Source organism: Perissodus microlepis, chromosome 12 (assembly GCF_051167445.1).
Source record: "Perissodus microlepis isolate ML-2025 ecotype Zambia chromosome 12, ASM5116744v1, whole genome shotgun sequence".
Taxonomy (NCBI): Eukaryota; Metazoa; Chordata; class Actinopteri; order Cichliformes; family Cichlidae; genus Perissodus; species Perissodus microlepis.
In genome coordinates, this window is record NC_140472.1 from 34,387,987 (window position 1) to 34,532,165 (window position 144,179).

The window sequence follows — 144,179 nt, forward strand, 5'->3', positions numbered from 1 at the left end:
TCGAGCTGGAAGGCCTAGAGATAAAAACAATGTGTCGGGTCACCGGGAGGTAGGGAAAAACGTTTAAAACGCTACAGTTTGATCTGATGCCGCAGGTCAGTGAGTCATCAAGTGTTTGTGCTCATCGGTTCGCCTGAACGTATGAAAGCAGAGCACACGAGGATAAAGGAGCAGCTGGAGAAAGAGTTTGCAGTTTAAAGAGTAAAGTGAGAGCAGCTTCTTAAAATGCTCTGCACCAGGGGAGCCACTAACAGACTACGTCAAAACGACGTGACAAAGCTCGAGTGATGAATCCAGTGAGGAGTGTTATCAGCTAAACCTGCAGCTCCTCCTGGCCTCACTGAGCTTTATCAGCGAGTCAGCTTTTTGTTTGGCTGCCTGGACCTAAACCTTTCCATTTTATTTCACACTCACTGCTCCCTGAGTCATTTTTGCCTGCAGAAACCAGCCTTTTAACAGAAAATGCTCAAAATGCTTCTGAATACCTTACATGCTCTGCACTAAATGGCAGACAGGGTTAGTTGAGTGTTTATCAGCCAAAAAGCCAGATTTTTCCAGCAGGAGTTGGAAGTGTCTAAAAGCAGAATTAATTGTAGTGAGTGCTGGGCTTCGATTCAGAGCCTGACTCCATAGAAACGCTGTTCTGTTTCTATAGATTTAAACTGAAAAAGCAGCTGTTTGCTGATGTTCACAGCTTGTTTAGCTGTCCCCATGTGCAGACGATGTTCATTCACTAAGGAGGTTATAAGCTGCGTGACACACTGGCATCATAATTCATGTTTACCTTTTTGTTTTTCATGATGAGTTCATGTATATATATATTTATTCTATATTTAATTAATGCTCGAATTGCTTTTCTGTGTCATCAGATATAGATTACCTGATGTAAACACGTGTTTTATATGTGCATCTTGTTGAAACCACCAAATCAAACCCAGCTGCAAACTAGTGTGTAATTTCCACATCTCCTACAGAACAGTATTCGTTAATATTTATATAGTTTTACTTACAAAGCTTAAAGTTTCAGAGCCCTAATGTAGAGGGATCATGTTACAAATAAACTGTAAAATTAGAATATATTAACTTGAATTAAAATATTAATTTTACCGCTCTGTGCACTAAATCCCAACAATTTAACAATTTTCTACAGCGTTAATCTCTTATTTACAATATTTTGACTATAATATTTTGTGATGTCTCTGAGGCAGCGCTCGTAAGGATTGATGTGTGAAACAAGCACAGGGCCTGAAGCAGAAAGCTGCCTCTAACCACCATCTGAAAGCTGCGGTTTTAGGTTTTGTTAAGCCAGCTAACACAAAATAGTCCTGCTGTGTTGAACTTCCTTTGTCGTATACCTCTCAGGGGCCTGAGAGTCTCCATAAGAGTCTACACCTAAACTCTGAGTCGATTAACTGTGACGATGGGAAACTGCAGAGTTTCCAGTTCCAGAAAGGCTCATCAGAGTTTCTAATAAGCTGAAATAAATTACAAAATTATAGAAATCCTGGTGTGAGGTTTGGCATCTGTAGCAGTCATACACCTTACAAATAAGATGATGATGCTGGCATTCATACAGCTGTGTTAGAAAACCACAATTAGTCACTCCAATGGTCAACAGGACGAGCAGGGGAGCAACTGAAGGCTGAATGCAAGCTAAAGAAAGAGTTTTACAAATCAAGTCAAGCTCGTCCTCCGTTACTGACTCTCGATGCCGATAGAAGAATCCCAGCTGATGGGGTTTCATGATGAAATAGGTTCCCAGCCTGAATATACATCATCATTGTGTAATTGCACTGTGCTCGTCCATAACACATGGATGTATGAAACATGTCGCCTGTTGGTTTGTGAAGACTCGTTTTGAAGTGTTCTGAAACTGGACGTGAGAGGCGTCAGTCCAGGAGTGACCACACGTCAGTCAGGACAGTGACTGGCCATTAAAAAAGGTGCAGGTTAAAGTCCTGGAATCTGTTGGTGTTTACAGGTGTGATATGAATCGACTCAGTACATTATCAGTCAGAAAGGAAGGTTAAAGTCAAACACCCTCCTGCAGTGGAAGGTGAGCGCAGGGCAATCACAGTTCAGCTCTCTTAATGTAGATGGATCAGCTCATGGCGATGTAAGCTTCATCATGCTCCTCTCTCTCATCACATCACTCTTAACATGGATGTGTCATTTTAAATGGTGAAACTGGGAATGAATTATTTAGCAGTCTGAGTCTCTCATGGCTACATTTTCATGATATGTTTTATGACGGATACGATCCTCTTCCTGGCAAAGGTCGGCATGATGGGACCTTTGTCAGGACTCGGCAGCGTATAAAATGAAGGACGTGTCGTGTTTTTTCTCTGTTGCAGGGTGGTCGGTGGATTTGAGACTCTCACAGCCATGGAGAACGTGGAGAGCGATCCCAAAACAGACAAACCAAAGGTATGAAGCAGTGAGGTATAAGGTTGGCTTTTGCTTGTAAATGTATGAAAAGACGTATCAGTCCACAGGTTTGTTGTATGTCAGATTTTTTACATTTTAAATGGTTGAGCTGTAGTTTTAAAATGAGTTAAAGTTTCTGGATCGGAAACATTAAAAGCAGCTGAGGAGAACAAGACGTCATGCCACGGATACACAGATCATCTGAAGGTCAGATACCAGGACTAGAAACGATGCAGGGAGCGTGAGAGTTCTGTTTAACAGCTGTACACAACAAAGAAATCCAGCAGCAGTTTTCCAAGTTTACCTTAAAGTTAAATCAATGAATAAAAATTGGACTAGTTTAGTTAGAATTTAGACTCTTTATTTTCAACCAGTATTTTTTTATTTTAACTTTGTAGAACATATTTTAACCTGGATTAAGAGTGTGTAACAGAACCTACATGCTTTATCATTTCCACATCATTTAATGCTTTAATGTTTGTTTGTTCCACAGTCGGAGATCAAGGTCATAAGCACGACAGTGTTCGTGGACCCGTATGAAGAAGCTGATGCACAGGTTTGAATTTTTCTCTATGACGTGACTGTCAAACCATAAATATCTTTATAGTAGAGGCGTTTCAGAGGGAAACAGCTTTGTGCTGTTTTCAAACTTAAGAATTTGTGTTTGTGTTTCTGAGAAGTCTAGAATTCCCTTATCGAGTTTTTAAATGAAAATGCCAACTGTGTAGATAAAGTAGTTCCTGTGGGAGGGGCTTAAGGTGTACAGGCGTGTACAGTGTGGCACTTGGGGGTTGATTTGCTTGTTGCCCAATAGTGATGGTGCTAACCTCTTGAAAAGTTTGTTCTTTTGAGCAGTTGTAAAAGTTTGTAGTTTTTATTCAGAACCATCGCGCTCTGCCTCGTTTGGCTGGTAAAGATAATTCCCACCTCTGCTCGTGCTCGAGGCCTCTTACACAGTCTGCGCCAGCACTGACCAGCGCCACAGATCACATTGGTTTCCTCTAACTTTCTCCTTCAGATGCCTCAGGATCGAGAAACTCTTGTGGTGCAGAGCTCAGTAAAAAATGATTTAAAAATGATGAGGAGCTTGCTCCTGTTCTCAACAGGCTACCTTCAAGCTTGAAAACTGTAGCCGCAGAGCCAGCTCTCATCGCCGGTGATGATCCTCGAAAGTCGAGTCAGTTTGAAAAAGAAGCGGGCTGTAAACTTCAGAATGTGCAGTGCAAGTAGTCAGCATGGGATTTCTAGTCAGCAGTCTAAAAATAGCAGCTGTTTGGACACGACTGAGATGTTGACCTTGAACAGGAGATCGGAGGAATGTAAAGCAGATAAGCTTTTTGATTTTTATAGGTCTGCTCACGGAGTGTCTGGTCACAGCTCTTATATTGACAAACCTGGCAGCCCTGTGTCAGAGTTATTATTCAAACCCATCTATCCTGTGAGTTTTGTGTGGATTTACATGATTTTTGCCTCTCAGATTGCCGCGGAGCGAGAAAAGGAGCTACAGAAGCAGGAGGAGGAGAAACAGCAGGCCAACATCGCCCTGAAGAAAGCCAAGGAGGAGCGGGCGCCAAAAACCTTCAAAGCAGGTGTTGGAAAATACATCAACCCTGCCACAATGTAAGGAACACACGTGAATACAGATTACTACAGTCTCCCCTGTGCTTTTAATGCAGAAATGACTCATTCATATGCACCAGCGAGACTATGAAAGCTGCAAGCGCACAAACACGAGTTAAAGAGTGTTTCTTTCCACTCCGTTGACAGAATTTACATTAAAAAGTTGCAGCGTTTTCTCACCATCTGATGTAAGAGACTAGAGAAAGTGGAAAGCAATGAATGGATGATAAAGTATGATTATATAGCAGCATAGCAAGAGAGAATGGGAATAGGCATATTGTATGAAATTGCCAGTTATAGAGAAGATTGCCAATTTTCCCCACAGGGATAATTCAGGGTTATTATCCATAACATATTTTTGATATTCCTTTTGTTTTCACATGTTTTGGCATAATATTTAGAATAACTTTAACTTTTTATTGCTCAGGTTTTCTGTTCAAATTGCTCAGTCGCTGGGTTATAAAACAGATGGATCCAAACAATAGAGTTTTGTCCTCTGGCTCTATTTTATTAGTCCATAAAGGGCCTCTTATGGTGTTTTATGGGATCATTCTTTTGGGGGGTTTTAATCTATCGTGTTAAGCTTTTAACTGTGTTAACATGTAATGCGGTTGGTTAAAATTTGAAGAAGCAGTCGTGAGTAGTCGTGCTGCAGCTGTGGTTTGATTTTTGATTTGGATCATAATGTGGCTGAATTTGTTTTTCTTTTTAACTTTGTTTCCACCAGCTGTTTTTGTTTGTTTGTTTGTTTGTTGTTTTTTTTGATAGCAAAACGCAGGAGGGACAGGTACAGGTCTAGATCATGACGTTTAGGTTATTATATCGCAGCCACAAGGTATCAGGATGCCGGTGGTCATCGGTGGTCCCACAGAAGCAGTGGGACGATCAGACTGCGGAGCAGATTCATGTCAGTGTGTGGGACTGTAGCCTGAGGTTTATAACATTAACTGTAATCGTGTCACAGTGGAAACATAATCAAATGAGTAGTTGAATGAATTTTTCTCTCCAATTTATTCATCAGAGTGTGAATGTTGGATAGGAAGCACTTGTAGAAAAACGTGCTGGTGTGAATAAGGCACGTATATAAGAACCAGTCCATTTACCAGACAAAACGGGACATTTCCTCAGTCTCTAAGGAACCGTTAGAAGCATTAAAACATTTTTAAATGTACTTTCACAATGTACAGACCAATCTGTCAATGAATCGATCAACAGAAAACTCAGCAGTGCTTTTAGGCCACAAAGACTGAAGGTACGCCCCACCGCCCCTTTTTTTGGGTTGACTTTTACTTTCACTAAGAAGAAATGCCTGAAAATATGAGCCCAGCATGCAGACAAGGACATGCACAACAGAATTTACAAAGAACAGAGTTATAAGAAAGATTAAAGAATTATCTGCAAGAAGCAATATGTAAATGGATCTTCGTGTGTTCATATTCTGCTTCTTTTCTCTCAGAAAACGTTCAGCTGCTGAAGATGAAAGCGGTCCGTCCACCAGCGGCACGGCAGCCAAGAAGTCCAAAGGCAAAACCAGCTTCGGAGACTTCAGCTCCTGGTAGCACTGACACATTCTCAATTTACCAGATTGTATCTTTACTGGTCAGAATGGCAACCAGCAGAATTACTTTTATTCTTTTTTTTGTGTAATGTTTTTCTTCTCTCAGTAGCATCGGCTTTTTGACAACTATCAATTAAAGCTTCTTTTTTCATAAAGACTGTTTTCTTCATTATTAAAGATAATCTTATCGGTATTTGGATTAAATATCTCACTGATGTTTCGTCCTGGATGGTTTAATAAGTGTTGCTATGCTACTACAGTTAGCTGCTTGCTAGCAACACTGGCATAATTAATTTACAGTGTCTATAGTAAACAAAAGCTATATGTTTATGGGTTCAGTGGCTAGTTTCACATCTTTATAGAACATGCAAGGTCTCTTAAACAGATCCACCTCTCGTTTGAGTAATGCCTCATTAAACAAGGAGGACTTTACGGCCGCTACATTCATCTTTTATGTACAGTCTATGCACACATCATGCAGCACTGGAGTTAAAGGCTGTTTGAATCAGATATAAAATTCAGATATAAAACCCAAAATCGGTGAGTCTGTGCAGACAGATCATCTCCGCTGAGGCTTCTGCATGGCACAGATGATAAAGTGTATTTAACACGTTTTCAAACCCGACAGTCAGATAGCCTCCTGTGAGCAGCACCCAGAGATAGTGGGGAGGAAGAAGTCACGTTTACCAGCCTACGAAATGTAACTAAAGCGTGGTTCAGCTCAGGACTGATAGTGGATATGCAGGTGGCTCATAGAGCAGTGATCGAGAAGCAGTGTGGAAAAGTCTTTGACCTAATCTTGCAGCATCTAGAGCAGGGGTGGGGAACTCCAGGCCTCAAGGGCCGAGCTCCTGCAGGTTTTAGATGTGTCCTTGATCCATCACAGCTGATTTAAATGGTTAAATTACCTCATCAACATGCCTTGAAGTTCTCCAGAGGCCTGGTAATGAACTCATCATTGGATTCAGGTGTGTTGACCCAGGGTGCGATCTAAAACCCGCAGGACACCGGCCCCTGGAGCCTGGAGTTCCCCACCCTGATCTCGAGCGATGAGCCTCAAAGCTCACTGTACTCGAAAGAAAAAAGCTCTTAAGTGGTTTTTTTTTTTTTTTTTTTTTACGTTTTCTGAATTTCATAGTTCATAAAGTTAATATTTTCTAGCAAGAAAAAAGGATGGTCCGGTGATTTTTGAGCACTGGGAAGTGCTTCTCTTCACCTAACAAACTCAATAGTTTGATATTTTGTCATTCTGGTTTAAATGACCTCAGAATAATTCTTTCAACAGAGCTTCAGGGTTTGAATCTTTTATTTTTTATTTTTCTTTGACAAAAACCTTATTATTTCACTGCTCTCATTCAACAGCACCAAGAAAATGTATGAAAAAAATATGTGAAAATACTTTCAGTTCTTGAGTTTTCATTGAACAACACTGAGGGAAATCAGACTGCGGTGACTGACGGGCAGTTACAGGTCTGATTATTGCCTCGTTTGTTCTCGTGTTTATAGTTTCGTCTGTATTGATTCATTTTTTTCATGCATTTTAAATAAATGTTCAGAGAGGGCTCCTGTCATCCCTTTTATGTGAGAGCATAATTTGAAAATTACATTTCATACATCCACTTCACAACGCTTCTATAGAAAACGATCAGACTAAACCAAAGAAAGATCTGAATTTACTGCCTACAAAGTGACGTTGGATGGATGCTTTCAACACATAACAAGACAACTTGTGACTCTATCATTTATTGTTTTGTTTTTTTAGGTCATTTTAAGTTTTTTGGACAAAGCCTGAAGAATTTATTTATTTATGTGTTTTTTTTCCTGCTCTCGTGTTTCCTGACAAATACAGATTCTGCGTTTTTCTTCCATAATGCACATTTATACAAACACGCACCTTTTTACTTGCAGTTCATTTTATTCTTCTTCTTGATGCTCAACAGTGACTCCCACACCTTATTGGACTAATCTTTGGTTGTTTGCAATCATTTAAGAAACCTTTATGGGGCTTTTGAGGATTTTCCACTTGGTGATTGTGACTGCAGTGAAAGGTTTATATGCAGGAAGCTGACGTTTTTGGCTGATCACTCCTCCAGTTGTGTAATTTCTCCAACCTCAAAACAATGTGAAATGAGCACCGTGGGCATTAAGTAATTTTTCCTATAACCCATTGGTCCTGGGAAACATCACTTCCTATACACTATAAATATTTCTCGGAATTACCAAAAGTATCAGGTGTTCTGGGCAGGAAGTGTGAAAGCTTTCATTGGATGAGTATTAAATCATTAGCTCTATATCTGAAGGCTGAAAAACAGGCGTGTAATTCCACGGAGCTGCGTGGGATCGGCCCTTTAAAGATCCTTGTTGTGCTGTTGCAGAAGACCTATTGGCAATGGCCCCCTTGTGTCACATAACACGTAATTTATTGGATGCTTGGTTATCGCCCTAATGCTGCTCCACTCAAGTCTCATCATTTAGCGTTGCTCTTGGCAGCAGTTGCTACGCTTTGGGCTTTTACCTGAATGAATACACCCTTGAGTGTCCTAAGTTTCTCCCTTGTCTGAGTGAGATTAAGCTTCGTAAACACGGGGAGGTGGAAAATGAAGCTGGTGCCATCCAAAACTTGAACTTCTTGACCTACACGATTGTCCTTTTCACACATGGAGCGCTAAAACGGCGCTGCAGCGTGACGGACACTCATTCGTTCTCACAACTGTCCCGTCAGCAGAGCAGCTGACATGAATTCCTGCAGGCTCTCAGATGCTGATGTCACTAACAGAATGAATAATTAAGGTCTGTGCTGCTTGAAAGCATTGGCTGGGCAATTTGAGACTGAGGAGTGACATGTAAACTGTGTGTTGTTTACATAATGAAGTCAAGTGGTAAAGCCAGGGGAAGGCTAAGCATGTACCGGGTTACAGTGTATATGAAACTTTTATACACAGTAGTTTTTCTTTATCCAAAAACATCTTTATAAAAGTTTAAAATAAACAAAATCTGATTTGAGTTTTAGAAAATAACAAATTATATTGGGAACATTTAGAAGATGTTTAATTAAAAAATGTTGCTTGTATTTTAATACCTGTTCTGAAGTCCAGGACAGTGCATGTTCATTTGTTAAAGCCACACAAGCAAATTGTAAAACTTTTTTATTCTTCTTAATTTTTGAGCCTTGAAATTACCGATTGAGACCATAAATTAATCGAGAGCGAGCTGAGTGCCACTTTCATGGACTTCTATACGGTTGTTTTAAGAAATCCGCAACTGCTTTACTTTTCAGACCCACAACTAACATCATTTATTACAGTTTGTAGTGTTTGATTTACACATAATAATTTTAATGCTTTTTATTAGTGCAGGTTTAATAACTGCTGTAAATCACTTCGGTTCTATTTTAGCACAAAAACGAGGCAAAACTTTGAAATGCCAAAGTTTCTTCACTGAATCGAACCATTAAAATATGTCCTTGAAATCACTCCCCTTTCAAACAGTTCCTCCTAACTTGTCACATACTGTCGATTGGTCACAATAATTAGCTTTGGTTATCCATATGTCAGGGTGAACGTTTGTTCAGTGGAGTTCAGTAGGACTCCTTCAGCATCTGAAATGAGACCATGGACATAACGTCTCTGGTGGTGTTGGTTTTTAACCACTGCGACCGAGAGACGCTCAGAAACTTTTGTTTGATGTGTTATACATCTTAAAAGGGTGTATTTTTGTCTCAAACCAAGGTTATACCCCCAAAACCGAACACCGAGGTCTCAGAAGAAGACCGCATAGGAGTAGAGGCAAGAATAAAAGCGAACACTTCTGACTGGTGCAGCTCGAACACTGACAAACCACCTGAAGGCTGCTTATAAGGCTGCTGTGGTACACCTGGTGGAATCGTGAGCTGGGCACGCTGTTTTCTTTTTCTCTCTGTTGGCACTTGAAAAAAGAGCCAGTATTCCTAATATGGTCATGGAAGCCCCACCCAACTTTTTGTTTGCGAGGGACAGCCAATCAGAAGAAGTTTAGCTTAAAGGAGAGCTAAATTAGCTTGTGTCACACAGAGGATGATTGAGGGGTTGCACCAAGGCCCAGTATACATTACTACAGCTGTGGACTGTAAATCATTGAAATTACGTTGATTTGAGGCTTTCAGATTTTGATACAGAAAAATTCCTGATTGAACTTTTCTCCAGTCAAAGTTGAAGTTTTGCTGTTTGACAAATCTGAGAAGCCAGACTTGCTCTTCCAGCTTTCAGGACGCAGGATTATTTTTATTTCTGTATTTCAGGCTACAAATATGTGATTGGGCGATGATGTGGAGAAAAGTTAAGACGTCAGAAAGTATTTGAATTTTTGTCAAATCTAATCTGGGCACCCAAATTCGTTCCGGTTTTATATTTTAAGAGTATTTTTTATTGAGCAAAACAGTTTCACAAAGTAATGACTAAAGTTGGCACTGGATGTCCTTTAAAACATTAACCACTGAAATATTCTTGGTAAATGCACAAAGAACGGGCTCCAACAGCATCTCATTTTCTGCATAATTAAACTGTCAGTTTTGTTCCCCCCTTTTGGAAAAACAAGCAAGAAAACTTTAAAGTTTAAAATGATTTAGATAAAAAGAACAAACCCAGTGAACATAACTGTACAAATCCCAAATAAAGAATTAAAGTGTATAGTAACGACATTTATATTTATAATAATAATAATGGATTGCATTTATATAGCGCTTTTCGGGGCCCTCAAAGCGCTTTACAATTCCACTATTCATTCACTCTCACATTCACACACTGGTGGAGGCAGCTACAGTTGTAGCCACAGCTGCTCTGGGGCAGACTGACAGAAGCGAGGCTGCCATATCGCACCATCGGCCCCTCTGGCCAACACCAGTAGGCGGCAGGTGAAGTGTCTTGCCCAAGGATGCACAAACAATAGAAATGTTCAGATTTTTATTTGAAGCTTCTATAGATAACAATAAAATAATAAATCAATAAATTATAAAGAATTGCAGCCATTAAACTCAGAAACAGGACAATTATAAGAAAAGTGTGCTTAAAGTACAAAAATCAGTATTTGTAAAGCTTTTTTTCTTGCAGGTTATTGCTTCAAAGATGCCTCACAATCCAATAAGTCAATAAAAAATTCAATTTCAAACTTCATGTAATGCACAAAACACCATTAAAATACAATAATCGAATTAAGACTAAAGAAAAATAATATCTGCAAAGTAAACTCAATCGAAAACCAAGCTGAGCAGGCGTGTGACATGAATAATGTTTAAGTCTGTTTCACTGTTTGATCCCAGGTAGCAAATGTCAGGTGTGTCCACAGGAACATTTCAGAGCCGGGGTTGGAAGGTGATTAATGTGAGAGGAAATTTAAAAAAGAAACAAACTTAAGATGCACAAATTTGTATTTATCGTTACTGTAACGTGTGTCGGTCCAAAGATAAATAGTTTGAGGTCAGAAACACGTCTGTTTCATATATGCTCTGTCACTGGTTAAACCTCCTGAAGACCCTGTCTCAGCACCCTGATTTCAAAGAGTAGAAATATTTTTAAATGTAGGTTTATATTGGTTTACTTAACTAAACGTAGGTGTGAACACATTTTTATGAATATGAATATAAAAATTCAAACAATATTGTGTAATTACAAAAAACCAAAAGCTGGATACTGTTGAGTCCAGCTCCTCCCGGGTTGAGTCTGACCTGCTGCTGACTGTGCAAACCAAGCTGTCACTACGATGGGTGATGAAGTATTTTGATGAAGACTCACTTCTCTGAATCCTTTGCTTTGAACATTCTGTTGTTCCTGATTGCAGTACCTGCTGGAACCACCCCCGAGTGTTTAACCTTTAGACCTCTGTTTTAGTTGTTTATGTCTTTTATGTCTTTGATCTTGTCACCACACTCTTGGCTTCAGACCTTTTGATGTCATTTTTTCTCTGTTTAGTACCCTCCTGTTAATCATTCCCATCCTTTTGTGTACCAGCATTAATGCCATGCCTTTTCAGTGGCTCGGGGTCGGCTTACCTTCCCAGATCCCCTCTCTGGGGTGGTAAAAGCCCAACTGGAATTCACAACAAACACACCACCACAGCAAACTCTGAGGAACAGGACTTGGAGACATTTCTTCACCAGTCTCTCCATACTCCCAAAGCACTGACCCCCTAAGATGCAGTCAAATGCCTTCTCTTATGCTTGATTTCGACTTGAATCTGCAATGAAAATCAAGCAAGTATGCAAAAGACATGTAGACTGGTGGGGCAAACCCCTCCACATCTTCGCGTGCCCTCAAGAGGATACAGAGCTGGTCCAGTGTGGCACGACCGTGGTGAAAACTGCATTGCTGCTCCTGGAAGTTTGACTAACAGACTCCACACTGCTCATTAGTTCAACCAGAATAGTTTGTCACTGTCAGCCAAGTTGTGTCTCAGAATCACGTCTCTCCTCTATGCAGATGATGTGGTTGTTTTAGCGTCACTAGGTAGTGACCTCCAGCACGCTCTAGGGTGGTTTGCAGCTGAGTGTGAAGTGGCTGGATAGGTAGCTTCACTCACATGCATAAGTTTGGTGGAGAAGTAAATCACCAAAGGTGGCTAGGATCCCACTAAGGTGGACCTCCACCTCACTTGAAAGGAAAACTCCTAGTTTTACACAACCTAATCAAAATTTAGAGGTTTAAAAATGGGATGCAGCGTTCTTAGAGGTAAACATTACCAGGGATTCAAGAAAAAAAAAAACTCCTTTTACTGCATTCCTGTGATGGCTACTGCCATCTGCAACCAGAGTAACAGGTGGCCGAGAGAGTGAACATGGAGCTTTGTATTCATGCTCTTCTGAGGAGTTTGAGGAGGAGTCAGAGGCCGTGTTCATCAGCACCACTCACCAATGGCCCATCAGTCAGTTATCTGGCATTTCCTTATCCAGCTTTAATACTAATATCAAATTAAATAGGCAGTAACAGCTGTGTCAGGCAATTGCAGTAACTGGATGTCTCACATGCTGTTGTTATAGAGATCCAGTTTCAGTGCCTTTAAAAGGCCAAGCAGAGGACATAGTCTTTATAAAGTCATCACCCTACCGCCTCAGTGCTATAATAAAAACTGACCAGAAATCTCTTAGGGTACGTGAATAAATTTCTAATGTGTGTCTGCGCACATCATCATCATCATCCCTCTCCCTTCTCAGTCTCACTTTTCATTCCCAGGCCTCCTTTTTGAAGTAGACCGTTGAGAGCAGACATCAGCAGAGATACTGCAGGGGGAGAAAGTGGGTGAATGCTGCGCACAGTTATGCAGCAGTCAGATTCTCGTCTTGGTTCAGCATCCCCTTTCAGATTTTTAGATTTTCTAGGAATATCACTTGCTTTTTTAAAATCTTAGTAATGGTTATGTCCTCATTCCCTGTCTATTTTTTCTTATGTAACACTGGCTCTGATGCACCAGTGCGTTTTAGGGCTGTAGCTGTTGGTTGGTCCAGACCACAGACTGCATGTAAAGAAGTGTCAACACTTCCTCTCACCTTACAAGGCTCAGGCCACAATAGTGAAAAAATGGGTGCTGTTATGTCATTTGCAGGACTTCACTGTGTCGACCAGGTCTGCACCTTTACCTCCTCCTGCTCAGTTATTATGTTGTCTCTCAGTGTAACTGACTAAATTCACTCTTTTGATGATTGTGGTTCTAATTTCATCATTAAGTGGATATTATAGCTCAAATATAGGTTTGTGTTTCCTGTTTCCGCTGTTTACTTCTGGCTCTGCAGAGGGATCGAGAAATTTAAGGCAAGTGTCAAAAGCTGCAGTTCCTCTGGAGGCCACATGAGGCTGACTTCAAAAGTAAGTGAGTCTTTAGACTCTCACATTGAAATTCCCAACTTAACAGTGTTAAAGCTTGTGTTTACACCCTGACAGTTTGGCCTCTATGAGTCGTTTTGACCTTCATCAAAAGTTTGAAGTGCTGGTAAGTTAGAGGTGGGTCCAGTTTGATTAACATCTGTGCTGACAAACCATCTAAGAAGTTTGTGCTTCAGTGTTGGTAATTGAAATTCTAGCATTTTATCAGATTGTTTCTTAGCACTAATTTACAAGCATGTGTATCTGTGTGGGCCACCCATACAGTTTTTGGTAACCAAGTTTTCTCCTCAGTGATGGTCATGGTAGTTTTAAACACTTGAGTTGAAGGCAACTGGATTTCGTTTTGGTTTCTTTCACCTCTTGCATGAAAATCTTCCTCTTCTGAGGGTTAAGGTTGTCACTTAATGACAGCTAACCCTGCAGAGGGTTTAGTTTCGATGTATTTTCTCTCGTGATCTCTCCGCTTTTCACATCTGAAGTTCAAGAGAAACCAAAGAAGGCTTTCAGATGAGAAGTGAAATGGCTTCAAGAGCCTAAAAAAGGGAAGTCCAGTTGCCTTCAGCCTTCAAGTGCTCAAGACAAAAAGGCAATGTTGGGTGCTTTAAAGTGGGATCGGGAAGGTGGTCAGTAAACGACTGATGACATCCCACTACGCTGGAATTTATACATACAGGTGTGATCGGAGGGTTACTTAATCTAGCCCAGAGATCGACGTTTCCATCAGTGACAACTTTAACCCCTGACCTCAGATATAACTCATCATAGGTGGCAACATTACCCACCACCCTAACTCTATATTTTAGAAAAAAGGAAATAATAGAAAAACATTTTGGGGGTAAACAAAAAATATCAAATAATATTTTTTTCAGATATGATGTTTTCTATTTAATTTATGGCTCTCTCTCTTGTTCTGTTAATTAATCCATCTAATTTTGATCAGTTTAGATGGATTAAGATGAAAAGTATTATTTAAGGTTGTTTTGCTCCCTGAGAAATGCTGTCATTGTTTGTTATGTTGTAATAAGTTAGCTTAATAAAAGAAAAGCCTAATGATCTAAAGAGTAATTCAGTGTTAACATTTATTATTTGGGTTATTCAGATGACAGTCCTCAACCATAGTTAAGGGCATTAAAACAGTGCATTGAATACAGCTCCAGACAGCCGTTGGATACACAGAGTGTAAATTGTTTGGCTTGTATTTCCAGCATTAAACAGTGGCTTTAACTGAAAATAGAATCATTTGTATCAGCTGTGTATTTGGATAAAAAGTCCTGGTTTGTGTAAAGATTCCAGAACCACAACAAACATCCAAACCTCAGCCTCTCCGACTCCCGAGGCTGTCAGCACCAAGTTTGGGTCTTTCTATATCTGCCTTTTTCTAAATTACAACCATCAGCTGTCTGTCTTTTTTCATTTCACAGGTCAGCCCTCCATTTTACATGCTGCATCCATTTCACTGAAACTGTGCCACAGATCACTTGTTACTTTATAAGACGGGGAAATGATTCACCCATCCTGGAGCAGGCAGGTGATCTGTGACTCCTTTCCTCCCTGCACCGCAGCGAGGGAACGGGTTTGTCAGAGCTACGTCTGAGCTGCAGCGTTTTATTCTGAAACATTTATGAGGTTACATAGTCCAGAGAGAGGAGGCACAAAAAACCCCACTATCAGGAAAGCTTCTGCATATACACTGCTTCATATGAGCTAAAACATCAGTGTATGTGACCCATTTATTAAAGGTTTATATACTGCTAAGTTAACCAGGTGAAGTTAAAAAGGAAGACTCTAGATGAGCTGGTGGGGGAGAGGGAGGTCGGGGCAAACCGATAAGTGATCGAGAAGTTGTCACTGCCTCGTCATAACAAGCTGTTGTTAACGTCTTAAAAAGTGCTCCTCATATCTGTCTCACTCCCAGGCAGCAGCTTTTCCATGATTTCTAAATGAGGTGAAAACAAAGAAATGATGGTGTTCAGTGCCCTAGACGTGGAACAGGACAAGAATTCATCCATCATTTTCAGATCAATACCTGCAAGGCAGGTTTAAAAAATCTCAACCCTAATTAAGAGACAAATAGTACAGAATCTAATTATAGTTATATTTAAACTACAAGTACGAGTTTAGTTACTTTTAATGTGAAAGCACAGCTGACATTTACCAGCCTGATTATTGGCTTGGTTCGATGTTTGGGTTACTTCATTATTTAACCTGACTGTGTGCTCATGGTAGCATGAGAAACAGTTCCTGGGAGGCATTAACAGATATCACAGATGGACGTGGACACCGTTAGGTTTAAATATAAGAGCTTTCTCTGTGTTTTTGGATGAAAACACCTTTTAAAGGTCCATTTTCTCTTCTTGTGAAGGTGCGCGCTTCTCCTGCAATAATCACGATCATTTCGTTTGATCTTATGTCTGATGTGTTGAGAGGTCTGTTCAATTATGTTAGAAGCTCTCAGAGGTAATTCTGATAATTCGCCCTTTGACAAAGAAAAGTAAAGTATAAAAAGTGTTGTGGAGACGCGGTGTTGTTTATTTCGAGTCCTTTCATGTTGTCCCTTGAAAGCTGTCAAATTTCCTGGATCGTTGTGTTCACACACTGAGCCGACAGCAGGCTTACAGCAAAACAGAAAGCGCCGAGCTTTTGTTCACCATTTTGTTTTTCTGGATTCCCTGAAACAAACGGCTCTACAGCTACAGAAAAACAACAAACAGAGCTTGTGTGTGAGCTTTTATTACAACCTGAAAGGTATAGAAGTGAAAAGTTATCCAGCCCCAGCTTACAGAATTAACACAAAGCTCTTCAGGCAACACAAAGTAAGGAACTTGGGAAGGTGAACAGACAACAGAGAAAAAGCAAAGCACAGGTGAAAACAATCAGGTGAATAAGTGCCTGTAAAATGTGAGCTGGTGTCATCGTTAGGTTGAACTACAGAATTTAATTTTTTAGCAGTGGAAAGAGGTGCAAGGTCCCCAAAACGATGAATTCTGCTGTTCTTTCAGATAATGCTGCGGATAATGGACACGACAAAGGGAGGTGACATGTTGTATTTATAAAGTACCAAATTTCAACAACAGCAGCCTCAAGGTGCTTTTATTGTAAGGTGAAGACTCTACAATAATACAGAGAAAACTCCAAAGAGCAAGCACTTGGTGACAGTGGGAAGGAAAAACTGCTTTCCAACAGGAAGAAACCTCAGACAGAACCAGGCTCAGGGAGGGGCGGGGCCATCTGCTGCGACTGGTTAGGTGGGGGTGAGGGGAGGAAGACAGGACCAATACATGCTGTGAAAGAGAGCCAGAGCTCTAGTGGCAGAGAGTCATGTTGGGTTGCAGCGCGTGAGCTGTGTGTGTTTGGTGATTGATTACTCCTGCTGTGTAGAGAGGAGTGTGTGTTTGGTGACTAATCCTTTTTTACATACTTTTCAGTTTACTGACCAACACCTGAGTTTTGTTGTTTTCTTTCTTTGAATGGTGATAGCAGCTCGTCCGTCTCTTTTAGTTTAGTTATCAGTAGAAACGTTAATAAAACCTGTTAATTTAACCAGTCTCCTTTTTTCAACCTGGACACTTTTTGTTACTTTCCCTCATCCCCTGGACCTTTTTAGGGGAATGTAACAGGTGTACAAACACATAGTGAGTGAAGCCTATTAAGCCTATTGCAGCATAACAAAGGGAGGATTCAAGGTCACCTGATCCAGCCCTAACTGTATGCTTTATCCGAAAGGAAAGTTTGAAGCCTAATCTTGAAAGTAGAGATAGTGTCTGTCTCCTGAATCCAAACTGGAAGCTGGTTCCACAGAAGAGGGGCCTGAAAACTGAAGGCTCTGCCTCCCATTCTACTTTTAAATACTCTAGGAACAACAAGTAGGCCTGCAGAGCGAGAGCGAAGTGCTCTAATAGGGTGATATGGTACTACAAGGTCATTAAGATAAGATGGGACCTGATTATTTAAGACCTCGTATGTGAGGAGTTTGAACTCAATTCTGGATTTAACAGGGAGACAATGAAGGGAAGCCAATATAAGAGAAATCTGCTCTCTTTCTAGTCTCCTTCAGGACTCCTGCTGCACCATTTTGGATCAACTGAAGGCTTTTCTCATCTCTGGTCATAAATTGGCGGCGTTTCTCAAGTCAGCTGCTGTGACTCATTTATGCATAGGTGTCTGGAGGAGCCTGTACCATGAAGCACTGGTTGATCTCATTAGTGTGATGGGTATGTCACTCTAAACTTCCTATTTGTCAGTGAATGGGTTATTGAGGTAAAGATTCCTGCTTTAAACCAGCTCATTAACTTTCCCCAAAGCTAGCCTTAGCCTAACCAATGAGAGAAAAGAAATAAAGTGCAAAGCAGAAAGCTTCCCACAGTGTCCTGGCAGGCAAACGTTCAACTTGTATATGTTTTTGGTTTAAAAAGTGGAACCATTATCTGTTAAAGGCCACGGCGTGAGGGAGGGGACATCAAAGGACACCTCAGTGTGATGGGGAGTCACAGAAGGAGACTGCAATCCCATATTATGCTTTGAAAGTTCACACTTCATGTCTGATTTGGGTTTTTTACACTTTATTTGGCTTTGTTTTCACTTGCTTTTCCTTTTTCTTCCTTAAAAACAACATTAAGTTTAAGAAAGGCTCCAGATTTAGGTTAAAAATTTACCTCCTCAGAAACAAGGACACAGGAAGATGCAGAGGTCAGAAAGATGATCTGTAATGGGATGAGTGGAAATAAGAAGAACACGTTCGTGCTGTTTATGTTTATGAGAAATGTTACCGATTACTCTGATGACACTAAACAGTCCATACACAGATTTATGCTTCACATCAAAGTGATTCTAAAATCAATTCAAAATACAGCTTATCGTGTAATTCGATATTGTTCTTTAGTTCCCACAATATTTCTTTAAAGTATTTCCCCCACTTGTGTTTATACTTCTGCCAGCATCTTTACTGTTACTCTTCAGGGTCCTCTGAGTGCTCTGTCTCCTGTTTATATCTCTCTGGTATAGTGTAGAGTTTGTTTCTGGGTGTAATAGATCTTTAGGTCCGTGGAAAAGCTTTGATATTTTGAACCACTTACCCGCAGTATGCCAAACCCCACCCAGAAATACCCGACATCGTGAACAGCGCAGGTTTAATTGGCTATATGAGTGCTAAAGAGCGGCTGGACTGAGCTGTAAATGATCTCAGACCCTGGCATCCACCCTCACCTGTTTCCTTCAAAGAGATAATGTGATGGCCTGTCGTGTTAAGTTGGTGCGTCAGCAGAAGATCTGACAATCTGTGTTTGGATAGGCATCTCTGCCTCAAATCCATCCTTTCAATGACATCACTCACCACCCCTCCCATTGGACAAAGTGACCGTCAGTCCGAGGCACTGACCAATGACTGCCCGGCGGTGCATCTGAGGGAGGTGTGGCAGGTGCAGTGCTGTAGCCATGGCGACAGTGGATGCTGAGCACTGCCACGACTTTGTGTAGGCAGAGTCTGAATGGGGATGACATCACTCAGGGAGACGGGAGAAAAACAACATCGCCTTCAGTTCCTGTGTCTGTTTTTCTGCCCGTGACGATAACACCAAATGTTATTTGGAGGAAGATGCAAAACTAAAGACGGTCGTTTTGTTAGAAATCAACTTTGAATCCCAAAGCAAAGCCAGAAACTGGCCTCTCTCTTTTGCTGTACGCAAAAAGATGACTGCAGAAGAAAACCAGTACTGATACAATCTTCTCCATTACAGCTCAAATGTTTTGGAAACTGTTTGAAAATGAGTTTTGGCTGAATTTTATATTTAGGAAACCTTTGTACATATGTGTGATTAAAGAAATATGACACTTTATTAAAAGCTGAGGGGAAAAAACAAAATAGAAATCATTAAAAGTTATAAAAATATAATATTTTTTTAACTACAAAAATAAAAGATCAAATTTATTAATGCTGATTAAATCACCATGAAGTACAGAATCTCTAGAAATAAAATTCAACAGAAAAATATTCTTAAAATACTTAAAATTCAAAAAATAGTTCATTTTAAAATACAACAGTAACAATAAACAAAAGAACGTGACAACGCTGCGTTTACTGACTGTTTTATTTAGCTGCATCAGCCCAGTTACACCAGTATGTGTGCGCTGGTTTTTCCACCAGGAAGGTTTTAATGTCTCATGTGACAAGATGGGAACAAACAGCATACCACTGATGTTTAGATGCTCCTCCTCACTGAATCTCTCTCTCTCTCTCTTTCTCCTTCTCTGGTTGTGACTCACGCTCTGGGCATGAGGGCCGGCCCCTCCTTCAGATGACATCAGAGGGCTTGAAATAGCTGCAGCAGCAGCAGCAGCAGCAGCATTAAAGCTTCCAGTCATGGGATCCTGCTGTGAGGCCTGCAACCCAGGCAGCTACTTCCAGCTGAGGAGGGGAGTGAGACTGGGAGGGGTGGGCCATAAAAACAAAGAGACGGAGGAGATAATGAAGTGACAGGAGCAACAAGTCAGAGGGGTGATCGGCTGAACATCCTTTCAGAGCTACTCTCACTCAGAAGGGGTCCAAAATATGAGAGCGGCAATTATGTTTGGTCAAACTGAACACGTGTACCTGGATATTTTTCATTTTCACTGGTTTAATCTGTCGTCTTTGTTTCTTACTTTGCAATAAAATAATAACATGAACTAACTCATGGTACATAATATAGCTGCAAATATATCAACCATATATGTGGTTATAACAGTAGATGCCCATAATAAACATGGCAAAGTTTCAAATAATGGATGCCAACGTATGTAGAAATAAGCTCACACAGACTGATCTCCACACTCAGAATCAGACCGTTTTTTCTAATCCTGGCTCTGTATGATGTCACTGAGAGCTAATGCCTCATAACAAAATATGAATAGCTCAAGTTTATGGACTCGAATTGTGACATTTGATCAGGACAGTAAAAATGTGTATGTAATGTATTTCTCTGCAACACCTACTTTTTACAGATAAAAACTGGGGATGTGTCACCGTGGCAACCAAGAAAACAGCTTTAAAGGAAGTGCCAACGATTGTGTCTTAACCCAGACTGTGTCCTGTTTCATTCCTAACTCTAACCAATAGTTTTTAATACTAAATTTAATCAAAGCACATATTTAAACGTTAAAAAAAATTAATAATACTTGTGAAGTGATTTACTCGAGCTCCACCATCAGCTCCTCCTGTGCCCGCAGCCTTCTCCAGCCTCCAACCATGAACTGTTTCACCGTTTGAAAGTGGAAAATCCTGATTTCATGAACATGGATTGTACATATGAGACCGAACGGATTTAAAGTCAGGGTCAGACTGTCTTTCCGTCTCAGGCACACAGCTCTGGTTGCGAGCAGTGGCATCCACCCACCTGCTGCTTGGGCCTCCTGTTTGAGAGGGTCGGCCAATCAGAAGAACGTTGGTTTAAACTGTGAGGACATAAACAGCTCACATGAGAAAGAAGATGAACTGAGATTCCACGTCAAGTATTTCTGTTTATGCATGAACGGCATGCATATTTGCATTAAATCCTCTAGCAGAAAGCAGAGAAATAGTATGGAAAGATTTCATTACCCTCATGTTCTCAGTTTACCTCTCACTCCTCATGCTTCCCTCACACCCAGACACTTCTCTTTATCCCTCCCTCCGCTCTCACATCACAACCTGTCTGTGGATGAAGTGACAGAGTGTGAACAAAAGAAAACAGCCTTCCACTGAGACCGAGAGAGAGACCCTCCTGTGCAAGAGAAGTAGGACAGGAAACGTGAGGACAGTGAACATGTGAGTAACACGCGCAGACATAAACAGTCAGGGTGTGCTGCTGTTAGCTATCTGCAGCCATCACAACACCAACAGCACACCCATCCATATTCCCCCTGCCTGCCGCTCTGTCTGCACACAGGAAATGGACCTTACAAAGTAAAGGTTAGATTCTCACTCTGGGCTGCCTGGTCTGTGTCTCATAACTGCACTCAGTCATCAGTAAACAAAAAGAATGATTTAAAAAACCCAAAACATCATTTTATCTCTAAAGTTCGTCTAAACATTTGAAAAAATTCATAAATTACAGTACAACCTCAATTACTAGTGAGATGCTGTGTAAAGTGTAAATGAAAACAGAATGCAATGATCCGGAAATCAAATAAAACCATATTTTATTTACCATAGAACAAAAAAAAGGCTCATTTGGAATTTTAAGGCAGCAACGCATCCTAAAAAAAAGTTGAGTGCTGTGTGGATCCCCTCTTCTTTGAACAGCAGTCTGTAAACATCTGGGTACTGAGGACACTCAGCTGGACTCTCAGGAGATGATAGATGATTCTAGCTGGTCTGCTTTCTTGCAACTGTATATATAACTTTGGATTATACAGATTATACAGTATGAGTATGTCAAAAATGTAGACTCTCAGGAAAAAGTAACATTTGTACACTTAACATCACATAATCTCTATTTATTACATGTGCAGTGAAATATTTCAAGCAGTTTTTATTTCGATCTGGATGGTTTTCATACAAATCTAGAATCCAGTGTCTTATTTGAATAGTTTATTTTGAGTTTTAGTATATTGTGTATCTCTTGGACTGTTTCAATAAACACCACCAGAGTAATGGGTTGCGGTTGATGATCATGAACTTTGTTTGTTATAGCTGCTTTCCACCCGATGGAAAAGGACCTCCCTCTTCCTTCTCCTTTCCCCTTATTACACATTATCAAACGAAAGATAAGAAACACCCAAAAATACAGGTGAGTTATCAAAGCAACCTGGGCTGTGAGTAACACCTCAGCAGCTACAAGCTGATCACCTCTGTGCCAAACCACACTGATGCAGTAATTCATGGTAAAGGAGCCACAAATAAGTATTGAGTGTGTAAATGAACATACTTTTTAGAAGTTATAGATATATTTATATCGAATAAAAACATGTCAAAAGTATGGCCCGGGGACAAAAGCGATCTGCCAAGAGTTCCACAACCCGACCTGCTGGTGGCTTTGCTAAAGGGCAGTAAATCAGCTTAGATGACATTTTAGTTTTCTGTGAATTATACAGGAAATCATGGAACAGACTGCCAGTACTTTTTCTATCATTTTACAGATCTGTTTTGTAGACTATAAACTCGTGGAGACATACTGATGTGTCTCTATTATGGTCGTTTGTCTATTGTCAAGCACTTATCTGCACAATCTCGTACACGCGCACACCTTCATACACCACGTTACTTTTTGCATAATGCTCAGTATTTTGCACATTTCTATTCTCGTGTCTGTGTCGTTCTGTTCTGTCTGCTGTTGCACAGTGTTTGTTTTGGGGGGTTTACAATTTTTGCACTTTATGTAGTCCTGTGTTGATTGTCTGTTATACAGGGAGTGCAGAATTATTAGGCAAGTTGTATTTTTGAGGAATAATTTTATTATTGAACAACAACCATGTTCTCAATGAACCCAAAAAACTCATTAATATCAAAGCTGAATGTTTTTGGAAGTAGTTTTTAGTTTGTTTTTAGTTTTAGCTATTTTAGGGGGATATCTGTGTGTGCAGGTGACTATTACTGTGAATAATTATTAGGCAACTTAACAAAAAACAAATATATACCCATTTCAATTATTTATTTTTACCAGTGAAACCAATATAACATCTCCACATTCACAAATATACATTTCTGACATTCAAAAACAAAACAAAAACAAATCAGCGACCAATATAGCCACCTTTCTTTGCAAGGACACTCAAAAGCCTGCCATCCATGGATTCTGTCAGTGTTTTGATCTGTTCACCATCAACATTGCGTGCAGCAGCAACCACAGCCTCCCAGACACTGTTCAGAGAGGTGTACTGTTTTCCCTCCTTGTAAATCTCACATTTGATGATGGACCACAGGTTCTCAATGGGGTTCAGATCAGGTGAACAAGGAGGCCATGTCATTAGTTTTTCTTCTTTTATACCCTTTCTTGCCAGCCACGCTGTGGAGTACTTGGACGCGTGTGATGGAGCATTGTCCTGCATGAAAATCATGTTTTTCTTGAAGGATGCAGACTTCTTCCTGTACCACTGCTTGAAGAAGGTGTCTTCCAGAAACTGGCAGTAGGACTGGGAGTTGAGCTTGACTCCATCCTCAACCCGAAAAGGCCCCACAAGCTCATCTTTGATGATACCAGCCCAAACCAGTACTCCACCTCCACCTTGCTGGCGTCTGAGTCGGACTGGAGCTCTCTGCCCTTTACCAATCCAGCCACGGGCCCATCCATCTGGCCCATCAAGACTCACTCTCATTTCATCAGTCCATAAAACCTTAGAAAAACCAGTCTTGAGATATTTCTTGGCCCAGTCTTGACGTTTCAGCTTGTGTGTCTTGTTCAGTGGTGGTCGTCTTTCAGCCTTTCTTACCTTGGCCATGTCTCTGAGTATTGCACACCTTGTGCTTTTGGGCACTCCAGTGATGTTGCAGCTCTGAAATATGGCCAAACTGGTGGCAAGTGGCATCTTGGCAGCTGCACGCTTGACTTTTCTCAGTTCATGGGCAGTTATTTTGCGCCTTGGTTTTTCCACACGCTTCTTGCGACCCTGTTGACTATTTTGAATGAAACGCTTGATTGTTCGATGATCACGCTTCAGAAGCTTTGCAATTTTGAGACTGCTGCATCCCTCTGCAAGATATCTCACTATTTTTGACTTTTCTGAGCCTGTCAAGTCCTTCTTTTGACCCATTTTGCCAAAGGAAAGGACGTTGCCTAATAATTATGCACACCTGATATAGGGTGTTGATGTCATTAGACCACACCCCTTCTCATTACAGAGATGCACATCACCTAATATGCTTAATTGGTAGTAGGCTTTCCAGCCTATACAACTTGGAGTAAGACAACATGCATGAAGAGGATGATGTGGACAAAATACTCATTTGCCTAATAATTCTGCACTCCCTGTATGTCATATGTAGCACCGCAGTCTTGGAGGAACGTTGTCTCGTTTCACTGTGTACTGCATTACTACACATGGTTAAAATGACAATAAAGCCACTTGACTTGAGTTATATTTATTATTAGGTGTTTCTCTGCTTGGTGTGGTCTTTGTCACGGTACTGGGTCTTGTCCAGCTGCCACAAGGCAAAACACAGGGTACACATGTTTAATTGATGTGAATGTTCTCAGAATGTATTTCTTTATACTAACAGAGGATTCATTCTGAGGTATTTGTTTTTACAGGTTATTGGTAATATTAGTTCTCTGGCCCCTCTAAATTGGGCTGTTTGCGCCCCACAAACTACAATAAGTTTACCACCCTCTGATATAAAAACTCTAAAACAGTTTCAAATCAATATTGAAAACTATAACTTGGAAATCTATATTAATATTATGCATTTATAGTCCTGCAGCTTAAGAGAAAAGCAGAATGTGGGATAAATTAGAGGCTGACAGGCTGCTTTGTGCTTGAAAACAAGCCAGCCACCTCAAGGACATGAAAATACGAGGCTGTGTGGGCATCAGCATCGCAAGCTAGACAGATAGAAAGAGAATATTTATCTAAGTATGTACTGTCACAGGAGCTCCCGTCATTACAACAAATGAACTGTCTGTACTTTACCAAATGATTCATGCTTAATAAGCTGTGCAGCTGCAGGTCAGATAATCTTTCTGCAAAATAAAAGCTCCAGAGCTCAGTGACACCTTTTAAATGGTCAGTACACTCAAATCAGCATAAATACACACGGTGTGACTCACCCATAGTGGGTTTGAAGCATCGCACAAAGTTCTCCCAGGTTTTGAGATATTTTCTGCCACAGCCTCATTTGTGCTGCTCACAGCAGAGCAGACTCAACACTTCACAGAGCCCGACAGACGCTTCTTCTGGACTGAAACGCACAGCTTTGTTAAATAAAGATTTGTTTGTTAAATAAGATTTTGTGGCATTATGCAGCACGCCGAAGTTTTATCTGGCTTCTGCTTTCAGTTTACTTTGATACACGATACACACTTGATAAAGTTTTCAGCCAGTAAACATTTGTGAGTGTTGAAAACAGCTGGGCAATTTACAGGATCTGATTAAACAATAAATAAATATATTAATAATGGATTGCATTTATATAGCGCTTTTTCGGGCCCTCAAAGCGCTTCACAATTCCACTATTCATTCACACACTGGTGGAGGCAGCTACAGTTGTAACCACAGCTGCCCTGGGGCAGACTGACAGAAGCGAGGCTGCCATATCATGCCATCGGCCCCTCTGGCCAACACCAGTAGGCGGCAGGTGAGGTGTCTTACCCGGGGATCGAACCGGCGACCTTCCGGTTACAGATGCGCTTCCCAACCCCCTGAGCCATGGTCACCCCATATTAGTTGATCAATGATTAAATTATATAAGGTGATTGTCTGATTGTTGGGATTTTCACTAATATTATGATGTCTGTAGTTTACAAGATAAAGTGCTTTGATGCAGCTACAGTTATAAATTGATTAAAACTAAGCTGAGTTAACCCTTTAAAACCTGAACCATGAAATAACTGCCAGAAATCTTTAATTTTTTGATAATGGAGTGTTTGTTGAACCTTTAGACAAACTATATAAAAATATATCAAATTTAAATCTGCATATATGAGTTTTAATTTGAATCACATTTGCTACATAAACAATATTTTTGCAATGTAGTTATTAAAAACGTGTCATGCAAATCATATCATTTTTGGGGGGTAAAAAAAGTCATGCTGATCATGTAGAAGTCTCAAAAACTCACAAAGCACATGTATCAAATATGATACACTTGGATTTGAAGGGTTAAACTGTTTACCAGTGAGTAGCACAGAGACCTCCAGCTAAACCAGGTTTGGGTGACCTGTACTGCAACTGGTTGAAGGCAAAGAGAAGAAAGAAAAGGACAAAACTTATTAGAGGAGAGAGAAGACATGGGATCCAACATTGTATTTAAGTTTAAGTAATGAAATATTATTGTCACATAATTGCTGCAATGTCTGTCTATGAAATTATCTTACTAAAATCCAGATTAAATTATTTTAGCTCCATTTTTGGTCTCCACCAGCTAAAAAAAAAACTATCAGGCTTCTCATTTATTACTTCTGCAGTTTCCTCTTTGCTGGTTGGTCTGTCTGCCACAGGCTAAAGTTCTTATTTATCTATTAATTAATGCTTCTAAAAACCATTATAAGAAAGTGTCTTTTGGTGGAAAAGACAGCTAGTCTTTCTCTTGTTTCACTGACATGCCAAAAACTGAAAAAAGTGTATTTTTTTAAAGAAATTACAGCTTCCTGAGATCAAAGCATTGATATTTCACTGTGTGGCAGCCTTTTTTGTGGAATAAATTTACATTTCTGTGTCTTCTGATGACTTTAGGCTGGAGTAGTGGGTGTAACTGTAAAGAAATAAAGAGACCAAGGGTGGAATAATACAGAAGCTTGGAGAAATGAAGGTAAACAAGAAGATTTTTGAACTCATCTGAAAACATAACAGAATGACTTTATGGTTAAATTTATGTCTTCTGTTTGGAAAGTTATGTGATGAATATGGGTTTAAACTGCAGAGTCTTAGCTTTAATTTGAAATTATGACATTTTCAAAGATGCACTGTTATTTTAAGCAGGTGGGCAGATGATTCTGTATGTGGCATTTTGTTTACTGTGAACCTACAACATGTGAGCTTACGATGCAAATTAAATTGTTAATCCTTACTGGGTCTGAGCAGAGACATGGCAATTAGAGACCAGAGAATCAGAGACATTTGGTGACTTGGAAACAAGAGCTGGTGATGTGAAGTGGGTGGGTGGGTTCATTTCAACAGCTATCACTTCAAGTCCTTGAATTTCATCAGCTTTCTGTGATCTGGTTGCCATGTCGCTGCTTGTTATTTACTGTGTGGAAGCCCCGAGACAAAATCAACAGTTTAGTATATTCTGGGAAAAAAAAGAAAGAACAACACACTTCTTATAATACTTTTCTTAAAATAAAAGGCCTGGATAATAGAAAACAACAGCGGTGGATGATCGCAGGAAAAGCAAATCTCACTAAAGACAGCTACAGGCCTGGGAAAGCATCTAAAAGAAGCAAACTGACTATTTTGCAGTGTTTCTTGTTTTTAGACGGCTGTCATTGTTTCTTTCATTGTTAAAAACATTTAACAGTATATTAAAATTATTGTACTTCCTTAACTGTTAATGCAATATCTTTATTTTTTGCACTTTAATATCAAATAACTGATATGTATATTATTATACGTAATATATTTTGATATTTAAAATATGACATTGACACAACATGTTTGTTATTTGTACTGCTGTTTCTGTTGAGTCATTCTGAGTCATTGTGTGTGCGTGATGCATGTAAACTCCTGAGGTTTATTCCACAGACCTTACATATATAATGTACAGTTGTTCTCATAATACAGAAATTCAAATTCAAATAACTCCTTTACTTTGAGCTATTGCAGGTTAAACAATGAGAACAGACTGAGAGGCTGCTGGGAGAGAGGTAGTGAGATTCATTCGTCACCTCGGGCCTTCACACTCATCAAATATGATTAAAAAAAAATATGAGGGAAATGTTCCAGTCTTCTTTTATCTGCATATAAAAATTTAAATATCAATCCCCCACTGCACTGTCTTTATCTTCATACCATTGCAGGCTATAGTCATTTTAAATAATCTGTTTAAAGTTGTTTGCAAGGAATTCACATTTTTTATACTTTAGCAGAATTCTTGCCTTTGTTGTTGAGATACCGTCACATGTATGACCATGATATGGATATGATGATACTAAAGGAAGTAAAGACGGCGTTAAGATCAGTTATAAAACAGCAACCTTTCTGTTTGAGGTACTCGCTGTGTGTCAGTCTAACTCACCCAAACAGAGAATGATTAACCTGTGAGATAAAAGCAAAACTGTTGTGAGAAGAACCAATATAAATTTCGACTGAAACTGAAACTCTTGGGAGTGCATTCAAAAGTGAACATTGTAAGTACATTCACTCAAGTAAACCAGAAAACAGGAGGAAAAAACTTAACAAAATATAGTAAAAGAAAATTTTGAGAAACTCTTGGACTGCTTTTGCATTTTGCTTTGGTTTATTTATCCATGTCCTCTCTGAAGCACGGTCCAATCGGTTTTGTCTGACTCTGAGCAGAGAGTACAGCCCTGTACACGTCACGATTCATCCTACGACTATCTGCAGTCACATTAATAAACACTAGTGAGCTGTTTCTACATGCATGCTCATGCATAACAATCCCCCACCATGTTTGCCAGATGATGTGGTGGTATGCTTTGATCTCTCTGTTAGGTTTCATTTGGTTTGAACTGTTGAAGTCCTCCTTCATTTCCATTATTGGACATCACGTTCTAACTTCCAGTGAACAGCTCCCAAAATCCAAGTTCAAGTCTTGGAATCTTTTCTCTGCTAAATGTTTCATGGAATAATGAGGGGAAAGGCCTCACTTGACCATGACACTGAGAACAGTTGAGTGTCATAGAAGTGAAGATAGTCACAGTGTAACTGCAAAACAAAACAAAACAGCCCTGAAGCTCAGAAAATATAGTCAAGAAATCTGTGCAGACTAAATTTATTCATCAATAAACTGTCAATTCCCAATCCCACAGTAGAGTCTTGTTTAATTTTTATAAAGCTTCCCCCCCCTAAAGAATTCACTGTTTGTCACTTGGAGACCTGCTAAAAATAATTAGAATTATTTATATATTTATGACCCTATGCCCTTTGGCACTGAGCCAACAGTCAAACCAGGTAAAAGGAAGTGCGACTGCAGTCGATGAAACACACAACTGCTGACGTCCGACTCTTCGGCTGCACAAACCGAAACCAAAAAGCACTGTCACCTGCAGTTCTTTGTGTTTTGAAGAAATGACCTGACAACCCTCCAACCCTCCACACTTGCACATCAGAAAGGAAACTCGTGAATTTCATGCCTCAGTAATTGTTTTACATTTAAAGGCCATATTTCCTGCAAGGCCTGTAATATTCAATGAAGAAGTTTCGCCTCTGTGGTAAACTGTCAAAGTTCATTTCATCACCTTTCACAGACATGACATCCACCACAGACCAGTTCCTTTTTCAGCTGCATCCCTGTTTTAAATGCTCCAGGCCAGTGCTCTGGTCTAATTTACATTATCACTTTCAGGGCTTTTTATGGTGCTCAAATAAGCACATAACCATTGTCTAATTTTTGCATTCTTGCTGTTTATCCATGCTCACAAAAAATGTATAAGGGAATAACCATTTAAACTAACTCACCTTAACAGTTTAGTGCACAAAGACAGAAAAAGTATATATATTACAGTCAACAGTTACAGACTTTGAATCCTACGTATCAGGACATGATAAGCAGTTGTCTGGTCCTTCGCAGGTTTTCAAATGAGGCAATCACAGCTTTAGAAGAACAACAACACACGACATATTACACTTTTTTTTTTTTTATGTGGTAAACTGTAAGCTGAATAGCAGAAGCAGTGTGTGAGAAATGAAGAACATCCTATGATTCGCTTTTAGAGCAGCAATCATTTTGTTGAGTGTCAGTGTAGCTCACTGGGCTGAGCAGGTGACCCATATGCTGCAAGGCTATTTGCAGAAAGCTGAGTTTGATGCTGTCCCAGGCAGATTTACTGTGTGTCCCCCCTTAAAGCATTTCTATCAGGTTGAGGTCTGGACTTTGATAGTGCCAACGCATCAGCTTGAGGTTTTTTCTTTTTCACTTATTCTGTTGCAGATTTGTTGCCGTGCTTGGCATCATTGTCCTGTTGCATGACTCAGATCAGCCAAACGTTAGCTGTCAGACAGATGAGCTCACATTGATTCTAGGATACGTTGGTACACAGAGGAGTTCATGGTCGACTGCGAAACAAGCCTAAATCATCACCCCTCCACCACCGTGCTGACAGTTTGTGAGGCGTTTGTCCTGATATGGTGATTTGGTTTTCTCCAAATGTGCTGCTGTGCCTTATGTTAACCTCCTAAGACCCGAACTCTTCCACGGCATGCATTTTTAATTTCTCTTTGATATTTGGGCATATTGGGGCCTAAGAACGTCAAAACAAAGAATTACCAGATTTTTTTTTTTACCTTATTTTTGCTTTTAAGAAAAATAAGTGCCACATATGAGGATATTCGTTTAAAATTTTGATAGAACAGTAGCAGCATAATGTCCTCGTAAGTGGATATCAGGCCCTTGCAGAGCAAAATTGAGTATTTTGGTCTAAATAACCCAAAATGTGATGTCCACATATGTGGATGCCAGGTCCTAGGAGGTTAAACATCACCACTTTGGACTCGTCTGTCCCAAAGGCCATTGTTCCAGAAGTCTTTCTTCAGAACTTTTCAAACCTAAGCTATGGTACTATGTCCTTTTTGGAGAAAAGAGGCCTTCTCCTGGCAAACCTTCCAAACAATCCATAAGTGTTCAGGCTTCTTCTAATTGTAATTTTCACGAGCTTTAACATTTAACAAGCTAACCAAGGCCTGCAGACTCTGAGAGGTGGATTTTTTTAAGTTTCTCTGAGCATTGTATGGTCTGACCTTGGGATGAATTTGTGGGAACATCAACTCCTGGGGAGATTTTTCTGAAAAACTGTAGAATGATGGACTTCAGTTCCTTGAAAGTGTCAACTGTTGCTTCTCTCGTGGCTGATGTCTTTGCTCTTTGACATTGTGATATAAAAAACAAAAACCCTCAGTTAGCGTTTATGGAGGTGGTCATTCTGATTAATGATTAATTAATCAAGTGATTTCATTAGTAGCACTTGGTTGCTTACATTTCAAAATATAAATAATAAAAGTTGCATAATCTTTAGATTGTATATGTTTAAAAAATTTAATATACAAAAAGCTGTCTTACTTGCACACATTCAGAAAAAGTTAATGTGCTACGGAAAATGGCATGAAATTTAAAATGTAAAAATAATGACACCTTCTGACAAACTGAGACTTAATGCCATTGAAAATTTTATTGTGATATCTGATAGTTTACATTAGAGTGAAAACAGACATGTGACATGGCTTTAATAAGACAGAATGCAAAGCAATGTAGTCAAATAAAAAGCAGAATATTTGCTTTTAAATTTAGGAAGAAAAAAAAACAAAAAACAGGCACGACATCATAAATACAACATGCTTTTAGACCTCAAACTGTAGTTTAACAGTCCTGAGAAAAGAACTTGTACAGTCTTTTCCCCCGTATACCCATCTAGCCTTTGATCAACATCCTGTTTAGACAGTAACAGAGCGCAAAAAGTAGGTAGCCAGTGCCACGATAACAACAGAACAACAATAAAAAGTAAACAGTTTTCAGCAGCAAATATCTACATTTTTCATCCAGGCTGCTTTGACGCTGTATTTCAGAGAATCAAAACATTCTACAGAAAGACAATGTCATAGGTGACAGGTTTTCTACTCTTTGATTTTGGTATCGCAGTCGAATCTCCAGGGGCCCATCGACCGTGGCCCCTGGCTTCGTTCCTGCCCGCTGACACATGACACTGATGCATTCGATAGAGCCTGGGTCTTTATTTGGTACGCACTGGCGGTGACACTGGCAGCTGTTTTTTGTTGGTTCAATTTTGACTGACTTATCGAAGGGAAGAGTATAGAGGCTCTGCAGTCGGGTCGCTCCCAGAAACTGCTGCTGCTGCCATGTGGAGGTCCTCAAGAGAAACTGGCTATGTGCATGTAGCAGAGGGAAATCGTACAACTGTGTGTGTGCATTCAGTAATGATTCAGGTAGACACAAACAGTCCTGTAAGGTAGATTTCTTTCCAAATTTTGCTACCGGTGCTGGTCTTGTGAGACTGAGTGTATGGAAAGTTCACAGAGGTAAACCAACCTAAAGGCAGGGGCTGTGGCATTGTTATGTTAATGCAATCAGACTTTGCTGTTTTAATACAAGCTCATCATAGTTCAGGAGCTGCAACCTTCGAGCATCTAACGATACATTCACGCATTCCTGTGAACATCTAATGTTTGTAGCTTTAAACTGACCAAATCTCACGACATGTGGAAGAAGACGTGGCTTTAATGCAATGACTGTTTTATCCAATGGCCTTCCAGTCTGTAGTTTTCCAGCTTGTTACCAGGAAATGGAAAGACAAGCTAGTTCTGGCTGAAGGACCTCAAATCTTTCACATCATATTTCAATACTTTAGAATTTGGACTCAAAAACAGGCCATTAAAAGTTTGATATGACATCTGCAAAGAAGTTTGTTGCACCTCTGAGCACATGCCCAAACGATGCTACGGGGTTAACTCTTGCAGCTGCGCTCAACACTCTATGCATTAAGTTGTTGGACAGACCTGCAAATTCTTGCCTGCGTTTGACAGGCCCTGCGTGTCCTGCAAAACATCGAAAGGATGCAGCACCAGAACTGAGATGTGACTAAAACAGGCTATTATCATCAAAACAAGCCATTCGATCAAATAGATAAGGGGAGTAACAGTTCACTTTTACACAAAAAAAGAAAAACAACACGAGAATGAATACGTTCAAAAAATACAATCAGATATTCACAGCCAGTGTTGCCGCAAACTAACGACCTCCGACATAGCTGCCACAGGGTGCATTTCTACACCTGAAAGCCCTCAGCACAGGAGACACTGACTGTGGTGGCCAAAGGGTCTTGGTAAAGGCTCTCCCTGCGACATGGTGGGAGATTCCAGCTCGCCCTCAACGTCTACATGGCTCAGCAGAGACCTAAACGCCGGCCCTCTAACGGGCTCTTACCACACAAGCTAAATAAACAAGCTAACAGAAAAAAAAGCAAACAAACCAAACGGGGGATAAATCACTTCCAAACAAACTAACCTGGCTGTCAACCTCGCAGATCAGCGGGAGAGACAGTGAAACCAAACAGCTGTGAAAGGGAAGAAAAAAAAAAAACACACCAGGAAAACTCAAAAAGGAAAGAGGGGAAAACTGAGGAAGAGAAGGTAAACATTCGCTTTGGTGTGCAGGCATGCATGTGGATTAACACACATGCATGTATGCGCACACGCCACACAGCCAGAGGTACGGTGAACAAAAGTGCTTCAAGTAGGGGAAGTAAAAGAACTAACCCAGTAGAAATACGTATAAAACCTTAAATATGTTACTTTATGTACAAAAACTGTAACACGGGCCAATATCTTAGCTGTTTATGTATTTATATTTCAAGTAGGTATCACTGCTAACTATCAAGGGTTTGCATTGTCATAGTTTTAGGTTAAAAGGTCGTGTGATCTGACTGACCTTGCCGGCAAAGTAATCAATCACTGCTGATTTTTTTTTTTTTTTTTTTTTTTTTTTTTTTAAATCTCTCCCATCGTATCCCACCCTGCCCACACCATCACCTGCCCACACCATCACCTGCTGCCATCTTTTTAATCCCTCCGATTAAAAAGTCCAACAAGTCCCGGGCAACCTCTTCCTCCTCTTTGCTTTACTCTGAGAAATAATATACTGAATATCCATCTGTTTTTGCACCTTTAAATCTTAACGTAGAAAATATATGTGTGTGTATATACCAAGTCTCTGTTATCCATAGAGCTCTGAGGATTTTGGTGGAAAATGTTATTTCGAGGGCTACTTCTTTGAACCAGGAAGGGGGCGAAGGGAAGGGGAAGACACATCGGTTCACATGAAAGTTTTCAGAGTTATGCACTGCACAACAGAAGGAAAAATAAAAGAAAACAAGTAGAGGGAGGCCGTTCGTGTTTTGAAGAGGCACAAGATTCATACGGCTTGGAGGCAAATCACAGATGCTGTCCACAAAGAGACGATTCATACGCTCCGAGAGAGAGAGAAGGACGTAAAGTGCAAAAGATCTAGAAGAACGGGGCAAAGCGGCGGGATTTCCAGGATAGCAGCAAAAAATTGGAAACTACTTTGTGGTGTGGAAGAAGTGAGAGGAAACCCGGAATTTAAACAAAATGAAACCAAATTTCCTCAAAGTATCTTACAGGCAGCTGCTAAGCATACCAGAGTCGACGAAGCCCTCCTGCTCCAGCTTCCTTTCCATCTCCAACAATCTGTCGTTCATCTGTGAGAAGGCCATTGGGAAACGAGAGCGAACAAACATTTTGCCTCCAAACCGCGATGGACCAAACGCCTCTGCAAAGTGCAAACGAAGTCGTTCAAGTATGCCACTGTATAATGCATGACCACACACACACAAAATGCATATATACACACAGTAATATGCATATATACATATGTGCATGACAGCAAATATATATATATAGAAACCATGTTCCAATATCGACGTACTATGAACATTTTCATAGTATTTATGGATATGTAATCATAGTATGTGTATTTATATTCATATGTAAGTGTGTCTCTTATCGTTTCATTACCAGACAATGGGATAATACACTCTGTCATCGTGTTTTATGATGTGTGGGCACTGATGGAAGGATCCCCAGTCTAATAACCATTTCTGCTCCTTTTTCGTCTTTCACTCGTGGTACTGCTGCAAACTGGGACCAGCCACAATCGCAATTAGCCAAACACTACAAATATGTATCTATAGATCTATGTATACGTATATATATACCCATTTATGTCAAATGAATACTAGGTGCTGCTTTCAATACTTTTGGGTGCTGAAAAGTACCAGAAAGAGGGAAAAAGAACGTCGAAAAAAAGGGTAAAAACAGAAAAATATCAGGTATAAAATTCCACATTACTGCAAACTCATTCTTTGCCTCTTTAAAAAAGAAAAAAAAAAAAAGAAAAGAAAGCAAGATGCTGCTACATATTTGCAACTACGATAAACTCCCTTTCCCCCTCTGCTCCTCACCCATCCCTGATTACTCATTTGGACATTAGCAAAGAAAAGCATGCTCAGCTAGAGGCAGAGATACACCAAGCCGACAAAATGAATAAAAACAGACTTGACAGGGAAATAAAATATAATGCTAACCAGTAACATCCATCGGCTGCCAAACCAAATCTTTACCAAACCCGACGTTAAAACGAAAGCAAATAACATTAAAATAACCAAAGTCATCCATCAAGAAAAGAAAGAAACGTCCTCTCGGTGAAGTCTCTCTCTTCGTTCGCATAGCGGTCGACACGTCACCACAATCACTTGTAAGCGTGTTTCGGTGGGGCGGCGGCGGGTTGAGAGTGGGCGGGGTCGATCCCAAAAGCTCTGGGGAAGTAACGGCGGGACTCACGTGACGCCATTTTTCAACGAGTCGCTCCACTCGTCGCTCGCCGTTTGTTCACTTTCACAATGAGCAGGTGGGTGCGTGTGCACGTGGAGAAGGCGGGAAGGTGGAGGTGTTTGATTTTTTTAACTGTTAGGAAAGTGTGGGGGCTGGTGGAGGGAGGTGGGGGGAGGGCCGGACGAGCGCCCTCCCCCTGTAGTTCGATAAAGAGCATTCCCAGGTCAGAAAAACAACAACAAAAACAAGAAAAACAAACGGAGAGGCGGAGCGTCACTCCCACCCGTTGTCCTTGATCATGTGAGCCAGCTCGATGATGAACTTTCCCTCTTTGTACTTTTGACTGCTTTCAAACGCGTGCTCCTGTTAAAAGAGGAAAAACATCAGAAAATCAGTCATGAAAAAGAAAAACACATTATCAAACAAAACGAGTGACAGTGGGAATAAAAGTGGAATAAGAGCAATAAACAGCTGCTCTTCATATCTCAGTGGCTCATCTGTGCTCACTTTACTTTTCTCCTATATCGGTGCATCTTTGTAACCATCACCGGTGCATCATATAGACTAACGTGCTCTGCAGGGACTGCTGATGTAAATTAGCAGCTTTGCTAAAATCTGGCACGCTTACATCTTCTGGGTTTTTTTTTTTTTTAAATAGTCATAAAAACGCACAAAAAGACAGAAAGACTGGCGATTTTGTCCCAGCCCTTTTTTATATGGAGAACATGGGAAGCGTAGAGACGGCAGCATTCAAGCGTCCAAGATGAACACATTGATGTAGCACTATCACCATCTATCACATCACCGTCAGAGAACAGCAGGGTTTTGAGAGGCGCAGAGAGAAATATGAGAACAGAAAACGTTTCCTCCGGTGTCCAAATCGCTTCGTTCAAAGGTCTAAACTTCCAGACCGGCAGTGCATCTCGTTAAGTGCTGTATGATTTCCGGCATATGTCCCGGCCCTGCTGAGCTCCGGGAGACTCGTGCGAGTCTGCTTCTGTGAATATTTGCTCAGCCTGGTTTGCCTTGTAAACCAGCCCTGCTCTGCTTTGCTTGCAGGGCTTTTCAGAGAATCTCTAATTGTTTTTGTCACTGAAGCAGCAGCTTTAAGTGAGTCCCTGTCTTTATACCGTGTTCAGTTATTTTACACCCTTCTATACTCTTTTCACACAATTACCAGGACAAGCCTCTTCAAAACGGCCTGACATTTAATCACTGTAGACTCTCAGAGGTACCAGCCTGGCTGTCTGCAGCCAACCTTTCGGCACTGTAATTATCTTGCACACTTGGATACCACAGAGTGTTCAATCTCTGAGCCCAAAGAAAAACCTGAGTATTTAAAAAAAGAAAAAAACTGTCACACTTTCTTTAATGAGCATTGCTTTAATGAGAGCAACCTCGTTCTTCTGACCTGTAACAGCATAATGTGTTCTCTCAGAAACTAGAAAAACCACATAGATGCAAAACAACAAAGCAGCAGCCTTAAGTGATCCATCAAGACAGACGGGGAAAGTTTAAATAGCAAATTACTTACATATTTCCAGCCAAGGGTGGTTTTACAGTTTTCACAGTAGATATCAGCCACAGCATGTAAACCTGTGAGGAGAACCCGCTCCTCTGCTGGCCCGCAGCCGACATTCACCCTGTAAGGAAGGCAGGGAGATCAGGAAAGGTCACAAGGGTCAAGGAAATTAAAGCAGAGCATAAATAGAGGCCCTGTGATTAAATATGGTAAATGGCCTGTATTTGTATAGCGCTTTACTCAGTCCCTAAGGACCCCAAAGCGCTTTACACTACATCCAGTCATCCACCCATTCACACACTGGTGATGGCAGCTACATCGTAGCCACAGCTGCCCTGGGGCGCCACCGGGCCCTCTGACCACCACCAGTAGGCAACAGGTGAAGTGTCTTGTCCAAGGACACAACGACCGAGACTGTCGGAGCCGGGGCTCGAACCGGCAACCTTCCGATTACAAGACGAACTCCCAACTCTTGAGCCACGATCGCCCCTAAATCGACCTAAACCATTTTATATAGACCGAATCTTATTTTCTTGCAGAAAGTTTCAGGAGTGAAAGCAAAGCAAAGATAAACGTGTTAAGAATGTCTCGACGCTGACACTTTGCTCTTAGTTTGCCCCCAAAATCTTTGTTGTGTTGTTAAATCCTCTGCTTTAAGTTTACCAGGTAGGGACACATCAGCTCTACAGACGTCAGCCTTTCCTTGAAAATACCACGAACCTTGGCGTCTTACTTAATTTGCTGACGAACTGGTATTGCCGTGCAGAGGTGCAGCAACCTGTGACGGTGTGAGAATATGTAAACATTCACGTCTACCTCGGCTGACCTGTACTGTCAGCGAGCTGCACGCTTGGATTTGTTGGCAGATGTAGACACAAGAAAGAAAATTCTGCACGAAAGCGCCTGATGCTCAGCCTCATGAGGAGAAAGGCAGACACGTCTGATAACTCACAGCAAAACAATCCAGGCAGACTGACTGGACTGCTTTTTGTGGTGAACTGGCCCTTTAAAAACGCTGTGCTGCAGAGAAGTTTGAGTGGCGTTTTAATTAAATGAACACGTCATGAGAAACAGACTCCTTTTCAAATTATTATATGTAACCAAGCAACCGGTAGATGTCTGCAAACCTTTAGTTTTTTCCCTCCACCACAAATGTTTCTGTTTTTTAGCCTAAATGTCTTTTTACCTGCAGCGCACCATAAGCTTTGTCTCAGGGGTTCGGTTGCTTTCACATTGTTCGGAATCATTTATTCAGACGCTCGCGCCCGTAGACTGCTTCTCTCATTTGATTCATTGTGACAGGTGAAACAATGTAATTCAGAGTCGGGTGGCACGGAGCTGTTGAAAAGCGACACTGTCTCAAAATGTCTCGGGGCTCTGGGGGGCGGAGAGGGGGGCGGCTTCTGCGCGGTTCATTAAGACTGAGAGCAGAGTCCCAAAAACCAACCAACCAAGAAATAGACCGGTAAAACTTGCTCTCAGGTTCAAAGAGATGAATGCTAACCAGCTTTTTCTGCAGCACGGACTGAAACTCTGAAAGAATGGAAGTCCGTCCTGTGTTTACCGGTAAGAAATGATTTGTTTGTTTCCAGGTCAAATGATGAATTAATGACTGGACTCATTAAAACCTGATTAGAAATAGTGCAAAAGCTGAACCGGTCGTGTGTGTGATCTAAACAACTGAAAACTACAATTATTTTGACATCGTTTGACCTGCAAAACACCAAATAAATCAGCGCTTGCTGGGCTTGGCTGCTGCAAACTGGAACCAGACTGTTTCTGAGTCACTGTGGTGCCAGAAATCTGCAGTTCCTTTGAGTGTTTGTAGTTAAAATTTCTGGCATGCAATATCATTTTATGAACCCACAGAGGCCACCTAAAGGAGGTGTTTGTAAGCCAACTGTGGTGCAGTCTGCATGCATGACAGAGAACGATCCGTGCTCCGAGAGCATGAAAATTTATTTGCATCTCATGCTAACAGCTCTGGCTGCAGCAGTGCACTGATAAGATGCAGGTGTACAAAGAAGCATCCCGGCACAACATTTCCTCCTATGAACCCTCGTCACTGGAATGTGTGCATCTATGAGGACATGGGGGTGGGAACTATTAATTAAAGGATGGGTTGCTTTAAGTATGCTTTTTCTGAACAGTGATTATGTGCGTGCATAAAGCATGTGCTGAGTAGAACTTATCAAAATAACTGTAAATGGCTACTCTGACAAATTCTGCAGAAGTGAACGGGGTTAGTGGAGGTGATCGTTCCTCTTTCACTTCTAAATTTTGTCCTGTGCAGTTAAGAAGAATGTGCTTTCAACATTTGCCACTTCCATCAGCTAACATGGTGTTTCAACTGATGAAAGTGGCAAATGTTGAAAGCAAAGTGGAGTGAAAGAAGAATTCAGATAACTGAACTGTGTTTTAAAGCCAAACTAAGCTACAGGTCAGACTGCTTATATGAGAAACAAGGAAGGTGAGCTGGAGGTGTGAGATTCATACTTACACTGAATTAAACAGATAGGCTCTTCCTTGACTGCCTTGAAATGACTGAAACCAGAGAGAGAGAGAAAAAGACATCATGTAAGTTGACATTAAAGAGCTGCGCCGCACCGCTGAGTTCAAGAATGTCAGCATCTGACGCCCCGGGGTGCTTCTCCCCCCTCGACTGCTGTGCATTCTTGTTCTTCCACCTTATCAACAGTCCTGCACAAGTTTGGCTGGAGGTAAGGAATAAAATGAGGCTCAAAAATGCAGAAGCCTGCGCAGATAAACAACACAGACAGGTCTATGAATAATGTGGACGTGAGAGCAATAAAAACATTAGACCACATAAACAATGACTCAGTATTCACAAACTTCAGTTTCTGCTAAATACTGCATGGACAGTCATGTAAGAAGAGGTCAATACTCTACTCAAAAGTAGAGTATTAAAGTACAAGTAGGGCTGTGAGGAAACAGATGAAAGTTTGTTTTGAATAAACGGATCATATAAAATCAAGGTAAAAATCTAATGAGTCACATTTTTACAGAGTGTTTCCATCTGCAATCTCAACATTTCAAGCTCCACTGTTGACATGCAGCTCCAGGTATTCAGTGCATCTGCTGAACAACAAAGCAGCTTTCGCAGCAGCTGATAGAAGACTGATGTCTGAGGAATGCTGCAGTTTAACAGGGATTCACACACGCACGCACGCACACGCACGCACACGCACGCACACGCAGCTAATAATAACTACTTTAATCATCATCATCACCCCCAAAATGAGCTGAAAACCCTGCATCAGTTTTATTAAACGCACCCCGTGGAGTTTTCTCATTAGACAGGAACTGTTATGTTTACATCCCTGAAAATAGTATAAGCAGGGATTCCTTGAGGCAAATCAAACACAGCCTTCCTTATGAGGCTGGAATTAAAAATGTCCCTGCAGAGAAGGATGATGTGGGTATCCAGGGGTCCTATGTGTTCATGGTAAATGGTAAATGGCCTGCATTTGTATAGCGCTTTACATGCTCCTGCAAACAAAAGAAACTTTGAGTCAAGTGCTCAAATAAAAATTTGGGGGTGTTTCAGTCTTCAGTTACAGAAATGATGAGAACAAACCAATGACAGCGGCAGGTTCTGTCTGAGAGTAGCACAGATGAGCCTGCTGAGCTGTTTACAGGGAGAACGTGAAGTAAACAAGAAAGTGCCTTAAACTTGCAGTCATTCAAATGTCCAGCAGGGGCGATTCCTATTGTTGCAAAGATGTCTGGTTGTATAGTAATCTATGGGAAAACGGGCCTGATTCTCACTTCCTCCATGAGCTCAGTAAATACTTTCCAGATTACCTTATAGGCTCAATCACTAGTTCCATGTTGCATTTAATATAACATCGTGTTCATTTAGTAAATCATGGTTCCCATTATTGTCGAGGCAGATAAAGCTTGCTATGCCTTACCTGCGGGATGTGGGAATATCACAGACAGAACTACCCAGGTTTAAATTATATCGGCATGACACATTTAGCCGCTAGCAGATGTGAGTCTGATAGCATCTGCCAAAAATAAACCAAAGAGACAATTAAAGAGAATTTTACATTGATAATTCAAAATTAATACTTCACAGTAGTATGCTACAGATTTAAAATAGAGACACAATCTTAAAAAGAATAAAAAGCAAATCCACAATGTTTAAAGATAACGCACATAGTGCACATGTTACTGCATTTCCACACAGAGCCACTAGAGGTCGCTTAAACTTAAAATCTGACTATAGGTCCTAAGAAGACGCTTGCACAAACAACTTATGGTAATGTCGCTCCAGCAGGTCACTGAGGGACAGCCGACGCCTGCTGCTGACCGGGAGGGAGTTCTTTCTCCCCACAGTCACCAAGTTTGTTTACAGGGGAGTGGCCAATTGTTGGGGCTGTTTCAGTAATACTGGAGGGTACACTCACTCACATATGTAGTCCTGATTGCTGTTGGAGGTAATAAAAAGAAAACTGGCCTTTTTTACTATCCTGCTATTTGCCTGCCATTAAACGTACACACGACTGTTCTGTAAAATGTAAACAGAGCGCAGTAAAGCCGTCACAGTGAGTGACAACAGAGCCTGCCAGGCTTCCATCCTCCGGTCCCGTCATCCCAGGCTGGGCGACAGGCCTCAATCGGCTTTTCTTTTTCCATTGCAAATGAGTGTGGCAGATACATTTGTTGTTGCGGTTGAGGGCGCTGAGCTAATACCGCCTAATAGGAGCACCAGCTGCCTCCTTCACTGACCACAGCCACAACCAGCACTGAGGCCCGGGGGACATCTTTAACTGCCCAGCATCTGTCCAAACCGGCGAAGTTTAATTTCAGACGTTAGCAGTTCGTCCCAAAACCGATTCCACAGCAACGAATTTGAGGTGCAAAAAAGGAAACCCTTCTCTCTGCAGAACTCTTACTGTCACATCCTTAACTTTGATGTTTGTGTTTAAAGGGAAATCTATGCACACATGCAGTCCAGCGCCACAAGACATGCGACCTTTCGCTGCGAGAGGGAACTGGGTCGGTCCCCGTGGAGTTAACAACAAGTCCTCGGCAGCGTTTAGGCCAGAGAGGGTGGCGGGTTACTCTGTGTGACGAGAGCTGGATGTCGTATCTGTGCTGCTCTGTGGCTCGCCATCAGCTGAACAACTGGCAAAAGGCTCCATCTCTTGCTGCCCTTATCTGTTTCCCACAGTCTATTTTTACTTTGCTTGTGTTTTTTTCCCGAGCTGCTGCAACATTCACTAAAACATTAGCAACAGAAAATCCTACAAGATTAAAAAGAAAAAAGAGAGAAAGAAATTCGGTTAGTAGCTTTGGGAGACATACGGCAACCCGAGCGTCCTCCAGCCTACCACCGGTCCAGCTAGACATCCCAGGGACTGCTCTGTTGACTGTTTAACCATGCAGCAAGAATCAGATACTAGCTGGAAATATTCACACAGCTTGTTTTTTTTGCTGCTTAATAAAACATGACAAAAACTGGAGTGTGGTTACCAAGCTCATTTCTTTAAGCTGCTGCAATTACACTTGTTTTAAAACGCTTGTTCCCAAGAAATAAATTCTACAAAGCAAATCTCAAAATCCCTGAATATCCTGTTGACCACATGGGACTAAAGGGAACAAGACCTCGCACACAGAAATCTTCTCCTTCAGCCAAACACACGATACACAAATCCACCGTGAGAGCAGTGAGTGTGCTGTGTCTCCGGCGTTTCTTCTTAAAATGACGCCATAAAAATGAAAGAGAAGCTGTGAAACAAACACTTGTGTTTAAAAAAAAGGAAAGAAAAGAGATTAACTCAGAGCTCTTATAACAAACACGCTGAGGTCAACTTTTACCATCTGTTTTAACAGATGTTGGCTGTTGCAGGTGAAGCTCAGCTCCAACTTAATCTCCTTAAATCTCAAGGCTCTGTATAAATTCAGTTAGAGGACAGCGTTTGTAAGGAAAGTAGATCTGGTGTTTGTAGATTTTGTGTTGCCTTCTGTTTTATTATGAGATTATTATGAGTCATGTAGCATTCACTCACAGATATGCTCCGACGGGACATATCAGAGCTTATGTGAAACTTCAACATGAACTAATGATACGCAGTTTGAACTTGATTATAGAAGAAATTGTCCTTTTCATGTCATCCCTCCAAACCTCAGTTTTCTTATTTGAAACTGCAGTTTTTGGTTTACGTGCTGCTTTGAGTCTCTGTGTTGTTGCATTACCCAAACCCGCCTGTAAAATTTGCTAAACTTTTGCATTCATTGGTTCAAAAGCAGCCCTGAACCACGATGATTCCTCCGCCGTGCTGCAAAGTCAGGACGAGGCTTTAACACCTTTATCTCATCTTTCCTGAAATGTTGTGGCTCATCCAAATATTTGAGACACACTCCAGTGTTCCCACTCAACCTTTTTCTGCGAGTGGACGCATTTAAAGTTTTAGTCCTTTTTCCGTGTTGCACTCTTGGCGTGATCATTACAGGATATCTGGTCATCTAAAGGTTTGTGATCCTCTTAGAGGCATCCAGTTTTGTTTGCCTCTTAATATGGCGTTCTTTCTTCCCACTGTCACCAAGTGTTTGCAGATATGGGATTGTTGAATCATTGGGCCCTTCTCTCTCTCCATGAGATCGTTTTTGTTGTGAAGTGATGCCATTAAAATAAAACTGAAATGGTCTGTAACCCACAGGTGCGATGGATGTACTGTAGGTGAGGACTTTTGTCTATAACTGAGACAATCACCGCAGGCACCGATTGTTGAACGTTTGCTCACCATCTCTGGCATCAAACCAAGTGATTACTGAAATGTTTCACCTTTGACGTACCAGGTAATGTGACCTTAAACATCACCGCTGATGTTGCTGCGAAAAGGTTCAACAAAACCTTCCTGGTCAAATGGAGTTTTTTTTAAAGAAGAGAGAAAGAAGAGCAATATTAAACTGACTTCTCTGTCACAGGCAAACTTCCAGTTAAAGATGGTTTAAAAAAGAAAGACGAAAAAAGGAGCTGCGTCTGTTAATGGTGAGAAATGAAAAGTGCGATCAATCCATTAGAGGGACTTCCATCAGCCCGATGGGTGGGACGAGGCCAAGGTGCTGAATGAGACACTCAGCCTCCTCGTCAGTATTCGGGCGGCATCCTCCCGCTCCAGGACCACGTTCACACTGCAGGCCTTCACGCTCTGCTCTTAACCGCTGCTCTGATTTCAGGATGCCGTATCGCTATCTGTAACCCGCATCTGATAAAAATATGAAGCGACAGCGATGCTGAAAAGAAGCTGCGTGCTCAGGATGACAACAACAACAACACGTGTCCGATCAGATTTTGTGCCTGCGCGTCTTGTGTTCAGCATGTTTGGGTTGAAGGTGTTGACTGAAATTAAACCATGTCATTGATTGTCTAGCTGCCCTTCATGTTAACAAATCAGTGACAAAAACAGACCATAGAATCAGAGCTTAGGAACTGTAACAAGTCAGGCCTGGATATCGGCACAGTTTTAGCCTCAACTCAATCAGAACAGTGAGAAATATATTTTAAAAAGTTGTCTGCTGTAATATAAATATAAAATAGATATATATCCAACAGCAACAATCTAGCATCATTTCCAAGCCCAAGGAACATGTTTGCTGGCAAACTTAAAATCCAGCTTAAATATGTTTATTTACTTTCCATGCTTTCCAGCAGCAGTTTGCAGGAATCAGCCCAGGAAACAAACAGACATAAAATATTATAAATAATAGAAATATTGCATTTGTTTGATTAATTCCTCTTTTAATTGATAAACAGCCGTACAAGTGATTTAAATGCATCATCAGTGTTCTATGAAACATACAATCTGCACATTAACTGATGCTGATGCACATCAATCCCAAGACTGCATAACCTTAAACATTTTCATCAGGTTTCCACCATGAAAAACATAAATCACCATCTCCACTCAGAGCTGGGGTAATAAACATATTTCGTTTAGTGGCTGAAGCGGGAGGGGGGAGGCCACTGTGCCTGCCATACTTCCTTCTGGTCCATGTGCTCAGGTTAATCCTCTCTTTCAGGCTGCTCCATCTGCATCTTCCCTCGCTGCCTGGCATGCCTCGAAGACTGTGCACAAGCTCAGTAACGAAACGTTTTTTCCCCCCACTCTTCTTTTTTATACCTGACTCAGGGGATTTCCAGCACTCAGGCTGCAGCGATGGAGAGAAATCTGTCAGAACCTGCAGAGCTCCTCCAACACTTCCCTTTGTGTTTTTGTTTTTAAACAGGGCTTAGGAACTACTTTCTCCTCTGCTTAGACCACGTACAATGAAAAAACCCACATAACGCACTACCGGTGCGAGATACTTTCACATGAGATGAAAATCAAACATGGGCAAGGCGAGCGGTCCTTGGCACCATGCAGTGGAAAACACCAGACTACGGTGTCATCTTCTCCTGAGTAACATAATCGGCTTAGAAGGCTTGATGCTGAGGTCCAGCGATGCCGCCTTGGACTCAACACACACATGGCAGCGAGGTGTGGCGCAGAATGAGGAGTTTATTAATAGATCAGTGTGAGGTACGGTGAACAATCAATATCAAGATATTAAGAACGATTTCCAGATGGATGTTTTCACGGTACGATGCATTTGTGTGAAATCAGACATTAAAATGCACGTTTGTGTTTTTTATCCATCAACAAAGAACACAACCGGGTCAAAGACTAAACCGTAAACAACGACGCTTCCACATAAAGCGGAGCGAGAAACACCAATCAGAGTGCTGCAGTGAGAACATTCAGAGTGGTCCTGATGTGATCTAACGACATTTGAAATGAAATTTTGGAAACATTAAACGGTCACATCCGTCAGCGCTCTGCTCCCTGACGTCACCGTCGTAACCTGGACCTGAGAACGGGAGGCCTGCGGGTCGAGTCATCCCAGGTTTCAAAGCTTTTTCATTATTTTGAATCACATGAGAATATTTAAAAAACTGCTGAATATAAACTTTCTTTAACTCAAAAGTCAAACAAGGGGTTCAGGTGATGTTGAGCATGGGCAGAACTTTTATTTTGTAACTACGATGGTTATTTTATTTTGAAATGATTGCTAGGAAATTTAAATCAGCACTCATGTTATTGATAATTATCCTCAAAATTAGCCGTTTCTCTCTACAGTTACATGGATTATACTTTAGGTCACATACTGGTGGTCAAAGAAATAATCGTATGTTGTTCTATTTTGAGAAACATCTCTACTTTAAAAATAAAATCATTCAATTGCAATTTCTCAAACAATAGAAAAAGACTGAAAATGCATTCCTGCACTTGTATGAAGGAGGCAAAGCTTCTGTTACTTTACTGTGGCTGTGAGTCCACGTGGCAGCATTATGCAACAAAATACATTTACTGCTGCGCTGCGTCGCAGGTTTTCCTGACATTTGCCGTTTTTCTGGCCGTGTTCTGATTGCTTTCTGTATTAATTATGCGGCGCTTGAACTGCAGGAGCTACGATTGTGAAATTATCTCCTGCGAGGCTGCAGGAGGAAGCACATGCACGGCGGCCTTGAGAAACCCTTTTGACACTTACCCCGATGAAAGCCTGCTAATTGAACTTCAGCTGAAATATCTGCATCCAAATGAAGTGCACGCAGCCTTTTGTAGCATCTGATCTCTCTGGACGCCTTTTACCTTTTTTAATTAAAACTAACAATGAAGTGAGCTGGGGGAAAAAATACAAATATTACGTGCACTTCAGGTCAGGATTTACAGAAAAAAAAACATGCTACATAGATATTAGTGTTATGAAGGCAGAATAGGAGCAAAGAGCCTCATTTTAAGCATTTGAAACCTGCTGGAGAAGAACAGACTGTCCGAGGAAGCGCTCTTAATGAAATCCAATTATTATAGACGTGGATCATTTGGCTTAAAGAGGTCGTCCGTCATCAGTCGCATTAGTCCAGTAAACACAGCAACACAACCCAGTGACTTCACTCTTTACTCCAGTGGTGTACTGGGAACTGTTTAGCACTGCCAACTAATCGCGTTCTTAAGAAATAGATGGAGAATAGAGATTTTTATGGCCGTATACAACTATTTAACATCATAAAACACCAACCAGCTCGATTATTGTTCGGGGAGTTTCGTGAATGTTGCCTTGGTGTTCTTGACCAGTTAAATAAATGTAATTATTCACCAGTTTGCTGGTCGGCTAATTGTTACTTGAATCGTTTGCACTTGTCACAACAGCGCGGGGCATTTTAAAGCAAGTTGGCGTTTCTGACTGCAGTCTGACGCAAACATTGCCTCTCAGCTTTAACCACAGCAACACCATCTCTGGTTATATGTTAGTAAACACAGCAGCAGGATGTCTGTGGTTCTGCTGGAGGTTTCTTCCTGTTAAAAGGGAGTTTTTCCTTCCCACTGTCGCCAAAGTGCTGCTCATAGGGGGTCATATGATTGTTGGGTTTTTCTCTGTATCTATGAAGCGCCTTGAGGCGACTTATGTTGTGATTTGGCGCTATATAAATAAAATTGAATTGAATTGAATTGAATTCCTCAATAATTCATGAGAAAACAAGACAGGTTTCATTTATTCCCATGGAAATAAAGCCCACAAACCAAACAAAGGCCGGCACGGACGTGGCTAATGTGAAGTCATAAATCAGCTCCCAGACAGAAGCGCTCTGGTGCTACTGGTTTTCCAGCATTCCTGCTCCAGTGTCATCTCTGAGGAACACTGAGAAACAATGTGGCGTGACTTTAATAAAGCCAGCAGACAGGCCCAACAACCTTCAACACCTTCAGCTCCTCCCGCTCTGACCTGCGGAGCGCCGACGCCGACGTCATTATTGTGTTGCTTCCATCTAATCGTTTGTCATACGGGAGGCAACATCAAGAAGAATGACTGCAGCACAGGAAACGTGGGTTTGATGCTCATAATAAAACATGACCGCGGTGAGACATTTGCCACACCAGGCATTTGAGCCGTGCAGTGCTGGTGTAACTCCAGATTAAATATTTCAAAAGGCAAACAGGCGGCTTCTTTTGGCTGACATTTCAATGCAAAATTACGCCTGATCAGATTCAGCAGCACCTTAACCACACAGGCCTGTACTCAGTAAAACACAGTATTGCATATTTTCCTTAAAAAGAGCTCTCTGGGAACTTTGCTCTGAAAAACAGCAGCTGACCTCTAGTTTTGGCACCGTTTGAATCGTAGACGGCCCATCGCAGCCAAGAGTGTGTAAAAGCATTTGTTCTGTTCCCTGCTACATGCTCGTCTTCTCTGTCCAAGCCACACAGAGAAAGTCAAACTGACCTCAAAGCATGCGGACCGGCCCTGACGGAGCTCTGGTCCCTGAAGGAAAAAAAAATCCAGTAAGTCACCGATCGGCCGTCATCAGCCGCTGACTCAACTGAGCGAGAGGTTATGGAGGAGATTACAACAAGCTGCTACTTGATGGTAAACAAGGAGCCGCTGATAAGACTGAGTAACAGGGCAGTTATTATTGTTTCAGCTTCACTTTCTTCCATCATAATGAAAACTAAACGTTTTTTTAAATCCAGCTTTGACCATTGAGGATGAGCCGTGTCATAAAAGTTAAGTTTAATAGCTTTTTCTTCCACGATCGACTTCCTATTTGCAAAAACGCGAAACAAATGTATTAATTACAAGAGCAAGCAATGGTGCCTCGATTTAAATAACATCCCATGAATGAATCATGTTTCCCTCTACATTTTTCTTCTGCTGATAAACTGAAGGTTATTTGCATGAGCCACATCGGCTAAACTTCTCTTCATTTATTGCTTCATCCCCCCCACCACCACCACCACCCACAGCCACCCGGTTTCAGTTCAACTTTGCTGGAGCAACAATTTAATTTCCCCGCGCAGGATCCAATAAACCTTCACTGCATAAAACCTCCTTTCTCCCCTGTCACAGTCTTTGCTGCGCGTGGCGATAAATCCACATATCTGACATGGTTCACGACAGGTTAAGTGAGGCGCAGATAAATGAGGAAACCCCCCCTCTCTCTCAGGCCAAAGGCACATCGCATTCATGATTTATGATACTCGTTAAAAATTTAACCCCAGTGAAATTGTCGTTGTGCAGACTTCGCAACTCCAAACTTACCACCTTGAGGCCTCCGAGCCTTCTGAGAGGCTGCTGGTAAAGCTTTTTACTGAGCGTGCTGTTGTGCTTGCACCAACAAACCGAGTTATCAGCATTTGCTTCAGGAGAGAATTAGCACATATATGTAGAATTTTTAAACACTGGATTTTTGGCATAGGGGCCAGTGGTAATGTTATAGCTGTTCCAGTAGTACCTACTCAACTGTACTTGGTTTCAGTTTTTTCCAAGTGAGTACCACATGACGTACGTGAGGTCATTACAGCAGCGCAGCCTCCACACAGTCGATCCAAGCTCAGATTGATCAACTTTTCCATTTAAATAATCAGCTTAGCGCTCGGTAAGGCCTTAACGCAGAGGAGCACGCCGTCGTAACACGTAAAGGTCACCACTTCTGCTCTGCTTCATCTCACAGTTCAATTCAATTCAATTCAATTTTATTTATATAGCGCCAAATCACAACAAAAGTCGCCTCAAGGCGCAGTTCAGTAACTTTCCCCTCCAGCTGCCGATTCACGACCGGCGTTAAAGCGACGCTTTCACACCTTTGCGCGTTTGTGCCCCCAAATGCCAGCGTGGACTTCGATACACAGAAATCGTGTAATAAACAGACTCGGAAACTTTAAGGGGCCACAGAGCTCTTTGTATTTGACTCAGGTTCACATTTGTCACTCTCTGTGGGCTGATGAATGACCAGCCCTGGCAGGACAATTTCATTTTGGGAAATTGGCTGAATCTTCAGCGTCCTGCTGTGCGCTCTGACTGTAAAATGAGGTTTTTTGTTTGTTTTCTCTGCTAGAATTGATCATTAGTGAAGACAGGATTTATGTGCAGGCAGCAACAAAACGATCAGCAGTCATTTATGATGGGAAGTTAATAATGAGGCTTTTTTCCACAGGACTACGCAGACATTTGACTCCACAGACACATCACAGACGAGGGGTCACGAGTTGATACCAGCGACCAGTTGAAAACCAGTCCCACCACCAGGTACTGTGAAAACTGAAATTAGTGGTCCTAATATTCGCGTTTTCAGAGATTTTCCCTGAGATTCCCGACTTTAAATCCAGACTGGCACCGTCGGACACTTTATGACGCTTATAATAATGTGTCGTCTAGATTCGCTTCAGGTCACAGACTCGCGGAGATGAATTTCTCTGACAATAGTCTGACGGGAACACTGGATTCAACGAGTGACACATCATTTCTACCAGCACCTTTACGCTGTTCGTACTCGACAGGAGTGGATGATGATGAAGGTAATTTACCTTAAAAAAAAAAGAAAAAGGGTAAGTCAGAATGAAAAGCACAGTCACAGGAATATTAGTCACACCAGCCCAGCAATGACAGGTAAGGTGAGTAGAAGAGCGGTGAGGTTTTCATGCTCATCAGCCTCAAACTTTCAGTCAATGAACGTCTGAGATTTAATGATTTTTGTGGCTTTCTAAAGTGTTGCCATCCATCCATCCATGCATTGACTTATTTAAAACTTTTGTTCATGGAGATTATGGAATCTGAAGACATTATCTCTGACATTTTGCAATATGCAGCTCTTTAAAGCCACACTCATCTACATCATGACAATATGCGATATGAGCCAACACAAACAAAAACACGTCCCCAGGCCAGCGGCGCAGATACGAAGCTCGACTGTCTTGAATTTTCCATCTCAGATTTTCAAAGCACGTATGAGGTTACCAAAGATGCTCAGCGAACCAAAGCGGCGCTTTCAGCTTTGACATTTTTAACTCAAAAACAGCCACAGAAGCAAAAATAGCCACAGCAGTAACACTTTAATAGAGCGACCAGCTCTTTCATGCTCGAGCAGCGTCATTGATAATAGCAGCCCCGCCCAGCATCCCAGCCTCGGAGAATTTATGGGCAGTAACAAGACGCAGACGCCCGAGCGGACAGGTACACGAGCTGTGGAGATGCAGCAAGTTGAGCATCACATAAAATTTCATCTGTATCATTTGCCAGAACTGATATCAGATATTGCTGAGTGGGATTTCACAGTTTAGACATATTTATTCACCACAAAATATAACGAGCATGCTGTCAAATATGACTGCCTGAGAAAGTCATCCCCATGGTTACTAAGGAAAACATGCCATTCATTTTGATCTGCAGATAAGTCTGCATAATTATCAGAGCTCGATTTTAACCGTGAGCTGCATAAATCAGCACCAAACACTTTCAGAGCTCTAACTTTACAAATTCACACGCGTGTTGCTTGTGCTTCTAATTCAGTTCCATCTAGTGAGGATCACATATTTGAAATCTCCACTGATTAGGGTTCAAGAGTCAGGGTTAGAAATGAAGTGTCAAAAACTCAAATGGACAGTTAAAGCGAGTCAATCCCAAAAAGACTGCCAGGATTAACAGCCTAAATGCACAGCATAGAGCCTGATATTAAACAAACACACAGCAGTTTCAGTTTCCCCTCAATGACACCGGTAAGGTTTTTATTTACACATGTCAGCTGTTTAAAAGTTATGCAATACTAGGAGGTGACCCACTTTGAGTAACAGGTGGATTGTGACACAGACAGGTAAAGCCACTCGCAGCCTGTGAGCCTTTAGGTAATCTGACTGAGTCACTGAACCTCCTCAGCATGTTTGTGCTGTTTGTGCCTTCAGAAGTATTTATAATGAAGTTATGTGACACATGTTATGGATAACCACGTTTTGGTTAAAGGTGGTTTCATCGCCAGCTCCAAAGAAGGAAAAATAAACATGGCGGCATCAACAATGCTAAGCTTGAGCCTTCACAGCAGGACTAACCAGCAGGTGACACCATTTTTGATATACAGTCTATAAAATACTGTACAGTGAATCTCTTATAGCACATTGTTAAGGCTTTAAAGCACACGATCCACCTTATTCCTAACACGAGGCAGCTGAGCTCTTATTTTGAAGGAACAATAGAAAAAAACAAAACAAAATTCATGTGAGCGCGCCTGCTCGCTGAGCTGGCTGAAAGTAAATATTTGGTTGTAAAACATACATTTAATACCACAACATTAGGTTATAACAGAGTGAACTGCACTAGTCACTATGCTAAAGAACGCTCAACCACAGACTGTATATTAAAGACGGACATAGCGATAGTGACATCACACATTTCGGCCATCGCCATGGTAGCTTTTTGAAACCAGATGCGATCAATTAAAGGACACCTCACACTCATACGGTAACGGTTTGTCAATAACAAGGTGGACTCACCCTGCAACTGAATGTCTCGCCCCCTGCTGGCCTTCATGAACACTGCAGGTTTATGCACTTCCACACCGGCTTCAGGCTATGAGCTCAGGAAGCGAGGCCAGTTTATGGGATTCGAGAGCCCCATTTATCGACAGACTCCCGTCTCGTAGCTCTTCCAAACTCACATTTTCGCTCAGGCGAGCACGGCAGATTACGAGAAGTTCCTGAGGCATGCTGGTCACCATAGTAGTCAAACAAACACGAGTGTGCGGAGCGGCCTGCTGGCGCTCGCACAGATTAATTCTCTGTTCTGCTCTCACGTCATGACGTGTCTTCAAACAGACAGTATGGCTAAAAACAGTTTACTGTGCCACAGTAACCTACATTTGCTTCTTCAACTACATCACGTTATCACACTTATTTATAGCTTACAGAATGGGCCGACACTCGCAGCTTTTATTTATAGCTCTAAGGAGAGGGCCAACACTCGCTGCTGATCAGGGTGTTTTAAGCACGCTACACTAATGTAATATTTCTCTCTAGTTGACCTTCGGGGTGGCACCAAGGCTAGCTGCTGTGAGATTTGTGAGACAAGTGCAAAACCCTGAAGCTTTCCTTCCCCCATAAATAAAACAGAGCAGCTGAAGTCATGTGAAGTGCTGCAGGGTGGCTTTATATGAAGGGCAGGGACGAGAGAGCTCGTGTGGAGCCGTCATACCTTTGAGATGAGCTCGTCGTGGTTGGCCAGATGTGCTCGGCAGTGGATGCAGCTGTAGGTGCGGTGGCAGGACGGCAGGTAAGCCTGGAAGGTCTTAGACTTGGTCATCTTCACCATGTCAGTGGGGCAGGGCTCCTCGCTGGTGTCAGGGCTGGCACTGGAAGAGTTGCAGCTCTGCTGGACTTGCTGACAGAAGAAACACTGGAAGATGCAAGCAAAAGCCGTCGTTGTTGTGGAGTGGGTGTGTGGCACGCTCCACACAGACACCACGGGAGAAAATCAAACCTGCGGATAAGTGGGAAAAGGAAAGAGATGATGTGGTGAGCGGCACGTTCCGCACTTCCTATTTATAGCGCTCGTGAGCTTAATTGCATTTCCAATATAAACAGCTCGTTCACTGGAGCAATCATTTGATTAGAAACATCTATTAAGTGATTACAGTCGCATGTTGTCCCCGACCAACACGGCTGCGTGGTGTAACTTAATATGACAACGAGTCAGAAGCCACATAACACGTTTCACCTGCTCTCAAACTATTTTCTTCTTCACAGCACATGATAGAAACCAGCCTGTCTTTATTTTGTCTCTTTAGACTGAAAGATGCGAGAAGAGATCAGCAGCTTGGAGATAAGTCAGAGGAATTTCTCAGGAGAAACAAAAATCCTTCAAAGGACAAAAATATACAGGATTTCGAATCTAAAACTCTGCACCAACTCTTGTGCCTGTAGAAACTTAAGGAAATGCTGCTCAGATGTCAATTTTTCAAGTAGCTCAATAAGTTTTCCTCTCATGTCATTAATTTACACGAACAAATGGCTCAAAATCATTTTTGTTGGTCACTTGACGTCAAAGTATGTTAATGCATGCTGAAGGATCCAGGCCGTGTTTTCAGTGGGAGAAGTGTTTCATCACTCAGCCGAGTGATTTCTTCAGTCTGGAATGAACTTGGCTGACTGATGAAACGTTTGTTTATATGAATCAACTTTCTGGGATTTTATGTCAAAGGATACCATTAGTCACATCTCTTGGCCTTATCTTGGAACGTGGCGTTTAACCCTCCTGCGTTCCTTTAAAGAAGAAAGAGGCACGACTGTCTGCAAAGGTTTCAGAGGTAAAAGTGAAAGCAGGCTAAAAACTGCACACCGGCACAGCTGCTGAGACAATGAAACAGAAGCCCAATAATAGGTGCGAGCTTTGAAAGGGGTTCACGAAAAACAGGTCTGCAGGTCTACACAGATGCTAAACATCCACCCACGTGGAGTCTTCCTTCTCCTCCTCCTACTGTGCAGCTGTTTGCAAGCATGCGACTCCCAGCTGACCAATAAGAGATTAATGCTCACTAGGGCTGCCACGATTAGTCGACTAGTCACGATTACGTCGACTATTAAAATCGTCGACGACTGATTTAATAGTCGACGCGTCGTTTGAAGCTTTGTAAGATCCCAAAAGACGCAGGAATAAGTAGCAGGATTTAAGAGTGTAATAACGTACTGAAACAGAAGATGGCAGCACTGCATGTACAAGGATGCCAGCTGCCGTTAAACCCCGAAGAAGAAGTAGCTGTGTCCCAGAATTCATAGCGCGGCCCTGCTCAGTTTCCAACAATGGCGGCAGCTAGTTAGTTTTAATATTACTCTTATTATTCTTTCTGGGTCACAAAATAAACGTTTAACATATTTTCAGGCGAGAATGTAGCTGTGTAAACCTCAAATATTTGCTCAGTTTATCAAGACACCACATATTTTCAAAAGCGCTCCGACGTTTTCGGAGACGTCTGTTACCCACTAGCTCGATAGCTAGCCGGGGGCAAGGCTCGCTAGAGCCGTGAGAACACCGGACTCCCGGCAAATCGTTTTCAAACCCACCGCTGTCTTTCGCTACTCAGGTTAAACATGATATATAAGTCACTTAGATAACTTAAATGTTATTGTTTTGTTTGTTTTTTTAGTATTTTATTTGTTCCTGAGTAAATCGGTTTGGCTGAGATTAAAGTTATAGTTTTTACACAGCTGAATAAACATCAAGCAGACAGCTGATTATCAGAAGTGTGAGATGCTGGAGAATTTACTCCGGTGTCCCGTTATATTTTAGATAGCAAGGAGTTTATTAAACTTCACCAAAACAATCTGCAAATTTCATTAAAAATTAATAAACTATCATCTTGTCTTTATTTTTAGTTAGCACCTTAAACACTTCAAGCTGTAAGCTAATGATAGTTATATAAGAGCAGATGCTGCTGGTGCAATAAGCTGTATGTTTTACGTCCAATGGATGATGATCTGATTAGTCGACTAATCGCAAAAATAATCGGTGACTAGTCGACTATCAAAATAATCGTTTGTGGCAGCCCTAATGCTCACATAAAAATGCATATGTGGAATTTTTTTAACCTCAAAAAGAAAAAAAAAAGAGAGCCTGGAGTGACAGACCTGCACAGATCTGCCACAACATTAAAACCACTTGCAGGTGAAGTGAGTGACATTGATGATCTCGTTAGGATGTAATGTCCTGCGGGGACTCGTCGGCTCCTGGAACTGCACTGGCATGCAGATGTTACTTTCACACTGCTACGGTTTCTCTGCTCTCCCTGTGGGACTGTGCAGGTAGGGGGAGTTGTTAGATTCATTTGGGCGCACCTGTGCAGGCTAGAAACCGAGCCTAAATAAGCTCAGTGTAATCGATCTCTCCCCCTCTGCCTCCTTTGATTTGGTTTGCTCCATCTTTTGCTTTCTGCTAACAGCACTACCACACATATCACTTCTCCATACACAATCAGAAGTCCATGTTGGCAGGGGTCTCCCACAGCAAACTGTGTCCCCAAATTTGTTAAAATGAATAAATATGATCACAAAAGTTTGCAAAGGTCTTTGCAAGAATGTTTTAAAAATGCATTTAATTATTAAACCAGATCCAAACAGCATGCAGACTTTTCCCCAGATTTCAAACTTCCACAGACATGCCTGAACAAGCCCGATCCCAGACACCAAGGCTGTGATCCTGGACTGAATCTAAATCAAGAAAAGACTAAAAGTAGGTGTTAAAAACATCCCACAAACAGACTTGGATAAAAGAATAAAATGAGAGGATATTTTGTGCTCGCCAAACTAAAAGCAAATAGAAAAACTGAGGAAGTGTTCTTAGTTTTAGTTTTTCCCCCAGTGTGGTCGGGTTTGTGACACAACCAGCCTCACGAGGCTTTGGAGTGTGTGATTACTGGGATGTCCACCGGACTGTGACTCAACTTCCTTCACAAACTGTTGCGTTTTGCTATTGTGAGCATCGTATCTTGGCCCTTAGTAAAACCCGCACTTTTATAAAATTCAGAAAATAAAACTAACCTGAAGCTAAACATTGCAAACTACACTGCAACGAGTAAACCCACGAAAAGCTAATGCAAAGCCCCACTCGGTGTCCTGACCTTTAAACTTCTCAGAATAATCATTATTAATCGTTAGGCTTGTGCAATGTAGCCAGGCCAGAAAACACATTTTTATTTACTGAGGCATTTCTCCACATTTACACAAAATAAATGAATCACTGCTGTAACTTTTAAAGGTGCAGTGGAACTCACGCAGAATTCGATTTGAACACATTCAGACCCACTCACTGTTCAGCTCTGCAGACAAACATTCACCGCTGTGCATGGTGCTAAAAATAGCATTGTATTCATTTTTTAAAAATCATATTTTGTGTCATTTTCTATTTTACTGCTTGCTGCATCTGAAGAGCACACGCTGATTGAAGGTGCTAAAGGTGACGGACTGATTGATTGGCTGATTGACCGATGAAGGTACATGTATTGATTTGCAGCAGTGTATCAGCAGCCAGGAGGCGCAGAGCACCTGAACAGTGGTGTCGAGTTTCTGGACACCTGTTGAATGCACGCCTGTTATTTGCTGTGCTTTTAGTGCTGATTACGTTTCCACTGACAGCTGAGAAAAGTCATCTTTGCCTGCTTGTGTTTAACTTTGTTACTGATTTACAAAGTGCATCTTTCCTCATATGGATTTTTTTAGCCTTTTTCTGCTGAACTACTGACTTTCAGGAAATGAGCAACACGCAGTAACTTTACCAGAGAGTCAAAGTCCTCAGCCTCTAAACATACAGGGCTAACGGAATGCTAATCGGGTTAACTAAGGTTACTGGGTTAAGGGAGATAAAATTAACTGTGGTAAACACACCCGGCTGGATCTTGATAAATCTTGAGGACTTTAGATTAGATTTCCCAAAACTACACAGCTTTAACGTCATCTGACTAAACTGTGAATGTCAGTTGGGTTGGCATGGTTACCATAATTGGATGGATAAACACAGTTAATGGCTACATAGATGTTACAAACGGTGCCTTTATAGACCCAGGACATGCATTCCCCTTCCTGTTTGCAATGTGATTGCAGTTCAGATTGGGGTGCAGTAGGGGGCGCATCGTGAGCTCATCCTCCATAAATCCGGTAAATTGTGCTAAATGACTGAGACAAATGCATATCAACAACACCTCCAATCGGATATGAAATGACATTCACACACTTCTGTTTTTCTTGCAGGGAAGCCAAAATTCTCCCAAATAAAAATGGCCGAGGATGTAAAGGGACCCATGGTGCTGTGAGGTTCCTGATACCCACAGAAATGTGTTTTCCCTCTCTCACCCTGGTCTATTAAAATCATGTTGAAAACTGGATGAAGAATATGAAATGTTTATATTTTCGGGCTCACCAGCGCCCCCTATGAAACCAGAGCGTGAGGATTCCTGAAGTTTGCAAATTCTCTGGCTCACATTTCCTATGTTGACTGAAATATACGGTGAATCCGACTCTGTGGATCATATTTCCCCATTCAAACACCAACCAGCACATTGTACACCCAAACTCTCAGACTTTCACTTTTATCTCTCAGTTGCAGAGTTGCAAAGTGAAGGAAAAATCCACCACACGCCTCTCGTAATATAATCTCTGCATAGCAAAGGTTGCCCCATTAGACAGAAATCCCCTCAAAACAATAACCCTGCGGCCCTGAGAGGGAAAACAATTAAAAAGGCTCGAGAAGTTTCCAATTGAGCTCAATGTGCCGCAACAGGAAGAGCAGCACCGAGACAGAAGCCAGCAGCCAGACAGAAAACAAAGGAACTTCCGCAACTCAACAGGAAGCAGCATGAAGCATGGCTGCTCTGCAAACACACGAATATATACGTATGCATACACAAAAACACACACACACACACACACACACACACAAACAATCAGCCAGGTAAAAACCTGACATGCAGACACACTCTGGCCCACAGAGGCCCCACGCAGAGAGCCACGTTTACATACATACAGCATAATCTGCACAGGTGCCGAGGCCTAATCCCTGCATGAAAAGGACAAAATCCCCTCTGAACTAGCTCAGTTTAACCCCAGTGGCACGTACACAATGAAGGTAAACACACACACACACACACACACTTTATAAGCCAAGTTGCTGACTTCAGGCCATTTAAACCACATGTTCTGTTTCTTTGATGAAACTTTAACATTTCTGGACTTTTGCAGATAAAAGTGCTGATAAAACACTTTAAACACGACGCTTTGAATCCTGCAACATTGTCTCCTCCTCCTATTGTGTCCATGCACTCCGTCGCCTGCCATCTCACCTTCTGCTTCTGTTTTTTTAATTAAACAAAAATATAATTGGCTTTTAAAAAATTAAAAGCAGAAAGATATTTTAAAAGGGTGGCAATGCGAGTGGAGAGGACAGGTAACAGCTGACATTCGCAATGAGCGAAGTGAAAACAAAGAGGCAGCACAGTGTGCGTCTCTGGTAACCACTAACAGGAAGAGTGTCCAGACAAAAGACTCGCTCCCTTCATCACCGAGTCTAACCAAAACAACCCGATAACATGCGTTTTCGCTGAAAGTCTTACGATCCAAAGCAGTTAATCTGGCCGTTAGACGCGTTTGCAGCCCTCCCAATTCCTCCTGCTCCTCTTCTAAATTTGTTTATGCCCAACAAAGAGCACGACGCCAGCTCAGGCGCAACAGTGTTGCTGTCTGCTTTCATTGTTTGTTTTTCTGAGCCTGGCGCTGTCTCTGAATCCAGCGCACACGGCTGCTGCTTCCTTTCAGTTTTTAGGCAAACGGCGCTTCAGCTGCTGCTGTACTCACCACCTGGATCAGATCTGAGCAGAGCGCAGCTCGGTGGAAAACTGCTTTCTGGAGGAAGAGACAGAGAGGTGTTGTTGTTGGGGGTTTTTTGCACTTCTTGTTGCTTTTTGGACTTAAAGAAATGATTGTCGGCGTCCCAGGCTCTGGTCCATGGGTGATGCTGCCAGATGGGAACTTATTGTTGCCTCCTTTGGGTGATGACGGTTCTCATTTTTCCCCACACGGGCTTTTGTTGTGCCTTTTGTGTGCGCAATGGACTGGCCTGGTTACTTTACGAGGACGTCACCACGTGGGAGGGAGAGTGAGCTTTGATTAACAGCCCAGCTGACCAATAGATGCCTGCGCTGCCTTCAGGCTCCCTTGGGAAAGATGGATTCCAGAATAAGAGCGCAATTCAAGGTAAAATGGTGTGTTTGTGCGATTTTAATGCCTGCCATTCTCTTTAAATCCACCCATTGAGAACTCTTATTTTATAAAAAGCACAACTCTGTTTTAAAGTTTATTTATAAACTTTAGTCTTGTAAATATTTGTCTTTGTTTACTGGTACATTTGTACTTCATTTACTTTAGATTACCAAAGTATTTTCGACTATTTTTTAAAATGTGATTTCCACTAATTAGTATTTATATCCATATTTACAAGATTTCTTTTGAAACTTTAAATGCTTTCGGATCCTTTTGGAAAGCCGTACTTGGAATTTTTAGTCAACGATCTATCCTTGCTTTATTCTTATCCTGCTTATCCACTTCAGAGTCATGTGGAAGGTGGAGCTTATCCTTGCCTTCAGACAGTTTACAACAAATTTCCAATCACCAATTAACCTAACATGCTTTTGGACCATGGGAGGAAGCCGAAATGCCTGGAGTGGACACGCAAACTCCACACCGAAAGGATCAGATTTGACTTTTGCTAGGACAGGGAAAGAATCACTTTCTTATTTTAGCTCAATACCAGCAGAAAGCCACCTGGCATATGGCTTCAGCTGGAATATGTGCCAAAGTGCAACAACATCTATGAGACATGACAGCTAGCAAGCTAAAGAAGCACAAACTTGGTCCCCTCCAAACATGCCAGAGGCAGTCAGAGTTTTTGCTGGACTGTGTGAGAGGTAAAGGAGGCAGGCTGCATGCTAGTGGAGATAACTGCAGAGCCATGAAAATTGGTGCTTCAATTTTTTTCTTGTTATTTAAGTTACATTGTTAAATCATTGTTTAAATTATTAGTAGAAATTGTTTTTGTGGATGGATTTATGCTGCTTAATTTGGTTTTATAAAACAAAATGTTCCCAGAGTCTTCCACCCACATGTTCAGCCACAGTTTTTCTCTTTGTGAGTTTTAAATTGGTCATAAATGGCATTATCACGGTTTCCTTGCATCACTCTTTAGATGTCTGTGTTTCTGCTGTGACAGACTGTCATCTACTTATTTCCCAGAAAAGACAATCGCATATTTCTGCTTGGAGACCACACAAAGGAGGGAGAAACCCCCCCCCCCTACATGTTATTGTTTTTACTGTCGAGATTATTTCCCATGCGGCTTGAATGCACCACAAAGGGGAGGTGGGAGCGCGCAGACACCCGGATGTGTAAATAAATACAAGATGAGAATATGAATCTGGATTCTGTCCTCTACTTCACACACAAAGCAAAATAAAAATCAGACACACTCATGTGTTTGCAGTTCGGTTCCCCACCTGCGGATCTTCGACTTAAATGAAGAAGATGGTGCGTTTGCGTTCCCTCCAATCACCCCGATGATTAATTATTTCAAGATCAATAATAATTTATCTGCGAGTTAACCAAATAGAACTAAGAAAATGATTGTTTTCATGTTCTTTATAACTAAACAGTCAGACTTACATCATCCGGAAACGTCATAACTGAGTAATAACGAAATAATTAACGGTCGTTTTTCTAAGAGGCAACAACAGCGATAAAAACAAAGCCTACCACTGTGACAAAGACCAGCAGGTTCCTTCAATGCTCTGTCACGTGATGAAGATGTTTTTATGGAATAAGAGGCACAAAAACAGCAGCCTTCCTCCTCACCCTCCTCCTCCTCCTGCAGCTGCTGCTGCGCTGTTTATATGTCAGCGCTGCATCATCCTGTCACTGGACATCACATCTGGAACAGGACGCCACGAATGATCACACCAAACATTAACAAAGGTCTCATATTAAATAGTACAGCTTGTCCTCTTCTTACCCTTCCGCTCCTGGCGTCGTGGGCGCGCCTACCCTAAACAATATTTCATGTTTCTCCTTTTGTTTATTTTTTAAAGTGTTTCATAACAATAATAATAATGAACTGTATCGTGAGGACTGTCGTGTTGTAACAAACCCTGAGGGGCGATATTGCTTCACCACGAGGGCGGCTGATGATGATGATGCATGTAAACACAATATTGCAGCTTCCTTCAAGAGGTGCAGGCAGAATGCGCGTGGATGTTATGAAATCCGTCCTTTCGCTGTGTTTTTGTCGCCTGTTCACGTGGCATTATAAGCCCTCCCCTCCTACCCACCCCTACACACACACACACACACACACACACACAAATCTGACCGAGATCTGCAGCCAAAAAAGCGCACCGATGATGATGGTGGTGGTGATGAAGGCAGCGCAGATAATCAGCTGAAAGCAACGGCAAACCGTGCTTTTTTCTGCTCTTGAACGCAACTTGGAGATCAAATTACAAAACGTGTCCCATTAAAGGAGAGGATGTTGTAACCTTATAATTAATGTAAGCAGATTGGTAAAGCCCCACGGTTACATAAATCCACCCGAGCTGCCATCCTGTAAGACCACGGACTTCCACAATGGGGACTAAATGATATCATCTCAGATTCTAGAGGGTGACACCTGATTTTTATTTCTTCCACGACGCGTCAGACAGTTTAAACCAGCCCCACAGACACGCAGAGCAGGCTTTAAATACGGAAAAACTCCTTTGGTGCAACAGGAAATAGAGTGTGACAAGATCTGCACACACTTCTAAAAGCACCACAGCACGGGTGTATCTGACCAGTACATGCGTGTCCTCCAGCAGGTCACTGCTTCTGCACTTACCCCAAAAACTCTTCACCTTCCTCCCCGTCAGAGAACCAAAACAACCCGGCCAAGAAATCGAAGCTTTTCCCTCTGAACCAGCAGTGTGGATATCAGTTTAGAAAACAAACAAAAGAAATAAATAAATAAAAATAAAATAAAATAAATGAGGATAGCTTCACCGTCCCATAAAGGCAGCAGCAGCCTCTTTAGGTCGAGCCCAGAGCCATTAAAGTCTCCAGAAACATCAGTGTCCTCGTTGGAGTTTCAATGCGTTCACAAAGCAAAAGCGTGAAGAGTGCAGCGTGGACGAAATCCCCAAATCCCATCCGCTTGTTTGGGATCAGAGCGAGTGCATGCTGGGGTGCACCTCTGTACCTTCAGCTCTCCGACATCAGCGGCAGGACAGGCCGAGCTGTCCCGACTGCGGCCTTTTTTATACTGAAATCCTAATTAGCTCTCTGATGCGCGCACAGCCGCGTTCACGGCCGCGGATCTGTCACTTCTAAGCGTCGCCTCAGTGTCTGCAGCTTCTCTTTAGCGTCAGCGCCGCACGCTTAGAAGGAAAACTTGAGCAAAAAAGTGCAGAAAAGGCGCAGTTTTATCTCCATCTATCGGTGATGCGTTTAAGTGTCGCAGGAAATGGAGGGTGTCAGACACAGCCCGTGAGAAAACCACGCGGAACCCAACTTCAGCACAAGAATGAGAAATAAAAGAAACAATTTACCCCCCCCCCCCCCCCCCCCACACACACACACAAATGCAAACTTCTAGAACTATCCAAGAAACAAACAGAAGCTTAAACAGTTTTCTGTCTTCCATTTATTTCACGTTATTTGTTTTCTGGTGTTTTCATTATTTTTTTCTTAGTTGTATAATTTGTGGCTTAAAAGTGAGCGAGTACAATCTACAATATGTATCCCCAATTCACTCCTGCATCTCTTTGCTGGCTAACCAATCGTCCCTCTCCTTTGATTTGTGTTATGACTCTTCATATGTTACATGTCATACAACCTTTACCGGGCCAGTCAAACAGCACTGTGACAAGGAACATTTCGCTGTTACTCTTCACACAAAGGCAAATAAAGACGTGTTTTTTGTGTTTTTTCGTCCTTAAAATTCGCTGTTTGGAGAGGTACGTGAAGGCAACAGCAGCCTAGCTACAAAGCCTGCTCTACAAATAGAGTCCAATCAGCGAGGAGAAAGATCTCCATGTACCCAATCAGCTGCGGCGGAGGGCGGGGAGAGGCGATGACAACCAATCAACTCGAAGGCAGGGAAGTGGCTGCGCGCCCGCGTGGCTGGTAGTTGTTTTTGGCTGCGCGCGCCACTGATACGCGTGCCGTAAGAACAATACTTTAGTGCGCATGCGTGGACACATTGCAAGCACGTGGTCGAAACAAAGCTGGTAAACAAAGCCGTCAGAAATGAATCCATCTGATCGCTGCTCAGTGACGTCTTCACTGCAGTTATTTTTGGTTTGAATAATTTTGAATATATTTTTGCTTTAATACAGCAAAATCTGCTTTTACCTTCGTAAATGTCATGGGTTAAATTTACATCTCCCTGCGATATTAATATATTAATATGTATGAACGAAGATGCTTTTTAAATTTACTACAAAATTAAAAGCAAAAGACTCGAACTTCTGACCTGCTTTGGTTTGTAGCTGAAAAAAAGTGAATGAGGTTTTGAATTTATGAATCAGTCACGGGACATGCCGCAGCACATCATATTAAACTGTACCGCAGCACCACCTACCGGACACACTGAGTACTACTAAAACATTCAGTACGACAAACGTGAATACTTCTGGTCCCCTTTGAAGTTGGTTTGGTCCCGCTTTAGCTGATAAATTCTCTATGGATGACTTTTTCCTAAAGACAGTATAAAACTGCTGAAGTTGTTGTTTCCTATAAAAAAAGATTATGCTACTAAAAATAAATAAATCAATAAATCCTCAAATGCCATTAGGTTTTGAATCTGAGAAACATGCTTAAATCTTTGTAAATACTTTTATGCTGATGTGACCCCTCCTACTCATTTAATGAGAAGATGACACATATTTTGAGTGTTTACAAAAAAAAGGAAAAGAAAAGTACCAGCTGAAGTCCAAAGAAAACACAGGTAACAGTTTGGGACAGAACACGATGAGTATACAATGATGATCATATAAGATCATGAAAATAAACAGAAGAAGCTGGGAAAATATATCTTCAAATAAAATATAGCATCTCTGTCCTTATGATCAGTCATTTTTATTTACTATTAATAGTATTTGCCATCAAGTCCACAAAGACTTTAGAGCAGTCACACTCACCTGGTGAGAGGTACATGGTCTCACAAAACGAGCATCTTATAGACCCCCTGCAATTTGCCCACCAACCCTGTAGGTAGGTGGAAGACTCAGGACCGACTCTGCTGCATGTACTACACACTTTGTGCACTATTAATCTGCTTTTAACAATATTTTAAAGAGTATTTTATGTATGCAGATAATACTGCTTTAATGCGTTCTTAAACATTGTGACAGGGCAAACCTCATCCTTGACACTGTAAAGACTTCAGGCGGAAATAATCATCCAGCCTACTTTCATTAAAGGGAGCCGATCCAGTCTGTGACTGGACAGAAGCACCTTGGGGCTGTGCTTGAAATGGGTTCCTGGCACAGCAAAAAATGTAGTTTCAAAGGAAACTTTAATCCCTCAATGTGGACTCCAACATGTTCCATATGCTCTGTGCTTTTATTGAACGGTTCTGCCTCTTTGTATCATTTGTTGGTTTAAAAAGCCCTCTGAAGCACCAAAACGTCCATTAGAAAGAGTAACAACAGCCTGTAAACTGTCAGGAAGGTCAATACTGAGTCTGGAATGCACTTACAGGCAGTGTGTTAGGAGCAAGGCAAACACTGCTGTGAGTGATGGGAGGTGTCAGTCACAGGTGTTATTTGGATTTGGGGGCTCTTGCTTATATTAAATCCAGTATTTAGTGATTGTGGATACGTGGGGGACCCCCCCCCCCCCCAAAAAAAAAAGAAGGCAGGCATCAGATAAACTTTAGAAATACTTTCATCTTCTGAGCTTTTAACTCTCAAGCAACTAAGGTAATTAATTTAAGTTTTCATTTTTATTCCATCAGAGTTTTACGCCACACTTGGCATTAAAATTGTAGAATTCACCACCAGAGATCAGGACCAGGGAGATGGTATTTGGGTAACTGGGATAGTATTTGTCAATCAGCCTGTAATCAATCATTTGTATTAAAAAATATTTAACTGAAATGAAAAAGCCCCCAAATTATACAAAAAAGTAATGTCTTTGTTTATACTAGAAATATATAAAGAATATTTCATTGTATAAGATGCATTAGAGCTTCATTTAAACACCACATTAAAAAAAAAAACAACTTTCAGGATTTTCTCCCTTTGGAAAGTTTTTCTGCCATGTGTGGTTTTTCTAAATAGCGCCCTCTATAGGCTGTACTCCGTATTTCAGGTGTTTATAGATTTCCAGCCTTTTCATTCGGACCGGTTGTGCGTTTTTCCAGACACCGAGGCATCGCTCCGTTTTGGGGCGCACTCAGCTTACAAAATAAACCTAAAGTATCCTTTTAGCTGAAGACGGCGCCCTCCAGTGGTTTTCTGTGGTTAAAGCAAAGTTTTTTTATCCAGTTGATCTTCCTCAAACATGTCTCCTCTTCAGCACAATGGAAATGTTGCTTTTAAATAAAAGTTGTAATGATTAAATCATTACTTGGAGTCAGTGTGCAGAGCTGTTTTTGTTTGTTTTTATCGGTTAATGATAAAGTGAAGAACGATGTTAAAAACAAACTGAAGCATAAAAGCAGATGAAATTAAATTAGTAATGCTGTCAAACATTTTGGCCATGAGTACTTTTTGGGTTTGGTTTGGTGCCGAGTAGAGTTGACTTGCAGCCGCATGCACCTCTGCTTGTCCAACCAATTAGAATCCAGGACTGATACATGCTGGCAGGAAACGCCTTAAACGCAGCACAAACTTTAATGAATGTCTATTTAATTGTCATGGCAGAGTTGCAAAGAAAAACATTAAAAAACAGATCTTTCAAAGTAGCAGTCAGTCTTTAATAATAGTGAACGCTTCGTTCAAGTCAAATCCTTCACACGATAGCAAAATAAAAGTGACCAATCAATTCAGAACAATTTCTATGGCAGGTTGAAGAGAAACCCTTAAAATACAACCAAGGATCTTATTTATTTATTTATTTATTTATTTATTTATTTTCCTTTCAGAAATGTTAACTACACAATTAAAGGTTTATACTGATCAAAACATACAGAGTGAAGTAGTTCCACTGGAGACAACTCAAACAAGATTAGTGTCTGATAGAAACATAACATTCATTTTACAATAAAAATATCTGCACAAAAACATCCCCCCCCCCCTGAAAAAAAGGCAAAAAAGTCTCAAAAAAGTGTTACGCAAAAAAAATAAAATAAAATGTTTGCTTTTCATCTTTTCAATACAGTCACAAATCACACAGCTGTGGCAACAAATCTCTTTAAAATTTACAGAAATGAAAGGTAAGGATAACCCCCGAACCCCTCCCACCCCCCCAGATTTGATTGTATTCATTTTTAAGCGCATATACTGCAATTACAACGGATTCCCGACTGAACGAAAGCTGCACATCAAATCTCAGATATCAAGACTATCAAAAAAGGCACAAACAGACAGGTTGCACAAAGAACTCAGCAGAAGCTTTTTTTGTTTTATACAACTAATCCCAGTAAGATTTCCAGTGCCCTTAATGTTCTCGCTAAACCCCCCGCCCCCCAAAAAAGGCTATCTACAGGCGAGTCAAGTCCCGGCAGGCACCTCGGATTACAAGTCCCATCCCAAGTACTGTAGAAGCAAGTGCATTTAATAATCGTGTGACAGACGGGTGTATGCAGCGAGCGTTGGAGCACTGGGACAGACGAATCTCAGCGTCTTTTAATTTGAGTGCAAAAACTGTCATTTCTGCATCAGAGTTTTGGTCATGAACTATATTTTTTTAGTTAAATCTCTGCAAACTGAACCAAAAATAGTATTTTTTCAGATGTTAGCAAAGAGGGAAATCTGATCCAAAAGATTAAAGTATATATCTACAAAGCAAACTTTATTTGTACAGGTCTGTGAGTTTACTGAAAGATCACGCAGTTTTACCCTGATCACTGGCAAAATGTGTTCAGCTGGACCTTTTTTTTTTCTTTTTTTAACTTTTGAAAGTCACAAAGTTTTAATCTCTTCTGTAAAGCAGTCAAGGTTTGAGGTGTCTCCTCTTTATGTGGATTTTTCTTTTTTTTCTCTGATGCTGATTTGTTTGATTTTGTTTTAAAAACTACAATAAAGTTTGTCTTGGTGGAAAAACGTGTTGAAAGGTACTTTTTGTCAGCAGAATGAAGAATCAGCTTCTTTGACTTCACGTTCAGAACACCTTCCTATTGTGTTTATGCAATATCAGCAGAAACTGAACTGGGGGCCGGCTGTACTGCCATCTGAGTTTATACCACAAGATGGCGCAATGAGTCAATGTAATGTTGATGAAACCAGGTGAGCTTAAAGGCCTCAGTCACACAGGCTTAGAGCATCCGCAGCTCATCAGGTTACGATTTTTGAGCGCTTGCTGTAAAGTCGACTGCTGAGTAATGCTGTGGTAGAACAATGGTTGGTGAGAGGCTGCAGGAAGCTGCGTGCTGTTATTAAGTGAAAGTAGTTTCAGTTCTGCACCAAAGACCTTGTGACAGGCAAGTCCCGTAGTTTGCAAGAAACATGCCGACTCGTCTGCAAACACCTGTGACAATGAGACCAAGTTACTAACTTACTCAGTGGCTGTTTTTTCCAAGTTTTTGCTGATTAGTCAGCATCTCCCTGACAAATTACAGGTGACTGCAGCGCCCTCTTTGCAGCTCTCAGCAACCCAGCCCGTAAAAACCGTGATCTAAACAGAGACTGACAGGAGGTCGCAAACCGGCCTCTAGGGAAAAGGGCAGGGCTAGAACTAAATTTACGAGGGGCACATATCTGAAACGATCTGAACACATCGATGGGTAACACTGCCCCTAGTGGTAAAAGTTCATTAAACTCTGCAGAGGGTCACTGCAGAAAGTACCTTTAAAACTGAATCACTTCATTTACTACCTGAAGCTTGTGTCCATTCATGGATTCTCATTTTTCTCAATTTGCCATCTTTGCTTCTCAATGAACTGTTCGCTCTAAAGACGACTCCAATTATCCGTCAGTTAGTGCAAAGTTACATGTTCTTTCCAAAAAACTCCGCAGACCCAGAAAACATTTGCTTTCGTCTTAAGTCAGCGCGTTAATCTCGAGTCTTAACGCTCGTTTTTGCCGACTTTCATTGGCGTAACATCACGTGGCTGCAGTGATGTTGACGTGTACTCGAGGGAGGTGTCAGTACGCCGTGACATCACAGTTGGGAGTGGTCAGAGGTGCAATGGGCTGGCTGGCTGACCGATTATGGCTTGAGTGCATCTCAGCAGAGCTCCGGCGTCCTGTCGTGGCTCCGCTCAGCTTCAGTCTAATGTCATTTAGGTCAGAACTAAAAAAGTAAAACTGAGGTTCTTTGGCTCTGATTTATTATCGACCAGAGCAGCTCCGCCCTCGGAGATCAACTTTAAAACGACTTAAACTTGGCTTGTCTCCTCAGAGAAACATAAAAGTCATGAGTTTACCTCTGCGACTGACCACATGCAGGGGGGAAAAAGGAAAAATCTTTTAATAAAAGATTTCAATTTTGTACTTTAAGTGCAGCAGAGTCAGATTCTTGAAGAATCCATTCAGGTAGATTTTAAATTTGATGTACTCTGAAACGTTTTAATATCGTAACTAACACGAGTCATGAACACCTTACCAAGAGGTTTCAATTTGAATATGCAGTTCTGCAACCCAACCTAAGGTCAGGTGTGCCATTAAAGCCGAATAGATTTAAACAAGCTGAAGCTTTGGGGATTTCATCCCGTTTTTGCTCCCCAAAAGTTTCCAAATCCACACACACACACACACACACACACACACACACACACACACACACACACACACACACACACACACACACACACACACACACACACACACACACACACACACACACACACACACACACACACACAGAGATATATGTGTAATTTTTAAGCTCCTCTCACTTGAAATAAAACCTTCAAATTCAACAGTCTTTAATCAGCAGTTACTGACAAAAAGTGGAATTATGGTCTTGACTTCTGCTGCATTTCTTTTTGTTTTTTTAGTTTTACTGCAGTCGGCTGCTGGCGCTGACGCTGCGAACGGCTATCAGCGTTAAAATGTGCAATTTAAAGCAAAAAAAACCAAAAACCCCAAAACAAAACAAAAACATGATCTGTTATATCTGAGTATAATTTCTAACTTTATAATGCCTGGATCCCATTTGTCAGGTTCAGGAAACGTACGTGTGTGTGTGTGTGTGTGTGTGTGTGTGTGTGTGTGTGTTTGGCATAAATACAGTTATATGGTTATTCTCCTATTTGCAACCACAACAAGATGTCTTACAGCATGCAGATGGAGTTTATCTAAGAAACAAAAAGCTGAAATCTGAAGAAATAAAGAAAAAACAAGACAGAAGAAAAATGGACAGAGAGGTTGTGAAAGCGACAGAAAGAAAGAGGACAAAAAGCACCGTGAGTGTGTAAAGTGTGATATACCACAAAAGATAGAACGGACAGAGCCTGGGCGCTCTCCCGGCAGATCCGCCCGGTTTGTGTGGCACTTAACATCGTCGTCTTTGTATACAGAGCTTTTAACAGTCATGCAAAGGGCACAGTTTTATTCTAACAAGGCGAGAGAGAGAGACAGAGAGAGATCAACAGAAACTCACAAAGAAGAAGAAAAGAAGACAAAGAAACGGGGAGGCACAACATTTCCTCCAGACAAAACGAGCGCTGAGCGGTAACTGAATTCTTGTCCTGATGCGGTAAAGCTCCCCCAACCCACCATGAAAAACACCACCCTGTACATACAGACGTGTGGGAAATTCCTCACAGCTAAGGTGGACACTTTCCTCCTCCAGCTGATGAGACAGGAAATCCTAATTCTCACCTTTAAAATATCTTAAGACTCTTTAGGCCATATATTTATATATGTCTTTATAGGTATACATTTGCATTCGGGCCTTGTGTGTGTTAATTAAAATACAGCGTTTGATAAAACATAGGTCCTCACTGACTGATGGCTTGTTGCCTGCAGACCCTCTGGCTGATTCAGTGATTTCATTGCATAAATCGGGTTGTTAAATTTGGATTTGTTTTCTAAATAGAAGAAAAAACGTAGACTGCATCCCCTGTAACACTGCGACGAGTATTAGAAAACTCCTCCGATCAATGATCCTTAGATGTAACCCTCTGTTGTTTGTGCAATGAAGGCAGAGAAAAGAGCAGCTAGTCTATGACCATCATTCAACTGGACATTAAAGGTCTTGAATAGTAATAGCCGGAGCCAACTCCCCCCAACCCCTGTTGTTTGAGACACACAGGTAGAAAAAAAAAATGCTTAACTTGGCTTAAAACACACAACCCCAACCACCCCTGTAAGCTGTGCTGTGACCCCGCCCTCCCCTCACCTGTCCTCACCTCCGAGAGAGAACGAGAGAAAAAGAAAGCAAAACAGAGGATGATTTGATTGATTGATTCCTGACGCCATTCCTGAGCAAAGTGGACTTGACGAGTGAGACCCAAGGAATCCAGGAGATGTGGACATCGGCAGAGGAGCATTCAAACAAAAACCAACCCAAACTAAAAAAAAAAATAAAATAAAAATGAATAATATAATATCACAGCAACAGTGTGGAGGCGGGGAGGAGCAGTGGCAACGCAGGAGCCAGTCCGCAGAATCATCTGGAAGGAGAAGAAAACAGAGACGCCGTGATGAGCCGCCATACTGAACCCAAGACTCGTAACACTGAGCATCCAGCAGAGCTCTGAAATACCGAGCAGGATACGGGGCTGAGGGAGGTGGAACAACATCACCCCCTTTATACAAACACACACACACACACACACACACACGAAGTAAACAGACACGACACTGACGGGTACAAAACCACATCTCTTTGGGCCAAGATGCAAACCCTGCACAAACCAGGTGACACTTTTTGATGTGTCAGAATGATTTTTTTGTCCCCAGATTGCCAAAACTTGCAAAGAACAAACAAATTAAAAACACAGAACTGTGCATGAAGACAGCCCGCTTTAGTTCTAAGACAACTGCATTTTATTTTGTATATAAACATTATGTAAGAGTAGATAATGGATAAATCTGATCTCATATAATATTACACTACAGTATATTTCTAACTAATATTCTCTTTGACAACACTTTCTTTAAAAGGTGTGAAACACTTTGGGGTCAACTTGAAAAAAAAAAAAAGGCAGATGTGAAATGAAAAAGTGAGGTCAGAGGTCAAATGTGACATGATATTTGTAAATATATTGTAATATTTAGAATCCCTGTAACCAGTATCATTTCCTAAATGTTGCCAATACAAATAAATGCAGTAAAATTTAAAAGAAAAGAGATTTTATTTGACCTCGAAGAAGAGTTTAGAGGTCACGTATCAGAAGTATCGTGATATTTCAAATCCTCATATATCATTCCCTGTATACCTGTATGTTGTCAATACAAACGATCACAGTAAGAAAGGGAGCCTATCCCAGCTGTCGCAGGGTGAGAGGCGGGGCACACCCTGGACAGGTCCCCAGTCTGTTGCAGGGCTAACACACGCAGATAACCATTCGCACTCACATTTACACCTGTGGGCAATTTAGAGTTTAACATGTGGGGACAGTAAGAAAGATGGTTTTAAAAAGCTCTCTGTAGCATTATTATCAAAAAATTAGTATATCACAGCTTCAGGGTCATCATTTATACTTCTGCCTTAAATCTCATCGTTACATCATAAATCAAACCCTATGCTGTGACCTGGCATGTATGCAACTCCCTAGAAATGTAGGTACAGGCGACGACTGATTGGCTTGTTCAGAGCCGCCATTTCCTCCTTCGCATGTGCAGCTATTTATTCTGACGCCATTTTTTTTAAACGAATGGAAGAGAACGGATCAACTCAAAGAGAGAAAATGAAGCATGCTCACCGTGTACGAGTGCAGCTGCCCACCATTATGTAGCAGAATATAGAGATTAAATGCAGAAGCATAGATTAAGTGCAAGACCTCAAAGGGTTGATGAATGAAGCAGCAGGTGTCTTAATAACAGAGCTGTGATACTGAGAAGTCAGTTAACAGCTTTTTATCCTGGCTTCAAACTTTATTAATATAATGGTGCCTTTTCAGTCTTAAACTTCATCAACGTCCAACAATAATCACATTATTGTGTTTGTTGTACCATTTATTTGTAGATTCTAAATATATTTTCCCTTTCTGATCTGTAATGAAATCATTCCAAATCATTTGTAATACTAATAAAACACTTACATAGTTATTTTAGTCTAATCTTGCCTATAATTACAAAAATAATATTTTGGCGCTTACTGCTGTTGCAGCAGGGGGCAAAAAGGAACCTTCTGTCAGATCTAGTGATGAAGCCCACACACAGTCATACAGTAGCTTTGTGGGGAGGCTGTAGGTCAGGAGGTAAAGCAGCATCTACTGATCGCAAGGCCGGTGCTTCGATCCCTGGCTGCTCCAGTCTGCAAGCCAAATATCCCTGGGCAAGATACTAACCTCACATCACTTAAACATAGAAGTGCTTGTATGAATGGGTGAATGAGGCTGTTGTATAAAGCACTATATAAGAATCAGTCAATTTTACAATGCTATACTTTTCCTGTACGTTTCACTGCGCGTTTCTTTATTTTTAACCCCGGTCCATGTTTGAACTCTTCCTCTTTAATGTGAACGTGCTGCATAGATAAACCCCGGGTAGACTTATGCAGCTGATAACTGTGTTCACGTGACCCTTTAGCCTGATTGCTGATGTTAGATTAAGCAAAGCTACATAATGGAAAGCTACCCTGGCTATGACGCATTTGCTTCACAGCCCAGGCCCCAGGAGATGAGTGCAGCGCAGAAAGGCAGCATTTTTACAGATAACCAGATCTGCAGATACTGAAACAAGGAACTAAAAATGCAAACATGCTCGGTGCTCTAATCTGGGAGGTGTCGCACCACAGACTCACTTTCACTGCACTCGTGTTATGCTTCAAGACATGCACAGAGGAAACAGTAATTACACACAGCCCATCTTGTGCACAAAGAGGATGATGGGCTATAAAATGTAGAGCTGATAGCTATTATCACAAAAGGAGGCCTGTCAGGAAGCAGCTGGTGGTGAGCAGGGATCAGCGAGGGAGGGGACAAACAAAAACAATCTCTCCAAATTTTCATGTAAATTCAGACGTGTTTTTAACTGTATAATTTGCCAAAATCCTTTCTGAAGGAAATGACACTTTAGCTGTTAAGAGTGGCGAGTATCCATTTTAGCATCAGTGCATCTGTCAAATAAAGAATTACATTGCAACAATAAACTGGGTAGTTTACATTGTTTAAAGAAACTTTTAGAACTACATAACAATAATTCTTGGATATGACAAAGTTATTACTGTCAGACGCTGCACAGACAGCTCGTCTCCCATCCGACTCCCTCACAATCAGCTGATTTTATTTGCACAATGATGTTTGCACATTTAATGACGCCATGCGACTCTTCACCTTCATTCCAAGAATATCAACACGATTACAGAGAATCGGTATCGTGATGCACATCACAGTTTCATCAGCAAAACACTAATTTGAGGTTTTCTATCTGACTGTACTTTTGGAAGTTTTCTCACACAAGTCATCAGAAAACGGAGCAAACATCCAGGCCAGCAATGCCGGTTTCTGATCCTCTATGCCATTTATATTCAACTGATGCAGTTTCAGTTATTAAAACTTTCATACAGTGCTTAACAAACCTGTCAGATCACCTGTCATAGAAACAAGAAAACAAATATCAAAGTGTTTGGCACTGTATATGCCCTGATAGTAATCACAGAAAAACACCTTTAGCTGAGATATTGTATCTTAAACGAAAGAAGGTGCAGCAGATTTCTATAACACAGCAAACATCAGATACTTGCGTCACTTCCCAGTATGTTTATGACTTCATCAGATAACAGGACATGAGCCTTTTTCACTTTTTCGTAATTAATCTTTTGCTCATACCGAACCTGCTGGCCAGAGGCTGACTCACAGCTCACGGTAGCTTTAGCCACTTTCCTTTTGTTAGCTTTTGTAAAATGAACATATTCAGCTGAAGGAGTCTGATTAGGTTTGTTGTTAGGAGCATTTTTGTTGCAGTCCCCTGAGGTTTACTTTAACAACTCCAACCAGCTTATAATCAATCATAAGTGAGGGTGACTGGCCAGTCACCACTGCTATTGTCCAGAAAAAACATCTAAGGTGGGTCAGATGGGACTTTAGCAACCGCAAAATCTGGAGGTAGGGAGCTAGATGCAACTTCAGGATGTTTCATGTATGTGCCATTGGTTAGTGTGAGAGGACGGACTGATGACCTCGGCCACTTAAAGACAGTACATCAGATACCCTGTAACCGGCAAACCAGCGTTAGCTCAGGGTTTGTTTGATTCCCAAAACCAAAGTAAGTTTGTCCGTTTCAAATGGCTAACACTAGTTAGCCATTTGACAGTCATGAGGATCTCCCTGATCTTTATGACCTTGAAAAAGTTGGTTGTTGTGTACTTCTTAACAAATTGCTCATAGTTTTGTGTCACCAACACTAGTTAGCCATTTGGGGCGGGGCGATCGTGGCTCAGGGGGGTTGGGAAGCGCATCTGTAACCGGAAGGTCGCCGGGCTCTCTGTCCTGGTCGTTGTGTTCTTGGGCAAGACACTTCACCTACCGCCTACTGGTGATGGCCAGAGGGGCCGATGGCGCGATATGGCAGCCTCGCTTCTGTCAGTCTGCCCCAGGGCAGCTGTGGCTACAACTGTAGCTGCCTCCACCAGCGTGTGAATGTGAGAGTGAATGAAAAGTGGCATTGTAAAGCGCTATATAAATCCAATCCATTATTATTATTACTAGTGTTTCTCACTGCTGACAGTGTGTGGGAGCAGAACAGAGGGACCGAAGCAAGGCATGAGCTAGGGAACATTAAAGTCTCATCATTTAGAGTTTCTTGGAATATCTGTCCCACACCCTTCACACTAAACTATACTGAATTTAACTTGCGTTACAATCAATTCACACATTGGCAATAGGGGGAAAAAAGTCTTAATACACGGTAAATGCTGCATATTGAAAAATCTAAATTTCATACCACAGAACAATTTTTGTGTCTTGTTTTCGATACAAATTGATGGCAGTAAAGCACAACTCACTAAGTTTAAAGTGCTTAGATGGATGGTTTTAAGTGGTTTTATCCTTGTCGAGTACCTCGGCTTCGTACTCAACAAAAGCAAAATTTAAACTTACTCTGTGAGGTCCTGACTACAGCTCTTAAACAGATGAGCTGTTAAATTTAACCCCAGTGATCCTGAGCAGATTTCAACGCGGGAACACGACTCACTCCACCACGCTTTGAAGCAGCGGAGGTGGGACAGTCATGAGGATCTCCCTGATCTTTATGACCTTGGAAAAGTTGGTTGTTGTGTACTTCTTAACAAATTGCTCATAGTTTTGTGTCACCAGCCCCTGCAGGTTATTTTTCAGTAGTTTGGGGTTATAAGTTGGGCTGCAGTGATGTGTACTTACCTGTGTGGGATGTTAGGACCTAAAGCTGGGCTGGAAACGTGCAGTTTCTTGAAAGATGAGCTCCTTCAGAGTCTCTTTGGGTAGGTCATCTAGCTCCATGTCAAACTTAAATGGGGCCTCGGCAACAGGCTAAAGACAGAGCAGCAAAGAGGCAGAGTGAGGTAAATGTTTATGGAGACTTTAGGTTTGGCTCCAACAGAGCAGCTAAGTCACAAACAACCACAAAACCACAAAAGAAATTAAGAACATTTTTAGATCAGAGAAACATGCAGGCAGCTATTTGGACAACGCCACTACCATCACTTTGAAATCAAAGTTATGACTGAAGTGCACGTTTGAGCTTTAATTCAAGCAGCTCAACGGAAATTTGCATAAACTGTTTAGCAATTACAGACATTTGTATTTCCATTTTCTTAGCCTCAAAATTAATTGAACAAACTAACAATTTTAAACATAAAAACTGTGTTTAATATTTAATGAAAATCTTCTGCTGCCAGTGACCGAAGTTCAAAAACCCATGGACACCACCAAATGCCCTGCAGGCCTTTTACTGCAGCTGCTGTTTCTTCCTGTTTGTGGGTCTCTTTGCCTTCGGTTTTGTCTTTGGTAACTGAAATGAACATTTCCTGTATGAAGCACCGTCTGCTTAGTTTTGCGGCACTTGGCTGAATCTGAGCACAGAGTATAGCCCTGTACACTTCTTCTAACAGGATGCCCGTTTCATTACATTCCTGCACCATGTTTGACAGAGGATGTGGTGTGCTTTGGGTTAATGAGCCGTTTCTCTCCTCCTCCGTAATTTTCTCTTGATTTCATCTTTCCAAAGAATATTTGAAGGCTCTTTTAGACGTTTGCTGGAAGTCTAATCTGGCCTTTCTGGTCCTGAGTGTACAAGGTTGCATTTGGTGGCTCTTGATTGCAGACTTTGATATGTTTACCTACTCAAGAGTGACAAAATTCTCTGAAACTGTTTTTATTAACCATGAAAATAATTTGGCAGTCATCCACTTCAGTTGCTTCCTGTGGTATTTCAGATGCATCGTTGTTGCTGAGCTGACGAGTGGATTCATTCGTTTTAGCAGCGACTGGTTCTTGTAAGATACTTTTCTACTTTATTTGAACACCTAAAAACAATTTCTAACTACAAGCACAATTCATACCATATTATTTTTTCTTACACTTTTAAGCTTACATTCACACAGTCACCCTCTGGCGGTCTTCACTCACATCGTTATCTTTGAACCTCATGTTGAGGATCAGGCCTGAACTGACCATGAGCCTCTGAAAATGGAGGACTCAGTATTATATATATAAAAAAAAAAAAACTGCATATGGAATACAGCACCTGCTAAAACAGTTCAATACTTCTGCTGAACTCCTTGAATTAAAGCTGGAAATCTGCTCTTCAATCATCTTGTAAAATAACAAAAGTTGTGCTGTTTATTTTCCCAAATATTTTTGAACCCAGGTGATCCACATAGCACAAGATGCCTGACCCACCTCATCTGTGGGGTCGTAGTATTGTTCCAGGTAGGGGTGTGCCAGCGCCTCCTCCACCTCGATCCTCTTGTGAGGGTTAAAGGTCAACATCTTGTCCAGCAGGTCCAGAGCTGTGACACAAAGATGGACTTACTGTAGGTGACTCTGAAACAACAACAATATCCTTGTCTGTCCACTAGAGGTCCTAGTCTACATCCAACATGTTATCATTTTTTTAAACCATCCTTTGACACCAAAGTCTGTCAGTCCACCTCTGATCAGCTCTTTACTGAACACGAATTTGATACATCTCTTCATCCAACCTTCATCCACTACTTAATACTGTGTGACAATGAGGGTTTCAGCTTACTGAATTTGCAGAATGGCTCTAATAAATATCTGTGTTAGCCTGTGTCACTGCATGATATCAGTTTGGAAGATGTCATGGTGATACGGTGAATATGTGGTGACTCATTGTGAAGTGTTGTAAACAGAGAAAAGGATTTAAGAGCAGCATCGCGTCATCCACCTGCGCTGCTTTTGTGCTCTGAGTAAAGGTTTGGCCACAGTTCTTAGTTGAGTTTGACCAAATCCATCATTCAGCTTCGTCTCTCTGAATTTTACAGCTTCTGAGGACGTTTTTCTTAAGTACACTCAAATTTACACTGTGTAAATATTATCATCAGCTTCTCTCTGAATTTGGCTTCAGGCTGCCTTTAGATGCATGTTGGTGGACTCACATTGTGATTACCAAAGATTTTACTAAAGCTTTTCTCACTATGTTGAAATGGCACTCTGCCTTTATTAGCACTGTTCTTATGAATGATTATACAGATTTTATTTAATTTCAGCAGTGAAGGAGACAGAAAACAATTATGCACAGAAAAACCAACTGAACCTGTAAAAGCATCATTAGAGTGTAGTGAGCGTGTTTGAGCCCCAAAGTCCAGATGTTCTGACTACTGTGACTGCTGTGTGTTGTGCCAGGGCACAGGTCATCAAAGAAGTAGACACAACATGAATGTAATGTGATGTGTATGAGGTGCGCCAAGTGTAGGCAATCATTTTTCTCCCCGCTCTATAAAATGAAATTCTCTCAGGAAATGTTTAACAGGCTCATTTACTAATCCCCTGATGACCAAATACTGCGGTTATGGTGAGATTCCACCTCTTACCTTTTGGATCAGCGTTGGGAAAGAGACGGTTCCACGGCACTTTGCAGCGCAAAGGCAGTGACAAGAGATAGTTCCTGGCTTTAATGTTGATGATGCAGTTGAGATCCTCCTGTGAGGGAGAACCCAGAATTCCTGGAGGACAAATAGAAAATCATAAAGACAATCAGATTTTGTTCTTTTATGATAAAGGTAACAATTTGCCGAGCCTCCGGTAAAAGTTTATAGTGAAAGGAAAAATTCTCAAAAACGGACAAAAACATTCAGACTGCACAACGAACGGACAGATGGGAGAAGCGACATGTGGTCTAGCACCAAGAGACAAAAAAGTCCGACTTGATAAGGACATATTAGTGTCTACGGTATCTATGGACTGGCACCAGGAAGCTGCTGCGACTGAGTGTGAAGTCTAAAGGTATCAAAGTTTTTCTTACAGACTAAATAATGCAGCTGAGTCACACCATAATGATACACTGTACTACCAAACAAATACAGACCAAACAAATTCATTATCAGGAAAAACTCTGACAAAGTTCATCATGGAGGACTCGACTTGGTCAGACCATCTCCAAAACAAAACAGGTTCCTAGTATGAGGCAGCGAGTACCAAGCAAAAGGAATCCAAGAGGGAATAACTGGAATAACCAGTAACCGGTGCAGACGTTTACTGATTACATGGCCACTGTTGCTCAAACTGGAGAAAACCTCAATGCTTGCTATGATAGAAAGATGCCAGAACACAAAGCAATGCACTACGCAGCCACAGAGCAGTCACAGAGCAGCCACAGAGCAGCCACAGTTCCCCAGCTGAACCTCAGCCACCACCTGAGCTGAACAATGGAGCAATAGAAGTGACTCAGGTAGGGCTGCTCGATTATGGCAAAAATGATAATCACGATTATTTTCACTGAAATTGAGATCTCGATTATTTGCCGATATTTATTTAACAATAACAATGTGTTGAATAATGACTTTAAAGATTGTAAAAAATAATATAAAATAGTGTACAAATACTGATAACAGTGCAAATGTTTGCAATATAAAAAATAAATGAAAAATGTAAACATCTATGTTTAGTGATCTTTGCAGTGTTGCTCTGTGGTGCAGCTACGACACCGTAGCAAAGTTTACACACTATGTCTACTTGATCCACGTCTGACTCCGCGAACCCATAATGTTTCCACACCACTGAAGTTTTTTTTACCTCTCTTTTCAACCAACAGCAGTCACTCTCCTCTCCAAATAACTTCTGCTTAGCTTTCCGAGCTTCCCTCGGGTCCTCTTAATCAGCGGTCCCCAACCCGCGGGCCTCGGACCGGTACCGGTCCGTGAGTCGTTTGGTACCGGGCCGCGAGAGTTGAGGCTCATGTGTGAAATGTATAGTTTTCAGGGTTTTTATCGGTTTTCAGCGTTATTTTGTTATCGTTTTTATCGTTTACTTGGTTTTCCTGGGTCTTTTTACGTGTGTTATGAATAAATTTTCTTTTTTTCGGTACCGGTACTGGTTTTATTTTGTTGTATTTATCCGCGACACCTTAAAGGCCGGTCCATGAAAATATTGTCGGGCATAAACCGGTCCGTGGCGCAAAAAAGGTTGGAGACCGCTGCTCTTAATTGTTGTGACACGTGTTCGAAATGCAGAGAGGTGCGCTCGATTTGCCACACGGAGCAGCGCAAGAGTAAAGCACGAGGGAGGGGCTAATAATCGGCTCAGTCATTTTTAATGATCGTTGAAAGCCCAGATCGTAATCGAGATTAAAATTCGATTAATTGAGCAGCCCTAGACTCAGGTGTGTGCGGTTTGTGGGGATCATGGGATTCATCTAGATGTGTGTTTGACTTATAGACCCATAACCTAACCCTAACATCTCTGATCCGTTCTGGCAGATTCATTTTGCAGGTGGCTTTAATTTTGTGGCCTATGGGCTAAATGTCAGCCTCTGTGGACTTGCGCATCAACACAACTCATTTGAATTTTTAAGAATGGAAAGTTCGACATGTTTACTGCATGCAAAGTTTATTTTTACCCAAAATATGGTTAAGCTGATCCAAGTAATGCTTCCCCGGAAAGATTGGCCTGTTGGACAGCATCTCAGCCAGGATGCAACCCACTGACCAGATGTCTATGGACTTGGTGTAGCCCTGAAATCAAGTAGAACAGACATAATCATGATTACAGTAACTAACTTAGTTATACACAGCATTAATATACCATGTGCCTATCAAGTGCTGTAAGTCATTTTAAATTATTCCAACAAGTATTTAGAAATTAAAGTTTAAGACTTGAAATAGAAATACAAAGTTTAAAGATATTTCACATCACTAACAGGGTCATCGTTTTCCAATCAACACGTTTAAATGGAGGGCACAAAGTATTTTTTAAGTTGGGAAGACCTAAAAACACTAAACATATTCCACTGTTACTCTACTCGCCTTTGAGTTGAGCATGATCTCAGGAGCTCGGTACCAACGAGTGGCAACGTACTCTGTGAGGAAACCAGTGTGATCGTGGTCGGGATCAGCCACACGAGCCAAACCAAAGTCACAGATCTACAAAAAACCGAGAAAGGCACAAGAAATTGTCACAACATTAGAGGACACAACATAAAAATTATGGGCTGTAAAACGTTGAGAGTCTCCACAGCAGATTTGTATTTGTGAGGATTTATGACGACATTAAGTTATTTAATCATGAAATCATGATGAAAATATGTCTGTGTTAGTTAAACCACCATACGAGGAGGTCTTTCCCGTGACAAGAAAAATATCTGAATGGGGGCCTTAAGGGTAAGTGCCTGAAAACAAGCATTTAAATGAAGCCAGCATCTGCTTGAGATGCTACCTTGAGATCACAGGTGGTATTGAGCAGAAGGTTGGAAGGCTTCAGGTCACGGTGTAGTACGTTGGCAGAGTGGATATACTTGAGCCCTCGCAGGATCTGGTAGAGGAAGTAGCAGATGTGGTCATTGCTCAGGTGTTGAGTCTTCAGGAGCTTGTACAGATCTGTTTCCATTAGATCCTGGACAATATATCTGCATGGTTCCAGGTTAAGGAAAGTCGGCTTTTATACTGAAAAAACTCACACACACACACACACGTGCGTATTTATATCCTTGCAGGGACATCTCATTGACATAATGCTTTCCCTGGCCGCTTACCCTAACCATCAAAAATAGATGCCTAACCCTAACCATAACCTAATTGTGACCCTGACACTAAAACGACATTTTGACTCTCAAAAATATCTTCAAACTCGTGAAGACATGCACACACACACACGCACGCACGCACACACACGCACGCACGCGCACACACACACGCACACAAGCCTGTAGCCAAAACACTTGAGGATTCAAAACAGAGTTTCACAATCTAACGTGTGGCGTCAGAGTGACTACGTACATCATTTACAGACAGTCAATAGTCATGACTCACTCACGAGGCCATTATTAGTCAGTATGGTAAATTTTGGTAAATGTATTCATCATGCTGAAAGCTCCCTGACACTTAAGTTCAGTAAAACTATTCATTGTTTTACGTTTCTTTGTTTTTTTTGTTAAAGAAAGACTTGATAAGAGCAAAGGCGGATGTTCTTGTGTCAAAGATTTAGTCCAGACAGATGCACAGCTGCAAAAATACAAAACTAACTGATCAGTTGTTGGGTCTTTTAGGACTTTTAGTCAAGTTTCAAAGTCCCAGCATGAGGATTCTGATTGAGCTGGTGCTCTTGAGGCCAATATGTACTGAAACTGGTCCAAGTGGACTCCACCTCCCTGATGACTCTTGGTGAAAGAAAGCCAGTGCAATTTAGTATGTGTTCTTGGGCACATGCTTGTATTGCCAGGCTGAGCAGCTGCAGGCTTCAGTCACAGACGCAGTGTAAAACTATACACTGTGCCTGCAGGCTTGATAGTCTGCTACCATTTGGCTACAGCAAAAAGCATCTCTGCCAACTGTATGGCGACAGGTGGCTATTATGTAATAAAAGACAAATAAAAACCTCTTGACCGCAAACGTTTGGTGGTAATACCAATCTGACCAGCAGCTAAAGAAAACCATCAAACACAAGAATGAGACGCTTTCCAATCCAACATGCTTCAGTGAGGATACACATCCTTCATCTGCTCGATGGTCGGTGCACGGATAATGTCGTTGATTCCGATAATGTTCTCGTGCTTGAAGCGCAGAAGGATTTTGATCTCTCTCAGGGTGCGCTGGCAGTAGGTCTGGTGCTCAAAGGGGCTGATCTTCTTGATGGCCACACGTATCTTGTTCTCCCGGTCGTAGGCAGAGCTGTATTTAAAAAAACAAAAACAAAACAAAAACCCCAAAAAGTTAAAAAATGCAAACCTTCTAAATCCATAAAACTCAAATGCCAGAATGTGCAATAACTGCATTAATTTATAATTACGATTCAGAACCACTTATTAGGACAGAAAGGCCGCAGGTGACCAAGACTGGTGATGGTGCTGACACAGCTAAGAACATGGCCTTTGTGGTGAAAGTGAGTCACACTCTCTCCTCTGTGAATGCCCAGCTGTGCCCAAAACTGAGCACAGCCATTATCCAAATGTTGAAAACCATGTTTTCAAGTTGGGATGGTGAATATGAGAATCAATCAATCAATCAATCAAATACAGAGCAAGGGTCACTGAGCTGATGGAGCACGCCTCACTAAGATGAACTGCTCAGGACTCTCCCTCTCTCTTCCACACCTGGAATCAAGGTTTTTTCCCCCTTTAATTGCCTTAAGTCAATGTTTTGCGGAGACTGTGCAGACTGTAGTCAATGTAATCAATATTAAAGCTATAACCAATATCGCACAAAATAACACTTGATATAATCAGTTTCTTCCATATCCAGCTCTAAGCTTCTGTGCTTACTGGGCCAAGCATGTTCAACAAGTGCAGCCTGAAGAACCACATGTCACATACCAGCACGATACTGTAGCTTATATTAACTTCTAATAACTATCTTTAGAAGACAACAATAAAACCTATTCCACAAAAAGACCACATGTTCATTCACCAAAAAGTCACGTATAATCCCAAATAAGGATTTATGAAAAAGGTACCTTACAACTCCTTCTGAAATTTTTTTAAAAACAACTGACCAAAAAAACCTTTAACCGTTACTTTAACTATTATTTACAAATGAAAATGGCAGATAAAAAAATAAAGAAAAATTGCTGTGTGAATCAAACCCGCTCAAACCTCTGTGACAAATGCCACTTCCTTCCTGTGGTTTGCAAGCGAAAAGTTTTTCATGTTAAGTCAAATCGGCAGGAAATGCTAGGTTTGAATTAAAAGTATTGTAAAACTGTAAGCACACCCTAAAATGGAAAGATAAGTGTAGCACATTTCCTTTTACACGAGAACTACTACAGCAATACAGAAACTAGTGGTGCAAAATCTGAACCAATCCCACTCCACGGTTCGGGACGCACGTGATCCAAAGATTCGAAAAAGAAGAAAAAAAAAGTATGTGTATGGTGCGCGTGGTCAGTCTGTCAAGCGATAGCTATGGTCAGCGCTAGCGGTCCAAGTGGAGGAGCAGAGGAGTTTGCAGTATTTAAGCAGCCCTTTGCTGCCCAGTCCGACCGGGCTAAAGCTATTACAGAAGCTACTGGGGTGTTTAGCTGCAGACGGGAGCCGTATTCTGTTGTGCAAAACAAGGGGTTTAAACTATGATGAACGTGCTTGAGCCACGCTATGATATCCCGTTGCGCGTCCACTTCAGTGACAAGATTGTACCCAGGCATGTATGAGCAGGAAAAGATTTAAGTTATGGCTGAACTGTCCCAGGCATCTTCTGTTGCCCAACTACTAATGGGTGGACCTCCAGGTCAACAGAAAGCTACGTGACCGCTCATTATATCACAGCGTAGTGGTAGATACAAAGCCCTGTACTGCACCTTAATTTGTTTTTATACAATTCCGTGGAATGAGTCTTGAGTTGAATGTTTTAAATAGGCAAAAATTACTTAAACAAGTTAATAAGTAAATGTTAAAATTTTCTCTTTTTTCCTTTTTTTGCTGATCTGAAAATTGATCCGATCTGTGACTTAAAACCGTGATCCGATCCGAACCGTGAGATTTTTGATCCGTTGCACCACTAATAGAAACCCAACCGGTTTAAGTGCTTTCAACCCAACCATATCTGGAATGTGATAAAGACAAAACATTTTCAGGAAATTAGGAAGCTGTCTTGCATGCCGGGTATGGAGGATCTAAAGTTAAAGCTAGATTTAGAGAAGGAGCAGGGAGTTAACATGCAAAGCTTAGCTAGCTACTTTCATATCACACATTCTTCACAGCAGAGGTCAACCTTAGCAGAGAGATCCCTTACTAAGGTAAAGGCTCATTACACAAACATGTGTGATTAAAATATAGATAATAATAAAATAATTCAATTCAACTTTATTTATACAGCGCCAAATCACAACAAGAGTCGCCTCAAGGTGCTTTACATTGTAAGATAGACCCTACAATAATACATACAGAGAAAAATCCAACAATCATATGACCCCCTATGAGCAAGCACTTTAGTGACAGTGGGAAGGAAAAACTCCCTTTTAACAGGAAGAAACCTCCAGCAGATCCAGGCTCAGGGAAAAATAATAAATACGCTTATCAGTTACTATATTGGAAAAACATTTGCAAGCCTTTTCAAAACTCTTACTCCAAAATTAGTCTACGACACTCCATTGTCATACTTCGCATGTGGCTAAGCAGAAAACCCAATCCTAATCATTGCCTACAGACACTGACAGACGCCCTGACCAAAGGTGCTGGAATATTTTTATGTACCATGCAACTCTAGCGGCCATAAACAAAGACAGGACCACAGCACATGAACACCGTGTGTGTGAGATTAGATGTTGAAAGGGAAAAACAAACACTAGCACACCCTTTGGCATGAAGAGGGTTTGTGTATCAGCACTTTTCTATGCAGGGTTTTTACTTCCAAGAATGACACCACTTATTTGTACTAACTAGTAAAAACATGTTGGCTGGATTTTTGTTTAGTCTGCCCACTTTGTCTTATTTTCTCTTGTGCAACTGTGCAGAAACCATAATTTTCAAAGCAGAAAGCAGATGTGATGTTTTGAATGTGGGACACATTAAGCCTTTTAGAAAACAAAATCTAAACTTCACTGCCATCACATTTCCATTCATCATAAAATGATCCAACAAATTTAGCGCTTTCATTGACTTTATTTTACATCCTAGAATCAGCTTTTTAACACAATATATAAATGTTGGACATCAAGAGTATTTTCCTCTTCAGTTTCTGCTCACAGCTGTAACTTATTTTGGAAACATTTTTAATTTAGAAAAAGTATCTTTAGTGATTATGTGGAAAAATGTGGGTGATTATGCTCGCACCCAACAGGCTCACTGTTCATCCACTCAAATATCCAGCCCTGCCTGTGCTGAAACACCTCCTCCACACTACCCCAGGTACAGACATGTCCACTGCTGAATATCTGGCTTTTTTCACTCTTAATGGCTGTGTCAGACCCACACTGTGGTCTCAACCTAAATCTCACAGCCTTACCAAAAAACCCAAAACAAAAACAAACACACTTTACTAAAATAAATAAAAAGATATGCAGGAGTCGACTTCAATTCATCTTTTCCAGTTATTATTAGTCTGCATGAATGACTGCAATTTTGACTATAAAAGCACTTTGTTTTTTTGTATGTTCTAGTTTTTGTTTTTTGAAACTGAATAATAATGACAGAAGTTGAGCCCGCCTACATACGTCATGGAGAACGATTAATTTACAGCCTGGTGTTGGGTGTGTGAAATGATCAAACATCTTCAGATGACACATCCAAACCAAGTCCAGCTGACCTAGTACTGCCAGGAAATGCAAATCACTGCTGCCAGCTCATCTCACCCCATTTGGTACAACCAGAAAAGCAAAACTGCACAACACAGCTGCACCTCGGGATGACAAACTGAGAGAATTTGCAGCTTTTATCATCTTCCTCAGCTTCATCGTTTACATCTACACAAGCATTGTTTTATTTCGGCACATTACACACAACAGAAATGACTGAAAAACACCCACGTAGTCAGACAAAATAAGAAAATGAGTTGCTATAGTGATGGGGGTGTAAGGACTGCAATGTAAACACAAGTGTGCCAGCCTTCTGTGAGGGAAATATGAGTGACCTTCCTTTCCACTTGTGTGAGAGGAATGTGTGTGTGTGTGTGTGTGTGTGTGTGTGTGTGTGTGTGTGTGTGTGTGGGAGGTAAGTAAATAGTTCTCCATGTAACTGTTCTACACCAGCAGATACGCTCATGTACAGAGAAGCAGGCAACGACAGTAGTTATTCATCAAAGCTGCAATCCGATCCAGGGCAGAGGCAGTTTGGCACAGACACATCATATCCTCGTACTGTTTTTAAACAGTCAATGGTACAACAGCCTCCTCCTAGTTTGTGGAAATGGCAGACATGAGAAGCTAAATATTTTCATGAAACTGATAATTTGTCAAAGGTCAAAGATATTTATGTCCCTAACTTTGGCACCATTTAGAACAGCAAGTCTGCAGCAGTACTGGATGGTATAACAAAATGTATATTTTGGAAGACTTTGATGCTTTCACTTTATTTCACAGCATAAATCCATCTATGCATCTGCTGCTTATCCAGTATGGGTCACAAGGGCAGCAGTCTAAGCAGTGCAGACTTTCCACCCCAGCCACCTCCTCCAGCTGTTCCAGAGAGACAACCAAGGCCTTCCCAAGCCAGCCAGAAACGTATTCTCTCCAGCAGCTCTTGGGTCTGCCCTGGGTCTCCTCCACACCGGATATGCCCAATGCACCTCACCTAGGGTATCTCCAGGATGCACTCTAGTCAACTGTCAACTCAATCTCAACTGGCTCCTTTTGATGCGCAGCTCCAACTCTGGAGCTCCTCACCCTCTCTCCCTTAGAGAGGGTGAGGAGCCACCGGAAGAGGAAAGCTCATTCCCTGCAACTTCATTCTTTCAGTAACTACCCAGAACTTGTTGAGGTGTTTGGAGGAACATAGACGTAGACTCATCAGTAAATCAATACTCGGCTCTCGCTTTACCACAACAGACCGGTACAGCACCACTCTCCCCTCGTTCGTGAACAGGACTCTGAGATACCTGAACTCCTCCACTCGAGGCAGCAACTCCTCCCTGACCTGAAATGGGCATTTCACTTATTTCTAGCTGAGAACCACGGCTTCAGACTATGAGGTGTTAATTCTCATTCCTGTCATTTCACACTGGCCCAGTAAGTGCTGGAGGTCACCTTCTGATGAAGCCAGTATTTAATGGCAATATTTCTGGATGACAAACCTTTAGTGCAAAAAAAGCTGTGAAACAAATCTCCATTTGGACTTTTCTTGAGTAAAACCTCCTGTTAGCTTTGAGTAACACACAGACACAACAGTCTGTGAAATACCACCTCTAATCTACTGATTTGTATTTTTGGACAGGATTTTCATCTGTCTGGACTCTTATGCTCTGATTCACATGTGCATGCATGTGAAATGAATATTTTCTGCTTTTAAAAGACGAAAAGTCCACATTTGGAGGTGGGAGGGGTTAAGGGTGACAATCAGACTACACATATATTTTCACACATCAATTAGGTTTATGGGGTGAGGCATCATAAATCACTGGATCAGGTCTAGAAAAGGATCACGGTTTAGCCAACTCTAAACAACATTGGTTGCAACTTCTTTTAAAAAGCTCAGTGTCTTGGTTGGCATGCTGAAACGTTTCTGCTTTTTCTGATGCAGAAATATACCTTCTAGTGAAATACATCAGGCACAATGTTGTGCTCATGAGACCATTTCCTGTTTTGCAAGAGACCAGGATGGTATAAAAGATGAATGCAGATATCAATCGTTGGTTATGAAGCCCTGAGATGAGCAACCTTGCTGTTCCTGAACTGATGTGCACAATTTTCTTTTGTTTTATTATTCTCAGGCTGCAGCTGCAAAAAAGAGAATTTGGTGCTTTTGTTGTTCATATTACTGTAAAGTATTTATTAAATGATCGCACTGACATAAGATAAAACTTCTTCTAAGGCAAAAAAGGCCAAATACTTTTTGGTTTCAGCTTTTTAAATGCTGTTCCATGCTATAGGAATTTATGACAAACAAAAAGTATTGGTTCATACTGTATTTCACCATATTTACTGAGCCAAGCCCTGCAGTTCCTTGTCCCTTTATCCGGCATGCAGAAGGAACTTTGAGGAAGTACAAAGTACAGAGTTCACCAAGTAGTTTTAATGCAGTTAGCTCTGCCTGCTAAGGCAGTTTTGAGCTGCACGGCTTTATCACTGGAGGGTGGACTCGGGCTCCTCTCAGGCACCTGTGACCTTTGAACTCAAAGCTATTACTCTGTAGATCAAACCTGGTTTAAAGCCCTCATTTTTTTTAGCTATCCTGTTTTGATGAGCAATAGTTTAACTTAGTTTATTTTACTATTGTAATTTTTTTGACCATTTCACTGACCTACATCCATCCATCAAAAAGCATTAAACGTCATATGTGACTAGAGCAGGGCGATATGGCCAAAAATATTTATCACGATATATATTTGAAAATTTGCGATAATGATAGAACTAACGATATAATTGATGCGAGACAAAATACAACTCCACAACTTTACTAGTGCAACCCCCCCCCCATCCATCCATTTATTTTCACTTAAACAAGCAGCTGTTTTTTATGTGCATTAAACCTATATAAAAATTTAACAGTGCAAATGCAAATTCCTTACTGAAAGTTTAACCAAAAGGCATTTCCAGTAGAAATGGGCTGGCATACCCTGAGCATAACCATGTATAATATCCACTGAAGTTAAAAAGAGGTGCTTTGCAACATTAAACTGCAGTGTGCCAAATAAAAAAGTCAAATACGTATTTTTCGGACCATAAGGTGCTCGGGATTATAAGACACATTAAGCGAAACAAAGCAGTCAGATAAATCAAACTTTACTCAACTCATTCTTCTTGCTTCCTCCACTTCTGTACCATTGATTCATTAATGCTGTATTCTATCACAGCTGCTCTATTCCCATGTTGTTGCAGTATATTAATCACTAACCTCGTATTGTGGATGGATGATCTCAGTTGTTCCCCTGACTGAAGTTTGGTCAGTTTACAGCATCCTGCTATGCGACTGTATTTGTCTCTAACCATCAGGAACCTTCACGTTAACTTTTATCGAGTGGAAAAGTGTTAGCGTTCATCCTCCAGCTTCACTGTTTATGTTATGCTAACATAGCCGTGTCGCTAGCGATCACGTAGCACATCATTATATACCAGCTAGCCCAACTTAAGTAACTTTACAAACATCACTGCTGATTAGTTTCCTGTCTTCATTTATGTTGGAAGTGATAGCAGAGCTGTACATTTGAATTTTTTTAGAAATCTCTCAGTCAGAACATGCTATATCATGCTGAGGTAACTAGCGAAACGAGCGAGCTAACTTCCGCTAACTTCCTGCTAACTTCTACCTCCGTTAAATATAATAAATTCTGTTTTCATGGATGCTAAACTTCATAGTTACACCTGGTAAAGCAGCAATGCTGATCGTTTTATTAAAGATGAAAGAATTTAGACAGTTTTTAACTCTCAGCGATGCTGCAGTGTTCGTTTGACTTTGGGACCTGTAGTAGACGGAGTTTAGGACCCAGATTACTCCCAGATTTACGAGCACCTTAGTCCGACAAATACGGCAATAACGACAGCCCGCTTACATGTTCTACAAAAAAAAATGTGCTTTGTTGTGTATCTGACGGACAAACACCAAACCAGTTCCACATCACTGAAGTGGCACCATTTTTACAAACCAATTCTCGTTCATCCGTTTCACTCAACGATCCGCCTTCTCCCTTCTCATTCTCCGTTGCCGCCATGCTTTTCAGCCATGTGCGTATGAAAACAAAGGCACTGCACATGTGCGTTTTACCCATATTATATTGCGATATTTCATTTTCTTATCGTTGCCTAACATTGTACCGGTATTACCGTGAACGGTATAATATGGCCCAGCCCTATATGTAACTGCATTTATTAAGAATCAGCTGTAAAATCAACCAATCAGTGTTTTTAAACAGAGCTTAAAAGTTGTATTAAATCCTTAAAATCTCCTGTACTTTTGAGTTATTTGGGCCTACAATTAGGAAAAAACGGTGAATTAAATAGGACCAATTTTCGATCCACATTGTGTACTTTCCTGAATTTGGGGGAAAAAGGCCTAGGTATGATTATGCAATAATATTTTTACAAGCTAAATTTAACACAGCTTGTGCAATCATTATTTTAATGAAGTTGCTCTGTAGTGAAATCTTGTTTTTCCTATTTCCTCTGTGCACTTAGTGTTTTCTGAGCATGCTCACTGCTCAGGAAGAAGCTTTGTGGGGTTGGGGGTGGGGGGGTGCCTCCATTTCCATGGAGACAAGAATACAAGGCTTTTCTCAGTTATGCAATAGGACTGTAACCATGACAATATTCATGGTTAGAGTAGAAGGGAAAAAAAGGGGGGGGGGGAGCAAAGTTCACTGTGCTTAAAGGGCGACCCATGGTGAGAACGTGGACTGACATCACAGTCACAGGTTTAAAAAGGCAGCGCGAGTACCGTAGCTGTGGGGTTGGGCTTCACACCACACTCAGTGCTGCTGTGAGGGGGTTTGCTGCATTAAGAGGTGTTACAGTAGGACTCGAGCGTCTCTGCCATTTACAATTTACTGCTGTGGCCTGCAGTTACTGATTCAGACCGACAGCAAGTAATAACTGCTTATCAGTCACATCGGAGATTACTCATGGAATTTTTCCTGAATAGACAAATGTTAGTCAGAACCAAGAGAAAAATAACTTTACAAAAAGAAAAAAATAAAAGTGATTGGACCATAGCAGTTGAATAAGCCACACATAAATTTAAACACGTCATTGGTTTCCCCTGTTTAAACTGCTTAAATGAGTTCCTAACAATAATATCAAAATTAACCTACAGTGAAATAAATTGACATGTGCATCTGCAACAACTATGAAACTGTTCTCCTTAACACGACTGCACTGCTACCAGAAACCACTGGTATATTGTCCGGCCTACAGAACACGTAATCTGTAATCTTATTTTTGTTAATTTCATCCTGTAACATTGATTTATTTCTGCACAGAGATCAGTTAAGTTTAATCTTTTTGAGCTGCTCTCTGAGAAGCTTCAGCAGATAACCGGGCGACACTGACCATTGGCTGCAAAAGCTTAATTCAAGTTCATTGTGATTTATACCCTCCAGCATTTATCATTGGGAACGATCATAGATTTAACTGCATTTGCATGCTTACTGACAAAAAAAAAAAAAAAAAGCCTTTCCTGTTTCTGTGTACACTAACCACAATAACCCATTTGTGTCTGCAGGTGCTTTTCAATCAAGCTTACATGGGTGTATGAAATATTGAGCTCTGCACAATAAGCCATTTGTTTCCCTGACGTCAGCAAAATGCCCGCATTGAAACATACCTATAGTTTGTTTTCAGAGGTAAAGCGCTATAGTGCGTGGAGCTCCTAAACAATATCATTTCACTCACTGTTCGCATTTATAAGTAATAATTAGCAGGTAACCTTATTGCAGCAATTCAGACTATTTAGCACAAACATGATAAAGAAACTTTGAGGAAGTTTCTTCCTCAAAGCCATTTCCTCACACAGTATGCATCACAGTTTTCTAATATATTTGTACAGCCTCAGTGTGGCCTGCAGGGTTTCGTCACAGGCTTTGCATTAGTGACTGGTGGAGTCTATTCTTACATAGGGGAGAAGCCACTCCTATAATAAAAGCCACCTCTGCTACTATCATAAAAAAAAAAAATGAATCCACTTACATGGAATAAATCATTAACTTTCCAGTGTCATTTCAGACTGAAAATGAGACATATATAACTCCAAGAGACTGCATGGAGTCATTCATAACCCCAGCTCTATCTCACCCCAACCGGTCGCAGCAGATGGCCGCCCCTCCCTGAGCCTGGTTCTGCCGGAGGTTTCTTCCTGTTAAAAGGGAGTTTTTCCTTCCCACTGTCGCCAAAGTGCTTGCTCATAGGGGGTCATATGATTGTTGGGTTTTTCTCTGTATCTATGAAGCGCCTTGAGGCGACTTTTGTTGTGATTTGGCGCTATATAAATAAAATTGAATTGAATTGAATTGAATTTAGGTGTGCCGTTATGATAGCCTTAATATTTTAACCATTATAGGCTTAAACGTCACTGTAACATTTAAATTTGCTGCTTGTTGTCCCATCCTTTCGAGTATAAAATGTTTACGAGTCCAGCAGACCAAAACCCAACAGCTGAAGCTGAAACCAACACAAATTTTTGCATTTAAATAAATAAATAAAATAACGCCAGTTATCATTAGTTAGATGCCAGCTATTAGGAAGGCACAATACTGGTGTCAGTAGGCCAACCTATGGACTGAGGCATTTCATTCAGTTCTATGTTATTTCAGTTTTATTTTCTAATTTTTCTTACTATAAAACTAGTCGATTTTCTTTTACCAGTACAATAACTGGTAAATTAGATGCCAGGAACATCCGTTTTTACTGATACTTTAAGCCATTTCATTGCTCTCATTTCTTCACATATGAAGTGGATTATACAACCAAATGTATTTAAAAAATACATTTAAAACAAACAAATAAAAAAAAAAGTATACTTTATACGTACACACACGTACTCTTGACTTCTTTCTAGGTTTTTATATTGCACTGATCACAGCTGCTAACATGACATCTAAATAAATTTATATAGTTTATTTAACCTAAAACCATAAAGCAGACTAATATCAGGCAAATGAAGCAAAACCTGAATGCACAGAATCTCACCATCAGTCTTAATGTGCATCTCCACCTGGTACCATCAGTTACAGCTGCCATTCTTTGAGTCATCAAGTCACAACCCGATTTTTCTAAAGCATGTTGAACAAATTTAAAAAACAAAAAAACCTTTCGGGCATTTAGAATGACCGAAAGTGACTCTGTGTTTTATTCAGTATGACCTGCTATGGGTGACTGAGCTCATAAACCCATTAGGAAGGTGTTTACAGAGGTCCCCAAAACTTTATTCTGTTCATCTGGACGTAGTGTTTTCAGTTTCGTCACTCATCCAAGTGACTTCTTCAGTCTCAGCTGACTGCAGGTTTCCCCAACCTTATAAACAGTACATTTGCATAATGACTGAAACAAGCCCACTGAAGGAACAACATTATCATCCTTCTGGCATACAAGGGTAGGTGCACAGTTTTGCTAAACCAGAAAGACTATCATAAGAAAATTTTGTCGCTCAGTGACGAAAATACTTACGAGCCCCTGAAACGAGACCCAGGAAGTGGCTACAGGAAGAGGGTGATACCAAACCAAACAACCTCTGCCGAAGTGGATGTCACAGCACAGAAGAGCCACCTCGTCAGGCCAGGACTCTGCAGTCTATTTACACCTACAGGCCAGTGGACACTCTTTCAAGGATGAGGATGTAACATCCTGGACAGGGAGGAACGCTGGTTTGATTGCGGAGTCAAGGAGGCCATTTACGTGAAAAGGGAAAGACCATCTCTGAATCGAGGAGGGGGCCTCAGGGTACATCTGTCACCATCTTACAATGCTGTGATTGCAGCCATTCCCCAACTCTCTGTGAATGGTGATCTTTGATAAAGTAGCTTTGATCAGTGGTTGTTGATCAATGGTCATGAAAACGTCCATAATTAAGATTAAGGAACTGACCTCCCAGCCCATTGTTCCTTCAGTGGGCTGGTTTCAGTCATTATGCAAATGTACTGTTTATAAGGTTTGGAGAAACCTGCAGTCAGCTGAGACTGAAGAAGTCACCTGGATGAGTCACAAAACATTTCTCCCACTGAAAACTACGTCCAGATGAACAGAATCAACTTTTGGGGATTTACTCACCTGGATTATTGTAAATTACTTGATGCATGCTCAGAGGTCAAGTCAGAGAAAAGCACAACAGCAAAACAAAAAACTGTACACATGTGACTCACTGAAACTTTTCCCTGCAGCCCATTTTTAAGGCATCTGCTAAGAACCACTGATATAAATGCTTTATATAGGAACTCTCCTACAGATAGCACTCATGTTTTAATTTCTGACCATAGGCCTGCTGCTTCTCTCCTATTTAGCCACAGCATACCTTCCAGTTCCAAGGCTTTGACCAAACACTTGAACCTCAGATTCAGATGCTGGTTTTTTTTGCATCAATTCAAAGTCTTTCAGTTAAATGAACACTCTCTCGCATCTCTGAATGAGGGAAACCAATTAATACAAGAGCTCAAGGGAGACATTTTTCATAGACAACAAATTGTGCAAATGAAAGCATCGCCAGTCTCTAGAATTCAGGACTCAACCTGACCAACACGAGGATTTTGTCAGTGGCTTCATAGTTATTTAAAGCACATTTAGATTTCATAATGATGAACTGTAATTAGAAAGTTGGAATCCTTTACACTTCTTTCAGAGGATCTGGACTTTACTGTGACTTATTGGTTAGAAAACTCAGGCTTTTGGTTTAAAAACTGATAAATGAACCAAAGTAAGACGTCACACAGAAAATTGTAAAAAGGTATTTTTCCACTGTGGGAGTGAAGACTCTAATGAAGTCCTAAAAACAGCAAATACTCTGACTGTAGCTTTTAAAATGTTGCAATTTTATGCTTTTAAATTAAATATTTCTGGGGCTTAGAGACATTTTCATGGATTTCTAGTTCTTTATGTCACTTCATATACGGAATGATTAAAAAAAATATATATCTTAGTTTGTCACAAGTGTTTATTTTAGGGCAATTACATTTTGTTTGTTTATTGAAGCACACTTGTGATTTGTAATTCATGCAGATAATTTAGACTATTCAGCTGAAAGGGTGCTAACCTAAGGTAATTCAAAGACAGGCGTGTTTTAAAATCTCTGAAATGAAAACATGCAACTTTTCTTGAGGAAAAAAAAAGTATCTTCCACTGTTCATTGTGATAAACATCCTTCCTTCAGCAAAACTTTGCTTGTCAAGCCCAAAAAAACAAAAGAAAAAAAGAGTATTCATTATAACGTGTGTGTGTGTGTGTGTGTGTGTGTGTGTGTGTGTGTATTTTAAGGCAAGTTGAACTTCCGTAAGCATACCTTGACATAAAAATGAGGGCAGGTGATAGAATCAAAGCTAATTCTGCATATTTCACTGTGCATGAACTCGATATCTGCCTTTTTCTCATTAGGTTACAAGTCCTAATGTAAGCTCAGCACTGTGGTTTCTGAGAAATGCGGATGCAGCAGTAAAACCAGCAACAACATGCACCTTTAAGTCCTGATGATCAACACAGATATTAACATCAACGCAGCAGAGCAGCGCCTGAATGTTTTACAGCCCTTCTGAACCAGAAGTCGTCATGCTCGTCTTGGCAGGCGCAGCCACCCAAATTACATCTCCTTCTGAATTGCACAACAGGATTTCAGAGTGTCAAGGCTCTCATTCTCTCCCCCCCTCTCTCATTGGCTGTGGAGTGGTGGTACTGATGTCAGAAGCAGAGGAGTTGCCATGGAGATGGGCACCACAGTGGCATTTCGAGAGGACGAAGCAGAGCATCGGCGGTGGCTAAGAATCAGGCAGGTCAAGGACTCGAGACGGAGTCAGAATCACCAGAGGACAAGAATGACAAATAAATTTAGGATGAAATGTTTACAAGCAACAAGTGTTTCCCATGCTGGATGTCAGTGATACCAAAGAGTATGCTGTGACAACACAACTTTGTATTTCTACACAATACCAAAGCTCAAATGATAGCCAGGTTCACATTATGAGATACCAGATATCATATCATCATCATATTAGTCCAGCGGGTTCTTATATAGGGCTTTTCTACTCTAACTGGGCACTCAAAAGACTTTATACAACTTACCTCATTCACTCATTCACACAGGAGCTTTTTTTCTGTTCGTGAGTGTTTTCTTTTCTTTTCTTTTTTTTTTTAAATCCTGTCTGGCAGCTTTTACAATCAGAATTATGATTTGAATACACTTGTTGTGCTAACCACATTTTTCATGTTTTTTCCATGCATGTATGTGTTTTCTATCTAACATTTGCACACACCGGATAGATCGCAGAGCAACCTTGGGTTACTATCTTGCCCGATGATATTTGGCATGCAGACTGGAGCAGCCAAGCATCGGACCACCTGTTTGGTGAGTGCGAAAAATTTAATTCCATGTATTTGTCAGTTTAATAAACCAAATAATATCCCAAAGCATTCTGATGCTTTTTGTGTTGACAAACTAAAGAACTATTTTCTTCACAATTAACTTTAAGTTTTTATTTAGTCGTAATTAACTATAATCCGAATCTGGAGTCATGTTCATGTCTTTCTTTTCTATTATATATGTCTGCGCAAGTGTGCTTTAATGTGGTTAATTTATTTAATTTCTTCCATTTATTTGTTTTATATAGCCGTCAACACAAAAAAGCTCTTTTTGACTGGAGCAGTTTCAGTGTGCTGCTTTGTTTTTACCACAAACCGTATAAAAGATAAACGCCGACACCATGACATCACCCACTGGTTAGTTAAGTCCAGTTCTGAAGCCTTGAGTTGAGCATTTTCAGCATATTCTGAATAATCTGACACTTAGAGTGATCAAAATTTACAAAATGGACTTTAATATTTCATTCAATATGACCTGAAATGAGTGAATGAACCCATGTATTTAACCAGAATCCATTTATAGACATGGTGTCTGGCCGCTGTTTTTCTGCAGCCTTCTGTAGGACAACAAGCCACAGGAGTAATCCTCTGGTGGCCATTAAACAGAGTCTCTTTCCTAAAACAGGCTTCACTAAGCGATCCCCACTGCATACTAGCCAATATAAAAACTTACGACTTATCCCCTCCTGCCGTTTTCCTTGTTCCAGTGTGATATGAACAAAAAAAGTGGAATCTGACCAACTATCACCCTTCTTTTCAGATGTAAAACTTTTTATAAACACGAGCCACTTCAGCAGCATTCCCCCATGATCTAACTGCTCATGTGGGCGGGTTGAAAAAGGCAGAGTTTGCCATGGCAGCTTCTGAATATTATCACAGAGGGTGATACAGTATCTTGTGATTGTGTAAGCATACAGTGTTAAGAGGCTCAGTGTACCACCAATCTGTGGTTGTACATCTGCTCATGTCAGGGCTTTCCAGCCTCAACAGGCACCAACAAGAGGTTGTTGAAAGCAAAAATAGGCCTGCTCTGAAAATGACACAGACATACCTCACAGTCGACTGGTAAGCAAATGTCTTCATGCAGCGTACCAACTTAGGTTACAAAGAATCTGCATCATGTTTCAGGGTTTTTTTAGAAAAATAAACAAAATGTGCATTTAATGAGAATTCACAGAGAACAAATATCCTGCTGTACAGTGGGCGACCAGAGAGAGAAGTGGGATTCTTGGTCCAAAAATACACTCTTTAAGCAGAAGCTTACATCAGCGATACCTGATCTTATAGAACCTCCATAAACACTTTTCTGATTACTTTATGGGCTCAGTCACTCATTTTGGGTAATAGTGAATAAAACATGAAGCACGATCATTATTAAAGTCAAAAAGGAGAAATAACGTGTATACTGATTTGGTATATAACTGTCAATAACAAACTAGTCAGATCAACCTGTAGCTTGTCATGTCTGGTTTCAAAACAGCAAGATGGTGACAGTTAAATGCTCAATGTGAATTTGGTTTAAATAATCCAAAGGAGTTAAACCCAGTAGAGCTGTAGAAACATAGTTCTTCATAATCTTTAAAAATAAAAAAAAAATAAAAAAATCACACAAGCAATCAGCGTATCGCTGTGCATCTGTGGCTTTTACTCATGTTTAATCTCTATAGAAAATCAACAACAGAACGGTGCATCCTGCTTTACTGACTCATAAATGCCAGCTGACTGCAGCCCAACACCACCATACAGCAGCGCAGCCTGACAAAGAACTGACTGATGGTATTTAAAAATATTTCAGATGCAAACTGAGGGATGTCTGAAGTACACCCTGCAACACTTTCGCTGGCTGCTGCACATCAAAGCTACATGACCAACTGGCTGAAAACCACAGGTCTCAAAAAGAACGCAGAAAGAGGAGTGCAAGGAGGCTGAGGCTCGCACAGCACTCGCTCCAACCGCCTCTGACTCGGAAGCACACACAGCCAAAAATACAGTAACACTACCAGAGTCAGTGAAACAACTGGGCTTCAACCTGAACCTGAGTAAGGACTGCGAAAGGATCACTGATTTGTGAATATAAGCGAAACTGAAGAAGCCATGGGACGGCATCTGTGTCACTCCTTCAGGCCCATACAGTCTGCTTTACTGTGACAAGAGCGCAAATACAAGGAGCAAAGCAAAAAGATGTTAATGGTAACAACATCAGGTGCTTACACCATACATGTGTCTGTTTCTCTATTGTTGTTGCTATTACAAAGTTATTAGATCCTCTGACACTTAGTGTGCACAGTTTGGGCCAGTGCTAGTGCTGAAATCTGAAGCTCAACGCACCCTGAAACATATGGCTAATAAAGCTACGGGAAGCGGTCGGTACAGTCCGGAACAATAAAAACCACCTCTGAAAGTAGCAAGAGTGTCTGGACTATAGCCGAGTGTGTCTCCAGCAGAGCGTTCAGACACACTGAAAACCAAGATGACACAGCTCAGCTGTCCAAATACCTGCCAATGTCACTGTGGGACAAAGAATGAGTTTTGAAGTGTACTTAAAAATTTGCAAGGTGGGGGTCAGCCTAATATGGAGAGGCAACTCACTTCACAGTTTAGAAGCTATGACATGACCCTCCCGTTCTTCAGTGTCATCTTCAGGATATGGGGGATAACTGGTCAGCCGATCTCAGTGACGCTGACGGGACGTAAGGTGTTAAGAGATGTGCAGTTGTTGGTGGTGACAATCCATTAAGGGATTTAAAAAAAACATGTAATAATATCCTAAAAAGCACAGGAGGACAGTGAAGAGAGGCCAGAACATGGGAAATGCTTTATCGTATATAAGCGAGCAGCGTCATTTTGGACCAATTAAAGATCCAAAGGGGAAGCATGATCCAATCCAACAGGGTGTAACAATAGTCAAGTCAAGTTGCAATAAAAGCAGATGTAACTCTCTCAAAATAAGAAGGACTTGGCCATAGAAATAAGCAGTGGATTTAATCTCTTTACCCGATTTTAAGTCAATCTATTTTCAGGATTTACAGGATTATTTATAATAGGTTTAACATAAGGATCCAGTCCAATTATGGACAAATACAACAAATGGCTCCAAGAATCATGTCCTTGGTCTTACTCTCATTAAAATGGTCATCAAAGTTTTGATGTCACTAAAACTTTCTAACTTTTTAACAAGCACTTTATTTTGCGTGAGGGGCAGGTAGATTTGGGAATCAAAAGCAATAGATCAGATGGGAAGTGAGCAGAGAACTGTCCCCAAAAGAGAACCTTGGGGAACTCCACAGAGTAGCAAGATGACTGACATTAAAACGTCTTTGCAACGTATACCACTCTAAAGCTGTACCTTTAATCTCCGCACAGTGCTTAAGGTTGACTGGGTCCAAGGGTAGAATTTAAAAATTTGAGTCAGAAGAAAATAAAAGAGCATTCAAAATTCCTAAAAGTATAAATTTTAAAGTGAAAAGCTTTACACATTAATTTTTCTCTGTAGGAAAATCTGCGACAAGATTAGAATTGTTACATCTATTTAATATTTTTAAGAAAAACAAATAATGCACAAGTTCTATTGTAAAACATTTAAAATAACACCTAATGGCCATACATTTTAAAACCTGTGATTTTTTTTGATCAGCCAAGAGATTTTTGTATCACTGGAAATTAAAAAAAAAAAACCCAACAAAAGAAATTGTGAGTTTTGAACGAAGCAAAAATCACTCGAGTTTCCCTTTCGACCTGAAAGGTTTTGTTCAAACTTGCTCAGATTCATCCCTTAAAATGGACGGAAACATTCCTGAAACTGGTCACAGCATGCTTTCTCTGAAAAGGCCCTTAAAAGAATACCATTACAGCTACCGCCATTAAATACTGACGACAAAGCTCCAGACAGACAGAAGATCATCATCATCATCATTAACATCAATAAGAACCCAATTCTGGAGGAAAATATGAACTTTGATGGTTACTGGAAGTGGAACCTGCAGAGACCACACTGACAGAGGCCACATTTCGGTGACGGAAACAAAGTTCATTAAAGAAAAGTTCGAACCTTTCACCCAGTTGGCAGTGTGATGGACAGGGAAGGTGTGGAAAGGCCACAGTGATGAGATCCAAATCTTAGAAGCAAAGCTTTAAACAAGTCATCACTTGTAGGAAATTAACATAAACTGCTTGCCAAGACGACGCCTAGAGCACTGATATGTACATTTTACAGTTCTACCTAAATCCGCCTTCCTGGAAATTACGTTACAGTGATAGAGATCTCAAAAAGCATAACTGCTCTGTTTGGTAGTAATCCTCCATTTAACACAGTTCATCAACTAGCGCAATAGTTAGCACAACAGTTCATAAAACAAGATAGCATGTAATAAGATGGACAGGGATGCACTGCATTTAACTTTTGTCAGTGTCAAACCGACACACTATAGACAGCGTGGCTTAGGGTACGCTGATACCAAGAACCGATCCAATACCACTGTTAACGACTAAGCTCTAGTCCTTACTGTGGGGAAGAGACTGGAAGTCATTCCTTCATATTTAAGACAACAACGGGGTTAAGGTATGCTGCTTTACAAACTGTGTGAAATCAATGTGGCAAATAAATAAATCCAATAATATTTATTTATTGAGCTGGTATTTGTAATCAAAATAATAAATAACAGCTCAGTGTGAGAGACATTATGGTGAATTTATGGCACACTGGTTGTCAGTTTGCGTAGGTTTGATTACACAGAGGTGTTTGCAACCTATGCAAACATGCTTGCGTGCAGTCCTCGCTTTCCATAAAGACAGCATGAAGGTCGCCATGAATGACGTTGTGCATAAGTAAAATGCTAAATTGTTCAAAACTGGGCTGGAACCCTGTTCCAAACATTAAATGCTCTTGCTTCACCTCAGCTCTTTGTAACCTTATAAGTTCAGGGTCCTCTGCAACTGTGGGCTACTCTTGCTTATGCAAGAATAGCCCACAGCCTGGCTGCTTGCGACACTTCCCCCTGGTAAAACAGCTACAACATGCGGACGATGGTCTGCAAAGTTGCCCGTAGGCTCACCACTGAACTATTAAGGCACCAGTACACTCGATGCATTGGTCTCTTCATGTGCCACCAGTATAATCGTCACACAACCACATTGATGAGTACATTATATTATTCGTTATAGCGCAAGTAGCCATTGCAGTATTCTTCAAAAAACAACAACAAAAAAACCAGTATGCCACTCAGGCAGCTGTGATGTAGAAGGAGAAGTTGTCAAAACCGGAAGCAAAGAAGGTTTTTTCCACTAAGTCTCATCTTTCCAAACCGTGGGAACATCTCCCTCTGTTTACCCTGAGCTTCTATACGGTCTCACTAAAACATTGGTTTAAAAAAAAAAAAAAAAAAAAAAAAAAATGTTGTCACCTTTTTGAACGACAGCGCATAGCAAAAGTGACATCACTTTGCTGACACATGCTGTGCTGTGGCGTTCTTTCAGCTGCTTGAGCACCTCTCACAACTTGATGTTTGCGGCCTAGTTGAAGATACAGTGTATAATTGTGTCCTTGCGGCCGTTACCTCCATTTCTGTGATGTATCCATGTAGAACATTATGTTACTGTAAACTGCAGTAAAACCTTGCAAACACGTGTTACAATTAACATAAAGAAACTGCTGAAGCGGTGAGCAAGACAAAGCATCATCATTGGTTTTCAGTCGTGTTAGCTCTCCTGACCACAGTGTGTGGTTAAAACTGAAGTGTTGCAAACATACAAATAAAAGCTAGCTGGATATCAGCTGTAATATTTTCATGCAATAGTGTTTCTAAAGTTGTCCAAGCAGGTGAACTTCTGAAAGTAATTTTAATGTGAGCTCAGCTCTGCAATAATGCTAGCTTTGCAGACTGCAACACGTACTTTGAAGCATTACTGTAAAAGCACAGAGGCCTCTTTACAAGTGAACATCCTCACATGGAAAAATGTACTTCAATTCGGCTTGACTTGAGCTACGAGTCATTTCTTTGCTCGTACAACTGTAGCTGTGTGCTTTCGGTGGGTTTTCCAGTTTGCAGACGAAAAGGTGCTAAAACAACCTGCTGTGCATCTACACCGTGGGCAGACTGTGTGTCAAAGCCTGTTCTCAGAAAAGCCTGCTCCTCTCTTTAACTACAGAAGACAAAAGAACTACACTGCTGCTGTTTGACACAAGGACAATATATTATGTAATGCAGTACAGTGTGCACATTTAAGGTCAGAAGCATCTCCTCAGGTTAAAGAAACACATGCAAGAAGTGTTTTTCAAAGTAGAGGGTAGAGTTTGATTTAATACACCAAGAAATGTGGACAAAACTAAGTTACCTTTGATTGCCATTCCTGTGTGGGAATGTACACTACCAAGAAAAACCACAAATAAAATGGTGAATAATTTGAGTTTACGCTCTACTGCACTACTGATAGCATACCATTAGGTAGAAAGTGGATAGAAAATAATGCTTCTGTGGTCTATCTTTCCTGCACATTCCTTCATATACTGCTTGTAATCTGCCGTCAGCTACAAGGAAAACCCCTTGAGATACTCCCACAATACATTTTCCAGGCATTTTATGCAACACCAAGCAACTTAAACAGAGGACTAACCTCATGTAGGAACAAAAAGAAAAAAGAAAAAGAAAGAAATAAAAATTTAATGAGGTAATGTCAGCTCACTATAAAGCCCACACACTAGCGGCATTTCCAGGATGCTTTAAATGAGGTGGCACAGGAAATCTGAATATTTGATTGAGAAAACTGGCCTAGAAAACATTAGGTATGACTTTCAGGCTCATGTGAAACCCTGTGCAATAATTAAGATGATATTACAGGGAATGTGGTGCTGCACATGAGACTGAACATCTTTTTTTACCCAGTTTATTTGCAAAGCATGTATTTAGACTCTTTACTTAAGTGAAAGTCTCACTTAAGCAGCCTGAGAGTACTAACACAGCACCAAAACAAACTTTACATTTCAAAGCAACATTAACAAAGCAAAAGCAGAATTAACCACATTATAATATCAAATCATAATCATTGATGATCACTTTAATAATGCAGCTGGAGATGATTTAAATGCGTCTGGGTGCTTTCATGTATACATGAAAGCTGTTATTGGATTTATATTACAATCTTTAAAATATTAAGAACCCAAGGCTTCAAGATAAATCATGTGGGGTGCAAATTACATTATTAGCACCTAGAATGTAGTAGATTAAAACGGCATTTCTGTAAATGTTTAAGTAAATGTGGCAGAAATAAACCTGAAGACATGAAGACACATATAGAAACTAGTGTGTTGATTAAATTACTGCACATGTCACTGGATGACTACATGCAGCACGTTACAGAAACTGAAGTAAGAGACATTCTTATTTTCTGTTACATTATTTTTTCGACGCCACGCTACTCTCTGCTTCTACTCAACTACTTTTGTATGGAAAGAAATGAAAACCTGTTTACAGCTGAAACACTAAGGTGACATTACTCATATTAAGAAATCAATAGTTATGCTCTCAGAGCATCATGAGTACATGACTCCAGGTACCTTTAAGTGGAGTCCTTTTTTTTTTTTTTACATTAAAGGTTTGAGTTTATTGTAATTTTCCACTTCTAATCACTACATTGTGACTGTGCAGTGAACCATGGCTAACAGACCCAGAGTAGCACTGCTGCAGAAGCCTCAGGCAGAGAGCTAACACACAAAGTTAGTATAATTAATTATGGTTTGCAAAAACAAACTATGCATTTTTAGAATATCTGCTATAGCTATAGGAAAACCGGTGACAAACATAAATATAAAAAATAAAATAAAGATAATGGGAGGCATAACTGACACTAATGGGTCGTTTTAGTGACTTGAGGGTTGTTTTAAAGCAGACACTTTTGTATTTCTGTCCATTTTTGATTAAAGAGTCTAAGTACTTGTACAAGTATTGTTATTCAATCCAGTTATTTTTAAGCCTCGGTTTCTCCACAATTATAACAGTAAATGACACTGTGTTAGTACACAAAGTACAAACAATTAAGTCGCTAATGGCTGCAATATTAAACTGATAAACACAATAATGAATCCATATTCTTGATGTGACATTGTAATGTATGAGTTTCCTTTTACTTTAGGAACTTTAAGAATATAAAACATGTTTCCAGCATCTGTCTAGTTAAACAGGATAACGATCTTTAGCCAAGTGAAGAATCTAAACAGTTTCTTTCCATCTCTTTGCGAAACAGCTATTTAGTAAAAACAGCCTTAAACCTTTAAGCACGATCACTTTCCATGTGCACAGAGCTTCACGCGAGCCTGAAAAATCACACCCAGTGACTTTTTCTACTCTGCATTTATTTCTGATCAAATGTTCTGATTCCCCGCGGGCCCCCTCTGCGGACCCCACTTTAAAAGAAATCCTGGAAACGCCTCTGTCCGCCTGAAGTGATCGATATAGCCTCAGATACCGTCCACCCTGTTCAGCATTGATAACAGCTAAAAGTAGCCACATAAAATGCACTTCCAGGCTAGTATAATGCCATGAAGTCAGCGACCACCGGCCGGGATTTAACTGCCGTCTTCCTTTAAGCAACATCGGCTTCTCGCTGTTGCTTGCTAGCCAGACGAAACATGACAGTTAGAAACGGAAAAGATGCGGGTTAGCCTCCGTTTACGTCGGGCTAAAATCAAAGAGTGTCAGCCCGAGACACTTCGGCTACAACTTACCACACCATCCCGTAGGCGCCTTCACCGATGTAGGAGAGGTTGCTGTACCGAGGCCCGACGTCGAAGGCCTGCCCGCGGACCAGCTCCGTTCCCGGCCCGGGGCTGGGGCCGCTGCCAGTTGGGGCAGACACCGCAGCTGTCGCCATTACGAGGACTGTCTTTTAAAAGGGCTTTTAAATGTAAAAAAAGAGCGACTAGGATCAGAAAACGTGCGTGTCTGTGTTTATATCCGACGCCGCTGTGACTGCAACAGGGTGTAGAGTGTGGCGGAGGCCTTCCCGACGTGTGGAGTGTTTTTTTTCCTTTCCGTTAACGTGCGTTCAGAGCGACCACACCGCGGCTGTGCTGTCGCAGGCAGGAGCGCGCAGCAGAGGATGCTGCTGCAAGACATCAACGGAGGCGGTCACGTGACTCCGGTCTTTATTTATTTATTTTACTTTAAAAGAAAAAAAGCTTTATTTTTATTCTGCCACAGAAAGGCTGTAACGGAGAGGAGTTCAGATAACATTTACGTCATTTGAAACATTACAAATACTAAAAAAAAAACTGGGCTCTTGTGAATTGGAACTTTATCAAGTGGGCTATAAATGCAATTGTAATATTATATATACTATATTATATTATTTTATTATTATTATTTACCTCTACTCTGATGTTGGGTTTGATCTACCTGTTAGCAGCTGCAGAACAAGATTACATGTTCTTTTAAAACATGAAAAAACACCCCAAAGTAACACTTTCCCGATGAAAGTAGTTTCTTTAAATGCATGAAGTGTAAAGTTCATCCTACTAAACTGCATCCTACTCCTTTTCGAGCACACACATTCTGTAGACATAGATATATACATGAAAACTTGATGTTTGTTAAGTATTGTTTTTTGTTTTTTCTCTTGTTATTTCAGTTATATTTGCATATTCAAAATAAAATTCTACCTATCTATCTATCTATCTATCTATCTATCTATCTATCTATCTATCTATCTATCTATCTATCTGTGAATTCAACCTTTGCAAGTTTGTTCAATAACTAAATAACTTTGGTTGTGGAGATATTGAAAGACAAAAATGTAGTCAAGTGACGAAATGACATATCTACATGTCCTAATTTGCTCTGTAACTGATGAAATCGGTGTTTCTCCATGTCACAATATTTCTAAATTATGATCTGATCCAGCATGCTGAGCTCTAAATAAATTCAGTAAAGTTTTAAGGACATAAAGTATAATACCTTGTACATTATTTCATATGCAGCCTTGTCTACATGTAGAGACCCTTTTATTTCAGGTTTTTACATAAAAAAGAAAATTATCACCTTCTTAGCTATTTTAAAATAGATTATAAAAATAAGAATTTTCACATCAAAGTTACCTATAAAAATGATGATGATGAAGTTTTAGAATTAATTTATTATAACATAAATATAATATAAAAACTTATTCAATCTCTAAAGAAAGAAAAGTGGATTTAACATCAATGATGCAGCTTTTACGCATTTTGTTGATGCCACTGGTTAATTTTGAAAGGTTATAAACGCTTTTATTTTGCATATAATACTTTCCATCTGCAGAATTTCATTAAATGTTACACCATAGGGGGGCACCTTAAAAAAGGAAGTTGTCATGTGCTTTAAACATGAGCTGCTTTCTTTTACCTTTTAAATGAGTGTGCACTCAATGACTTACCTGGTTAAATAATGTTACATTGACACACTGCACCACCTGGTGGTAGCAAATTGTATTATGCAAAAGTGCAGCTCAGGTAGCTCAGGTATAATTCAGCTTCAGCTAGCATCTCTTCCACACAGTACACTGATGCTTTGGGCATAAAGTCATAGGGTTTCTTTACATTCTGCTGATAGCTTTAGTTCCCTCTGGTTTGTAATTGTTTAACTTATTTAGACAAACCTTTAAAGCATAAATAACTAAATGAAAAAGAAGTGAGAGAAAAGAATGAAAAACCTTTACATTAAAAAAAGAAGAAGAAGTGCTGAACGACAGAAGGTTCGAAGCAGATTGTTTAGAAGATATGAAAATACCAAAAACCACGACTAACCACTACTTCCTCATTATTTCCACAGAGTGAGAAGATTTTTACGCACATACTCGTGAATGAGGCCCTTCATAATACCCACACCGACCCAGACCTCTAGATGGCAGTGTGGGTTAAATACTATGTGAGAGAGGAAGTGCTGCAAGGCAGAAGTTGCTAAAGATCATCAAGTTTGCAGTAGTTCACAATAACATCCCGTCCATTTTGGCCCACTAAAACAAAAGAAGCCCAGTCTGCTTCTCTGATCAACAAACTCTTATTTAATATCTAAGGCGGAAATGAACTGTCTTTAAATAACCAAAGCAATATTCATGTATAATGACAAATATAAATGTGAAAAATCCAGCTTCTCTTTTTGTGGCACATTTGTATAACTACTGATGAATCTGTTGTCACGCAGTCTTTAGCAGTTTTCACCCATCACAACCAATCCATGTGAAAGAATCTAAAAATAAAGTTAAATAAATACATACATAAGCAAGCAATTAAACATCTAAAAGATATCAGATCTGCTTAATTATCAAGGATGTTTTGTTCTTCTTATCTGGGCTGCTCCCGTTAGGGGACACGACAGTGGGTCACTTGCCTCCATCTCATCCTCTCCTTGGCATCCTCCTCTGTGTGACGCCAGCCCTCTGCATGTTCTCACTACATCCCTGAATCTCCTCTGTGATCTCTAGATTATTTGACCTGAACATTTTCAACTCTGCCACTCAGTTGTGCCACCATCTCCTAACCATACATCACAGCAGGTCTTACTAATATGTTAATCATCCCTTGCACTTGTTTTTCTATAATTCAGTCATGAATGATGACAAATATTATTTTAAATTTTTACTGCTGCATCACAACTGACCAAAACCTGGTTCTGCCAGAGTTTTCTTCCTGATAAAAGTGTGCTTATCCTCCCCACCTTCACCAAGTATTGCTAATAGGGGGGTTTATGGTTGTTTCTCTCTATTATTGTAACGTCATTAACTTAAAGCATGAAGTGCTTTAAGGTGATTTCGTTGTGCATTAGTGCTATATGATTAACATTTAATTTAAAAAAATACATTTAGAAAAAAAATAAAAAAAATAAAAAACACAACAACAGTTGTAACAGTTATTAGCCAGGTTATTATACTTATAAAATCCACTAACACAAATAATAAAATAAAGACTTGAGATGTCCACATGGCCAAGTCAACTGCTTTCTGAAAAGCTGCATTCATGTCGTAATTTCTATTGTGATTTCTAAAAAAAAAGGTTCTCCTGTCAGACACCATATTGAAACTAAGAAAAAGTAAACCAAAGCTGAACATTTTTTTAACCATACAATGGAATTATGTCGAAAGAGCAGCGTCCTGCCCTTGAAATAGACCTTTATTGTGAAAATCCAAACCGGATATTGAGAATGTGAAACTGTTAACTATCATTTTCACATTCTCGAGCGCTGCCCTTGACTGTCACCGACCCACGTGAGTGTGTTCATTTACAGGTTATCGTGATGCTAAGCCGGTAGTTAGCTAAGCTAACCGACTACATTAAGAGAAACCCGATCTCACACCGTTCGGGCGTCTCATTTCTGTTGCAGAACAGACTGTCTGTTATTGACCTGACTTCCGGCTTGGTTCGGCTACGATGTCCTGCAGCGGTAAATCTCTGTGGTTTTTACTGCGGCGGTGTGTCGCAGTCAGACAGCTAACGATACCGACAGCTTCACGCATGTGCGGCTTCACTCAGCAGCGAACTTTGACTTCGGCGGCCCGGACAGCCTGTCTCCAGAGACTGTGCGAGCTGCAGCCCGCAGTTAGAAGCAGCCAGAGCCGCTTCTGTACTAAGGTTAGTCTCAGAGCAGCCCCGCATGGTTTAGCATGTGTTTGGGTCACAGAGGCAACTAGAGACGGTTAAAGACCGAGAAGATACTTTAAAACTGCTCTGAAGATGCTTCTAGAAGAGTTTATTAACGCCACGGGCGTATGTTTTGGTTGGGGAGCATCAGACACTTAAATTCGTGCTTATATGCGAAACTCCAGGACAGAAATATCCCTGTTCATGTAAAGGAAAGCACTTGTACCAAACCCACTTTGGCAGGCGCTAGTGTGGGGGTTCCTTAGTTCTGGTGTAGGAGAGCAGTGGAGGAAATGACTGTCAGAAAAAAAGAATAAGTAATTTCTAATGTGAGCTATTTCTCTGTGGTCTGGCTATGGTCAGTTGACCTGAGCTGGTTCTGAGGTTTACCACCTGCCTTCTACAGTACATACAATTATTCTACCTGAGCTATGGTGGCTGCTTTCCGACTCCTAGTCACTATAAAGCTGCTATAATTGTGGAATTTGACAGGTTTTACTGAAGAGCAGCATCAACTTGAATTGATGACTACATGGTCCTTCTAGCAGCATGTCTTTGTCATTGAAACACATCCAGGCACTTATTTGGGCAGCTATCCTGAAGCATTATCTAAATTAACTTTCATTTCCCTTTCACTAAAAAGGGGTATAATAACTGTATGTACAGAACCCCAAAAGACTGATTCTGGTCATCTTAACGTAGAGTTTTCAGTGGGAGAAACGTTTTGTCACTCATCCAAATGACGTCTACCACCACTGTTTCTTTCACCGCTGTTTCTTTCTCAAAAATGTTCCTTTAATTTTTTTTCACTGCAGCATCTCTTTCATATAATACAGTTGATCCTGGTGCAGGTAGGACCTAACCTAGCAGTGACCAGAAAGACGCAAATACAGAAGTGACAAAGTCCTTCACAATATAAAATCACATACAGTTAAAATTGTATCAGTGGATAAAACAAGCCTGCACAGCACAATCTCCATTTGTCCTTAGCAGCTGTTAAAGGTTGTAGTAGTTCACTAATACAGCGACGCATCAGAGCATGAAAATCTTAAACTCCGAATCAGGAATAATGAGTTACAGTAATCAAGGTGTGATTAATTGAAAGCATGTATGATCACTTCCATTTCACACTGATATATTGATTTATTTGACTACATCTTCCAGACAGGAGGAACCTATGAGGATGACTACCCACCTCTGCCGGCCTATCATCCTGAATCAGAACCAGAGACCAGGGAGGTTTACATCGTGCAGGTGAAAGGTCTCCCATGGTCCTGCACCACTCAGGACCTTCTGCAGTTCTTCTCAGGTGGGAGTCTGAGGAGTGGCACACCTTTACTTTGTAACTACACAGTATATGAATAAATTAAATGAGATTATTATTTTTTGCATTTACCATGTACCAGAGTGTAGGATACATGATGGGGTGAAAGGCATCCACTTGACTTTGGACAGGCTGGGGAGGCCGTCAGGACGAGCCTTCATCGAGATGGAGCACGAGGAGGACGTCAGCAAAGCACTGGAGAAGCACCGGCAGTACCTCGGCCCACGATACGTTGAAGGTTTGTTCCAAACAGGAAGTCCTTGACAAAGACTGATGAAGGAAAACTCGGTTCAGTTTCAGGGTCCTGACAACAGACATTTATTTATAATAAATAAGAAGCAGTCATGTTGGCTTAACTCATAAGAACACATTCTCCTGTCCTGTCTCAGTGTATGAAGTGACAAACGGTGACGCTGAAGCCATCCTGAAGAAAGCCACCCAGCCTCTAGGAGCTGATGGCGTGGTGCTGCTCAGAGGGCTCCCCTTCACTTGCACTGAGGATGACATTGTCCACTTCTTTTCAGGTACACTGTGTTGCTACAGTATGGGACTCTTTTCAGTGCAAACTCAGTAGATTTAGTTGCAAAAAACCCCAAATAAACGTTAGCTATTGAATTTAAGTAGAGCTTGGTAATGATTTTGGTTTCTTATTAGTCTGAAGACAAGAAAACTAAAGTAAAATTCTCAGCGTCTGTGGCTAAATAAAATGTTATCACTTACTGTCTTGGCAGTGTCCTGCTTAAGTTTTTTTTTTTTTAAATAAATTCATGCATGATTTGGTAAACTTGGTAAATCACATTTGTAGGATTCATTTGTTTCACCTCCCAACATGAGCAGCTGAGCACACGGCTTTCAGTTAGAAAACTGGCACTGAGCCTTTTGAAAAGGTGAAAGTATGAAAGCGGAAAAGAATTATAACTACTTTATCTTAACAAGCTGTATTTCACAGGTTTGGAGATAATGGCGAACGGGATCACCATGGTCACAGACTCCAGGGGAAGAAAGTCTGGAGTGGCTTATGTGCAGTTCACGTCTCAGGAAGCAGCTGATGAAGCGCTGCAGAGAGACCGAGAGATCATAGGGAGCAGGTGGGAAGCTTCACTGACTCTCGAATTCACCTGGATGTTTCTATGGTGACCAAGAAGAAGTGCACTCTTTTGTTTTTTGTCATGTTTGTTGCTTCTTGTGCTGTTTCTAATATCTGCAGATACATCGAGGTGTTTCCCAGCAGAAGAGATGAGATTCACTCGACCTGGAGGAGGAGAACGAGTCCATTTCCGTCTCAGTCCAGGCCTCAGTCAGTGGACAGGAGGAGTGGTGAGGAATTTTAATTGGAATTGGAAAAACGTGCAAATCTTACACTTAAAATATGAATATAAACATAAAACAAATAAAAAGAAGTACAGCAGGAGTGGCTACAACAAAACATTTGTGATGTGGCTCTGCAAAATATCATATTTAACATTGTTTTGAAAAGAGGCTCAAAGGCTTCGGTGTCTCATTTAGTCAAACACCCTCTCGCCTCACATCCTCTCCTCAAATCTCTGGTGGGAATAAAGCGTGTTTTATGGTTCTGGAAATACGTCCGCCTGTGTACATGTGTTAGTTTGACCAGTGTTTCCCAGTGAACTCTGCTCTAGCTCCTTTCCCAATTCCAGCCTACTTGTTGATCAGTCGGCATTCGGTAGACCAGGGGTGGGCAACTCCAGGCCTCGAGGGCCGGTGTCCCTGCAGGTTTTAGATGTGTCCTTGAACCAACACAGCTGATTTAAATGGCTAAATTAGCTCCTGCAGTTCTCCAGAGGCCTGGTAACGAACTAATCATGTGATTCAGGTGTGTTGACTCAAGGTGAGATCTAAAACCTGCAGGACACCGGCCCTCGGGGCCTGGAATTGCCCACCCCTGCGGTAGACGGATACATTTATGGGAAAATAAATGACACTTAAGATGTGACAAGACAAGTTTAGGATGTAACAAACAGGTGACACAGAGAGGGGTTAAAACTCTTCATGTGGACAACTCTTACATGTGCCAATTCAATATTATAAACCAGCGGTCCCCAACCCCCGGGCCTCGGACCGGTACCGGTCCGTGAGTCGTTTGGTACCGGGCCGCGAGAGTTGAGGCTCAGGTGTGAAATGTCTGGTTTTTAGCGTTATTTTGTTATCGTTTTTATCGTTTACTCGGTTTTCCTGGGTCTTTTCACGTGTGTTATGAATAAATTTTCTTTTTTTCGGTACCGGTACTAGTTTTATTTTGTTGTATTTATCCGCGACACCTTAAAGGCCGGTCCGTGAAAATATTGTCAGGCATAAACCGGTCCGTGGCGCAAAAAAGGTTGGAGACCGCTGTTATAAACCATATTTAAAAAAAAAGACTTTCTTGTTCTTTACAGGGTAGAAAGCATTTAAATGACCTGACATATACAACACAGTTGGCGCCCTCTATGGGTTCTACCGTGCAACAGGTGCTGGTAGTGGCCCGTCCCTCTGGCGTGTTAATTCTGACTGATTATGCTACCCTGATAAAGACTCATCGGGGGAGGGGGGTATAGATTAAATGTATTTCAGTATCACTGTCACATTCCTTTCCCAGCATGTGTAATGTGAATGTTCTGACATACATTTCAAGCTTTATTAGCTCCAGTGAATATTTGATGATATTTCAGCCATTTATGGAAGTTCAAGCCCAAATGATACATGAGCCTGGTTAACAGACAGCAGTGTAATGGGTCCTGTTTTAGCCCCTGAAAACAGATCACCTGCTTCGCCTCCTCCGTCACTTCACCTTCAGAGCTCCACCGTACCGCTACACTACATCCACGTGAGGGGACTTCCTTTCCAGGCTTCTGGGGAAGACGTAGTGAAGGTAAAGCTGTTCACGTGTTGAGACAATGAAGCTGAGTTTGGTGATTTCACGTGTCGGTGTTTCTCTCTCGCAGTTCTTCTATCCTCTGGCCGTGTGTAAGATCCTGATCGAATGCGGTCCCGACGGCAGGCCGAGCGGAGAGGCTGACGTTTACTTCCACTGCCACAGAGACGCCGTGGCCGCCATGTCCAAAGACAGGATGAACATAGGTGAGCCCGTTGGTGAGCTTTTCACAGCGTTGTTTATTTTTGCTTTTAGTTCAACTCTTTACCAGGGCAGCAGCTGTCGATTATTTTAGTAATCAAGTAATTCATCAACTAATTGAGTAATCGGATAAGAAATACTTTTGTCTTATAAATGAGCAATAATACATAGATGAGTTCAGAATGAACTCCTCATTGATTTCCATTTTAGAAACTTGAATGTTTTAAAGTTTAACTGCATACAACATCTGTCAAAACCCCGAAATAAACTCTTTGATCCTACGCCTCGTATTAAAATTACATTTAAAACATTTTTAAATGCGAAACTATGGAAATGATCTCGAGTCAAATGTCAAACTTGAATAAAATAAGATATAGATGCAATCTAAACTAAGGCATAAAAACGTTATCTTTACTCCGTCTTCTTGGAAAACTTTCTGACGTTAATAGGAGGCAAGTTTTTGTGCTGCTGAAAACAGATGTTATATTAATAATAATTCAGCGTCCAAACCAACAACCCTCAGGTCAGCGAGTTTAATGGCCCTCGTTCATTTTTATGGGATTGTGAAAAAAGCTTTTATTTTTACATTTTTAAATATTACAATAATTAATTAACACAGTATTTGATATTGTTTCTCTTTCAATATGAAAAATGTTATGAAAGTATTGAAATTAATGTGGTCTAGTACACCCCATGCCCCCCTTTAGACTCACCCCTGTTCGCTTCTGTGTAAAACATGACGGCTGCCGTCAGCCTTCAGCGAGCTCTATAATCTAACCGGTCTGGGATCAGACCAAGTTATCAGTTCATCTACATAGTTTAATGTTGTTTTATTTCTGGAGGCTTATTGCAGATTTTATTCCGTGTAAAACAAACGGCGGTGCACGGTGCAGCTTCAAACTTCGCCTTTTCCTCACGTTGGCGTTTGCTGATCAGCTGCTTTGACGAAAGACTCCTTTAATGGTGGCCACAGGAACAGCTGCTGTGAGCTCTGCCTCTTTGCTCTTCGCAGTGTGTAAACAGACTCCGCCTCCACATTAAACTGCCAGCATCATCGTCGCTGCTGTTGTGTTGTCAGTGTTTCTGTGTGGGCTTCATGTTGTCAGGCTTTTTATTCTGACACGCTTGTATTGCAGGTCTGTCGTCTTTGTGGAGGAAAGAGTTAAAGTTAGAGCTCAGAGCTGCTCTGAACTCGCAGGTTTTTGGGTCATAAAACAAATCCTAATATTATAAATGTTCAACTTGTTTCTGAACTGGTGTGCGATTTACGGAAAAACTGTTGAGGAGACTCATGAAATTAATTCACGATCCACCGTGGGAGTATATTGTTTATTCCTGCTGCCAGTTTATTGAATAATTATTCCAAACTTAGCCCCAGATTTTATAGGGATGCATTTAAAAGAACACATCTTCATTTTTAACCTTCTCTCTCCTGAATGTCTGTGATAATGTCGTAAATCAGAAAAACAAGAATAATTTGAGTCTTCTCTGCTCTTTATATATTTTTCTATGATCCAGATAATATTTGTCTAAATGTCTAAAGCGTGTCTTTGCTGCTTACTGATCGGTGGCATATTGACTTTGTTTGGTTCTTCTCTTTCAGGCGAGCGATACATCGAGTTATTTCTCAACTCTGTTGCAGACGGTGACAGCAGGTAGGAAACACATCTACCATCAGTTAATTTACTTTGTTTTAAATGAGACCAAGTTATGCATAAGACAGGGGAGTGGCCCTATTTGTGTAAACCAATAATTACTAGAGTCCAACAGAGTGCCGTTTCCTTTTTCTGAGAAAATATTTGGTCTCAAAGTCTTGGAGAGGAAAGGATGCAAATGTATTTGTTGTGTCGTAGACAAACTGCTCTGAGGTCCGTACAACGATCCTTCCCTCATCTTGTTTCTTATTCATGGACGGATCGACTGATTTTACATGTAAAACTAATATTAGAAAATCTAAAGAGGTTAAACACGCATCACTGAGCGTAACCCAGTTGCTCCAGAGAAAAACTTAAACTGCCTTGACTGAGCGCGTTTTGTTTTTCCCTCTTCTGCAGGTGAACGTTGACACACAGGATTCCCATATTTATTTTCCAGCCTGACGTGGACATCGAATAAACATTCCTGGTGTCAAAGACAAAGCAGTCAGTCTTTATTTAATCAAATGTAATATTCCTGTAATGCTTTTTTGATTTTATTCTGGAGGTTTGCATCTCCACTTTAAAATGAAAGAAAGAGGCGAACACTTGTAAATGCTCGTGTTTATTGTAAGCCAAGAAGCTGTTCCACTTCACCTGTTAATCATCATCAGCCACAAAAATAAAGCTTTAGTTGTTTTTAATCAACAGAACATAAGTTATAAACCTGTCTTCACTTTACCTCAGCCAGGCAGAGCCGTGCATCAAAAGTGCTGAAACACATTCAGTTTATCCAGAGCAAAAATCCTTCGGTCTAAAAATGTATGATTCACCTGCTACAGTTTAAAACACACCAGACTCAGATGTGACTTCATGCTAAATGACTGATTTTAAGCCTTTTTGTTAATGACACTTCTAATACACAACAGCAGGAAAGAAAAAGCAGCTTTGTGACCTTAAAAGAATCAGGTGATCATTTCCAAAATACATTTATTATTTCTCATTACACGAAACTAGCTGAGCTTAGCATAAAGAAGGGAAACGAGTGTCGACTAACACAATGTTGCAAAAATGAAACACTGCATCTGAAGCTCCCCGCGCTGACGGGAGCAGCTGTTCCTGAACAGAGCACCGGGACTGAAATGTGCAAACCTTTGATCAAAACTCTGATCTTGCTGTTTTCACTGACTTCCTTGTTGAGGTTGAGTCTCCATGAACAGCTTTAAATTGGTCTCCATTTTTAAAGCTTTACTAATATTAAGACAAGAGACAAACTCAGCTTCTAAAATAGTTCCAAAGATGAAGAATTTAATGGTGATACTGATTTTTATTGTGAATGACTTTGAATCAATGTCCAAGTTTCCAGCACACAACACTGGAAACATAAATTGGCATGTTGACCTCTTATGGTGGATTTGGTTATTTATGCTAATACTTAAGCAAATAGAGACAACATAGATATCAGCGTTTTCATCTTTTATCTCTGAAAGCAGAAATCATAACTGTCTCACTTAGAAACATCATCGTTGTGGATTTTTGGTGATCTGATTTTTCATTCCAGTTTATAATTCCCAGAATCCGCTCCACTCTGGAAATAAACACTTTAACTTTTTTTTTTTTTTTAATATATATTGCATGAATTTATTTTCTTTTTAAACAGTCTTTAAGGAAGTAATGACACATAACATGACAGCATTTGTTCATTTTGTTGACCGATTTTGTCAGGATTTTCCCTGAATGTGACGCCAGTTTAATCACAAAAGTGCATAAAGGTGCGAGTAACTCCGTATCCTGATCTCTGAATCGAAACACCGAGCCTTGAATTCCAGTTTTTCCTTTTTTATCTTTTAACACTGGGGATAAAAATGTCAGTTAAACTTTTCATCACTTAGTGTCCATAAATGAGATGATTCTTTTATTTATTTGTTTAAATCCAGCCATGTGAGGGAGAGCAAGTTTAGCTTAAAAGTGCCGACAGAAGCCTAAATCACCAACACGAACCAGAAAAGGAAGATAAATGGCGTCAGCTGTTTTTATTTTAAGGAAACCCTGCGCGCACACGCACGCACGCACACAAGACTGATTTAAATAGCTCACAGACCCCGTGATTCTTAGGATGTCTCAGGAAGTTGGGATTTTTTGGTTTTTAGGTACCAGTTTTGCACTCGAGCGTCTCTGCTGTGTGTGATGATTGTGGGTTCATGTTGGTGATGAAGCGTATTGTTGGAGTAACAGCGAGTAGCAGGCGGTGCAGACCGTCTCTGGGAGAATGGAGGAAGGTAAAGGCAGCTCTTTGGACACGCAGCTCTCACAGAAAACGCCGCTGCAGTTCTTACACTGTTTCTGCAGAGAAGAAGAAGAAAAACTCCATTAAAGGAAACCACAGCTGGGGACACGAGTTCTCCACCATTCTGCTCATTTACAGCGCCTTATTTTTACTTTTTGGTTCTATGAGAGTAGCTTTGCATGACTCACAGATCATATTCATCTCATATTGGGCTTTGGTGCGGTCCACGTTAGCTCCTCCCCATTCAGCGCACACCCCGAGGGCCAGAACCGGCCAATCAAAGAGTCCGCTTCAGCCTTCTAAAGCCTGACCATAGATCATTGATTGGTTTGAGATCGGGGCAGTTTACTGACCACTGATCCAAAATGCTGACTATCTGTGAGTCTTAATAATCACTTTGCCCTTTGAGATGATCATGCTGATCTTTGATGTGGGCAGTCCTTAAAAAGTGTGGGGACAAGAGGAGTTCCACCTCCTGTGGTCAGCCTGGAGATTGATGAGATGGGAATGGATCCCCCACAATCAGGATTTGAGACAGACTATTTGCATATGTTTGATATTTTTTTTGATACAGAAAATACGTTTTGGAACAGCCGTAACAGCTTTAGGAAGTTCAACCCAAGAAAAACAGGAGTCAACTATTTAAAGAAGCTGTAAACTTTCAATGCCAAACAGAAAAATATTCTTGATAACTAAAGTTCAAAATGATCCTCAGTAATTTGTACCTTTGTCTTGAGGAGGGAGTCGGCCTGCTCACACATCGTACACATGGAAGGCTCGCTGATCTCCAAGAACGACTCCTGAGGAAGAACAACAAAAAGAAATAAATGCATGAGTCTCTGAACAGTGCAAAGACACACTGCCATCAGTACATGCTGACTGCTTCAGCATCCACTTATTAAAAGGCCAAACTTTCACACAGGTAAAAAGTCAAATCTCACCTGCTCATCCTCGTGGTGCGACAGGGACCTTCAAAGTTAAAGAAGGGGCATAAAAAAGTGAATTATTTTTCCATAAATTTCACTTTATTTTCTGAAACTGAGATACCTACAGGCTGGTATTGTCCTCCGGGCCACTCTGTAACTGGTCTTTCTCCTTCACTGACGGGGATTCTGGGAGTTGCTGTTAAGAACACAGTCATAAGCCACCAAAGCACAGCTGACAGCTGTTCGTCGGACATATCGTTAATGTGAGAATCCACGTACTGTTGGTACATCCTCTGGTTGTCTCCTGTCGGTCCGAGGAGTGCTGGACTGAGGTACCGAGGAGGCACTGAGGTGATGCTCGCTCTTTCGATCGCGACCTTTTCTCAGCTCTCGCTCCAGATTAGACCTGAAACAGCAAAATAAGCCAAAGAATAGAAACGTATAGTTCAGTGACGACAGTAATTAATAAACATATCTGGAGCAGAAAAAGGAACAACGGGGAACCTCCAAGGGGTAGGAACGCCTAATGTTACAGTAGAAATAAGATTCTTCTGATGGCAGCTTTGATTAACAGCTGTGCATCCAGCAGTTTCCTGCCAGGCCTCTGACCTGTGTTTGTCCCTTCGTCAGGTAGAACCTGCATGTTATACATCCTGTGTAACTGAAATCTGTGTGAAACGTCGCTACTCAAAACTTTCTAGAAACCACTCTCTGTATCGATGTGGTTTGATGGGCTACAGATCGTTAGTATTTGAACGTTTCTATGGTTACAAATGCGCTCGCACAAGTCTGTGATGAACTTCTAAAAGATCTCAATGAGAGCACTGAGACCACACAGTGAGAGTCTGACTGTTTTAACAAAGAAAGACTGAAAGAGTATTAGGGCCACATTAAGAAAAAAAATGTTCATTTTCAGCATAAATTCAAAATGTGGAATTGCCAAGTGCCACGGCGTACAGCTTCTACAAAACGCCTCGTGTAGATGAGGTAGTGAAATCGTACTTCAGAATCTGTTTCAGTAATAAGGAAGCGATTTGTCTTCTTCCTCTTTGTTTTGGTCATCTCAGTGTTTCAAATGGAGCAGGAGTAGTGAGGCGCCAGACTTTACCTTTGCTTCCTCAGCTGCTCCACCTCCTCCTGCAGACTCTCGATTTTGTCTCCAAAGTCCTGCTTGAAGAGCCGGTTCGCCTCTAAAGCCAGGTCCCTCTCCTTCTCCGCCTGCTTGCATCTGGTTTGGGGTGAGCGGGTTAACATAAACTCATGGAAAAATAAAAATGTGATGAAGGGAAACGTGGCTGGGAAGAGAGATCAACTCAAACTAAAATGTAAGAGCAACCTGGGACACTGTGACCAAAGACCATGAAGCAGACTCTGTTTGTTTAGCGTTTTATTAGCCTAATGATTACTACAGTTGACACCAAACTTATGTTCACATACAATTTTAAATTATTCATTAATTTTGCCCCTTCCTTCTTCTGCGCTGGACGTTCGACTTCAACAAACCCCTCTGATATCTGGCGCCACACGCCACTTCTCTCTGTCGGTTGAGAATATCTGACAGCCTCAGGTTTGAGGACGAATCACATTACAGCAACTGTCAAATATTCAGCATGGGTTTATTGGCACATCAGTCCATCAGACACCTCTACTCATCTTATGTCTGACTAAAGCATTACCGGGGCAGTTTTTAGAAACGGAAATCTGAAGTAGAAATCTGATGTGGCGAACACATCTGGCAGAAAACACGAGGATTAAGGGGCTGCTAAAGGATCCATTCAGTCCACACTAAAAGCTGATGCTGGAGCGCCGCTGCAGGAGGTTGTAAGAAGATGGTTTTTATTTTGTAACAACAAAGGAGCATCGTACAGAAAAGATAACATCCTAGTTTGGTTATTTCTATATTAGGCAGGGTTGTATGTTTGTTTTCAGACTCGTGAAAGCAGGGAGCTACTGCTGCAGCTGCAGCAGCTTCCCCGCTGCAGAGTTCAGGTTCCGGGCCTGCTTCGCCAAATGTTTGTCACTGATTTTTTTCAAAACAACAGATGAACAAATGATGGAAAAAATTAAAGAAAAAGAAAGTGAAGAGAGAGAAAATGCGTCCATGAACAAAAGAAATGTCATCTGGAAGCACCAAATGCAAATCGTGCTGTAATAACTAGCCTCACCTGGTCTCCAGCTGTTTTATGGTCCCTGACATCTGGTTCATTTTCTCCTCCATGCGAACGATGATCTCACTCTTCTGTTTCGAGCTGGCATCGGCACTCTGCAGAAGATGATCCAAACTAGTCAACTGATGTCTTTCCTCCATATACACTCAGATTTGTGTGAAAAGATATTTTTGGGGATCTAATCCTCCACCTGCTCGTCATCCCTAGAACAGCAGGTGGAGGATTGGGATTAGGCGGCTGTGAAGACCAGGATAGGGGTCCGAAAAAGGAAGGACAGGTGGACGGATGAAATATCTGATGAATGCAACCATCCCTAGTTAATGCTGATAAGACGGCAAGAAATCCAAATTAAGAGACTAAACTCAGAGCAAAAGTGAAGCTCACCTGTGCACCTTTTAATCTGAGGCCAGATTGAAAACCTTTTCCGCCTAACATTTTCAATGTGTTCCAGTAAACTAATTGCTATCGTCCATTTTATTCTTGCTTTGTGGAACAGTTTCAGTCTTCTTACAGTTAAGCAGACCTTTGAACTTTCTCATTGAAGTGGCCTCCTCTTTTCTGCCTTAACTGAAAAAAAATGCCAAGTTCTTACTGTCAGTCAGTATCTACTGCTGACTGCAAGTTATTCTAGGCAGGAAGTGATGCTTTATCATTTCATAGAGAGCTAATAGTGAAATTAACCACCTACAAGTTTCTGGGAAAAGCTGAAATCTACGAGTGAAGCCCTGAGAGACAAAAGTGGATGTGCGCCTTTTAAAAGCAGTGTCCTCATAATCAGACATGAGAAGCACCGCCTCACCTGTGACTTGTGCATTAGCTGTTGGTTGATGGCACGAAGGTCTTCCAGCTGCTGTCTGAGCTCCACCAGAGCGTCCTGCTTCTCACAGACGTCTTTCTCCAGCATCTTCATGGACAGCTCCATCTCCTGCTTCATCCCAATCTGCACCTCCAGCTCCTTCTCCACATCCTGCACACAAGTCAGACTTTGTCAGCAGATGACACGGCTGCATGTATAATCCCTCGCTGGTATCAACGCCTCAACGACTTAAAGCTACACAAAGACTGTCAAACAGCTGAAACGCACCAGTCGAAGCAAAGTTTCCTCTTTGAGCTGCTTGCGTGTTTCCCCCAGCGCTTGTCCGTCTGCTGCTGAATCACTTCTTAATGCCTGAAGAAAAAAGGAGCGCATGCTTTTACTACAAATTTCCAAATGCTCGAGTCAGCTGCTGCATAAACTGGCAGATAAGCAGTGTTCACCTTTCTGGACTCCAGCTGATACGAGCTCTCCTCCTTTACTCTCTCCACGTCTTCTTGTAAAGTGATGATCCTGTTATTCGCCACTGCGAGCTGCAAGGACAGAAATCAACAAAGCAGCTTGGTAAACAGGAAGTCCCTGCAGCCGGGCAAAAAACATGCAAGGCTGACATTTAACGACAGTTTTTGAAGATGATCACTATGAGACTCGCCTCTTCTGTCAGCTTCGTGTTGGACTTTTCCAGAGCGTCCACTTTGGCCTGCAGGTTATTTACCGACGCGCTGTAAACAGGCAGAAAGCAGGTGAGTCACCGAGCTCGCCAAGGTGAGGAGAGCAAAGTGAGCGCACCACCCCGACAAACCTTAAATGTCTGTTCAGCTCCTCCACGTAGTTCTTCTGATCGAGTATCGCTGTGATCTGACCGTCCCTGAAAACGCACAAAGAGAAACGTGCAGTTAGCCGTCAGGCACACAAACACACAGCAACTACAAAACAATAGAAATCTGACAGAAAATCTCATACTAGTGCAGTATTTTTAAACTGTTGAGGCTAAAATGTGTTTCAGGCATGGAATGGAAAGATTTTCTCTCTTTTTCAATATTCAAGTTTAAAGGCCACACATTGGAAAAACATGGTCCGAAGGCTGGGGCTCAATCCAGCCGTCCAAATAACACTTTCTGTCAATTAAGTTCAAGACAAATGGCTGTCAGTCGACAGAGGTAGGAGTGAAGCAAAATCAAAACACACGCTCCGATTACAGGCCCACAGTGTACAGCTACTAGAGGAGCCAGGACTCACCCCTCCACGCTCTTGCTGCTGTGTCCACCGTCTTTTAGGTACATGGAGAAATCGATCACCCCAACCTGCAGATGTTATAAGAAAAAGGCAAAAAACAAATGACAGGAGCCATCCTCGTATGTAAAACAACTGAAAGTATGTGTGGAAAGTCTGCAGGCTGAAATATTTTAGTCTCCAAGCTCAGGCGGATATTAACAAAGAGCTGCAACATTCCTCACAGTCACTCTGGACTCCCAACCTGAGAGCTGAACATCCTGACTGACTAGCTGTGAGCTGCTGAAACAAGAACAACCAGAAGCTGCACTGCTCAACATTTTAATGTTTATGAAGCAGAGCGGGGACACAGGCCTAAGTGCCCAAAACACTGCACCCCATTACATTGCTCTTAATTCAGTTGTGCTGCTGCTGTGTAAAGGAAACATCGCTGTACTTCATATTTAAATGATCTGAACAGATGGTTTAACTCAGGGTGGGGAACTCCAGGCCTCGAGGGCCGGTGTCCTGCAGGTTTTAGATGTGTCCTTGATCCATCACAGCTGATTTAAATGGCTAAATGACCTCCTCAACATGTCTCGAAGTTCTCCAGAGGCCTGGTAATGAACTAATCATTTGATTCAGGCGTGTTGACCCAGGGTGAGATCTGAAACCTGCAGGAGACCTGGAGTTTCCCACGCCTGGTTTAATGAAAGGCTTTTGTTGGCATTTTTAAGGGAAAATTTAAGGGAGACTGTAGGAAAAAAACGAAACAACAACTCATTAGTGAGAGTTCAAATATACAGATATATAAATGCCATCTGGCCAAAATTTGAATGCCAAACAAACTTAATTCAATAATTCTAAATAACCACACCACAGTGTAGACACTGTTTTTGCCAAATCTGGACCAAACCCGGCCGACACAGACCAGATTTTTAAGACCGATACCATACAGGTATTTGGTGATTTTAAAATGATATTCTAATGTATGGAACATTTTTTGTCTTTCAGAAAAATGAAAACATAAACAGATCTCCCAAACATTTATTCGTTTACTCTTTCTAGCCAGTACACACCACATGCTTCAATCTTTGAAAGAGGCCACTTTAGACATTTACAAATAAAATGATGGATTATTTGTTAAAAGGATTATTTTCCTTTAACATGAACTTGTATCATGTCAGGTTGTTGGCGTTATTGCAGAAAATAACAAGCTATTTTACACATGTCATAAAGTCCATGTCTGGCCTTTGATGTGATCAGTGAAACTGAATTTGACGCCCTTGTTCTACACGGGCTGAGAGAAAACGATGCCACACCAGCGAGTGTGATGAATTTTTCTCTGCCTTACTTCTTCAAGAAGTTGGGTCTTTCATTTAGTTTGAGCTGCTCTAAGTGGAGTTAGAGGTGAAGGTGAAAGCAGACTAACCTGCGAGTCCAAGTCCTCTCCCTTCATACACAGATTGGCATCGATGACATTTAATCCAACCAGAAGCCCGGCGATGACGGCGCCTTCCTCCTCCATCATCAACGCGTTTGGCTCGTAAAATTCACTACAGAGAAGAAACAGAAAGGGCTACAACGTCAGGCGGAAGGGTTTTAGGTTTGTATAAAATACTACCGGAGCCAAAAACAAACAAAAAACCCCCAAACCAAAACAAAAACTGCAGATCCTCAGATGGCCACTTGAGACAGGCTACACAGTGGGGTCAGGGGCTGAGGGATGGAACCAGGCCCAGCTGATGCCAAAGTCCAAGAACAGGCATTACTAATACAAACTGACTGATTACACACCTTAAACACACTTTGATTAAAACAGCTCGCAATCTGGATTTAGGGAGCTCATCAAGATAAAACATCTTGATAGGACGCTGATTTTTTTACGACAGTGTAAAGTTCAAAGTTGAACCTGCAGGTTCAAAAGCTTGTTGTTGAAAATTCAAAACCTTTAACAAATGGCATAAAAATAGTAAATGCACTAAAATGAGGATTTACATGATCCATGTCATGCAGACAGAGTGTGGTATGAACTATGGGACAACATTGTCTCCTTTCATAAAGGATGATTCGCTGTATCCTCTGGATAGGAGATCATATGAAGGAAGCACTGAAGCATCTTAAAAAAAAGACTTTGACCAGCTGCTATTATTTCAGGGTCAGGTGAACTATCTGACTGCTCCACTGGCTGATATAAGATGTGCAGCGAGTGCACCGCAAACTCCTGACCCACCGTTCTGGAGCCGGACTCTCATCCTCCTGAGCCAACTGACCAGGCGGTAAACTGAACACAGGATTATAATGGTGACATTGGAGGGAAACTAAGAAGACAGAACTTAAATGTATATTTATGTAGTAGCGTTTACATAAAAGAGCACAGCCAGTAATACAAGTTGCTGTCTGGACCTCAACACCTGTCTGTCCGTGACTGAGTTTGACCACAGCCAGCTGTTCTAAGCAACCAGGTTTGCTTCGTTATTAAAGGTTAAAGTTGTGCATTATCAGGAGCGTGGCTGCTTAAACATAAAGGTGAATGAAGACTGTGCTGCAAGCTGCCTGCTTGCCTCCTCATCTGCTAAGTAAAGTCAGTGAACTGAACCTTTCCTTCATTTTTGTGGTGTTTTTGCCTTCTGGAGAAGTTTAATGCAATTACCTGATAAATTATAATCATTTGTTATAATTAATGACTGTACTGCCAACTGATAGATGTTGTGGCTGCAGTGGTCAACAAGAGACACCACATTCATCTTTTCACATAAAGTCTTCGCCTCTGTGAATATTACGATCCAAACACACCTGAGCAGGTCCTTTCTGTTGATGATGGTCTTCATATAGTCTGAGAGCTTCTTCTGCATTAAGGCCAGTCGTAACCAGGCGCGTCCTCTTCCTAGAGGAGTTCTGGTATCAAACATGGGAAGAGTGAGATTTGCACACACTAACAGCCTTTACAAGATTAAGGCAGCTAGCAAAGAAGCTCCAGCCACGTTCTGGCATTGTTTAAAGCTCAGATGACATAATTAAAATCCAAGGAGAAGAGACTTTTTTTTGTAGGAAACTTTGAACAAACTCACTTGAGCCCAGGCAGGTCTTTTACGCTGGCAGTGATCTCTCCTGCCTCAGGCGTCAGCTTCTCAACCAACTCCAATGGTCCCCAGAAGGACTTGTTCTGCCCCAGAAAGGTCTTCTTAGCTGAAGATTGACAGACAACGATGAGACGGACAGACTGAGAGCGTGCATACAGAAAGAGCAAAAACACACTGGCCTCAATACAGTTAAAAGGAAACTAAAGCAGGAGTTTAAGACTAAATATTCCTTACAGCTATGTCAACTGTACATTTTAATCTCTCACATCTCACTGTCAAAAACTGTAAGGAGTTATAAAAGACAACATGACTGCAGTTTTTACTTTTCAGCCCGTGTTTCAGACAGTGCTCCATCACGACAAAGAACTGCTGCAGCGGTGCATAGTCAGAGTCAAGCGTGCGTCCCAGGTTGAGCGCAGACTCAATCAGGCCCTTGATGCTCAGTTTGGCCATGTTCATCAAGTTAAGCCTCTCGATTGCGATGGGATCCTTGGGATCTAAAAGACGGAGAAAAGGAAACAGACTTTTATAATTCTTACCTTCAGAATTTAACAGCACAAATAAATCAGGAACTAAACTCGTTTGAAAGTCAGCTCTGTATTTCTTAAACAGAAATTTTAAAAAAGTCAGTTTCCAGGAAGGTGAAATAAAGAATACACAGCAAGACAACAAAGACTCCATCATTACAAATAGCTAAAAGAAGACAAACTCCAGGACTTCCCTGTGAAAAACCTTGTAAATCTGAAGATTATATACAGTTTTAATATAAACTATAAAATGTGTCTGCAAGAGAAATAGTCTCAATTAAGAGAATGTGAAAGTTTAATACAGTCCACGCGTTCTGCACGCCTGATCCTGATCTATTATTTATGTCAGCATTTAACACAGAGAGGCTTTTAGTGGAGGTGCTCTATGCTGCCCTGCAGATTTGTTTACATTATTAATACAGTTGCACATTTAAAGTTTACATTTGCAGTGCAGCATGTTCATCTTATTCTCTAACGCAAAATGTAAACAAATTAGCAAAGATCCTCGGCATGCTGGTATTACAACTGTATAAATTTGTATTATAATATTAATGCTGAAAGTAAAATAGAAAATTGTAGAAAACTGGAAAAAAATTCATTCAACTAAACAACGAGACACTGAGAAATACTGAGCTGGTTCAGGAGGACGGCGTGACTTATCTGGGTATTTTATAGCAGTTACTGGTCTGCTTGATTAAAACCCATTTTCTCCACCATCTCTATCTGGTGTTTTCCTTTGCAGCGACAGAAACAAAGAGCCAAGCTTTGTCATTTATCGTTGTTTTTTCCCCCATGTGTCAAACTGAATTGTTTAAAAAAAGAATAAAAAAAGAAGAAGAAAGTGCCCATCTTTTATAACGCTTTCAGTGGAAACTACAGATCCATAAGCTTCCACCTCTGAAAAGTGACGCCGACGCTTTAGCTCCTTAAAGCTGCATTCTTCCTAATGCAGCCAGCAGGGGGCGATACCAGCGGCTGTAATAAGGTCTTTGACTCTGTACGTGTCTGTAGGAAAACAACCTTCCTTTATCTTTCTTTCTCTAACAACCTTATGGGATATATCACAAGTTTCAGGTCTTAGTAAATACAACATGAAGCTCATTTGTTTTAATGTTACAATTAAGACGTAAAAAGGTGGATAAAGCAGAGCATGCTCTATTGTGTGACTGATAAGTGTGCAGTGTCCCTCAGCTTCAGATCCAGCCCTCACTTGTTACCTCCAGTTTTTAAAACCACCAGGAGCGGTGGTGGAATCACATGGCAGGATCTCGCCAACCAATATGTGACATCACGCTGGCTACATCCATCCTTTTATACAGTCTATAATAATAATAATAATAATAATAATAATAATAATAATAATAATAATAATAAACATATCATGAACAGTTATTATACAATAAAAATATTATGTGCATATGTTTAAAATATAAGATGTCCTGCATCTGTCCCTGTGGATCTGAATCAGTCTGTTTGAGAAAATGTTCAACAGGATGGTAATGATTACCCAGCTTGTTAAATTAAGCCATGTGGATAAACTGTATGAACATTAAAATAAATACTGCCACGTCTCCCATAAAAAGGTTTGACACTACCAGTGCTATGATAGATTTTTTAAGCAACAAACTTGTGCATGTTGTCGTTATCAATAACAAGAACCTCAGAAACCTATGCAAAGTGAGTGAAAAGGAGAGAGAACGTCCCCTGATAACAAACTAAAGCCTAAAGCAGATGTTTCTGTTGTCTGTTAACGGGCTTCTGTAATGTCATTAAAGTGGACTCTTCAGCGGTGTAGGCTGAAAGCTGCAGCGCTTAATTTGCCAACTGAACTGCCTACGAGTGCCTGCCAGCTGGCCTGCTCGTGCTGAGAGTAGGTGTGGCAGTTTTAAAAACAATAAAAACAGAACACACAGTTATAGATATCTGTTTACAGTCAGGCTTGTGTTTGCTGCCAAATCTATAATTGGCTGCATTCCGCTTTGTCAGTGGGAGAAACAAAATGAAAATCATCAGCACACAAACATGTTTGTTCTGTGCAACTGGGATCTTCTGTAAGGAGCAACAGCTACCAAGTACTTGAATCCTCCCAGCAGGACCTGGCTGCTTTGTTGTCCGCCCCTGGCTTATTTATAAGTGGCGTCATCCTGCTGCGTAACCCTCAATGAAATCAAACCCGTCGTGACACAGCTCACACCGTTCACCAGGTGAAATATGTTGCTTCTGGTGTCCGCGATGCACACCACCACGCCCTAACACATATCGCACTGTGCTCACAAACACTTCCTCAAACGTTGAGCTAATCTGTCACGTTACCTTCATGGACCGGCTCGGGGTCTGGCGTGAGCGAGATGTCGTTGAGCTCGCGGAGGCAAAGCCACTCGCCATCGACAGAGACGCGAAAGTTGCACAGATAAATGGTCTCCCTGGCAGCCTGGGTGATCTTGTCTGTGGTGGGAGTCGGGGTTTCGCTCTGAGGCGTCAGATCAGACATGATGACTCAGCTTGTGCGAGGCAAAACCAACACCACAGAAGGGGAAAAGGGAGGGGGGAGGTACAAAAGATGCAGGAGCTTTGCGTTCCAACAGCCAGAGAAGGCCAGAAAAACGAGAGGATGAAAGATGAAAAGAGAATCAGAGGAAGAAACAAAAAGGACAAGACGGGAAAGGCCCACAGCAGCCTTCAGCAGGTGTTAGAAAGGGTGCTCCTCCTCTTTATGCATGCATCCTCCTCTCCTCCTTGCTACAACTGAGTGAAACAGGCTGCTGTCTGTGCCTTCTACTCCTCCACCGCCTCCTCCTCTTCAGCCTCTTGTTATCCCCTTTTGTGCCGACTGGGGATTTAAAATGCAACAGAGAGCGCCGTGCTGAAAAATCACAGCCCTCCTCCGGTCAGCTTAGCACCGGTTCTCTGTGATTGGACTGCCTGCGCACCGCAGTGAATGCACTGGGTGGGTGTTGACCAAGATGGCTGACGGCAGCACTGGGTACAGCAACACATTGTCACGTGAGCAGATGGTGCATGCGTAAAAAAAAAAGAAGCTAAAATAAGGGGGGGAGGGGGGTCCCCGGAGTAACCAACCAAGGCTAATGATGCAGCAGAGGGCCTGTGTCTCTCTGAAGCATCAACAACATCCCCCCTCCTCCCAGTCTCGAACACAGGCCTGTCAGCTGGCTGCAGCAGAAAAACAGCAGCAGCAGTGAGCATGAAGGGCAATAAGGCCAAAGGTCCCAGATGTAAGCGGGGGCCATCTATTTTTTAAATCCCCCACCCATTTTGGTACAGCTTCCCTGGGCCTAACACCTTAAACATCGAGCTGGATATTGACACTCCGTGCCATCAGAGGACAACAAAAATAAACATGTGACAAATTTAATTGAGAAAGTTTTCACTTTTTTTTTTTAATCGATTGCTTTGTTTGTCTGAAACGAACCTCTGTTTTCTCTTAGAAAGTAACACCATGTGTTCAGTATAATACAGTCCAAAACTGCAGTTGCTCTAATGTTCACATGAGGCTAGAAAAGTGAGTCAATCCTCACAGATGTGTTAAAACCTCCAGTTTTACAGCAGAAACAAACATGTTTATAGCATGTACAGTAAATAGCTTAGTTTCCATATTGTAACAACTTTATGGGGACAATTATTTTATACGCTTTCTACTTTGATTGACAGCCATCTGATCACAGGTGACTACAGCGTAACCAAACTGAACCTCTCTACCATGTTGCATTGGTATTTTGGGGGCAGTTTAAAGATGCTAAGGCACATAGTGCACAGAGGTCGCCAACTTTCTCCAGAGTTAATCGGTAGGACCTCAAACTTCACGTTCCTTCAGATTAGATCAAGAGCAGTGCACACAGAGCTTCGTGGAATGCGTTTACATCCCTGAGCAGCTGCATCCAAGCCTTATATCACCAAGTGATATAAGATGCAGTGGTGTAAAGGATACCGCTACTAGACTCTAGTGGATTGGGCACATTTTCTCTGGAGTGGTGAATCACACTTCTCCGTCTGGCATTGCGATGGATGAGTCTGGGTTTGGCGGTTGCCAGGAAAGTGGTACTTGTCTGACTGTAATGGGCCAAGTGTAAAGTTTAGAGGTGTTTCTATGATTATGCCGGGGGCTGTTTTTCAGAAGCTGGACTTGCCCCAAAGGAACTCTTAGCGCTTCAGCATACCGAGACATTTAGGAAAACTTCATGCTCTCAGCATTTTGGGAACAGTTTGGGGAACGCCCTTTCCTGTTCCAACATGAATGCACACCACTGCACAATGCAAGGTCCACAAAGACATGAATGAGAGAGTTTGGTGTAGAAGAACTTGACTGGCCTGCACTGAGTCCTGACCTCAACCTGATAGGACACCTTTGGGATGAATTAGAGGGGAGACTGTGAGACCACCATCAGTGTCTGACCTCACAAGGAGAAGTCAAAAATCCCCATAAACACTCCTAAACCTTGTGGAAAACCTTAGAAGAGTTCCAGCTTTCATAGCTGCAAAGGGTGGGCCAGCATAGTATTAAAGCCTATGAATTAAGAATAGGATGTTACTCAAGTTTTATACTGTAATGTTATGGACAGACATTACTGACCTATTGCCTACATTTATTTAAGGTCTCTCTGCAAGAGCTTTGGAAACTAAAAGTAAAAAGGATCTATATATCTTAAATGCCACAGAGACCTGTGTGCTGATAGAGAATGAAGATGTGAAAGCAAACAGGTATTTTAACAACAGGTTAACTCTGTCACGACCAACGACAGGATCAGTCAAAGACTCAATTCCTCAGGAAGGTTTCTAACTGAATTAAGTGACCCTAAAGTATCTGCAGCCAGAATAAGAGCTATAATACATACATCCACTCCTTTTAAGAGTTCCTGTAAATACTAAAGAAAGGTGTCTGAATGCTTCCTTTATTACCTCCTTTAACAGAGGATACACTGGACAATCCCTTTATGAAAGGAAAGTACACAACACCACCCAGAAGCTCACCACAGCACACAAAACTAAATCATCAACATGAGCCACAAGTGATGCTCATCATGTTAATCAGTCAACCAAGCCTGTCAAAACACATGACACATGTTGACACATTAGCCGAGAAACAACACAGAAGAACACGCAGCGGCTTTTACTTTGCAGACAGAAATCTGAGGCTGAGAGTCAACAATCATGTGATGTAGCTTATTCTCTCCCCAGCTTTAGCTCCGATAACTCCTGGTACTTTACTGAGTTCATGTGTCAGCAAGGTGTTTGTTTACGGACATTGGAAAGTTAGCCAACAATGCTAGCAGCACAAACTGCAGCGTTACAGTTGGTATTCTCAGTGTATTAGGAAGCTAGTGTTAGCTGTCAGGGAAAGGTGTACTTTTTGAAGTTGGTCAGCACTTACTTCGTCGCCTCGATTCGATTCGTTCAATCTGGAAGTCATACTGTCGAAGCGGAGCGGGCGGCAGCGATCCAGCCTTTGCGAAGCGCAGGTTGGACGAGTTTAAAGCCTCCTTGAAGTAAATCACTGAGGTCGGGGAGAGAGTTTCGTCCGGGCTGTCAGTGTGTCCGTTTTCATCGGAGGAGTTTTGTTTGTCGGAACTTTCTGGAGAAGACCGCAGAGGAAGATCTCCCGGCGGCATATCCCGCTCCGCCATCCTCTCTTCGGTCAAATTCGTCTCATGTGACCGGGGAAGGGGGGCTGTCGGGCAGTACCAAGCTAGTTAGCTGCGGTTAGCTTCTGCAGACATGCACTGAGGTGATTAGCAACAGCTGGATAGTGACTCACTTGACAGCAAAACCTCTCTAGTAATCACTCCGCCTTTCGTCCCGTCTACCACGGCCTCTCCATGACCCGGAAATAGCCAAGCCTCAGCATTTTGGTCAGATTTGTTGCCAATTTCGCGAGAGTTTAGGCGCTGTGTCAGCTGTCTTTTACATACACAGAGCCCATACACGAAGCAAGATTTGACACCAGCAGCAGAAGCACGACTGGCAACGTCCTCCTATGTTTCCCATGATACATTGCGAAACATGTCGCATTAAAGGAGCCTCTTCTGTGCTCTATTTTTATCTTAGTGGGTTAAAAATGGACCCTGCAAGCATTTAGGTGTATAAATAGCGCAGTTTGTTGTAGAAGATAAAAAGTAAACTGTCATTTTTCCCCACTAACAAAGACTTTAGCTAACACAGATGTGGCAGCTAAAAGCCTAAAAACACACAAAAGCTGGATTATAGCTGAAAGCTGTACAGTGGTTCAAATTATGAATGAATGAATCACATAAAGAAAAACTTTCCACATATTTTATATCTTTTCTTAAAATGCTTCTACTGTTTAGAACAAGCAATAGTCATATGGTGCTTTATAAATACAAATAATAATAGTAATAAATAATAGCATGATACACTATTTTGCTAAGCTACTTTAATGTTATCTAATATTTGGTACCCTGTTTTTACTACACTCAGCCATTTTAATATTGTTTCGCTGTTCTGTTGAATGTGAGCTAATTCTGCTTTAGTAATATATTTGTTTCAATTTTGACTTAATTTATCTTGATTTTCAGATTAGATTTTACGTTATTTTTTCATATTTTGGTTCATTTCTATTTAGCTCCTGTAACAAATTTTTTTTTTTAAAAATCCAACTTTGGGTACATTTTGGGATACATAAACTAAATTTTATCTTATATATTATTGTTGAAGGTTGTATCCCAGTGAAAATGTGTAAATAAGCAGAATGCATTGCGGAGTAATATGTGGGCATAACTGTGTGAGCTTTGTAAAGGAATCCATCACAAAGAATTAAAAGGAAATTAAAAGGAAAGATTAATTTACAGTAACTGTCAGATAATTAAGAAACAAACCAGCTCCATGCCAAAAGTCTGGGCTCTAAATTTAGGATCTAAGTTTATCGTGAGGATGTTTTGCTAGTTCTCATACAAAGAAAGGTGAGTACTGTTACATGTGATACCCATAACTGACAACAGGAGGAGACTAGGGACCAATAAAACTGCCAGACTGATAGTTACCAGGGACTGGAGAATATAAAAAGATATTCCTCATCACCAGGGATTTAATCTGGATCAGAATGATCTGAATTAAGAAAGCTGCATCTTGCAGTCCAGATAATCAATCAATTCTTGGTTTTTCAAAACAATTTCCAGATGCAAGTGCTTCAAGTGATTCCAGATTCCAAATGAGTTTAAAACACCAAAAAACATAGCCAGGGCCTTTTATTTTCATTTTTTTAGACAGTCAGATATGTAATGAAAACATGTTTTAAATCAGGCAAAATGTCCGGTTGTTAAACAAAATAAAATTAAAAGTTCATTGAAACATAAAAATTATGGATATTAAATTTAGCAATAGGATGGATTACCGCATCATTCATGTCCCCTGTGTAGTGTAAAACCTTTGCATTAGGCAGGCTATAAAATTCTGCGGTACTTTGAAGCTGATATTTGTATAACCTGCTCGAGCCTGGTCTTTACATGGCTGTGCAACAACATACCTGCCTCAGTCAGGATTTAGTGCTTTTGGGGGCTTTTAGAATTCTCAGTCAGTATATTTGATTTCTATTTGGGTTTTATTGTTATTCTATTGTTTGAAGTTTTTCTGTTTATTGAACTTTGGATTCTGGTTTTGGTTTCCTTACATTTTTAGCAGACTGTGAGTTTTATTTCTGGTAATAACTCTCACTTTTGTAGTTTTGTGTTTTGGTTGAAGTTGATTTTTATTGGTTTCAGTTCCTCACGCCTCATTTCTGTGGTAACATCTCAGTTCTCCTGTGTTCCTTGATAAGTGCTGCTATTAATGTCTGTGTTACTTCTCTTCTGTGTTGCTTTAAAACCGATGGTGATCCAGCTCTGATCTGATTATTACCCCAAACTCCAAAAAATAATGACCTTCCACTCTTCAATTTCAATTACAGTCATCTTGTGGGCCAAACTGGATACTTTGGTGGACTGATTCTGGGCCACATATCACATGCTGTAATTCATTATTATCAAGATGCCCTAAAACCTCCCTGAAAAGCCTTCAGTTAATCCAAAATGCTGCAGCAAGAGTCCTGACAGGGACTAGAAAGAGAGAGCAGATTTCTCCTGTATTGGCTTCCCTTCACTGGCTTCCTGTTAAATCCAGAATTGAATTCAAAATCCTGCTCCTCACATACAAGGTCTTGAATAATCAGGCCCCATCTTACTGTATCACCCTATTAGAGCACTTCGCTCTCGCTCTGCAGGCCTACTTGTTGTTCCTAGAGTATTTAGAAGTAGAATGGGAGGCAGAGCCTTCAGTTTTCAGGCCCCTCTTCTGTGGAACCAGCTTCCAGTTTGGATTCAGGAGACAGAAACTATCTCTACTTTCAAGATTAGGCTTCAAACTTTCCTTTTTGCTAAAGCATATAGTTAGGGCTGGACCAGGTGACCCTGAATCCTCCCTTAGTTATGCTGCAATAGTCGTAGGCTGCCGGGGATTCCCATGATGCATTGAGTTTTTCCTTTCCAGTCACCTTTCTCACTCACTATGTGTTAACAGACCTCTCTGCATTGAATCATATCTGTTATTAATCTCTGTCTCTCTTCCACAGCATGTCTTTTATCCTGTCTTCCTTCTCTCACCCCAACCGGTCGCAGCAGATGTGCATTTACTGTGCATTTACGTTAAATCCAACCAGAACAATATGTATTCATGACCTTATTATAACTCCATCAAACATCACATAGACTGTCCTGTGATGTAGTTTAAGGAAATTCCAGATGCTTACTCGCACGTAATTCTTCAATAACTCAAAGTTTTCTTATCCACCATCACTACAGACATTAATCCTGCTCTCCAGTCTTGTCATATTTGTTTATGTCCTCAGTCTGCTCCTAATCCATCTCCATTTCCTTTCCCCCTCAGCTGTGCATTTCTGCCCCCCTGCTTTATTTCAGGGGTTATTGATGTTTACAGAACTTGTTGCTTTAGTCTGCTAGTTGGCTTTTTTCGGACTGTGCCATCTCTGTAACTCTAACTAGAACAGAAAGTATGTGAAGAGATTTTCAATCAGTCTTTATTTATAAAGCACTTTTCATACAAAAAGAAAATGTAGCACAAAGTGCTTTACATGGTTAAAAGCAGCCCAGCCCACCCCACCCTCCAACTCACTCCCCACACTCTCATTAACATAAACGATGTGAATACACACATATTCCCCCCCACACACACACGCACTCTTAAAGAGTAAAAATTGGTCTGGGTTCGCATGAGCCAAGTGAGGAAACACTATAACAGGGAGCCGTCTGCGCCGGGAGCCGGTCACAGACCGCAGCCTCCAGGCTGGGCACACAGCAGGAGGGAGGCAAAGAAGCCCCCCAGCCAGGCTGAGAGGACCCCCAGAGACCCAGCAGCCACGGTCGATCACAGCCCCGGTGCAGAGAGCGCCCTCCGAGGAAACACTGGAGATATGACACAATAGGATATATACAGGGTAAAACGATAAAATAAATAAGAACGGGATACAATATAAATATAAATATAAATAGAGTAAGAAGATTAAAAAATGAATAAGAATAAAATCAATAAATATTAGGTAAAGCCTAAATTAATAATAGAATAGCAGGATAGAATAAATAAGCATAAAATAAATAAACGTTAAGTAAAAGCTAAATTAAAAAGGTGGGTCTTGAGCCTGTTCTTAAAAACATGTACGTTCTCTGCGGCCCTGAGCTCCTCCGGCAGGCTGTTCCACAGACGAGGACCATACCACTGAAAAGCTGCCTCTCCGTGAGCATGTGTCCTGACTTTAGGGACAATCAAAAGGCCAGTGCCAGAGGACCTCAGGGTCCGCGAGGGTTCATATGGTAAAAGCAGATCTGAGAGATAAGAAGGCCCAAGACCATTAAGACATTTAAAAACCAATAAAAGAACTTTAAAATCGATCCTGAAACACACGGGGAGCCAATGCAGCGATTCTAAAACCGGTGTAATGTGGGCCCGCCCTCTGCTCTTCGTCAGCACACGAGCTGCCGAGTTTTGTAAAAGTTGTAAAGTTGAAATATTCTTTTTGGGGAGACCAGAGAGCAGGGCATTACAGTAATCAATGCGACTGGTAATAAAAGCATGCATCAACATCTCCGTGTTGGCCCGAGAGAGAATAGGGCGGACTCTGGCTATATTCTTTAGATGATAAAATCCCATTTTGGTTACATGTTTAATATGTGGGATAAAACCAAGCTCAGAGTCAAAAATAACACCCAGGTTTTTCACTTGTAGTGAAGGACATAGTGAAGATGCCTCTAATTTAGACAAGAGTTTCTCTCTCTGAGCCTCGGGACCGACGATTAAAACTTCAGTTTTGTCCTGGTTAAGCTGTAAAAAGTTTTCTGCCATCCAAGATCTTATATCTAAAATACAGTTAAAAAGGGCATCCATTGGTCTGGTGTCATCAGGAGACACGGAGATGTACAGCTGAGTGTCATCAGCGTAACTGTGAAAGTTCACTCCATGCCTCCTGATGACACCGCCGAGAGGGAGCATATACAAATTAAAAAGTACAGGGCCTAAAACCGACCCTTGGGGCACACCACATGTCATTTTATGGATCTTAGAGGAGCATGTATCCATACTCACCATAAAAGTTCTGTCAAAGAGATAGGAAGTGAACCAGTTGTGTACAGCACCAGAGAGGCCCACCATGTGTTTCAGTCTGTTTAAAAGAATAGCGTGGTCTACTGTATCAAAGGCTGCGCTTAGATCCAGCAGCACCAGGACTGAGAGCTTTTGGGAGTCCCAGTTACATCTAAGATCATTTAGAACCTTTAGGAGAGCCGTCTCTGTGCTGTGGTTCACCCTAAATCCAGACTGGAATATCTCCAGGATCTGTCTATCATTCAAAAAGTCATTAATCTGAGTAAAAACAAGTTTTTCTAAACTTTTACTTAAAAATGGTGAGTTGGATACAGGTCTGTAGTTATTAAAATCATTACAATCCAAATTGCTCTTCTTCAGAAGGGGCCTCACCACCGCCGTTTTAAAGGCAGCAGGGAAGACACCCAACTGAAGAGAGCAATTCATCATGTATAAAAGCTCAGCTTCAAAAAATCCATAAAGTGTTTTATAAAGTGAAGAGGGGATTGGATCTAAAAGACATGTGGTGGATCTCACTGTGGAGAAAACTTTCTTAAGGTTCTCAGCATTAACCAGGACAAAGCTGTCCAGTGTCTCCTCAGGTACAATCGAGCCCTCAGATGTGTTTAAAATCATATCGCGATTAGATAAAATATCAGATCTGATGGCGCTGACGTTTCCCCTGAAGTGGTCTGCAAACTGCTCACAGAGTGAGTCTGTGGGGTTCTTTGGGAGCTGTTAAAATCAGGGTTAAATAAATGATCTATGGTGGAAAAGAGGACCTTGGGATTATTTTTGTTATTACTGATTATTTTGGCAAAGTATGAATTTCTTGAATTCCTTAATGTATTATTGTACATTTTAAGTTGCTCGCAAAATATTTGATGGTTGATAGTATTTTTATTTTTCCTCCATCTCCTTTCTGCTGCTCTGCAATTTCTTTTGAGTTTTTTGACTTCTTCGTTTCTCCAGGGTGACGCATGTTTTACGTTAATCTTTTTGGTGGTGAGTGGAGCAACGGAGTCAATGCTTTTCTTCAGTTTGCTGTTGAAATGATTAAAAATCAAATCACAGGGTGCAGGTAGAATCACAGGGGAGCATTCGTCTAAAACCCTGGTAAAATTTGCAGCCACTTCAGAGGTTAGATAGCGCCTCCTCACAGTTCGCACCGAGGTCTCCCGCTGAATAAAACCGGTGATGTTAAAAAACACACAATAGTGTTTTGTCTGAATGAAGAGATGATGCTCAGTGTGTGTTTGTTTCAGTGTCCTTTTTGAGATTGATAAGCTGAAATAAAACAAATTAAAAGATAAACTGGGAATGTTTTGGAATATTTGGACCTAATACTCTTGTTTTTTAGTCATCCATTCCTCCCAGCCAATCCAGAAGGTTGCCCCCCCACCCCCAAACAAAAAAATGATTTGGTGCTTGGGATGCTTCCAAAACAATGAAGAGGTCTGACCCTGGGTGTATCCTGAGTCTGCTCCGGGTCTGTACTGGGTCTGGGCCTCTCCAACTAGGGTCTCACATTGCAGGTGTTCAGGAGGAGCATTACGTCTACCCTAAGCTCCTTCTGAGTTACAGAAATCCTCATCCCTGTGTGAATTAGTGATGAGGATCTTTTTAGAGAGCCGGCTCTTTCGTCTCCCAACCGGCTCTTCAGGTTGTTTTGTTGCTTTAATTAATTTATTATTAACAATAATATAAAATTATGCACAAAAGGAATTACTAATGTAAAAAAAAGAAGAAGAAGTGGTTTTATGTATATATGTTTATATATAAATATATGTGGTGGCCCCAGAGACAAAGCACGTACAAACTCCAAAGCACATTTCTAGCGTTAACTGAACTTCCAAAACAGAGCTACCTAGATCACTTAAATTACACAATTGAAAGCATATGTGTATTGTTTGTGTATTTATACACAAGCACTCATATATATTCAAATAATTTTAAAAAAAAAGGTTCATTTACCTGTTGCTACCACACACCAAATCTGGTCGTTGGTACTTGCTGGCTTGTGTAGCCACTAGGTAACAAAAGCTCAACACTGCCCCCTAGCATCCTGGAGCACTTCTGTTGTGTTTTGTACGTGTTTTGGAGTTTGTACGTGCTTTGTCTCTCGGGGCCACCGTAAATATACTTTTATTTATTCACTCCACATAAAATGTAATAAATAAATCATATAATACAAAAATCAACTATTCACATTTCAACTTTTAACTATTTAAATTTTCAGCTTTTTCCTTTTACAAATTTAAAGTGAAACGACACAAAACACTGCAAACCACAACACAATTAAATATAAATTAAAATATGAAAACAAAAAGAACATGCATATTCTCTGTCATATGGGCCTGCATGAATAAACTTTCTGAATCCTTTATCATCTGCAACTGAAAATAGTTGTGGATGATTACTATACCTTTCTAATGTGACGTTGTTGTCCCTGGCTCTCTCTCTCTCCCTCCCGCTCTGTTCCTGTGCTACTGAGTGTAACTACCGCCCCTCCCCCCTCTGCCCAGCGTAAAGCACAAGGCTCGCGTGCTGAGTGAAGCGGGATAAAAACTTCCGACCGGTGGCACTGACGTCACATCTTATGAAGACTCTAGAGCGGCTCTTCCTCAACCTCCTCCGACCACAGGTACAACATGCCCAGGACCCACTACAGTTCGCCTACAAGGCGGGTGTCGGAGTGGAGGATGCCATCCTGTACCTCCTGCATAGAGCCCACTCACACCTGGATGGGGGAAAAGGCACGGTCAGGATCCTGTTTCTTGACTTTTCCAGTGCCTTTAATACCATCCGGCCCTGTCTGCTTCAGGAAAAACTGAACAGGATGGAGGTGGACCCCTGCCTGGTCGCTTGGATCTCCGACTACCTCACCGACAGGCCACAGTACGTCAGGCTGAAGGACATCACGTCTGACACTGTGGTCAGCAGCACAGGAGCACCACAGGGAACTGTGCTGTCCCCACTTCTCTTCACCCTGTACACCTCTGACTTCTGCTACAACTCTGAATTATGCCACATTCAGAAGTTTGCAGACGACACAGCCATCATGGGGTGTATCTGGGATGATCAGGAAGAGGAGTACAGAAGTCTGGTGAGGAACTTTGTCGCATGGAGTCACACAAACCACCTGCAACTCAACACCTCAAAGACTAAGGAACTGGTTGTGGACTTTGGGAGGTCCAGAGCAGGTCCACTGCCGGTTCAGATAGAGGGGGAGGAGGTGGAGGTGGTCAACAAGTACAAGTACCTCGGGCTGTGGGTGGACAACAAACTGGACTGGTCATGCAACACAGAGCACCTGTATAAAAAAGCCCAAAGCCGACTGTACTTCCTCAGGAGGCTGAGGTCTTTTAACATCTGCAGGAAGCTCCTGAGGATGTTTTACCAGTCGGTGGTTGCTGGAGTACTTTTCTATGCTGTGGTGTGCTGGGGGAGCAGCACAGCAAAGAAGGACTCATCCAGGCTGGAGAAACTGATCAGGAAGACTGGCTCTGTGGTCGGCATGAAGCTGGACACTCTGGTGACAGTGGCAGAGAAAAGGACACTAAAGAAACTGCTGGACATTATGGACAATGCTGGGCATCCTCTGCACACGGCCATTAACAACCAGAAGAGCCTGTTCAGTGACAGGTTGCTTCTCCCCAAGACAAGAACCAACAGACTTAAAAACTCCTTTGTCCCACACGCCATCAGACTGTTTAACTCCTCTCTGGAGGGGAGAGGGAGGGGAAACAGGAGGACAAAGGAGGGGGGGACAACTAAGCTGTAGTGCCTCTTCACCTCACTGTGCAATTACCTTTGTGCAATACTTTTTGTTAATAGTCAACGGTGCAATAGACTCCATACTTGAAATGTGCAATCCACTTGTATTTTTATTTTTATTTTATTCCTATTTATTCTATTTATCCCCTTTGTATATTTTTATCTATATATGTCTTTGTATTTATATGTGTGTGTGTATATATATATATATATATATATATATATATATATATATATATATAATATTCTGTAACTCTATAACTTCTGTCGGTGCTGTGCTTATTTGGAACCGAATTTCCCAGAGGAACCCACCCGAGGGATTAATAAAGTTTTATCTTATCTTATCTTATCTTATCTTATCTTAAAAAGTGCGAGAGAGAGAGGGTGAGAGAAGGAAAAAACCCCACGGCTCCCAATAAGGAGCCGGCTCGCGTCGTTCACTTCAAAGAGTCGGCTCTAAGAGCCGTTTCGTTCGCGACCGACACATCACTAGTGTGAATCATCACCTCACTGCGCCGGAGGGATTTATGCTCATGTGATCTCAAGAAATATGTTGTTAGGGGCAAAGCAAATTGGTCCTCCTTTAGGGATCAGACTAAGTGAAGAGGACACCAAGAACCTTTCCCGGATCTGCAGCACTGACCTCAGCCTGGAGCCAGGCCTGAAGGATGGGGCTCAGGGGCTAAGCCATGAGGGCTGACTGGGCTCAGCCCGAGTGAGTTACATGCATCCATCCTCCATCTGCAGGAGGTGGCACGCATAGGCAGATGCTTTGGCAGTTCAGTCCCAGGCTTGTATGCACTTTACTCTGAAAACATGAGCGTAAATGTTCTTAAAGTCAGTCACTTTTTGTATAGCTCAAAGCAAACACACATGCAAATAAGGAATACAATAAGACAATAACGTGTTTAACAGAATCTCACCCAGATATGCTTCAGTGTGAAAGTGAGGAAAACATGTTAATAATAATAATAATGTTCGATAAACTCAAGCCAGTGCCCTCAGAAAATAACTGGAGTTTTTTTCCTTTTATTTAAAATGACATACATCGTCACATAAAACCTTTGTATTCTAAGAAATATTATACAAATATGATGGAAAATAAAAAGCTTCTGCTTTTGTTTTTTATCATTTTGATGTCACGAAAGGATTAGACGTCAAAGGAGGAGGGGGACTAGATTTCCTGGAAGGATTTCACATCAAAGGCTGGAGCTGGCAGAAAGTTAAAGACAACATGGATCAAAACAGCAGCATCAGATGGTTGCCTAACACCTTCAAACTACAAAGCATCCATAAAGCCCAGCAAGTACCCCTCAAAGTCTTCTTTAAAGGGAAAATCAAGTCAAATACTTAATAGGCTTTATGTTTATGAAATGTAAAGTGAACTGAAGCTGGAGGATCATGAAACAGAGACATCCACGACATTCATGTTATTATGGTTTCCCGTCTCCCTCCACTTTGCTTTTTCTTTCTTTCTCTGGATGAAACTCGTGGTCCATGAGGGAAAAACATCGAAACGCTGACACGTGTGTGGTTGTAAATGTGTAAAGCAGCAGCTGTTTTGCATCATACACACAATCATGAGGGAGAAAGCCCTTCTCATACCAACTTGTCTGAGATATGCTGTATGAATGTTAGCCTTAACAATATTTTGTGTTGTGAATAAAAACATAAAACAATGTTTTGTGAACAAATTTTAACTTCTGGAAAATTTAAGTAGCTTCAGTGAAAACATCAGACTCTTGTATCATTGACTCACATTCTTCTACAAACTGATGTTTGTCTTGAATATTCTTTAGAAAATTAGAAAGTAAAGAGTTAGTTCACTGAAACACAAAGCATGTGCAATTTTCGCTTTTGCATGGTTTCAATAAATGTGTGAATGAATGTGAGTGCGAATGGTTGTCTGTCCCTGTGTGTTGGCCCTGCGACAGACTGGCGACCTGTCCAGGGTGGACCCGCCTCTCGCCCTATGACAGCTGGGATAGGCTCCAGCGCCCCCCGCGACCCTGAAAAGGATAAGCGGAAGTGAATGGATGGATGGATGGATGGTTTCAATAATCATGATTTGTGTAAAAAATAATAAAGAAAGCTAAAATTGGCTCTTTTGACAGATTCATGTATGAGAGGGATGACTACATCAGATGTTAAAAAGTAACACTAGAGTGGTAAAACAATTTTCTTTTACATTAAAGGCAATAATTAAGTATAATCAGCCACAAAAACAATTCACAGAGATCTTTGATTAATTTGATTGGTCAAAAAAACAAACATCTCGTCCTGAGCAGATTCAACATTTGTTTAACAAAAATGAAGACAAACTGCAGAAGCAGCAGGTGAAAATCATAGACGACGCCTGGATTCAGTCGCTTGTAGAAACTCTTTAGCAGCACAAACTTGAAATAGTTGTTTCCTGCGTGACTTTATCAGTCTTTCACATTGCTGTGGAGGAATTTGAAGTTTGCTTCAGTTCAGCTCTCTTAGCATTTCAGTCGGTTACAGTCTGGACTTTGATTGGGGCCGTTGCAGCAACTTTCTTAATTTTTCAGCTATTCTGTTGGACATTTGCTGCTGTGCTTGGGATCATTAACTTGTTGTGTGACCCGGTTTGGGTCAAACCTTCACTGTGAGACAGAAGGCATGACATTTGACTCTAACATGCTTTGTTATGCAGAGGACTTCACGGTCCACTTAATGACTGCCAGAGCTCAACTCCTCACTCCCACCTCCGTGCCGACAGTGTGAGGTGTTTGATTTTCTCCAGATCTGGTGCTGTGCGTTACGGCCAAACGTCTCCACTTTGGACTTGTCTGTCAACATGACATCGTTCAGATGCAACGTTGACTAAAAATAAGCTGTGCTGCCATGTTCGTTTCCCCCGGCAACCCTTCCAAACAAAACACACTTGTTTGGGCTTTTTGTAATTGTAATGTCATGACCTTTAAAATTTGCACGCTAACTGAGGTCTGTAGAGTCTTTTTGCTTTTTTGCACTTGCAGAGTCTGACCTTGGGGTGAATTTCCTGGGATTTCCATTAATGGGAATACTGGGAACGGTCTTGAATATTTTCCACTTTTGAATAACCTTCCTCACCATGTGCTGGACTTCAAATTATTTAGAAATATCCTTACACCCATTAGTGATGGAC

The 144,179-nt window shown here is 41.2% G+C and overlaps 5 protein-coding genes across 11 annotated transcripts in view; 2 read left to right on the top strand and 3 right to left on the bottom strand.

The window, feature by feature from the left end:
• Positions 1-5,760, top strand: part of ppil2 (peptidylprolyl isomerase (cyclophilin)-like 2) — a 30,502-nt gene extending 24,742 nt beyond the window's left edge. Inside the window, exons 17-20 of the mRNA XM_084945828.1 lie at positions 2,355-2,427; positions 2,921-2,983; positions 3,905-4,047; positions 5,504-5,760. Coding sequence (XP_084801954.1) covers positions 2,355-2,427; positions 2,921-2,983; positions 3,905-4,047; positions 5,504-5,606 — 382 coding nt within the window. The 3' untranslated portion in view covers positions 5,607-5,760. The remainder of the gene's footprint in view (positions 1-2,354; positions 2,428-2,920; positions 2,984-3,904; positions 4,048-5,503) is intronic.
• Positions 5,761-31,381: 25,621 nt separating this feature from the next.
• Positions 31,382-62,971, bottom strand: ypel1 (yippee-like 1). Of its 3 annotated transcripts, XM_084945488.1 has the most exons (6): positions 61,493-61,792; positions 61,237-61,411; positions 53,144-53,428; positions 39,618-39,661; positions 37,130-37,238; positions 31,382-35,958 (listed from the first exon to the last, which is right to left on the bottom strand). In XM_084945488.1, exons 3-6 carry the CDS (start codon positions 53,258-53,260, stop codon positions 35,869-35,871), a joined length of 360 nt encoding a protein of 119 aa, XP_084801614.1. In that variant the 5' UTR covers positions 53,261-53,428; positions 61,237-61,411; positions 61,493-61,792; the 3' UTR covers positions 31,382-35,868. The 3 variants fall into 3 exon arrangements, with proteins under 3 accessions (XP_084801614.1, XP_084801612.1, XP_084801613.1); XM_084945486.1 differs by lacking the exons at positions 61,237-61,411; positions 61,493-61,792 and adding an exon at positions 62,354-62,971; XM_084945487.1 differs by lacking the exons at positions 61,237-61,411; positions 61,493-61,792 and adding an exon at positions 59,287-59,528.
• Positions 62,972-66,411: 3,440 nt separating this feature from the next.
• Positions 66,412-106,103, bottom strand: mapk1 (mitogen-activated protein kinase 1). The gene is made up of 9 exons (XM_084945145.1): positions 105,729-106,103; positions 82,870-83,052; positions 81,602-81,791; positions 81,193-81,309; positions 80,787-80,901; positions 78,763-78,894; positions 77,609-77,718; positions 76,109-76,237; positions 66,412-71,236 (listed from the first exon to the last, which is right to left on the bottom strand). The coding sequence occupies exons 1-8, from the start codon at positions 105,872-105,874 to the stop codon at positions 76,121-76,123; spliced, it is 1,110 nt and encodes a 369-aa protein (XP_084801271.1). The 5' UTR covers positions 105,875-106,103; the 3' UTR covers positions 66,412-71,236; positions 76,109-76,120.
• Positions 106,104-109,151: 3,048 nt separating this feature from the next.
• grsf1 (G-rich RNA sequence binding factor 1) lies at positions 109,152-116,145 on the top strand. Of its 4 annotated transcripts, none has more exons than XR_014801801.1 (10): positions 109,152-109,237; positions 109,354-109,601; positions 110,775-110,919; positions 111,017-111,172; positions 111,324-111,458; positions 111,884-112,022; positions 112,142-112,251; positions 113,679-113,803; positions 113,877-115,662; positions 116,062-116,145. XR_014801801.1 is itself a non-coding variant. In XM_084945866.1 (10 exons), the coding sequence occupies exons 1-10, from the start codon at positions 109,401-109,403 to the stop codon at positions 116,063-116,065; spliced, it is 1,203 nt and encodes a 400-aa protein (XP_084801992.1). In that variant the 5' UTR covers positions 109,186-109,400; the 3' UTR covers positions 116,066-116,145. The 4 variants fall into 4 exon arrangements, 2 of the variants coding, with proteins under 2 accessions (XP_084801992.1, XP_084801993.1); XM_084945866.1 differs by having other exon boundaries at positions 109,186-109,601; positions 113,877-114,012; positions 115,611-115,662; XR_014801800.1 differs by having other exon boundaries at positions 109,186-109,601.
• A 103-nt stretch (positions 116,146-116,248) lies between these two features.
• rufy3 (RUN and FYVE domain containing 3) lies at positions 116,249-132,640 on the bottom strand. Of its 2 annotated transcripts, XM_084945864.1 has the most exons (19): positions 132,429-132,640; positions 132,045-132,341; positions 126,455-126,628; positions 126,120-126,237; positions 125,845-125,946; positions 124,481-124,604; positions 123,076-123,140; positions 122,639-122,704; positions 122,489-122,558; positions 122,280-122,369; positions 122,107-122,190; positions 121,822-121,989; positions 121,020-121,117; positions 119,963-120,082; positions 119,134-119,260; positions 118,980-119,050; positions 118,870-118,897; positions 118,654-118,728; positions 116,249-117,984 (listed from the first exon to the last, which is right to left on the bottom strand). In XM_084945864.1, the coding sequence occupies exons 2-19, from the start codon at positions 132,295-132,297 to the stop codon at positions 117,841-117,843; spliced, it is 1,977 nt and encodes a 658-aa protein (XP_084801990.1). In that variant the 5' UTR covers positions 132,298-132,341; positions 132,429-132,640; the 3' UTR covers positions 116,249-117,840. The 2 variants fall into 2 exon arrangements, with proteins under 2 accessions (XP_084801990.1, XP_084801991.1); XM_084945865.1 differs by lacking the exons at positions 132,045-132,341; positions 132,429-132,640 and adding an exon at positions 128,972-129,641.
• Between the last annotated feature and the right edge of the window lie 11,539 nt (positions 132,641-144,179).

Excerpts from the sequence above, each read along its gene's own strand:
- ypel1 (XM_084945486.1), bottom strand. The coding sequence starts at position 53,260 with ATGGTGAAGATGACCAAGTCTAAGACCTTCCAGGCTTACCTGCCGTCC. Across the intron at positions 39,662-53,143 it reads ACGACGAGCTCATCTCAAAG|TCATTTCAAGGCAGTCAAGG; the intron begins GTATGACGGCTC and ends CTCTGGTTTCAG. Across the intron at positions 37,239-39,617 it reads GCCTATCTGTTTAATTCAGT|GGTGAATGTCGGCTGCGGGC; the intron begins GTAAGTATGAAT and ends CCTTCCTTACAG.
- mapk1 (XM_084945145.1), bottom strand. The coding sequence starts at position 105,874 with ATGGCGACAGCTGCGGTGTCTGCCCCAACTGGCAGCGGCCCCAGCCCC. Across the intron at positions 81,310-81,601 it reads ATACCACCTGTGATCTCAAG|ATCTGTGACTTTGGTTTGGC; the intron begins GTAGCATCTCAA and ends GGTTTTTTGTAG. Across the intron at positions 76,238-77,608 it reads ACTACGACCCCACAGATGAG|CCTGTTGCCGAGGCCCCATT; the intron begins GTGGGTCAGGCA and ends CTCTGTCTTTAG.
- grsf1 (XM_084945866.1), top strand. The coding sequence starts at position 109,401 with ATGTCCTGCAGCGGTAAATCTCTGTGGTTTTTACTGCGGCGGTGTGTC. Across the intron at positions 110,920-111,016 it reads CCTTCTGCAGTTCTTCTCAG|AGTGTAGGATACATGATGGG; the intron begins GTGGGAGTCTGA and ends ACCATGTACCAG. Across the intron at positions 114,013-115,610 it reads CAAAGACAGGATGAACATAG|GCGAGCGATACATCGAGTTA; the intron begins GTGAGCCCGTTG and ends CTTCTCTTTCAG.
- rufy3 (XM_084945864.1), bottom strand. The coding sequence starts at position 132,297 with ATGGCGGAGCGGGATATGCCGCCGGGAGATCTTCCTCTGCGGTCTTCT. Across the intron at positions 126,238-126,454 it reads TCTGAAACACGGGCTGAAAA|CTAAGAAGACCTTTCTGGGG; the intron begins GTAAAAACTGCA and ends GTCAATCTTCAG. Across the intron at positions 119,051-119,133 it reads AACCAGAGGATGTACCAACA|CAACTCCCAGAATCCCCGTC; the intron begins GTACGTGGATTC and ends TGTTCTTAACAG.